The sequence below is a fragment of the Esox lucius genome, chromosome 20 (assembly GCF_011004845.1).
Source record: "Esox lucius isolate fEsoLuc1 chromosome 20, fEsoLuc1.pri, whole genome shotgun sequence".
NCBI lineage: Eukaryota > Metazoa > Chordata > Actinopteri > Esociformes > Esocidae > Esox > Esox lucius.
Window position 1 is genome coordinate 17,302,656 of NC_047588.1, and position 137,416 is coordinate 17,440,071.

The 137,416-nt window shown below is 41.6% G+C and overlaps 8 protein-coding genes and 1 long non-coding RNA gene across 15 annotated transcripts in view; 2 read left to right on the forward strand and 7 right to left on the reverse strand.

Moving 5' to 3' along the window:
- Positions 1 to 1,165: 1,165 nt before the first annotated feature.
- LOC105019163 (T-complex protein 1 subunit gamma) lies at positions 1,166 to 6,685 on the reverse strand. 2 transcript variants are annotated; one of them, XM_010885115.3, is made up of 14 exons: positions 6,570 to 6,685; positions 5,999 to 6,060; positions 5,851 to 5,901; positions 5,192 to 5,254; positions 5,005 to 5,101; positions 4,731 to 4,848; positions 4,425 to 4,611; positions 2,968 to 3,117; positions 2,712 to 2,844; positions 2,528 to 2,609; positions 2,266 to 2,446; positions 1,909 to 2,154; positions 1,683 to 1,814; positions 1,166 to 1,480 (listed from the first exon to the last, which is right to left on the reverse strand). In XM_010885115.3, exons 1-14 carry the CDS (start codon positions 6,595 to 6,597, stop codon positions 1,388 to 1,390), a joined length of 1,623 nt encoding a protein of 540 aa, XP_010883417.1. In that variant the 5' UTR covers positions 6,598 to 6,685; the 3' UTR covers positions 1,166 to 1,387. The 2 variants fall into 2 exon arrangements, with proteins under 2 accessions (XP_010883417.1, XP_010883418.1); XM_010885116.5 differs by lacking the exon at positions 6,570 to 6,685 and adding an exon at positions 6,242 to 6,519.
- Positions 6,686 to 14,560: 7,875 nt separating this feature from the next.
- Positions 14,561 to 20,651, reverse strand: LOC105019162 (protein disulfide-isomerase A3). 3 transcript variants are annotated; one of them, XM_020040763.3, is made up of 12 exons: positions 20,180 to 20,651; positions 19,514 to 19,592; positions 18,897 to 19,014; positions 18,706 to 18,813; positions 17,479 to 17,596; positions 17,126 to 17,362; positions 16,867 to 17,049; positions 16,283 to 16,391; positions 16,084 to 16,212; positions 15,823 to 15,902; positions 15,680 to 15,737; positions 14,561 to 15,570 (listed from the first exon to the last, which is right to left on the reverse strand). In XM_020040763.3, the coding sequence occupies exons 1-12, from the start codon at positions 20,359 to 20,361 to the stop codon at positions 15,481 to 15,483; spliced, it is 1,491 nt and encodes a 496-aa protein (XP_019896322.2). In that variant the 5' UTR covers positions 20,362 to 20,651; the 3' UTR covers positions 14,561 to 15,480. The 3 variants fall into 3 exon arrangements, with proteins under 3 accessions (XP_019896322.2, XP_010883416.2, XP_019896324.2); XM_010885114.4 differs by having other exon boundaries at positions 17,479 to 17,608; positions 20,180 to 20,649; XM_020040765.2 differs by lacking the exon at positions 20,180 to 20,651 and having other exon boundaries at positions 17,479 to 17,608; positions 18,897 to 19,010.
- A 594-nt stretch (positions 20,652 to 21,245) lies between these two features.
- On the reverse strand, positions 21,246 to 40,245 carry gon4l (gon-4-like (C. elegans)). The gene is given in 32 exon segments (XM_034289002.1): positions 21,246 to 21,710; positions 21,817 to 21,919; positions 22,006 to 22,336; positions 22,958 to 23,171; positions 23,257 to 23,367; positions 23,454 to 23,747; positions 24,552 to 24,695; positions 24,820 to 25,017; positions 26,023 to 26,186; positions 26,399 to 26,675; positions 27,264 to 29,573; positions 29,695 to 29,739; positions 29,741 to 29,810; positions 29,953 to 30,105; positions 30,981 to 31,131; positions 32,087 to 32,270; positions 32,415 to 32,501; positions 33,001 to 33,220; positions 34,263 to 34,384; positions 34,467 to 34,507; positions 35,214 to 35,315; positions 35,619 to 35,826; positions 35,953 to 36,129; positions 36,220 to 36,336; positions 36,423 to 36,521; positions 37,096 to 37,146; positions 37,237 to 37,287; positions 37,413 to 37,487; positions 37,579 to 37,805; positions 37,951 to 38,052; positions 39,294 to 39,547; positions 40,095 to 40,245. Coding segments are annotated over 32 exon segments (6,822 nt in total). The 5' UTR covers positions 40,115 to 40,245; the 3' UTR covers positions 21,246 to 21,590.
- Positions 40,246 to 42,307: 2,062 nt separating this feature from the next.
- npr1b (natriuretic peptide receptor 1b) lies at positions 42,308 to 79,467 on the reverse strand. The gene is made up of 23 exons (XM_010885113.4): positions 79,234 to 79,467; positions 78,836 to 78,997; positions 76,933 to 77,747; positions 66,316 to 66,503; positions 62,800 to 62,913; positions 61,408 to 61,543; positions 51,293 to 51,387; positions 50,341 to 50,476; positions 50,119 to 50,203; positions 48,942 to 49,062; positions 48,753 to 48,827; positions 48,601 to 48,678; positions 47,445 to 47,549; positions 47,261 to 47,332; positions 46,946 to 47,108; positions 46,524 to 46,679; positions 45,643 to 45,811; positions 44,596 to 44,742; positions 44,401 to 44,524; positions 44,239 to 44,307; positions 43,979 to 44,153; positions 43,780 to 43,878; positions 42,308 to 43,679 (listed from the first exon to the last, which is right to left on the reverse strand). Exons 3-23 carry the CDS (start codon positions 77,699 to 77,701, stop codon positions 43,522 to 43,524), a joined length of 3,234 nt encoding a protein of 1,077 aa, XP_010883415.2. The 5' UTR covers positions 77,702 to 77,747; positions 78,836 to 78,997; positions 79,234 to 79,467; the 3' UTR covers positions 42,308 to 43,521.
- Positions 79,468 to 82,805: 3,338 nt separating this feature from the next.
- On the reverse strand, positions 82,806 to 92,888 carry LOC105019160 (interleukin enhancer-binding factor 2 homolog). The gene is made up of 13 exons (XM_010885110.5): positions 92,492 to 92,888; positions 92,112 to 92,174; positions 91,911 to 91,953; positions 90,595 to 90,699; positions 85,674 to 85,751; positions 85,437 to 85,539; positions 85,261 to 85,326; positions 85,015 to 85,131; positions 84,713 to 84,791; positions 84,428 to 84,515; positions 84,018 to 84,194; positions 83,717 to 83,807; positions 82,806 to 83,604 (listed from the first exon to the last, which is right to left on the reverse strand). The coding sequence occupies exons 1-13, from the start codon at positions 92,494 to 92,496 to the stop codon at positions 83,447 to 83,449; spliced, it is 1,173 nt and encodes a 390-aa protein (XP_010883412.1). The 5' UTR covers positions 92,497 to 92,888; the 3' UTR covers positions 82,806 to 83,446.
- Positions 92,889 to 97,636: 4,748 nt separating this feature from the next.
- Positions 97,637 to 105,749, reverse strand: creb3l4 (cAMP responsive element binding protein 3-like 4). 4 transcript variants are annotated; one of them, XM_020040712.3, is made up of 10 exons: positions 105,530 to 105,616; positions 103,833 to 103,991; positions 103,399 to 103,669; positions 103,014 to 103,156; positions 102,519 to 102,608; positions 102,186 to 102,292; positions 101,862 to 101,930; positions 101,693 to 101,777; positions 101,516 to 101,612; positions 97,637 to 98,829 (listed from the first exon to the last, which is right to left on the reverse strand). In XM_020040712.3, exons 1-10 carry the CDS (start codon positions 105,566 to 105,568, stop codon positions 98,507 to 98,509), a joined length of 1,383 nt encoding a protein of 460 aa, XP_019896271.2. In that variant the 5' UTR covers positions 105,569 to 105,616; the 3' UTR covers positions 97,637 to 98,506. The 4 variants fall into 4 exon arrangements, with proteins under 4 accessions (XP_019896271.2, XP_010883410.3, XP_019896272.2 ...); XM_010885108.4 differs by lacking the exon at positions 105,530 to 105,616 and adding an exon at positions 105,245 to 105,326; XM_020040713.3 differs by lacking the exon at positions 105,530 to 105,616 and adding an exon at positions 105,657 to 105,749 and having other exon boundaries at positions 97,638 to 98,829.
- A 6,611-nt stretch (positions 105,750 to 112,360) lies between these two features.
- LOC117593503 lies at positions 112,361 to 124,520 on the reverse strand. The gene is made up of 4 exons (XR_004574914.1): positions 124,472 to 124,520; positions 124,206 to 124,298; positions 120,853 to 120,895; positions 112,361 to 112,617 (listed from the first exon to the last, which is right to left on the reverse strand). It is a non-coding gene; the product is annotated as an uncharacterized LOC117593503 (long non-coding RNA).
- Positions 115,349 to 118,535, forward strand: LOC105019157 (zinc transporter ZIP1). Its single transcript, XM_010885105.4, has 5 exons — positions 115,349 to 115,633; positions 115,768 to 115,961; positions 116,320 to 116,471; positions 116,818 to 116,948; positions 117,179 to 118,535. The coding sequence occupies exons 3-5, from the start codon at positions 116,339 to 116,341 to the stop codon at positions 117,863 to 117,865; spliced, it is 951 nt and encodes a 316-aa protein (XP_010883407.1). The 5' UTR covers positions 115,349 to 115,633; positions 115,768 to 115,961; positions 116,320 to 116,338; the 3' UTR covers positions 117,866 to 118,535.
- LOC105019155 (CREB-regulated transcription coactivator 2) overlaps positions 124,060 to 137,416 on the forward strand; it is a 25,224-nt gene continuing 11,867 nt past the window's right edge. The window contains exons 1-11 of the mRNA XM_010885101.4: positions 124,060 to 124,269; positions 130,760 to 130,861; positions 131,035 to 131,148; positions 131,337 to 131,398; positions 132,365 to 132,433; positions 132,837 to 132,940; positions 133,152 to 133,199; positions 133,327 to 133,453; positions 135,267 to 135,505; positions 136,174 to 136,655; positions 136,763 to 137,225. Of these exons, the coding sequence (XP_010883403.1) occupies positions 124,096 to 124,269; positions 130,760 to 130,861; positions 131,035 to 131,148; positions 131,337 to 131,398; positions 132,365 to 132,433; positions 132,837 to 132,940; positions 133,152 to 133,199; positions 133,327 to 133,453; positions 135,267 to 135,505; positions 136,174 to 136,655; positions 136,763 to 137,225 (1,984 nt within the window). The 5' untranslated portion in view covers positions 124,060 to 124,095. The remainder of the gene's footprint in view (positions 124,270 to 130,759; positions 130,862 to 131,034; positions 131,149 to 131,336; positions 131,399 to 132,364; positions 132,434 to 132,836; positions 132,941 to 133,151; positions 133,200 to 133,326; positions 133,454 to 135,266; positions 135,506 to 136,173; positions 136,656 to 136,762; positions 137,226 to 137,416) is intronic.

The window sequence follows — 137,416 nt, forward strand, 5'->3', positions numbered from 1 at the left end:
TTTCCACCTACCCATCGCTTCTTTTTGGTCTCACCGCTGATAGCAGCAATGGATATGGATGTGATCAGACTCCCTGCTCCTGCTATGGATGTCATGAGTCTCACCCCACCCTGTCTAGTGGTTCCAGGACCTCCGGCTCCCAACCTCCAGCCTGGCTGCCAGCACAGAGAGCCCCCCACTGCGGCACCCGCTGAGGCCAGCATGGGTGAGTTAACACCCCTGTCCGCACCCCCTTCCTAGTCCTTTAAGGTCAGACACAGGGCTTACTAAGTTGCTCTAACAGGGAAAACATAGGATTCCCACATACTTCAGAAGAGCTTGGAAAAATCCATAACTGGTGTAAGTAGCTTCCTTACATTCTTTGTGTTGATAACTTAAGTGCAGATTTCTTCTCCAGAACTGGACAGCGGTGTCGACCCAGAGACTGGAGAGAGAGCCCAGGAATGACAGAAACACCTCACTGTTTTTACTGGCCAGATCCTGGAAGCGGTATAAACCATGCAGTGTTGTAGACTGTCTGCAACAGGTGAAGTGGTTCAGAACCTTCAGGCGGTATAGAATCTAGCTGGACTAACGTTGTGAAATACTGTCCTGGAAAAAGGTACAACAACCTGTAACTGTACCAATGAAGGCACATAATAGGATGTTTTTTTATTAGGGTGTAACAACCATATGCTTCAGTAGGCCACCTACAGAGCATGGACCGGGCAACCCTTGAAATATTTTAAATGGCTTATTTTCATTGCTTTATGTGCACAGAAGATAAACATGCGTGGCACACATTCACCTATTGCTTTGACTAATCTAAGGTCAGTACTATGACAAATCCCAGGGAAAGCATCTACACACTTGCAAATTAATACCTGTAATCTATATTTTTAAAAGTTCAACCCTGTGAATCAAAAATATATTTGCACATTTTCTTGTATATTTGAATATGCTGTGGTAAATTGCCAACCTGGGGATTTCATACCTTGTTTTAAAATTTTCTAATAAATCTGTCCCACCAAGTTCTGTTACTCATTTGGGGGAAAACCTGCTGATAACATTATTATAGTACAACCCATTCTTACTTCAACTGGGTACAACAGTGCTATAAAACAATACATATCATAGTTCACTCAATACACTGTAAACAATAAGACGTATGCAATAATAAACGATATCAGAGCATTTACATGGAACTTTATAGCAAATCAAAATATGTAACAATAACTGTACATTGCAACAGAGTGACTTGATTATGGACACATGCTTGGTTGAGAAAACCGACAAACGAATTTCAGTTGTTCTTGCTAAAAAGCATCCAAAATTCGAACAGTAGGCTGTGCTATGTACCTACTGCTAGCCTTTATTTACCCACTGCTCTACCATGCCTGTCCCTTCTCTACTCAGCCCCCTGTCCTCCTCCAGCGTGCTCATCTCCTTTCTTCTTGTGTCCAGACACAATGTCGTCAATGCGGAGCAGCAAGATGGCCGTCTAAAAGACAAGGAAACCCAAAGTTACATTATTATCTGGGTGAACCCAGGAACTCATCCCTGGTATAGATGAAGTGGTCCGTTTGACTGGTCTGAATGGGTTTACTGATGACCTTAAAGCAACTCCATCCCTTGCGAGACATTCAGTCAAGCTGTTCATACATTGAGGAGTGAATATCCCATTCAACACCAGCCCCTCTTACCTCCACAGCCGTCTTGTATGTCTGTGCCTTGACGGCCAGAGGCTCACAGATGCCCAGCTCATTCATTTCTGCCAGGGTGCCCGTTTCTCCATTCACCCCCCAGGATTCACAGCCCTCCAGGGTGTGCTTGGCCTACAGAGGGGACTCATTTTAAATTCTGCCCCACCCAACCAAACAACAGAGGAAAGGCGCGCACGCCACAGTGCGAGGACGTCTTCACACGTACCCTGAGGGAGGTGAGCACGCGGATGGTGGAGGCTCCGCAGTTCTGGATGAGGGTGCGGGGGATGACCTCCAGGGCCTGGGCCACAGCGCGGTACGGCCACTGCTCCACCCCGGTCAGGGTCTTGGAACGCTCAATCAGCCTCTTGGACACAGCCATCTCCACCGCGCCGCCCCCGGGGAGCAGAAAGGGATCTAGCAGCACGTTACGGCACACCTGCATGGCATCCTGTAGGTTCCGCTCCACCTCCTGAAGGGAAACACATCAACACCTCGTTCAGATCACCTTGTCACAGTGGTAAAGTGTGTTGGAGACATCCTGGAGAGTTCTCCGTGCGTGAGGGGTGAGCTGGTTACGTACAGCCAGGATCTCCTTGCTGGCTCCTCTCAGTAGGATGGTGCAGGCTTTAGGGTCTTTGCACTCTGTGACGAAGGTGAAGTACTCATCTCCAATCTTCTTGATCTCAAAGAGGCCGGCTCCGGTTCCCACGTCCTCTTCGCGCAGCTCTTCTGTGCGGCTTGCGATGCGAGCGCCACACGCTCTGCGAATAAAGCCCATTAGTGATAGCAAAATGGCTTTCAAATCACCACATTCAGTATACCTCATGTTGAATGGACCTTACCTTGAAATCCGGTTGTTGTCAGTCTTTCTGACGCGGCGGATGGCTGTAATATTGGCTTTCATCAGATAGTGCTGAGCCAGGTCTAGGGAGGTGAAAGTGAGTTTGCCTAGTCAGTTCTGTAGGGGCTTCAGGAGATTGAGAGACGTTTCTAGAATTCTCCAAACAGTGAGTGCGTTTGTGGTACCTGAGATGCCCTTCTCAGTGAAGATGAGATCTGGCTTGAGGCGGATGATATCTTCACAGATTGTCTGGATGTACTCTTCCTCCATCTGAAGGATCCTGGAAAAGTCCTCCTCACGCGTGATCTCTATGTCAGTCTGCATAAGAAAACAGCATGTACTGGCTAGTACGTTATCACTGTGGGCATACTGCATGTGTTAGCAACGTGTGTAACTGGATCAGTGAATGACAGGTTAAGTGTGTGCCTGTCTGTCCTGTACCTGGCTCTCGCCCTTCTTGTACTCGAGGGAGCAATCCAGCAGGATGATGCGGGGGTTCTTGATCATTCTGCGCATGCGAGGGTGAGTGACATCTTTGTTGATCATCACACCTTTCAGGACACAGGAGTCCTCAATGATGCCACCGGGCACCTATAGCCATAGACAAACAATGAGGACTCGAACCTCACCGGCCATGCTGAGTCACGGCACAACAACACCGTGGCAAACTTACCAATGTGAACGTTGTGAAGACGTACACCAGTGTTCAGAAGTCACTTAGAAATGCCCTTGTTTTCCATGAAAACGTACATGGAGTTTAAATAGGAAATATAGCTACATTAATAGGAAGGAGTCAAGTGTTTTTTATTGAAATAATAATTGCTCCCACAGGGTATGGCGTTGCAAAACGGAGTGATAGCCTTCCTTCTTCAAGATCCCATTTACACCCAGACCATCACATTGCCTCCACCATGCTTGACAGATGGCATCAGGCACTCCTCCAACATCTTTTCATTTGGTTTGCATCTCACAAATGTTTTTCTTGGTGATCCGAACCCCTCAGACCTGTTGTCCAAATCACTTTTTCCCAAACTTTCTCTGCCTGTGTTGTTTTGCCCATCTTAATCTTTTATTTTTATTGGCCAGTCTGAGATATGGCTATTTCTTTGCAACTCTACCTTGAAGGCCAGCATTTCGGAGTCACCTCTTCACTGTTGACAATGAGACTGGTGTTTTGCTGGTACTATTTAATGAACCTGCCAGTTGGGGACATGGGGTGTTTATCCCTCAAACAAGACAGTAATGCAGTGTTTCCCAATCCTTGTCCAAGGGACTGAAACTAGTTCACGTTTTTGTTTTTGCCCTAGCACTCACACACCAGATTCAAATTAAAGACTGATGATACACACTTGATTGACATAATCAAGCTAAGTGGTTTGACAACATTTAAAACAGGTGTGATTGCTAGGGCAAAACCATGCACCACAGAGTCCCAAGGACCAGGATTGGGAAACACTGCTCTAATGTATTTGTCCTCTTGCTCAGTTGTGCAATGGGTCCCACTCCTCTTTCTATTCTGGTTAGAGTCAGTTTGCACTGTTCTATGAAGGGGGGTATGAGATCTTCCGTTTTTTGCCAATTTCTCGCATGGAATCTATTTCTCAGAACAAGAATAGACTGACAAGTTTCAGAAAAGTTTCTTATACATTTTTTTTAAATAAAAATGTTAATAAAAAAATAAAAATAACAATAAAATTCAATTGGAACACACTAGCGATTGGTGCTTATAATGTGCCTCTGTAGATATTCTATTAAAAACATACAATAGTCATTTCCAACATTAACAATGTCTACACTGTATTTCGGATCAGTTTGATGTCATTTTAAATGGCCAAAAAAAAACATTTCTAAGTGACCCCATATTTTTTTAACAGTAGTATATAACATTTTAAGCTCACCTTCTCCACTTTGGCATACAGCTTGATGTTGATCTCTTTGCGTCCATGCTCCTCCAACTCCACAGTCCGCACAGCGTCCAATGCAATGTTACAGGCCATGGTAGACCAATGACTCAATGCCTTGGTGCATATGGCCGAGTTGATGATCTTCAGCATCTGGGCCTTGTCGTTCACATCCACTGGGGTGCTAAGAGGCCACAGGGTTAGTGGAGCAGAGTGAACCAGCGAAGTACGGACAGCCTCTGAAGGGCATACACGCGTTTACTGTTCAGGTCAGTGAATGTACAGGTTATATTCCATGTCTACCTGATGTCTTTCAGCATGTCTAGCATGTCATCGAGGGCATGTCTGTAGGCACTGATGATGACTGTGGGGTGCATCTGCTGCTCCAGGAACTGCTCTGCTACGGACAGCATCTCCCCAGCTGGACGGACCAAAAAAAGTCAAGCCATTAGACAAGAGCCTTTTAAAATTATTTATTTCAAATATGCACACAGTTGTAAAATGGCTTGGAGGAAGACGATTCGAAAATCTCGTCAACGCGGCAGTGAAAGGAAGTGAAATACCTGCAGCCACTTACCAAGGATGATGACTGACGTGGTCCCGTCTCCCACCTCCTCGTCCTGTGTGCGACTTATCTCAATCATGGACTTGGCGGCTGGGTGCTGCACCTGGATCTGTGTTTGTTTACAGGCAAAAGGTTTTTAGATCACAACTTTCAAAGCAGTGCAAGTGTGCTCATGGGAATTTGAGTACGGAAAGCGCACCTCTCTGAGAATGGCGTTGCCGTCGTTGGTCATGACAATCCCACCCATGGGGTCAAGCAGCATCTGTTAATGGAGGTCAAAGTATAGCGTGTGCACATACAGATTAGACCGATGAAAAAGCAGGTGCAGCAAAATGCTTGCGTGTCTAGTCACTCAACCATTTAAGTGTAATAAAATCAAAACAAGCAGCAAATCCATGTGGTTTTTAAAATTACGTAAAGCAGTCTACACAATTAAGTACAATACCATGCAAATAGAGTTAATGAACAGTATAAACAGTGATGGGTGAGTTGGCAGAAATATTTTTTTTCCAAGCAAGTATGATTAAGAACACATTTCAGCAAAAACCTTGGAGCAGTAGGAGTTGCCTAGCTCATGGACAGAAGGACGTACTTTCAAAACTGTGACAAGTAGGCAGTGTACAGGCTAGAATGATACTGAAAGTGGTCCCTGGCCGTAAGCCACACATGTGCATGGAAACATCACTGGACCAAGGCAATCCTCCAGCCAGCAAGACTGTAAATTGCTCTGGATAAGAGAGTTTGCCAAATATCTTTTTAAAATTAGATATAATAGGAAGTGGCAATATACAGTATTAATAAAGACCATTTAAGTCGGTTGTATTTTGGTGTCATATTGAAGCATGTCTTGAAGCAAACCTTCATCATCGCTCTTGGTCCCAGGCATGTCCGGATGACATCTGCTATTGCCTGTAAAATGTGACTCGGTTAGGTTGCAGTCTGTAGGCATTATTCAGGTTGAATTTCTGCAATTAAATGTAGTGGAAGTAGTGTCTGTCATTTTTACCTTTGCTGCACCTATGTTCCCTTTCTGGACCTTGCGTCCAGACTCTCTTTTCATATTCTGGCCTAAAAGGTAAAGATTGAAGAAATGTTCCTTAGACCTATGCTCAAAATGACTGAACAAAATTGTATGAGAACTGATACTGATAACACGCCAAAAACTGAAACACGACTCGGGAAATAGTTTGTTAGCCATTTAGCATACCTAGCGAGTTAACTAGCAAAGCAGCCAGTACCCAAGACTTACCTGAGTCATTTGAGCTTTCTAATCCCTGAACAAATTAATTTGCGTTAACATCACTTTTGCAAATGGTTAACAAACATCGTAACATCCTTGTTTATTCTCGAAATTGGATAAAGGTTTAAAACTGCGCTAGTTAGCACTGTTTGCCTACGCAGCATGACTGTCATTCTTCGAGATCTCACACTAGCTAACATTACTGAGCAAGGCCAGAACATTGAGCATCACGTCGCTTGAATGAAACAGTTAACAAATATAGCAAACTTTAATGTACACTTAATGCAATTCTGTATTTACTATATGTATGAATATTGAAACTTTGTTCATTACTTACTCAACACAACAATCGGTCTTCCCATCATTTTGGCAGCGTATATAAACCAACGGGCTACCAAGTTATACCTACTCTGCACTACGCAGTAAAACAAGCAAACCGTACGTATTTTCCCGCTGGGCGGGTGGTACACTATTTGACCAGTAGAGTACCGTGTGATTTTGATGAACAGCCAAACAATCCAATCTCCGTTAGGACGAAACAGGAAGTAGACACCCGGCGCTGTCTTCAAGTTATGAATTTTACCTCGTGATTTTTACTGTCGTATTTGATGTTATGTCGCAGTAGACACATTTACACTGAACAAAATTATGAATGCAACACTTTTGTTTTTGCCCCCATTTATCATGAGCTGAACTCAAAGATGTAAGACTTTCTCTATAACAAAAGGCCTATTTCTCTCAAATATTCTTCACAAAATCGTGTTAGTGAGCACTTATTTGCCGAGATAATCCATCCACCTCACAGGTGTGGCACAGAGATGCTAATCAAGATGCTGGTTAGACAGCAAGATTATTGCACAGGTGTGCCTTAGGCTGGCCACAATAAAATTTGCAGTTTCACTATATGGGGGGGGGGGGGGGGGGGGGGTTCGAAAACCAGTCAGTATCAGGCGTGACCACCATTTGCCTCACGCAGTGCAACACATCTCCTTCGCATAGAGGTGATCAGGTTGTTGATTGTGGCCTGTGGAATGTTGGTCCGCTCCTCTTCAATGGCTGTGCGAAGTTGCTGGATATTGGCAGGACCTGGAACACGCTGTCATATACTCCGATCCAGAGCATCCCAAACATGCTCAATGGGTGACATGTCCAGTGAGTATCCTGGCCATGCAAGAACTGGGATGTTTTCAGCTTCCAGGAATTGTGTACAGATCCTTGCAACATGGGGCTGTGCATTATCATGCTGCAACATGAGGTGATGGTCATGGATGAATGGCAGAACAATGGGCCTCAGGATCTCGTCACGGTATCTCTGTGCATTGAAAGTGCAATCAATAAAATGCACCTGTGTTCATTGTCCATAACACACACCTGCCCATACCATAACCCCACCGCCACCATATGCCACTCGATCGTTGACATCAGCAAACCGCTCACCCACACGACGCAATACATGCTGCCATCTGCCCTGTACAGTGAAAACCTGCCTCAAATTACAAGCCTGCTTTAATTCTGCTGATTGGAGTGTCTTTGAGGCTGCAGCCACAGACCTACACGAACTCACTGACACTGTGACATCTTACATCAGTTTTTGTGAAGATATGTGTGTGCCGACAAAAACCTTCTGCACATACTGCAACCAAAAACCCTGGTTTACGGCAAAACTCAGGCAGCTTCGTCAGTCTAAGGAGAAGGCCTACAGAAGTGGAGGCAGAACCCTGTACAATCAATGTTGTGTCACCATCCTGCCTGAAAGTTTGTGCCGAACAACTGGCCCCCATCTTTACACAGATCTTTGACAGATCTCTGGATCCCGGTCCCCCCCCAAAAAAACATCACTGGATTGAATGACTACAGACCTGTTGCCCTCACATCTGTGGTCATTAAAATGCTTTGAAAGATTAGTGTTGGCCCACCTGAAGGATATCACAGGCCCCTTGCTAGACCCCCTGCAGTTTGCCTACCGGACTTACAGGTCTGTGGATGATGCTGTCAACATGGGACTGCACTACATCCTGCAACACTTTGACCCTCCAGGGACATATGCGAGGATCCTGTTTGTGGACTTCAGCTGGGCTTTCAACACCATCATCCCAGACATCCTCCATACCAAACTCATCCAGCTCACTGTGCCAGCCTCTACCTGGCAGTGGATCACAAACTTCCTGACCAACAGGTGTCAGCAGAGGCTGGGGAACATCACATCCAGCACCGAACAATCAGTACCGGCACCCCCCAGGGGTGTGTGCTCTCCCCACTGCTCTTCTCCCTCTACACCAACAACTGCACCCCAAGAGACCCATCTGTCAAACTACTGAAGTTCGCCAACGACACTACGGTCATCGGCCTCATCCGAGACGGTGACGAGTCTGTCTACAGGTTGAACAGCTAGTCCTCTGGTGTGGTCAGAACAACCTGGAGCTTGACCCGCTCAAAATTGTGGAGATGACTTTAGACTTCAGGAGGAGCCCCCCGACTCTTCCCCCAATCACCATTCTCAACAGCCCTGTGTCTGTAGTGGAATCCTTCAGGTTTCTGGGATCCACTATCTCCCAGGATCCAAAGTGGGAGCCCAAGACAGATGCCATAATTAAAAAGGCCCAGCTGAGGATGTAATTCCTGCGCGAGCTTAAGAAGCTTAACCTGTCTATGGAGCTACTGATCCAGGTTTACACAGCCATCATCCAGTCTGTTCTCAGCACATCCAACACTGTTTGGTTTGGATCTGCCACAAAACTGGAAAGGAACGGACTACAATGGACAGTCAGAACTGCAGAAAAGATCATTGGTGTCAAACTGCCCTCCATCCAAGACTTATACAAAACCAGAGTCAGTAAAAGGGCAGGAAACATCACTGCAGTTCCATCACACCCTGGATACAACCTGTTCCAGCCCATTCCTCTGGTAGGCGCTACAGACCACTGTACACCAAAACCAACAGACACAGGAACTGTTTCTAGCCACAGGCCATCACTCGGATGAACAGTCAACTTCAGACACTTAGTGCCAGGCACAATCCCTGAATAACAACCCAGTAACTCTGACCCTAACATCCACCTATCTACTACTTATTATTTTGTCATCCTGTAATTCAGTGCTGTTCATACTGTATATATACTGTATATATCATATCCACCTACCTCATGTACACAGAAATTACATTCCAGCATTGTTTGCACTCTGCTCCATTACACTATATATATATATATATATATATATATATATATATATATATATATATATATATATATATATATACATACACTCAATTAAAGGATTATTAGGACCCCCTTTCGCCTTCAGAACTGCCTTAATTCTACGTGGCATTGATTCAACAAGGTGCTGAAAGCATTCTTTAGAAATGTTGGCCCATATTGTTAGGATAGCATCTTGCAGTTGATGGAGATTTGTGGGATGCACATCCAGGGCACGAAGCTCCCGTTCCACCACATCCCAAAGATGCTCTATTGGGTTGAGATCTGGTGACTGTGGGGGCCATTTCAGTACAGTGAACTCATTGTCATGTTCAAGAAACCAATTTGAAATGATTCGAGCTTTGTGACATGGTGCATTATCCTGCTGGAAGTAGCCATCAGAGGATGGGTACATGGTGGTCATAAAGGGATGGACATGGTCAGAAACAATGCTCAGGTAGGCCGTGGCATTTAAACAATGCCCAATTGGCACTAAGGAGTCTAAAGTGTGCCAAGAAAACATCCCCCACACCATTACACCACCACCACCAGCCTGCACAGTGGTAACAAGGAATGATGGATCCATATTCTCATTCTGTTTACGCCAAATTCTGACTCTACCATCTGAATGTCTCAACAGAAATCGAGACTCATCAGACCAGGCAACATTCTTCCAGTCTTCAACTGTCCAATTTTGGTGAGCTCATGCAAATTGTAGCCTCTTTTTCCTATTTGTAGTGGAGATGAGTGGTACCCGGTGGGGTCTTCTGCTGTTGTAGCCCATCCGCCTCAAGGTTGTGCGTGTTGTGGCTTCACAAATGCTTTGCTGAATACCTCGGTTGTAACGAGTGGTTATTTCAGTCAAAGTTACTCTTCTATCAGCATGAATCAGTCGGCCCATTCTCCTCTGACCTCTAGCATCAACAAGGCATTTTCGCCCACAGGACTGCCACATACTGGATGTTTTTCCCTTTTCACACCATTCTTTGTAAACCCTAGAAATGGTTGTGTGTGAAAATCCCAGTAACTGAGCAGATTGTGAAATACTCAGACCGGCCCGTCTGGCACCAACAACCATGCCACGCTCAAAATTGCTTAAATCACCTTTCTTTCCCATTCTGACATTCAGTTTGGAGTTCAGGAGATTGTCTTGACCAGGACCACGCCCCTAAATGCATTGAAGCAACTGCCATGTGATTACTTGATTAAATTATTGCATTAATGAGAAATTGAACAGGTGTTCCTAATAATCCTTTAGGTGAGTGTGTATATATATATATATATATATATATATATATATATATCACATCCACCGTCATTATGTAAATAATTATACCTGTACAAAAATATTGATTTCCAGCACCCTTTATACCCTGCTCATTGCACTATTGTCTCATCAGTCTTAATATGTTATTGTTTTGGTTTATTATGTGTATTTATGTGTACTGTATATTGCAGTCGGTTACTCTCATTGAATGTCTTTTGTTAATTTTATTTTTATGAGTAAGCATATCATGAGCCTGTATAATCCAGAGTCAAATTCCTCATATGTGTACACATACCTGGTGAATAAAGCTGATTCTGATTAAATTATTTAATTTTTTATACCACAGTATTAACGTGGCTACGAATCGTCCACTGTGTCGTTCGCTATTTCCATGATTATGTACAGATCGTCAATGTTTGTTATTATCCAAACAGGACCATATTCACGCCAGCAACTGTTGTTGGTCATTTGCCCTTTACGCTCACTAGAAATCCTCACTCCTCCGTTTTGGGACACTAGAACAAATTGCAGAGGCCTACATAAATGACGATATAAAGGACATGTTTTTTCCTATATATTTCTCAGATCCTTAATGTTCCTCGTGTTACAGTTCTTTGCAGCAGACGTTCATCCTTTAGGGAATCTACTTCCAAATGGATCCCTAAGCACTTGTGGAGATGTGTATAATATAGCAAATCTTCCTTTCTGAGTGCAAGAGGACGCTATTAACCCCATTGCTTACATCTGCCAAATCCTGTCATATCTCTTCTCCACAAATGCATAGGGCAGGGATATTTAACACTGGCCTTCCAAGCCAGTTACACTATTTTTTCATTGCAACCCCTCATCAGGTACACCAGGTGGGTGCAGAAACCCATCAGGCTCTGGCCTTTGGAGGGTCAGATTTGAACACCCATGGCCAGTGGTGGTTAATTTGTGCCAGATCCAGACGCTTCTCGATCCGGGACTTGGGACACTTATCCAGTACCTATTGGGACATGCACATAATTTGACAGATAAGGTTTTCTGTCTGAATAAGTTTATCAACTGTAGTGGAATATCGATGGTGAGCTAACATTAGAAATAATGCTTAAAAGACTATAAGATTCATTTTCATTTTGTATACTAGTGGGTCAGTCGGCACCTAAACAGCCCAGAGAGGAGAGCTCCATGGCTGTTATGTGGAGTGTTTTGATCATTGAACAGAAAGGTAAGAATACGAATTTTCCACAAACTGTGCGGTAGTGATGAATATGACCCGATTATCTTGATGTTATGGTGTAGTTAGCTAGCCTGCCTATGGATTGGGTGCAACGCTTGAATTATAAGAGTTTGCTTGTTGGTGTAAGTACCATACGTTAATAATATGGCCACAGACCAGTTTTGGCAGTAATGACAGTTATGGGTGTGTTAGAGTAATTGTGTTAATTTATATTTTCTACTTATTTATCAACATGTGCGTCAAGATTTTTCTCAGTTATTTCAGCACCGTGCTCCTGTTACAGCTCGTTTGATAAGGCACCTCGTTCCTTCCAAAGATTTACAGATCCGCATTCACTTTGTCAGTGCACAATAAGGGTTGAGTTTGAATGCCAACTGGTGTTGCTGTAATTCAGCTAGCTTCCAGAAAGTGCGAGAAAATCAGGATATCACCTTATACGTTTGCATAGTGAGGTTTTCATAATAGGGCCTGCTCGGTTGCAAACACTGAACATAATGTGTTTATATACTTATGATCCCACCTCCTTTTAAATATATATGTACATCTAGTTAAAAATGTGTGTACATCTAGTTAAAAATGTGTACATCTAGTAAAAAATATATATGTACATCTAGTTGAAAAGGCAAGGTGGTCCACGGTTGGAGACCCCTGCTGTACAACCAGACATCTAACTGGTCCAGGGCGGGCTAATAGAAAACAGTTGATGTGTTGCCGGAGCACCCGCTCCACTGGTCCAGGCCAGGATAATCCGCCCCATCCCTCTTCATTTAAAGTTAAACAAATAAACAGCTATATTTGATGTAATGTGACTGATAAACCTCATCAGTGTTTGAAAATACCAAAATGTGGATTATTTGCTATGTAACAAAACTGATAAGAGGCTACAATGACACAGGAATCCAATAAAATTTGTTTTTTAAAAGTATTTTTTACCAAATCCAACAGTAAAAGCAGACAGGATGTTTTAAATCATGTAAACATTTAATGATTTCAGTGATTACTTTAGCACATTTTAATCTTTCTCACAAAGCACATTTATGGAAGATGCAAATGGTAAAAAGGTTACCCCAAAGCCCAGGTGTTTGACAGAAAAGTCTAAGCATAGTGCTTCAGTGGTATAAACCCTATTTTGTCATCAAAACTTTTATACATAAAGGGAAACTGAGAATATGAGTTTGAATTGTGAAGTTTCAACATATAAATATATACAGTATCTCACAAAAGTGAGTACACCCCTCACATTTGTGTAAATATTTGATTATATATGCTCATGTGACAACACTGAAATGACACTTCGCTACAATTTAAAGTAGTGAGTGTACAGCTTGTATAACAGTGTACATTTGCTGTCCCCTCAAAATAACACAACACAGCCATTAATGTCTAAACTGCTGGCAACAAAAGCGGGTATACCCCTTAGTGAAAATGTCCAAATTGGGCCCAAAGTGTCAATGTTTTGTGTGGCCACCATTATTTTCCATCCCTGCCTTAACCGTCTAGGGCATGGAGTTCACAGGTTGCCACTGGAGTCCTTTTCCACTCCTCCATCACAGAGCTGGTGGGTGTTTGAGACCTTGCGCTCCACCTTCTGTTTGAGGATGCCCCACAGATGCTCAATAGGGTTTAGGTCTGGAGACATGCTTGGCCAGTCCATCACCTTTACCCTCAGCTTCTTTAGCAAGGCAGTGTTAGTTTTGGAGGTGTGTTTGGGGTCGTTATCATATTGGAATACTGCCCTGCGGCCCAGTCTCCGAAAGGAGGGGATCATGCTCTGCTTCAGTATGTCACAGTACATGTTGGCATTCGTGGTTCTCTCAATGAACTGTAGCTCCCCAGTGCCGGCAGCACTCAGGCAGCCCCAGACCATGACACTCCCACCACCTTGCTTGACTGTAGGCAAGACACATCTTTGTACTCCTGACCTGGTTGCCGCCACACACACTTGACACTATCTGAAACAAATACGTTTATCTTGGTCTCATCAGACCACAGGACATGGTTCCAGTAATCCATGTCCTTAGTCTGCTTGTCTTCAGTAAACTGTTTGTGGGCTTTCTAGTGCATCATCTTTAGAAGAGGCTTTCTTCTGGGACGACAGCCATTCAGACCAATTTGATGCAGTGTATGGTCTGAGCACTGACAGGCTGACCCCCCACACCTTCAAACTCTGCAGCAATGCTGGCAGCACTCATACGTCTATTTCCCAAAGACAACCTCTGGATATGACGCTGAGCACCGGTACTCAACTTCTTGGGTCGACCATGGTGAGGCCTGTTCTGAGTGGAACCTGTCCTGTTAAACTGCTGTATGGTCTTGGCCACCGTGCTGTAGCTCAGTATCAGGGTCTTGGCAATCTTCTTATAGCCTTGGCCATCTTCATGTAGAGCAACAATTATTTTTTTCAGATTCTCAGAGTTCTTTGCCATGGGGTGCCATGTTGAACTTCCAGTAACCAGTATGAGGGAGTGTGAGAGCGATAACACCAAATTTAACACACCTGCTCCCCATTCACACCTGAGACACCAGGGAGGGAAAATGGCTAATTGGGCCCAGTGTACTAACTTTTTTTTGCCAGCGGTTTAGACATTAATGGCTATGTGTTGAGTTATTTTGAGGGGACAGCAAATGTATACTGTTATTCAAGCTGTACACTCACTACTTTACATTGTAGCAAAGTGTCATTTCTTCAGTGTTGTCACATGAAAAGATGGCTCATTATTGTGTCTCTTCCTGGAGGACAATGCCCAAATTCACAGGGCACAAGGGGTCACTGAAGGGTTTGATGAGTATGAAAATGATGTGATGTAAATCATATGCCATTGGCCGCATATGATTGGTAGTCATCAGATCTCAACCCAACTGGACACCTATGGGAGATTTTGGACCGAGCCTTTGCACCTTAAGCAACTGAGATTTTTTTTTGCACATTTGTCCTTTTCTACATCTGAATATAATTACACAACTTTACTAAGGAAAGCCCATTGTTCAGTAGCAATTGCAGTTAGAGTAAACTCCTAGTTCCCAGTGCAAATTTTCACTTGATTTCACTTCCTACACGTGGGAAACTGAGAATAAGTTAGAGTTGTGAAGTTTCACCAGTGGCCTTTCACCTTTTCAAATAAATATGATTAAAAAAATCCCAGTTCAAATCTGAGGATTAAAACATTTTGTCACTCTGTTTTCACTTTTTCCTTCAATGGGTTTTGGAAAGGAGATGAGAATGGACACAAGGAGTATGCAACTGAGAATCTCTGTCAAAGACATTACATTAGTACATCCTTCCTGGAAATATTACCACAATCCACAAGTTATCGGTTTTCTTTCAAAGCCAAACTGTGCATGTGCTGCTTGTTACTGCGCATGAAGATGCGCCATTCTTTCACATTGAGAACTTTCATATTTAAATCTCCAAATTGCTTATTGTTTAGTAAGGCACAGAAAATTGAGAGATCTTCTGATCTGAAACGGGGTTGCAAAGGGTGGCTTCTTTTCTAAAGGGTTTTATCTTCTGCTTCTTTGCCACGGACACCTGCTTTCACCACTTTTTACTTGTTCTTCATCGCTCTCACAAGTCTTCTCTAGTAGTGCCCAGGACAAGGGGATGTGTTGCCTCCTTCTTAAGATAGCTGATGAAGTCGTTCACTTCGCGGTCACCCTATTGACAGACATGGGTGGTTAAAGTAGTCTGGTAACATCAGAACACTGTTTACAGAGAATCAATGGCTAGGTCTTCCATGTTGTCTGGAGCGGGGTTGAGGCCTCACCGTGTATTTCTGAGGTTGGTCCTTCTGTCCCGCAGGAACAAAGAAAATTGTGGGGAAACTGGGAAGGAAACCAGATGTGATTACCACGGTGTTGTAACTGATGAAACGGACAAAGTCCCACACGGGAACAAGAAGAGGCTCACCCTTGGACATCGTACATAGATGGAACATCGTTTGCAGTGGCGTCCATCTTTGCTATAATAATGTTATCGTCAGCGGACAGCTGTAATAAAAAACAATGAATGAGTTTAAAACAATATAAAAACAAATGAGTATTTGGATGGTTAGTAATTTATAATATAATTTTCCCTTTCTGTGGTTAACGCCATAGACTGTTGCCCCACCCAGGACCCCCCGGTTTGTAACTCTCAACAGCAGGTTAGCGATTCAGACATTAATCGTACCTTCTCCCCTAGCTCTGTGTATTTGGGCTCAAGGCTTTTGCAGTGACCACACCAGGGTGCATAAAACTCCAGCAGCACGTCCTTGGAAGGGTTATTCACCATTTCCTCAAAGTTGTCCGCCACCACCACCTGCAGAGGCAAGGGGCTTTTGTTTAAACCGTCTTCTTGAGCAGGCACTAGTTGGTTTTATTCTGCACACCTTTACTGGGCCGTTGTTGTTTTGCGGGACAGCCTCCGATTTGATGTGCCTCTTCAGTTTATCAGCAAAGTAATCTTCCAGAAATCTTTCCAGGGATTTCCCATCCGGTCTGCAATGGACAGACATTCAATGCAAACTGTAGTAACGTGTGTAATGCTGGTGTCAGAATAGCAAGAATTGAATAATGGCAAAAACTATTGAATTTATTTTGATTTCATGTTGTAACACAATAAAATGTGGAAAAGTGGGTTGATTACTTTTGAGAGCCACTGGATGTAGGTGACAACAGCAACTGATACATATGATTATTTCTCATGGATGTGTTGGAAGATAAAAAGGCTAGCTAATTGGCTTTGTTTTTAGCCAAAGGTGACTAATAAGGTAGCAGCGTTGTAAAAAAAACTATGTATCACAGAGAGGGAATGGCAGGGGTATCAGGTGGCCGAAAAGATGATGATTCTTTTTTTTTAATTAAAATCCAATTCCAATTATGTGTATTCAGCTAGACCTATGCATGTTAATGGTGGACAAGCCTGTAGACCGCACGAGGAAAGATCTGTAGAGGTTGTGTTATTGTAACTCACGTGAACTCCTCCTGCATGATGTACTTGTTGCCCTCCTTTGTTCTGATGGTGATGAGAGGGAGTTCTTGCATGTCCGACGGCCCCAGGTTAAACGCCTCCTTAAGTTCATCCTGGAACTCAGCCCTGTTGGCCACGGCGTAGTTCAGCTCCTGAGACTGGAACTTGGTGGCCACTTTCATCACCCTAGGAAGAGAAGGGCAATGAAAGAGAAGCAAAAAAAAATGGAAGGTATCAGGAAAGAGAAAAGAGCAGCCCTAACCTGTTTCTCCAGTAGTTAGTGCCCTTGATGTTGTGAAGGTAGTCCACGTCGTAGTATGCCACCAGTAAGTCTCGTCCACTCATGTCGTCTCTGTTTTCTGCTGTCAAATGGGGGCACAGCCCAAACACATGATCTCCGATGAACTGACGGAGAGAAGCGGTCGAGAATGCCGTAGTCTTAATCACACTGTCCTCAAACTTGCTGTTGAGTCGGGGGGGACGGATGAGCAGTACAGCCCTGGTGAAGAGACCCAAGAGAGGAGTGGGTGTCACATCTGCAATTAGAATCTAGTGACCAAGGATGGATGGTTCAGCACCCAGGTGATTATATGCATAGGCAGTGACCACACATACTCTGATTCCACGCCATGTTTGAGGCCAAGGCTCAGGTCAGTTGTGTGGGCAAAGCGGTGGTTGTCTCTCATGGCACTAGATGCCTTCAAGAACTCAGCCAGCTGAGTGCTCTCCTCGCCTGAGAAAAACCCTAACAGCAGGAAGGATTAAAATTTGTCACCAAAAAAAAAGAATTGTCTGTATATTTATATAGAGTATCAGTAAAGTGTGGACACACCTACTATATATTATAATTCTAAATAAATCACTGACACCAGCAAAGCAACCCCATAACATCCCACCTCATCCTCCATGCTTCACAGTAGGAACCACACATCGAAGATCATCCATTCAAGTCTCTTCTTGTTGGTAACCTTCTGTCGTAGTTTCACTGCAGCAATTCGACCACAAAGGCCTGATTCACACAGTCTCCTCAGAACAGTTGATGTTGAAATGTATCTGTTACTTGAACTCTTTGAAGTATTTATTTGGGTTGTAATCTGAGGTGCAGTTTATTGCCGATTTTTCAGGCTGGTAACGCTAATTACCTTATACTTTCTAGCAAAGGTAACTCTAGGTCTTCCTTTCCTGTGGTGGTCCTCATGAGTTATCATAGTGCTTGATGGTTTTTGCGACTTCACTTGAAGAAACATACATTAATGCCAAAGGTTCTTTAAACTTTCTGGCTTGACTGGCCTTCTTGTGGTCATTTCTCTTAACTTATTTGTGCTATTCTTCCCATAATATGGACTACTACAGTACAGACAATGATGGTCTTCTGTATACCATCCCTACCTTGTCACACCACAACTGATTGGCTCAACCGCATTAAGAAGGAAAGAAATTCCGCAAATTTACTTTAACAAGGCACAACTGTCGAAATGCATTCCAGTTGACTACCTCAGGAAGCTGGCTGAGAGAACGCCAAGAGTGTGCAAATCTGTCATCAAGGCAAAGGGTGGCTACTTTGAAGAATCTACAATATGATATTTATTTTGATCTGTTTAACACTTCTGTTAGCTACATGATTCCATGTGTCATTTCATAGGTTTGATGTCGTCACTATAACTCTACAATGTAAAATAGTGAAAATAAAAAATACTTTTTTAATAGGCGTGTCCATACTTTTGACTATTACTATATATATTTAATATACACACACAAAATACAAAAGGTGGCAAAGATAATGCTTTATATTAGCAGACTAAAGGAGCAGATTAACTGCTTTCTTTGAGGACGTGTACTCACCAACTACACTGGCTTCAAAGTTGTTGATGAATGCATCCAGATCTCCTTCACTGTGCAGAGCAACTGAGCTGGGACCCACCTGTTTCGTCATGTAACTCACAATGCCATCTATTGTAAGAGCATACATTACATTAGGCATTAACTATATAATAAACACACAAATACATAAAACTAGTGACTTAAGTAGTTACCTGCAGTCCTGGGTCCATCATAAGCAGCTGAGTCCTCTCCATTGCGGAAGATTTTGAGAGTCGGGTACCCATTGACCCCAAAGCGTCCACAGGTTTCAGAGTTCACCGTGCAGTCTACCTTGGGATATTTCAGAAAGCTTTAGAAAATGTAACACAATACCTTACTAACACTGCATTCACAAAGTGGAAGAACAACTAATCCTGTTTCACCAATAATAGAAAGCAACAAAGCTATTAAGGACAGGCAAATCTCTCTAAAATCTGTATAGCAAGCTGAAGACAGGTTCAACATGCAGCCCATTGTTTTCCTTAGCAATGACCACAAAGGGTAAAGAAACTTACGAATGTTGGAAACCCATAGGCTTACACGTGTTATGCTTGAAACTAACATGTTATTGTTTTTTTAAAACATTAATTATACTCTAGCTTGCTATATAATAATTTGCTAAAGTATTACGTTTAAAACAGTATTCCTCCATACCCAATATTTGGAACAAAAGGTGTCTCAAAGAGAAAGTGTAAAGTTACAAACATTGAAAAATTAAACTGTAAAGAATATGAATGCATGAAAGTACAATGCACCTCTGTAGTATGTGAGGGCAAACTAGAACACTCACTTTGGCCAAATATACTTTCCCCTTTAGTTTTGTTGCTGCGGTTTCATATTCTGGAGCCAGTCTCTGGCAGTGGCCACACCTGAGAGATGAAAACAGGAGCCGTACAAAGCAAAGGAGGATACAGTCTCAGATGGGGAAAACAGCTGAAGACAACCAATATAGTATTAAGTCAAATTTTATCAATGGTGCAAATATTCTGTCTGGAAATTTATGAAATCTGATTACACTGCTCTAGCTGTACATTTGCATAAATGCATACATGAGAAATTAATAGAGGCAGTAGAGATGGTGGGTGAGACTTTACAAAGGCCAGTATTTATTTTGTCAGTGTGGCAATCCTGGTTCAAGATATATCTATAATTAGCTAGTATAGCTTGTGATTTAGGTTTACTCTCATTAGTAAACAGGTCTAGTCTACAGTAATCGTCCAATATGGGGGAAAATAAATACACGTAACAATGTTTGATATTCTGACAGTGGGAACAAAAAAACGTTACCTAATGTTAGCCACAGCCACACAGTTTAACCGGATACCCACCAACAGCTGCACAGTTCTAAATACAAATAACGAACTAGCTATCCACACAATAAAAACAGTATTGAATAAACGATGTAAAAAATTGTTTAAGTATTTAATGACTGCATACTAATGCATTAACAGCTCACCAAGGGGCGAAGAATTCCACAAGTAGGGTATCGTGCTCTGCTACCGTGTATTCGAAATCCGAATCCCCCAGCTCAAGTACATCGGTGGCAGCTATTAAGACGTTCTGCTGGGCCATGGCGAAAAGCAATAAAAGGCGACGCAGACCCATGGTACTCATCTGGTTAGAACGAATTGCTCTCATTGCCGAAATACTGTACGTATCGAGCTAATGTCCTCAGTTTTTAAAAACTACTAGAGCTAGGTCGCTCGCTGGGTATGGCTCTTTTGGTGAATTTTGGGAACCGAATCACATTGGTGAAAGGAGCAGTTCATTTGGCTCCGTATTACCTTAATTTTAAGCTCAAACTTTATTTGCAGACAAGGTTACAACGATTTTATATCCGCACTTCATAATCAATAAAAAAAAGTTATTTGCAAGCATTTTAAACTAAGAGCCTTTCGGGAAACAAATGAGCCGGCAATTTCAGGTGAACGGAGTCAGAAGAGCCGGCTCACTAAAACGACTCGGAATGTCCATCATTCCTCACTGCTCTGAATGACAGTTCACTGCGGTAAGATTGGAGAGCGCATACTTCATGTTCCATGCGCGTTTTCCCAGCAGGGTGACGTCAGATAAAAATAATTAACAGGCGCTCTAATAATTAAGATAGGGTATATGTAACATGTTTAAACGCATTATTTTAGCCTACTTGCATTTACAGTGGAAATACCCACTTCTTTCACGGTTTTGGGGTTGTTTTTAAGAATTGTAAACTTAGTCGTCCGGGAGCCAAATAAACCGACTCACTCAAAAGGTTTGGAACCCCCATTTCTAGGAATGAGTCCTTGTACTAGAGCCGTTACGAGACCTTATTTATACAGTCTATGTACGAGACGAATAAATTCAGACACCGCTTTTTCGTCTTTCTGCGATAATGGAGTAATCAAAAAATAAAATCATACATTATAATTATTTTAATTTGTATAAAATATATTACTTTCAAACAGGTATTAACATGGATATTTCATATCCTGTGGCACACAAGCACAACTCTTGCAAATGGAAAGAAATATACAAAACTCCTGTACATTCTTGGACGAAACCCCATTTGTGTATTTATTACAGTATTTATAAAAGTCCTGCCCAACTGTGAAGTCACTCAGTAGCGGATCAGTTTCCTGTGTATTTCTTTCAATAAATTAGTGCTGTACACAGTGCTCACTGTTAAATTGGTTCTGATAAAATTGAACAGCTGCCATCTAGGGATGCTGGTGTTGCTTCGCTCAGATATGAGTTTGTTAACAGCATTCATACTGTATGTCCTTCATGTTGCCTCCAGGTTTTGCCGTCACATGTATCCTCTCTACTATTGACTTGTCCTCAAAGTGTCTACACTTTGTTCTGTCCTGTTTGAGATGGTTCTGTACAGTTCACTCTTGCTCCTTGTCTGTGACTGTTTGCTGTTCAGTGACCACAGCTTCATCCTCGGAGTTGACCTGGCGAGCAGCAGTATGGAACAGCAGCATCAGGTCCCGAAACCGCCGAGACACCTGTACATGAGAAATAAAGGAGTCAGTGAACTGAGGTACATTTTAAAAGCTGAGCGTTGACCAACAAGTGTATAACCTTTCACAGGTAACAATACGTAATCTCCACCTCATTTGGTGTCTTATTGCCCAGTCGGACGGAGATTGCCTGGAAGGTGCTATGATTGGCTCCTTGCTGCTGACAGGTTGTTAAAATGACACGGTCAGCTTCCCTGAAACAGAAACACAAAGAGGATAATCACTGTTTAACAAAATCATTTTACAAAAAAAAAGAAACACTTTGTCTTGTCTCTCTCACCTTGTCCATAGTATGACCTTCTCCCCACTGGCAGTGAGGGAGATGTTTTTGGCACAGACGGGTGGGTCAGAAGGAGGGCTGGGACGAGGTTGCATGGGGGCCACGGGGCTTTGCACCACCCCAGAGAGCGATGCTGGTGGGACATCAGACACCCCAGATCCTTCTTCATCACCCTTACTCTTCTTTGGCAGGGGGCTGTGTTCTCTCTCCCCATCCTTCCACTCATCCTCTTCCTCATCCTCCTCCATTTCATCCTCCTCCTCTTCCTCCCTAACCTCAGGGATGTGGACCGAGCCTTCCTCAGGACCCTCCCACGAAGGGACTGTTTGCTCTTTTTGGAAAGTAGAATGGTTGTGTTTAACAATCTACAGGCAAAACTCAATGTTTATTCTGCCATTATCTAAAGAATGACATTTACATTTTAGTTATAGAGCTAATGCTCTTACCCAAAGCGACTTCCATACATTATTGATTTCATATATTTAGTACATACGTTAATAATTGTACTTCAGAATTATATTTGTTTTTACTGGGGAGGAGAGGGGATGAATAGGCCAATTGAAAACTGAGGAGGATTAAGTAACATGATGATATAAGGAAAATCTTCATGCAGAACTGATGTGCTCCCATGGTGAACGGGACATTGAATCTTGTGTCTATTGATGCGGATGTTCCCCATAAAGACATAAGGGGTCAGATTAGAAAAAGTAGTCAGGACACCAGGGTTAACATCCCTACCTACAATAAGAGCCATGAAATCCTTATCATCCTAGAGACACAAAATGAAGGGCAGTGTCTCCTTTACTACCCTGGGGCACTGTCTTTCAAAATTTAGATCACAATGAGTGCCCCCACCTACCCCACACCACATCTAGCAGCATCTGTTCTTCCGTCCTGAGATCAACAAGGAGCTGCCCAGGTTCAGTGGGGAACCTGCAGTAGAACAACTTACCAGGATGTGGACTGTTGGCCCCACTGTCAACTTCATCTTTTACTTCAGGATCCACCTCTTTCTCCTTCTCTACCACTTTCTGCTCCTCCCTTTCTTCCTCTTTCTCTCCCCTCTCCTCCCTGCCTGTCTCAGTGAGAAGGTCGACTGGGGGGCTAGTTGCCGTGGGATATAAGGGGTCAAGAGTCTTCATCACCCGGGAGACACCGTCAGAGGCCTGGGAGAAGGGATTCAGAAAGCTAGTGTTAAATGTTACCCACATAGCCACAGTGCAGAACCGCAAAACCAGACGGTAAAGCTACCTTGTTGCCATGGCAACGAGAGCATCCTTTTCTCTTGTGTCTTCGAAGCTTTGCATCATGGTTGGCTTCATGACAAAGGAAGGAACAGTCCTTTTCTGGCCAATCACACTCCTGGAAAGGAAGACAAGCAGCCAATCATTATTATAATTAAACATGCTATTGGAATTCGACAAACTCTAGTTCACATTTTCTCAAACCTTGTAGCCATGAGAACCTATCTTGCTCCTGCGGCGGCGACCGGTCATGGTTGGAATCTCTTCTTCCTCTAAATCAGGCAGAGTCACTTCTTCAAAACCATCACTTGCCCCTGCCCCTGATCCCAATCCAACCCCCTCGCCTGCGTCTACTCCAGCCCCTGCCTCCTCAGGCCAACAAGCCTCCTCAAACTGCCCCGGACGGGCCAGAGGAGGACGAAGCTCTTCAAAAAATACCCAGAATTCCCCTTGCAGGTGTGTGTGGCCTTTCAGGAGGGAGGACATCTGTGATTTAAGCTGAAGAAAACAGAGGGCATGTTAGATTACATTGGAGAGACTAAATGCATGTTGATAATAATTTTTTTCTGGATTACAGTAGCCTTCTTAAGTCCTGGATGAGACAGTCATAAAGCTGACTATACACTATCTGTTGTGCTATTTATTCAGTGTTTATCCCAGAGCTCAAGATAAATACTGATACATGACTAAGTCAAACACTTATCAAGTATGGAGACAAAAAGCATTGATATTGGGGAGGTAAATGCTTCCTTAATCCCATGGTTTGAGGGCCTCATTTGGATTTAAAAAAGTACTCGTGGTCCACACAACTATTTTTTGCAAGCCACAAATGCCAGTACTAAATTTATAGGTCCAAAGGCATTTCTACTTGCAGAGCCTCTTTGTAAAGTATTCAGAGGTCTTAAATATTCCACATTTTGTTGTGTTATTGATACATTCCCCAGTTTCTGTGCTGATGATGCTCTACATTCCCCACATTTCCTCCTGTTAAGATAGGGCTATCAAACGCATGCAATGGATTTAGAACACCTAAAGTCAATCATTTCTTTTGTTTCCATTAACACGTTTTTAATTTCTGAATCTCAGAGCCATCCAGGGTCAGTGCATGACTTGAATGGGAGCTGATTGATTATCACGTAATATTTTATTAGCTATTATGACCCCTTAAAACATCAGGTATGAATATGATTCACTGTTTAGAACTCGTTAAAATTCTAAATCTAAGTGTTTTTTTTTATATCCAAGCGATCCCTAGAGGAACATGCCCATAACTTGAAAAGCTTGTGTACCACTCTGACATACCTCCTCAATGCTGGTAGGACTCAGTCCAGGTCCTCCCTGAAGAGCACGTACGATCTTCTGGTAGTGAGACGGATTTTCCCCAAAACTGATCTCCAGCTGCCTTAGGAAACGTCGACTGCGCTCAAACGCCTGCTGCTCCTCAAACTGGACAAGAAAGAGAATACCCTTTTAAACCTGAAATGTTTCAACAGTTCATCGCAGGCTTTCTCTGTAGTTAGGACATTGAACATTCACTGAAATTGACAAGCAGCTCTAACGGCATTCTTACCAGGCCGCACTCCAGGGCCTGCTCAGGGAGGAGAAAGGCAGCAAAGTCTCTCAGGAGGTCTGGCCACTCCCCAAGGACGAGGCGGAGCTGGGAGAAGAGCTCCACTGCATTGCGCCCCTCACCTCCCATCTCAAATTCATACAACAGTAACAGGAACTCCTCCACTTTGCCAGGTATGTCCTGAAGGGCCTCACGAACCTGAAGAAAGACGATGGGGGTTTAAGTGCCTCATTTTGTAAGTTAAGTGTTATTGATGCTATGCAACCTGCTTTGTAGGGTGGGGAGAAACAACTGATACAGTGACACATCGCAATATTCTTTTAGACAAAATGTAAATGGATTCAGATTGTTTTGTTTGTATATGTTTAATGCTCTGTAAAGATTGCCAGTAGATGGTACGGGCAAAAATGTCTAGAACATATCCTTCTTTCTATTTGTTAACACAAAGTAAATATTTATTTTAAATCTCCTCAAAAGTACACACTGTGCTGTCAGAACAATATACCTCCAAAGAGGTTTGTGTGTTTTCATTATCTCCTTTCTTTCAGAGTGATACTCCTGGAGAGATGGGAAACCTCACTAGAATTGTATTATTGGACATTGGTGTAGTTTATTACTACGCCGTCACGAGCTGCACAGAGTGTTGCCGGTAACATTTGCTTAGCAATCTGTGATGTTAAATAAACATCAGTCCCAACCAACTTCATCAACCAATTTCATGTAGGTTGCTAATTTATAACTACAAAATGCTAAATAAAATCAGAACATATTTTTGTCATATATTTGCATTATTTAATGATGTATATCATAGGAATGTGTTCCTATATCCGGTTGCGTACATTTTTCATATTTCAATTTCAGAAATAAAAGTTTTAAGCAAATTATTTTATTACTGAATATTACACTATATAATATTACAGTATTCTAATGTTTTTTGCAGAATATTGTTTTTGGAAGTCCGGAACAGTCTAGAACGGTCTAATAAAAAGCTGTAAATCGCAATATTGAATCACAACACAGAATCCGAGGAACTGAGAGAATCACAATACACATCGTATCGGCCAGTATGCACCGTTATAATCTGGTATCGCGAGGTCCCTAGCAATTTCCAGACGATTGTTTTGATGTTATTTACGGGACAGTATGCTACCCTAGGTTAACAGAAACACTTACTAAGAAACCCAAGCAACTTTTCCTCCTTACCCTGTTGAGGTAGGCCTGTGCAAAAGCCATGTCCTTGCTCTCTCTGAGGGGGTCATTGTCCAGTATGTGGTCATCATAAAGCAGCAGCAGCTTGGACGTGTCCTTGCTGTCTCGTTCCTGACGCCGACTACGTCTCAGACTGCGAGGGGGCGGCCTGCCTCTCCCTGGGGGCACATAACCAAAGACAGAGGACACCAAAAAGAGGATCACCAAATGTCCTTATACGGTAGTTTTTCAAAATCACTGAGCTTCAACATATTATTGCTTTGACTACAGCGTTTTGGCTATGTATATGCATCTGCTGGTGTAAAATGGGCTTTCTAAAATACATTTGATTGATTGAACACTTATCTACAACCCTTGACATGAGACTGACCTCTGCCCCGTCCAGATCCTTTCCCACTGGCTCTGGGATTACCCTCCCCAGAGGGCATGTCATCGTCTCCAGGCACCTTACTGACCCCGCCCTCACCAGACTCCAGCTCCTCCCCCTTTGTTGGCCCCTCCTCCTCCTCAGAGTTCTCCTCCTGGGAGTTCTGGGAGACAGGGGAATTTGGTGATGTAGGTGAGGGGGGGGAGTTAGGAGAGTTGTCCTCCTCAGAGTCACAGAGCCTCCTTTCTGAGGCCAGCCAAGTCAGCTTTTTCATGGTTTCCTGTGGGATGGAAGTTGGACAACTGTTAGCAGGCGATATTAAGCAATAAGACATGAGGAGTATGATATATGGGCAATATACCACGGCCAATACTCAAAACACATCGCACCGTGCCTGGATACCATACTTAGACATAATACAAACCCCCAAGAAGCCTTAATGCTAATTATAAACTGGTGACCAACCAATTAAAAAGTAAAATGTTATGGGATGTCATACCCATGGTATAAGATCTCTTCTAAACTGGTGGTTTTAATTCGGAATGCTAATTCTGAATGCTCAGGGATTTGTGGCATATTGCCAATATACTACGGCTAAGACCTATGTCCACCCACTCCATCAGGCATCGTGCCAAAGAACAGCCATTGTGCCAAAGAACAGCCATTGTATAATGGCCATATACCACAGCCCCCTCATGTGAAATTGATTACATATACCATAACTTTCAGCCTATCAACATTCAGGATTTGAACCACCCAGTTGTTCAAAACACAAGGAACATAAGCTAGCAGTATTCTGACCAGGTGCTGCCAAACAGAAGCTTTACTTTCCTAATTTTAATCACAACATGAAATATTAAGCGCATACCTGCAGCTCAGGCACAGAGAGAACGGACTCCTCAGAGGCTGAGGACAAAACCTCCTCTTCATCCTCATCCTGAGTAAGGTCATCAAAGTCCTCCTCTTCCTCCTCCTCCCCTTGCTCACCGTCCTGGTCTTTCTCTCCATCACCGTCCTTCTCTGCTCCACTCTGTCCTCCATCCCCCTCCCCTCTACCCTTCCCATCTCCCCCCTGCTCTCCATTTCTCTCCCCAGCTCCATTCCTCTCTTCCCCTCCACCATTTTGTCCATTTCTTTGGTCACCCTGTTTTCCCTCATTCTTTGCTCCTCCTCCAGTTTGCTCCTGTGCCACAGTCCTCCCACTCAGCGCGACCACGCCATACACACAGCAATCTCCCTCCCCCTCTTCGCCTTTTTCCTCCTCTTCAGCTCCTCTCACATCCTTTTCTCCACCCTTTTCCTCAGGTAGGGTGCCAGGTCTGTGCACTGTATTAGTTGACAAGCACCAACTATCTAACCCCACCTCGTCCCTTTCTCGATTTTCCCTTCTCAGCTCCTCCATCCCCTCCTCCCCTTCAACCATCATTCTCTCCAGAACTTCAGCTGGGCTTTCTAGACTGGAGCAGGGGCTCCCAGAGGACGACTCAGACAGTGTGAGGAGAGGACCCTCCACATCCCCCCATCCCTCCTTCTCGCCCTCATCCACCCCGCCCTCATCCACCCCGCCCTCTTCCCGCAGGCCCTCTTCCCGCAGGCCCTCTTCCCGCAAGCCCTCTTCCCGCAAGCCCTCTTCCCGCAGGCCCTCTTCCCGCAGGCCCTCTTCCCGCAGGCCCTCTTCCCGCAGGCCCTCTTCCCGCAGGCCCTCTTCCCGCAGGCCCTCCACCAGCCGATGCAACTGCTCCTCTAAGCTGGACCCAGGAGCTTCTCCGCAGGTCAGAGCAGAGTCGCTGTGCAACCGGACACTGAGTGCCTGCTGGTAGTCCACGGACCCGTCAGGTAAAGTGCTGGGTGGCGGGAGGCAGGAAGGTACGCCGCTGGTTAACCCAGTCATACTGTGTTGGGGGGAAGGTGACAGGTAGCTTTCAGACTGGTGAAACCCATTCTCAGAAGCGTTGGACAACACAGATCTGTTTTGGACCAGACAGTGTTTGGGCACCCAGACCATTTGTGTAGAGCCCTGGGCCGCAGCCTGTAACAGTACATACTGGTCATTCTGGGCTTCTGAAAGACCCTGGATGTCTGAAGGAGACATAGTGGCATGGGAGATACCAGACTGGACCGGGAAAGCATTCCCTTCTGCAGCATCTGGAGCACATCCAGACAGGTTTTGAGAGTAGGTTAGGTTTGGGTCAAACCCAACTTTATCTTTGACCTCTGCCTGGATTGCTGGCCTCGTGTTCCAGTTGTCATTGTCCAGGGACAGGCTCATATGGCTGTTTTTTAACTGTGAGGTCATAAGGGGAGGGGAAGGCGTGTGAGAGAAAAACACAGGGCTGGACTTGAGCTGCAGGGCGCTACTCTGAGGTGTTGGGGAGTAGTTCAGCGCTGCCTCCAGGCTTGGTGGGGCCGGTAGGAGAGGCCTGGCCAGAATACGGTTCAGAGCTGCTCTGGTTTTAGCCCGAGTTTCCCGGTGGGTCGGGGCGGAGCGTGGGGGCCGCTTGGCCAACCTTAAGGCAGCATTGGTCCGACGTGCAGAGTTAGTGAGTGATGAAAGAGGACCAGTCTTCTCTGCTGGGAGGGCAGGGTGAGGGGGTGGTGACGGCTTGGGGGAATCGGATTGTTTGGGCAGCAGTTTGCGGGGAGGTGCACGAGAAGGTGTTTTCTCTGTTTGTTTGGGCATCGTTTGCATCACACACGCTGTGACCACGCCCTGACCAAAGAGGGGGGCTCTCGTGGGGGTGGACGGTGAGAGCTGAACCAATGGCACTGCTCCGTGGGCAGGAGTGACAGGAGCCTGGGTCATTGGCAGGGCCCCGTGGATTGGAGTACTTGGGGCTGTGGCCAATAGAATGACCCCTTGCGAGGGGACAGGCTGTGGAACTTGGGCCAGAAAGCTAAGTGTATCTGAGGGAGATTTGGTAATGGGCACAAGTGGGTTGGAACGGGAGAAAGCATAGATGGGACAAGGTTTGGGGGCGATGGGTGGACGGTCTCGTTTGTAGTTCATGCAGGGGTGTAGTCGCAGGTTGATGTTTCTAGGGAGAGATGGGGGATATCGTGTACCACTGGGGAAAGTGTAGGGAGGTGCTGGAAGAGGAAGAGGGTTTGTATATGATACTTTCCCCTGTGGTTTTTTATTATACTCCATCATTACCCTGTGGATGATTGGTAGACTCTTCTGTAGAGCAAACAACAGAAAGGGGAATTAGAACCAACTGGTAGCGATAGGGGAGATATATGGAGATCGTGTTCAACAAAGAAAATACAGGATATCAGGGTGGTAATGGTGAGTTTCGTACCCGTAACCAGTTGGGCATGACAGACATCTCTCTTTCCACCGGGGGGGCGCTCCTCCCCAGGCATCACCCTGCAACAGGTCTCCTCCATGGCAGGAACTATTTTGTACTGGCAGTACCTCTGAGAGAGAAGCAAATGTGACACATTTACTTCCCCAAGGCGCAATGGTCCACCCAACATGGCAGTAGAACGATACCTCAAGACATTATAGAAAACATGTAACGACATTATGATGGGCTTTAACACATCCTGAGACCCACACCTTGATGATGTTGTCAGATGTCTTGGAGCCACACAGCTCCTTGACACGGGAGCGCAGCTGGTCCTGCTTCTTGGTGCGGACGAGGTAGCGACACATTAGGCGGTAGGGGAACTCAGTCTGGCTGAAGTGCTTCAGCCCCAGTATGATCAGTCTGGAGAAGAGGTTGACATTGTGAAACAATATCTTGTCTTTCAAAGGTATGAGCAAGAGACAATGCAGAGTAGTCAAAGAAAGTTATTCAGTTGGAGTCACAACCTGCTTCCCCAAAAATCCAATAATATATGTTTTGGGGTTTTGAAATGTATGAATGGATTTTCGTAGATGTTCGGAACACACACTGCACTATTGTGAGGAGAACCCACTAAACAGAGAAAGATACTGGATTTGGACTTTTAAACCAGGAAGCTTTGATGGCAGTAGAAGCAAATGACTGGACTCTCAGTGGAGAGTGGAGATGGGAGGGGTTTAAATTGACCAGTGTAAAGATCTGACAAGCTACCTCATGATGCCACATACCATACATATATTGGGCTGCATAAAGACAACACCTACACTAAACAATTCATTAGAAAGTTCTACTAAACCAGGTCACTTTTTGGAATATTCAAAAATGGTCAGACAAAAACAAAAACAACAAAACTAGAAACCTTCTGCCAGAAATATTCTGATGGATACCTTAACTGTTACCAAATGATCAGATTACAATGCCCTTTACCTTAAAGGGGCACTGTGTAGAATTCTGCCTATAACCTTTACAAGGCAGACGTTTAAATAACTTCAAACATAACATTTAAAAAACTTGCAGATATTATGTTTTGTAACGTTAAATGGCTGCTTGGTTGTAGCAATTTCCTTTTTTCACTGGTTTAAAGAAGCCCTTCTTTTTACAGCATGGGTCAACACGTCTTCCAGTGATTTCCTCCACTTTCTTAGAACACTGCGGTTGAGGTTGTGAATATCAGCTGCCCTTGAGTTTATGTCCCAAACAGTGATGTACCACGTGCAAGTGAGTGTGTGCTCCTTCACCTGTCCTCTCCACGTGTGTAGTTGTTCTTGGTGCGTGCGGGGTGCAGAGCTGGGTCCAGGCTGCAGAAGGGCAGCAGCTCCGGGTAGAGAAATACTGAGCGTGTGGCGAACAGCCAGGCTGTCTCAGCAGGAAGCAGAGGGTATGTACGCACTGCAGGAACAACAAATGACACTCACAAACTATTGCAATTCACCAGCAGACCCTCAGGGTGGTGATACATAAATGAGCAGCTCAACCATTCTAGATCAACCATGTCCCACTTCTAAACACCACTCAGGCTATGAAACCAAACTAAAACCAACTCTTTAAAAAGCACTGGCACAGATGTTTTAGATGTCTATATTGCACTGAGCCCTCTTCATCCTTTGTTGCCATGGCTTCAGTGTGTGCATGTTGAGCTCCCCTGCAACACGAGTTCAGCGTTTTTTCAATGCAAGGTCTAGACAATTCGACATGTACCCATTTTTCCACTGGTTCACCCACAGCCTCCACTATTTTTCCATCTTAAATTCTTACTTTTGCTGCTTCCCACATAAACTTAACTAAAAGATAAGGCTGGGCAATATGGCCCAAAACCTACATCATGATATATTCAAGATTTTTCATCCATACGATATTAATGACAAAATATTTATTTATATATCTATGTCATCGTTATAATCTTAAAATCGACTTTAAAAACACAACCTTTTGTTTTTTATATACTGTTTAAGCTTAAAGTTAAATGGAAGAGGTCAAGAAAGAAAACAGGTTGTGTTTTTAATATAATGATTCTTTAAAACAAACAAAAAATCTAAATAGTGCAAATAAAATAACACTGGTGAGCAGCATTATAACTACATCCCAAATTAAATATCCTTTACTACTCTGAAATTATTAGCAAAATAAGTAATATGGCATTACGATTACATTGTTTTCATTACTGAATTATGTCAAAAACTCAATAACGATATTTATGGAGTTATCGCCCAGCCCTACTAAAAGATAATGACATTTGTTGCCAAACATTTTCCATTCTGGATGTTATGGATTAGTAGTTAAAGCCCTACATGTTCACATGACATTTCGCCCACACACGTACTCCCCCAACAACCCAGTTCATTACCATTTGAGGGACGTGTTTGAGGCCTGGCTGGGGGTTGTGGAGGCGTGGAAGACACAGACATCTCCTGCTCCTGGATCAGAGAAAGGGCCCCTTGGAGATTACAGGCCCTAAAGATGCTACTGAAGCCCAGTTCCCAGGCTGACCTGGTCACCTCTTGACGCCCGGCAAACGACTGAAGCTCCTCCTGGGTAGACGACACAGAAGGATGGGGAGACGAAGAATGAGACTAGTAGAACTGAAGAGGGAGATAGAGGGAGGAGAGAAACAGGGAGGGAGAAGAGGAGTGAGGGCGGGCATAAGATTCTGAGGGGGGGGATCGGTCAGTCACCAGGTATTGTTTGGTGGTGTGGGCCTCGTGACGCAGGGCCTCCACAGGGCGGCTCAGCAGGTGCACCTGGGTCAGCAGCTGGACGTGCTGGAACAAGACAAGCCCGACAGGGTGGTCAGAGTCTCGCAAAGTCACGTGCCAACAGCCTAACAACTACAAAGGAACTGTCACGCAGGAGTCAGGAAGCAGACAGAAGAAACAAAACTAGTGATGGCTATACGAGGCTTCATTGCTCTTCTTCTAGCAGCAGGATATTATGGAAAAATTATGCAATTCAGATTTTATTTTCAGAATAAAAGCCATCATTGAAATATCTAAGGCAATATAGTTAATCTAGTCTGTACATTTGATGTTTAAATGTCCGTTACAATATTGTTCTTGTTTTTTCATTTTTACAGACTAGATTGTTAACTATATTGCCTTATACATTACAATGATGGCTTTTATTGTGATAAAGACTATTGGAGTCCTGCCAGCATAATATCCTGCTGCTACAATAACGCTAATGAAGCCCTGTTTGGCCATCACTACAGAAAGCAGCCTCTCCAGCTCCTGAACACAAAGCTTGACGAGCGGCCCGGCCAACCTGTTGGATTTGCTGCTGCAGCTGGAGTTTCTGGGTGTGGTTGAGGGTGAGGGCAGGGCAGGGCAGGGGGGGCAGCAGCATCACAGCGGGGGACGCCGAGGTCATGGGGGTGGAGCGGCCGGTGGGCTCTTGGAGGGCCCTCCGCTGCTGCTGGGCCTCCAGCTGCTCCCTCACTGTACGCCGTCTCTCTGTTAGCATGTTAGCCAGAGGCTCCTCAAACCTGCAGGTCAGGGGGCAATGGTTAGGAGAGACAATGACATAGTAGTCATACTGGACATGGTCATTATGGGGGTCTAGCAGACATCATTCTCAAAGTCTCATGTAACGTATGGGGCCCATCTGGGAGACTGAAGACACACTTGGACTGGAATTATCTGAATGAATGGATGGATGGATGTGGATCACAACGTTCTGCTTTGAAGGCCTCCGTTCTCCTCCACAGCCTTTCCTAACAATGCAGACTCGCTTGATTTAGCACTGGAAACACAGTCCAGAGACAAACCTGGGCCTCTTCCCACGTGCCTGGTTAACACAACCACGACAGCCAGGACAGATATCAGGTGCGTGTGGGGGGTTACTGAATTAAGTAAAGTGCCCTCTGTCCATTCAAAGAGGTGGCCTGAAAACAGCATGTGGCAAACACACAGCTCTCACAGTTAAAACATCACCAGAGAGCCCAGGTGCCAACAAGTTGGGAAATACCTGATGCACTGAGAGTATGTGAGAGACAAAGACGTTGTGCGTGTGTTTTTGTTGTGTAATAACATGAACTGTAGCTCTACAGGGACTTCTGTCAACCTCCTGAAACCTCAGAGGAACAGAAAACACCAGAGCATTTCTCTACCTCCCTACCCAAGCAGACACAGCACCCCTCTGCTGCTCTGTCCCGAAGGGAGGCGTTTTTAAATAATCCCCAGAATGCCATAGATGGATGGGCCTGAACACATGGGGGGCTGCCATCACATACTCCCCTGCTGACAGGCTGCTGCCCATAACACATACAACAGATGGCCATTTTGGCTCTACCACCAATACAATGTCAACAAAAAAAGGACAGTGTGTGTGTGAAAAAATCTTTTTTTCCATTAAATAATGGCACGGACAGCATCTGGCCCTTAAAGCACTCCAGTTGCTTCCTCCTGCGGTGTGCGGTGAATGAACAGCTCCACGTGTTCCTCGATAAGGGACCGGCTGGGGTACTCATTAAGAGTTCATTCTATCCAGTGAGGAGAGTGGAGAGGGTTATGCTAGAGAGAGAGTACCGAATGGCCTGCGGAACGTTGAATTGGGGAGCACTTGGGGGTGAAGCTTCTTCCTCCCGCTCCTCATCTTCTTCGTGACCGTCATCCTCCTGCCCATTCACTACCAGCTCATCATCCTGGAACTGAAGTTACAAGAGAATGGAATTTAACAAAAAATAAATAACTACTAGTTATTGCTACTGGTTTTCCCCAAACACTCCTCACCGTCTCAAAAAGCTCCTCCAACAGCTCGTTCACTTCCTTTTCTGAAAATAGGAAAGAATTTGTTAGTGGATATTTTCACCTAAAGGGAAAAATTTGTCATGATTAAAGTTTGTATAAACCATATAAGAGACTCACTGGTGATGAGTCATGGTTAGAGTTGATGTACAAACCACATAAGAGACTCACTGGTGATGAGTCATGGTTAGAGTTGATGTACAAACCACATAAGAGACTCACTGGTGATGAGTCATGGTTAGAGTTGATGTACAAACCACATAAGAGACTCACTGGTGATGAGTCATGGTTAGAGTTGATGTACAAACCACATAAGACACTCACTGGTGATGAGTCATGGTTAGAGTTGATGTACAAACCACATAAGAGACTCACTGGTGATGAGTCATGGTTAGAGTTGATGTACAAACCACATAAGAGACTCACTGGTGATGAGTCATGGTTAGAGTTGATGTACAAACCACATAAGAGACTCACTGGTGATGAGTCATGGTTAGAGTTGATGTACAAACCACATAAGAGACTCACTGGTGATGAGTCATGGTTAGAGTTGATGTACAAACCACATAAGAGACTCACTGGTGATGAGTCATGGTTAGAGTTGATGTACAAACCACATAAGACACTCACTGGTGATGAGTCATGGTTAGAGTTGATGTACAAACCACATAAGACACTCACTGGTGATGAGTCATGGTTAGAGTTGATGTACAAACCACATAAGACACTCACTGGTTATGCGTACGGCCCGGTCGTTCCTGTAATCTTCTCGGTCAGGCTCATCCAGATCCTCCAGGAAATTATACTCCGGATCGTCATCATCATCAGCCTCTTCTGAGGGGGGAAGAGAGAGACAGGAAATGGATTAGAAACGCTGGTTAAAAACAAAGACAGGGAACAAGACAAGAAATAAGAGCAGTGAAGACACTTCTGACACCACTATAAAGAGGACAGAATGAGACAGGGTCAGTTACAGTGTACAGTGAGGTGACTGGTGGGGAAATGTATGGTCCCAGTAGGACACCAGACAAAACCACCAAAACACGACAGCAGTCAAACTTTACTTCAATATCACACAGTCAATCCTTTAAGCCTCCCTCTCCCCCCACCCCATCATCCCTCGCTTTGACCTCTGACCTTCGTTCTCCATATCAGACGTCATCAGGCCCTGTAGCCACTCGCTCCAGTCGCGGTCCTCCAGGGCCAAGCTGTCATCATACATGTCAGGCGTGATGTCTGGAGCGCACAGCTCCGCCTCCAGCTTTCCCAGGGGCACGTTCCTCAGGGGCCGTTTGGAGCGGGTCCGACACGCCACCAGGCTGGACCCGGCACCCCCAGTCAGAGTCTGGAAACAGAGACATGGCCTCACACTGGTGACGGACCGAAAGGCAATCCTGGTACGGCCGACTCTCTTTATAAGAGCCAGGTGATTACGTTGCGCAGATGGATAATTCCTGTATAGACTCACTACCTGGTAGGGTTCACTGCAGATGGAGCTGAGTTCCAGCTCTTCGTCCACCGCGTGAAGCTTCTCCATGAACGTGCAGTCCTGGGCCCTGAGGGGCCGTGAGGAGCCGGTGGAGGACGGGGGCGGAGGGGGCCCCATAGGAACTGCCTCCACCCTAAGATGTCTGGACTGCCTTGGCTTCTAAACATGAAACACCAACCCCACTGTTAACCCTTGTTCACCCGGGGACTACCTTGTCCTGAAAAGCCTAAAGCAGTGGTTAGGGTTAACCTGTCTGGGACTGTCCAATCTGTCCTCCTCACACTCAGAGTGTCCTGGGGTCCTGGGCCGCGGCCCTCGGGAACATCGTGGTGACGAGGCTGTGCTGTCCACATCGCTCAAAAACATCTGGGAGGACAAAGTTACCAGGTTGACATAACACGCCTGAGTGAAATGTAGTTGAACATCGAAGCAGAGACGTAGCTCTTCCTCACCTCTTCTGCAGTCTCATCCTCCTCATCGTCATCTGGGCAGTACTCTTCATCAGAGGAATCCTCGTCCTCCTCCAGAGGGATGTCTACAAATTGGGGGGGCTGGGGAGTTGCAGTAGTAATTAGTATGTTATTATGTACCAAGAGACTACACAAAATAAAAGGTTTTCATTCACAGAAAATATTTAACATGCAGATGCTGATTGTTGTTCAACTGTCTGAACCACATCCTGGTTACATGCAGACATCACTAATCAGGATGAGAGACTGAACCCTTCAGTTTCATTGGGTTTGTTACAAGACCATTATCTTTCCAACTTTCCCTATCTGTTTTAAACGTGATTATTGACAAAGTTCTTATTTCTTGATTTATACTATCAAGTGATTTGAAAACAGTTAGTGTTACAACATTTTTGTTTTACTAATAGTATGTCTCCTTTTTACACAACTATAGTTTAATCAATATTAACTTAGCTTTCCCTTTTCCATAAAATCACTAATGCTTTTAACTACTACTTCTAGCTTTGGTATCATCTCATTATTCAAACGGTAATTATATGGAATTTCAACATGTACTGGAATAAATGACTAAACTATAAGCCCAAATGTCCACTGGTCAGTAAGGTCCATCTACTTGGCATTGGGACTGCAGCCTAAGGCTGAGTGACAGGCCTACCTTCACTTCAAGGGCCCTTTGGATGGTAGACTTATTCCAGGTAGAGCTGCCCTGCAAGAGAAGAGCAAATCCCTTCAGACTATGGAAATGCACCTATTTAACAGAAATACGATGCGTTTTCTGGAGGTCCTGGAGACTCACCACCCCCTTCTCCACCACTTCCTTCAGTCTGGAGCGGGTCATCTTTGGCTCCTGGGGAAAAAAGCCTTAATTAAGACACTGGATTCAGGCAGACAGACATTTGTAGGAAAAAAGTACATTTTGGCGAAGAAATAAGTAATTTCTGTCAATACAACTAGCAACAAGTTGACGCTCACAAACAGGGGCAGGTCACGGGTTTCCTGGATGGCTGCTTTCATCATGGCCACTACGTGCTCGTTGGTAATCACCTCCTGAAAGAAACGTTGGCAGGTATCAGTGCAACAACTGACAAGACTAACATTGTCCGTCTGGACCCCCCCACTCCCGGCCAGGTACACTCACGTGGAGGATGGTCCGGACGTTGACCGAGGTCAGGTTGTGTTGCTGTGACTTCCTCTCCAGGTCCACATCCAGCTGACCAAACTCATCCTCCTCGCTGTCGCTGGACGAATCTTCAGACCATTTTCCTTCCTGGAAAGTTTCCACTTCCAGTCCGACGTCTGAAGGTCTCTTCATTGTTGAGTTGCTCTTCCTCTTTGTCAGCCGTGGGATTTCGCAATCCTCCCCATCTTTAGGAAGAAGTGCCATCATACATGAAGTAAAATTCTGTTCTCATACACAAGACATCGGATTAAGTTTTTCTATGTAAGGATGGCAACTCCATTTGGCTCTTATCTATTTAACAGGTCCAAGAGGCCGAACTGTTCAGCTCACCGAAGGTGATGACCAGGCCTAGTTCTGTGTCCTCTTCTGCTTCTGAGGGGCTGTGTGGGGGACTGGGAGATTGCCGACACTCCTCCACATTCGTCAGCTGGTCTGCAGAAGACAAAACAACCAAAGCCTTTACAAATTGATTAACCACTAATAGTAACTGGTTCTTTATCTACTTTATGAATAGGAAGACATTTGTTTCCAGTGGTTTTTCCATTTCTGGTCAAAACAATTTCTTTCATGGCACCTCGTTGGAAACATTCATTTACAATAAAATCTCAGTACTTAATTGCAATACAGAATCATTATAACTTTAATACATGTCACAAAGGGCACTTGAAGTCTTGTGATATTATTGTAGTGAGGTTCCCAGTCATTCCCAGTTCAGTTAGTTCCCTTTAGAATCCCAGATTGGAATCCTATCTTATCCGTGACTGGTGGACTCCTTGAACAGCCACATTACAAGCCAGAATGTTGAACTTCATGTGAACGTACTCAACCTATTGTACACTGATTTTGTCCTTCCTTAGGAGATAATCTGAGATAAAATATGCACAGGGAGGTGTGGTTAAGTAAAATCGAACCTCAGACCAAATGTTGGAAGTGGCAGTAAAAACAGGACCACTTCTAACTAACTGCATGAGAATGTACTTTGTAGGTCAGGTTCTGTTATTGTTTGGTTGTATTTAGGCAAGTGGAGATTAAATGTGTACAGTAGGAATGTGAAAAGGAAAATGTTCCTTAACATTTTATCATGTGCTCTTATGGGTTTCTATTCTGTCAGAATTATGGGGTGCAGCAGTATTTGTTGTCCAAACAATGTCACCAACAAGCACGTTGCTAAATTTCTACTTGAGCCTTGTGTGGCATGTTATTCAACAATATCAAAGCAAAGGAAAATTTAATATACATTTTAAATTTAAAAAAGCACACCCAACAATAATCTGACAAGTCGGAAGGTTAGAAAATTAAGTTTTGGGTTCTGAATTAGTCAAGCGTCGGCTAGTTTCAGTTTGATGCATTCAAAATAGCTATTGTACAGTAATCAGAAGAGATAACAAATGACAAGCAATACATTTGTTAAGCCGGCCAGCATGAGTGGGTTGCTCCCCTAAAAGCAGCCTAACACTCCCCTGTGAACATTGTCTCAGATTACCTCCTGCAAAAGGAGGATCGGAAAACAATAGGTAAGATGAAGCTTATTCAACAATGATTTATCTTGGGACTTTTCACATAATGTGAGGCTACATGTTGGAGATGAGGGACGTATTCCACTCTAAGATTCTAAACTGGACTACATCCTCTCTGGCTCTTAATCCCCGTTTCCTCTTCCCACCCATCCATACCTGAAGCAACAGGTTTCTGCTTGAACCTGGTATTGTCTCTCCTTGGTAACGCCTCATCTGGGATTTTCATTCGAAAGTCCTTTCTCTTATTCGGTGTGGATATGGAGGGCCGTCTGTTATCAGAGAGACTGCCGAGTCGACCACCACTGGAGAGTTTGGTGGTACCGTTTGTCTTAAAGGACTTGGAATGCACAAGCTGTGGTTCCGGTGAACTCGATTTGCGTTTCTGGGCCATATTCATCATGCTTGGAAGCCTGGAAACACATCACAATATCTAAAAATATAGCTGGGGTTTCCGACCTCTAAAACAAGATTGAGATTTCTGTAGTTGTTATTATATAGTGTTAAGCTACATGAATATAATGACTACTATACAGCCGACTTAGGCTTGCAAGCTAGCTATCATGGTCAACATCACCTCAGACAGTTAGCTATGTTGTCTCCAATTAAAGGTGTTAGTTATTAGCTCGTCAAGTTAGCATGGTAGTGGTACAACTTCCACAGTTCAGTTGGGGATACAATACTAGCAGTACATGAAAATATTTTTAACGAGCAAAATCTTTTTTATATACGTAACGCTACTAGCTAACTAGATTGACCCTTTAGCATTCAGCTAGAAGTTTAAGGTAAGTACTGTGTACAGTGCTCTGTTTCCATGTAGGATTGTTATTAGCTTAATACTAGCTAGTAGTTAGGTCATTGGTTAACAACTTATCAAATAACGCTAAAGACGTTTGTCTCAGAACTTTGCTACACTGACTTTATACTACCGTTTAAAGTTTAATGGTATTACTTACCCACCAAACAGAATTTGGTGCCATATGAAGCTACACTAGCTAGCTAGCTAGCAAGCAAGCAACAAAAATATAAAAAATTTACACAGCGCCCTTTCCCGTGTGTGACAGTCAAATGTGTCCCCGAATAACTTCCCCTTAGCTTCCCCTTCATCAATGTAACTATCCTACGACTTGAGATGGTCAGCTACTCATGTTTGTTCAGTACAGTGATGTGCTATTGTAAACTACACACAATATTTAAATTTCATTGACAGTTGTGGCCTTTATAAAATGAACTCAAGCTTAAAATATACTTCTTAAAAACACCATACCGCCTGTTTTGATTAGTGAATTGTTCTAGTACATATTAAAAAGTTAACATTGTCTGCTGCAATCAAGTACTTGATTTTCCCGAGATCAAACACATTTATAGGCTTCAGGACACATTATGACTATATTAATTTATACAGTATGCTTGTCCTAATATCGTTCTTTGACCTATGATCTAGGTCAAGGGTTACATTTTAACCTTTGAAGAAAGGTATTATTCAAAGATAATTCACTGTGGCAGTGGGACACTAGCACATTTTTTTTTGTCACTGAGACATTGGGGTTGCCCTAGATTCAACAAGGTGTTTTTCCAGGTAGTTATGCTTTATTGATAGAGACGGTGTGAACAGATATAGGAGACTGTCTTTGCTAAAAGAGATGTGGGCCAGTACAAACCCATACAACAGCAGTACATGTGTACCTGAGGCGGGGCCAAAACTGCTGGACCAGCCTGAGCCAGGAAGTTTTAATGTAGTGAACAGAATTTTTTTATGTTTGTGATAGTGAAAATAAGGATCACATATAGTTTAAATTACAAATTTGTTAGATAAACATACACTACCGGTTTTCGAACACCCACATTTTTCCGGTTTAAATTGAAATTCAAGCAGTTTAACACCAGTGAGTAACCTGAAATGTTACAACAGTAAGTGGAAAACTGCCAGAGGTCAATTCCTATTTAGGTTATCAAAAAAAAGTTAATTAAGCGTTGAAAGTTGATGCTAACAATTCCTACCGGTGTTCCATCTTTTTGTTACAAACCCGTTGTCTGTATACAAGCAGTGTTTGAACAGACTGTGTTATAACACCATGTTAAGCATTATTTGGACACTATTGTATTGCAGGAAGTATTATGCAGGAAGTAGTATATTGCTATCATAATGGTGAGGTAAATGCAATTAACAAAGAAAAACAGACAGACTCATAACCATTAAAAGTGTAGGTCTTTCCTTTAGAGAAAAAGCAAAGAAAGCCAAGGTGTCTGTGAGTATAGTTTCCTACACCATCAAAGGGCACTTGGAAACTGGAGGAAACTGTCAGGAAAAGATCTGACAGAACGAAAGACACAACAGAATCAGACACGTTTTTGAGACAAAACACAGGACAAAACCTACACAAATGAACAGGTCAAGTGGCAGTAAGAAAGCCCTTGCTAAGATATAAGAAAAATAAGAAAAAGTGGCTCGCCTGGGCCATGAAGCACCACCCAGTGGACTACTGAAGACAGGAAAAAGGCATTTTTGGTTCTTCACGCAGGGCTTTTACATGTCGTAAGCGAAAGAATAGTTCCTCAGTATGTGACACCAACTGTAAATCATGGAGGAAGCATGATTGTCTGGTGCTCTTTTGCTGGATCCAGAGTCAGCTACCTGCACAGAATGAGTGGCATCCTGAACCAAAACAGCTACCACAGCATTTTGCAGCGCCCTTTGGTGTATGCCTAGTTGGTCATTATGACCCCAAACATACCTCCAGGCTAAGTCAGAACTACCTTGGAAGAAAATAATAAGACTTATAGGCTTCAAATCATGGAATGGCCAGGACAGTCTCCAGACTTAAACCCCACCGAGCTGGTTTGGGAAATGCTAGGCAGAAGAAAGAAAGCAAAGCAACCTACAATTGCAACACATGTGTGGGAACCTCTGCAACAGTGTTGGGAAAAATGTACTGAACAATATTTTATTTTCACAGTAGAAAGAATGCCACAAGTGGCTGTTATATCTGCCAAAGGTGGCTACTTTGGGAAACATGTAATTACCCTTAGTTAAATAGATTACCCTTAGTTTTTATCTTACATTTTTTATTTGTTCTATGCTTTAATGTCAAAATTAAGTAATTAAACTGTAAAATGTCTATAAAAACTGGAAAGATGTACTGGTAGTGTACCCTTTAAAAACTGATAAAGTTGGCACGTTGTTTAAACCTTCTAATAATGCCTTTCTCACACACATGCTTGGGATTAACTGACATTAAACACGTACACATAAACAATGTAAAACAACCAGTTGTAAATGTTTGTGTATTTACTGATTATATCAGAAAAACCCAATGAACAGAAAACATATGCCTTCACATGAAGTGGATATATAATGTCTTATATACATTTTTGACCTATTCAAGACTTCTGAACAGATGGTGAACACCACTGCCTTGATCTTGCAAAAAAAACAACATACCATTGACTCTCAAGTCTCAAAGTCACAGGTTATTATGAACACCAAACCCTGTAAGAGTTCCCTGCTAGTGACCTTTTATGAAATGATCGCTCAGTTTGTGTTGCGGTGTCTTGTCCATCATTTTCCTAAGATAATGATCATAGTTCCAGCATTTCAGACATGTCTAGTGAGTCCCTACTGATCCCTGTTCAGGACATGCTGCTCAGTCATCCCAATTTCAATGTGTATGATATAAGCAGTATGTGTGTTTGAAACCCACAATGAATTACACTGAACTCAGATTAGACAGACTCATTCATACTTTTACTGTGAATAATCAAACAGTATATGCTGTCAAAGAAATTGGATGCTTTTCTTTATTTCACCAGAGTATTTTTATGTTTTTTAAGTGCATTTCTGTGACTTGCCCTTCAGGCAATAAAAAAATAATCTATTAAGAGATAAACAACATCTGTATTGTACAAAATAATATGACTGATATGACTGTAAAGAAATCATATCCCAAGATATTCAGTACTATACAAACACCCAAAAATAGACTACCATCTGGTTGGGTCTGGGAATGAATGATCACACACAGTGCCATGGAAATGAATGAAATATCACATGTTCATTAAAATACAACAATACCATTAGTGTTTCATTCAGAACCTCAAACATAGAAAAGAAAACTAAAAACACGAACAAACATAACATGAAATAAACACTAACTATATCTCCTTAGAATCTAGACAACTGAAGGAGGGATGAAGTGACCAAGGTTCTCCACATCCTCATTTTCCTTCATCCTTGACCTCATCTTTCTCCCTCTGCAAATCATTCCTGCACCAGGCCACTTCAATCAATGGCTCCACTTAATTTTCTCGTGTTTGCCTCCAACCCTCTTCAATCATGAAATTCATCCCTTTTCTGGCCTCCTGCGCTTCTTTCCTTGGTGTTGTCCCTTTAGCTTGTTAACTCTTGGATTTTGCTCTCCCCCAGTAGCCAATAGGTAGTCATCTTCCCCTTGCCCTTCATCTCCACGTCTCCTCTCAGCTCCAGCTGGAAGCAGTTGAACTCCTGGAGGACGTCACGCGTGGCAGCAGACACATGAATCTTCAGAGCTGTGAGGAACAAAATGATCCCAGATCAATGAACTTAGTACCAAATTGCAATGAATAGTGGCAGACCTGTGGACCCTGTTGTTTTACTATCCTGGCTTACCTTCACCATTGGACTCCAGCCTTGAGGAGGTGTTGACTGTGTCTCCAAACAGACAATACCGTGGCATCTTCAGCCCCACCACTCCTGCACACACCGGACCTGGATATGAAGTGGATTGAAATAGTCAACCATGGAACTTATATATCATCAGTATCTTTTAGTTATAGAGAGACTAGTATGTTGCATGCTCTCAACTCACCACTGTGGATGCCAATGCGCAGTTTGAGCTGCTGGTCTGGCTGGTGGCGGATCTTGAAGGTGCGCACGGCATCGAGCAGAGCCAGAGCCATGCGGGCGATTTCTCTGCCGTGCAGCTTCCCATTCCTTACAGGCAGGCCGGACACCACCATGTATGCATCACCGATGGTCTCCACCTGGGGGCGCCACCGAGACAACAGAGGCAGATCAGGTCAGTGTTGGTCCGGAAGGAGCATCTCAATAGCTACTTGTAACTCATACCTTGTAAACGTCAAAGTTGTCTATGATGGCATCGAAGCAGGTGTAGAGGTCATTGAGAAGGGTCACCACCTAAAGGGGAGACACAACGAGGACTACTTCAGAACTCTGGTAGGGTCCGTGTTTGTAACCTGTGGGAGTAGTGTCGGTGTGCCTGCCTCTCACCTGCATGGGCGTGCTCTCGGATGATATGGCAGTGAAGCCCACTATGTCACTGAAGTAGATGGTGACGGAGTCAAAGGCCTCTGCCTGCACCGTCTCCCCTCTCTTCAGCTGCTCGGCCACTGAACTGCAGGTACGGGACGTAACATTATGCACTGTGTGTGTGTCTGTGTGTGTGTGTGTGGAGCACAGACTCACTGTGGTAGTATCTGGTAGAGCAGGGCCTCAGCCTTGCGTCTCTCCTCATGGTAGGCCTGCGTTCTCTCCTCCACCAGCTCCTCCAGGTTGTTTGCATACTGCTCCATACGGGACAGCAGGTTATCCAGGATGTTAGTGCTGCACTCCCTACACACACAACAAACACACACATACACACACACACAGTCAAAATCTGCTTTTCTGGAGTAGAGATCAACAGGCACTAATGACATCATGTGACACTCTCACTGCCCCCACCCCTCCCACCACTCCCACCCCTCCCACCCCTCCCACCTGTCCCACCCCTCCCACCTGTCCCACCCCTCCCACCTGTCCCACCACTCCCACCCCTCCCACCCCTCCCACCCCTCCCACCTGTCCCACCCCTCCCACCTGTCCCACCCCTCCCACCTGTCCCACCCCTCCCACCTGTCCTACCCGTCCCACCCCTCCCATCTGTCCCACCTGTCCTACCCGTCCCACCCCTCCCACCTGTCCTACCCGTCCCACCCCTCCCACCTGTCCTACCCGTCCCACCCCTCCCATCTGTCCCACCCCTCCCACCTGTCCTACCCGTCCCACCCCTCCCACCTGTCCTACCCGTCCCACCCCTCCCATCTGTCCCACCTGTCCTACCCGTCCCACCCCTCCCACCTGTCCTACCCGTCCCACCCCTCCCATCTGTCCTACCCATCCCACCCATCCCACCCATCCCACCTGTCCCACCCCTCCCACCACTCCCACCCCTCCCACCTGTCCCACCCCTCCCACCACTCCCACCCCTCCCACCTGTCCCACCCCTCCCACCTGTCCCACCTGTCCCACCCCTCCCACCTGTCCCACCCCTCCCACCTGTCCTACCCGTCCCACCCATCCCACCTGTCCCACCCCTCCCACCTGTCCTACCCGTCCCACCCCTCCCACCTGTCCTACCCGTCCCACCCCTCCCACCTGTCCTACCCGTCCCACCCGTCCCATCTGTCCCACCCCTCCCACCTGTCCTACCCGTCCCACCCGTCCCATCTGTCCCACCCCTCCTACACCCACCTGTTCTGTTTGTGCAGCAGAAGTTTGATGTGGTTGAACTCGGGCCTTTCGCTGGGCTCCTCTGCCCAGCAGCGCTGCATGAGTTGGCCCAGCTCCTTGCTGTGCATCTGAGGGTTGACTGAAGGCCGCAGGTACGGCCACTCCCCTAGAATGACCCGGTCCACTATCTCTGGGGAGAGCAGACAGGGACATCAATGAGACAGGATTATTGACATGTACTTTATTTGCTCCAAGCACATGTCACAGTCAAGTGGTACATGCTTGCAGAAAAAAGCCCTGTAGCAGAAAGCTCATACACTGTTGTCCCAGACCTTAGCAGTGAGTGTTGCAATTTTATATTGATTTGAATTCATCTATTAATATTATACCTTGCCTCACTGGCTTGCTGACTGGCTTGCTGACTGGCTAGGAAATCAATCTTCTGATGACCTCCGTGGTGTTCTCTTACTACCTGTTTTTGAACTTGCATGTTCACTGTGCTCCTAATCACTTAAATACAAACAAGCTAAGTTCTGTCGGGAACACGCAACTTTTCATGGCGTGGTCGGCAAAAGGATCTATACTTCAGTCACAGGTTATTGGATTATCATTAGAACAGCAAATGTTAAGGAGTGAGATAAGGTTGTGAGAGCATTTACCTAAAAGGGACTTTTATACTAAATAAGCTTGTATGAGGACAAATCCTATTTGCCCCTATTTTATCATAAGACTGTTTGCTACCTATGTATGGGGAGGTACTGTGACGCTTCTGTGACACTTATTATACCTAATAATTAATAACCAGGAATGAAAGTGTTATGTGACATGAGACAATCCTTTCCATAGTCAGAGTCCCCTATATTAGCCTTCATACCTGGTATATACAGTTAACTGTGTGTTACCTTTGGGACTGAGAGGTTCCCCCTCCAGATAGAAGGCTCCATGGCGCAGCGCCACCTCCTGGAGAACAACACCAAAGCTGTAGACATCAGCCTTCTGGGTGCCACCAGGTGGGGGACAGTCCACTCTCAGCAGTTCAGGGGCCATCCACAGCTTCCCTACATACAAAGATGGACAAATCAACTAAGAGTAGAATGAAGATGCCTTTAGACACTGGTCTAATCTGGAGCTTTTTTCCGGTTCCAATCTTTTCATACCTACATACAGTATGAACACAGAACCTAATCGAGCATCTGACCTGTAACACAGTTCTTCAGTTCTAGGTTAGCAGGATTAACACTGACTGAAGGTCAGTTCAGTATGTCATTCTGTTGTGGTTAAACATCTCAGCAGGATCAAATCCCGGCAGAGACAGGTGACTCACGGGCATAGTAAGAATGGGCATCGTCATCTGTGTCGCTCCCGGCACGGAAACTGGACAGGCCGTAGTCTGTGATCTTCAACACAAAGCGGTTATCAACCACGCAGTTGGATGACTTCAGGTTGCCATGGGAGATGATGACACTGTTGTGGAGGAACGCCATGCCCTGGTGGGACAGTGACAGAACAAAGAGGATCCATCATTCACAGGATTTAATGGAATCATACATCGACTGCAGATAAGTTATAATTTGATTTCTGAAGGTGATTAAAGGTGACATGGAAAGATAAGCAAGAAAGTATGTAATACAGCAGGTACCTTGACAATGTCGTTGATTAAAGAGTATTTGAATATCCAATCCAGCGTGATGCTTTCGTTTTCCATGATGTCCTGATCAAACACACACAAACACATGCTCATTTTACAGAAGGAACATGTTCTCTGAGGACTTCATGGGTTAGCGGCCATGTTGTGGAGGGGGTGGGGGTGTGTGGGGGGGTACCTGCAGGCTGCCCCGGGGGCAGTACTCTGTGATGATGCAGATGTTGGGAGGGTCGATACAGGCTCCGATGAAGCGGGTCAGGTGCTCGTTCTGAACATCACGCATCTGAAAAGAAAGGAAAAAGACACCAGGCCACTGACACAATAGGAAAAAGAGCTATTCTCCATCAGACCCAAATACTTTCATAATATCTACATTTCTTTAACATACTGTACATTTTGTTTTCGAAAACGCAGACCTTTCGCTTCCTTAAAGGTCAATTGAAATTGATTTGTGTTTTTTACCAATTTCCATAACATTGTTTGAAATGTAGAAGAAAAATATGATTCCTTTTTAAATGTCAATGAAAAATAAAACACGTCTCTGAATCAATACATGTTGAAAAGACCTCTCTCAAAGCTTTGTACTGATATCTTTTCCAATATTCTTTCCAAAATTCTTCGGCCCTGACAAGGTTTTTACAAACATGACTAGGCAGCAATTTTCAGTCTTGCCCTGAATTTTAAGAGATGGATGGAAGAGACTGGGTGGTTTAATACATCATCCACAGAATACATATTAACTTGACCATGCTTGAAGAAATACTAACTGTCTGATATGTTGGGGCTAACATCTACCAATCACTCCCCTTCTTTACGAGACTTTCAAAAAAGTTAAGTTAAAACTGTGCCTGAAGTCAAACTTGACTGAGGGACCTTAAAAACTACATGTAAATATCTGTTATTTCACTCAGGATCCATGTAACTTAATGTGATTATTAAGTGATTTTTGGCTACTTTAACTAATTTAGGCTGGCCTAAACAAAATAGGGATGAACTATATTTGAATTACACATTTGTATTAATTTGTAAAATTCAAAAATCTACAATGTTTCTTTCACTTTCACATTAGAGTATTTCCTGTAGATAAAAAACTACAAAGCACAATTAAATCCAATTTAATCCCAAATTGAAATTCAACAAAATACAAAAAGGTCCAAACTTGTTAATACTTATTCAATCCACAGTATTACACCGCTAAAGTACAGACAATACTCAAATACACTCCCATGCATTTTACCCACTATTTGCTACACCTTCAGATACTGCTTTTATCAGTAGTTAATTCAGGCCATGTTATTGAAAAATACTCTAAAGTACAGATAATAAGTACTTACATGTTTCAGTTCAAACAGCACATTTCGGGTTAGCTCAATGCGTTTCCTGTTGATGTTCTTGATGGCTACTAGGTTCCCCTGAAAAACATTCATCATGTAATCCAACTGCCATTAAAACGGTCCCTTCTTTTATCGGCACACACCCTTCTTACCTTGTAGTAGCCCGTTTTAGCGAACACCTGAAAGTTTCCATCTCCAGTTAGTAAAGAACCGTAGTTGGAGCCCCTCTGTTAATGAAGCCATAGGTAGGATGGGGTCACTATTTTGCCTTCATTACTGTGTTAAGCAATGTGTGTGTGCGCAGGTTTGCAACAGTGCGTGTGTGTGGAGTGTGGAATCACCAGGGACAAGGTGAACTTGCTGCCTGCGCTCCGCACTAATTTTTCCAGGTTGCTCATCTGAATATCCTCCCAGGAGATCCTCCACAGCTGAGCCACCAACTCCTCCTCAAGCTTCAACTTCCTGTGTGTGTGTTTGTGAGATACAAGTAAACACATTTCCCCTTTAGATATACGCAATTTAAAAATATATATATGAATACATTAGAAACTCACTGTTGATTCCACAAATGAAATGCCTTCTAACACTAAAAGCAGTGTCAACATAGCTGCCACCTTGAAGATGACAACATGTTGACATTACTGAAGTATTGAGAAACTTGGGTCTGAAGGGTTTTGGAACAGCGTCAAGGTGTGCATGACATGACATGGTTAAAGCCAGCAGCACTTCCTAGTGACTGGGAATACTCAACTGAAAAACATTGAAAACAAAACTATGGTGTCAAAGTCAGGGCACACTGCTGGGATTTTGCAGAAATTGCGATCACTTAGTGCTTGTCGTACCTTCGATCGATAACTCCCCTCGTGCTGTGTTTTGTAGACCACCCACCACTAGCATCTAGCATCTAGCAATGTGTCTTCTTGAATTGTTAGTCGCTAGACACCAGTTATGAACCAATCAGAAAACGGGAGAAGAAACCGCTAGTAAAAGTCAACAAGTGCAAGAGAGGGTCTTGGAGTCTTGGGAGACTTTGTGGGTTTGGATTTTCCTCATTTGTTATTTTGATAAATCAAGATCGGGTGAGGGTGGAGCTTAAAGTTGGACAGCGATTTTAGGCCTGAGTGAAGATGATAAACAACTTACAGTAGTTCCCACAGCCACAAAATCTAAATTGGTTATATCATAAAAATTCTATAAAAACAATATTCGCTTTTTGTACTGATGAACAAGGGTTAAAGTAGCAGAAGCGTCGGGGCCGGCGTTCTTTGTACAACGGTACACACAGCTGTCAACAGCATTCCAGCCCAGGAGTACAGTAAAACATTTAGAAAAAAGTCCCTTTCTTTCAGGAATAACCAACTAGCTAAAACATTATTTTGTATGGGGCGCACATCACAACTTAGGGGCACCACCTTCCATGGTTTTACCACACAACAGTGGTATTTGGAGTCTTTTAATGTAAGCCCTCTGGATGCTTCACAGAACTATATCAATCCCATCTACACCCACTTTACTCACCTGTATATGAAGACAGATATGGTGAGGATGATGATAATGATGAAGAACACCACAATTGTGACCATCTGGAGAATGGTGATGGTTCCTGGAAACAGACACAGGGGGGAAGATGAATAAGGACCGTTTGTTTTCCGTACATTCAGCCTCAGTGTGCCTAACAGTGTCAGTCATCATGCGGAGATGACTGACACCTGGGCTACGTCTAGAGACAGATGGACTGACGTGCGAGGCAGGCTGGGTTGTCCTTCTTGAAGCCGCAGACGGGGACGTCCAGAGGAGCAGAGCCCCCTGGCCAGTGAATCCTTTTTCCTGATACAGCCATCAGCTTCTTCTGAGAGCCGTTGAACACCTGGACGATCTGCCAAGGAACACAGTCACATCACTTATTATTACATGTTAAAAGATGTATAACTATAAACCCTTAACACACACACACACAGAGGGAAATGTATCCACTGTCTCCGTTTCCAAATGGGTGCACACACGCGTACACACACACCACAAACACACACAACAAACACACACACAACAAACACACAGTCAAACTATGCTTTTTTGGAGTAGAGGCACTAATGACATCATGTGACATCACGTTTTTTGGACCAGTCAGTCATTAACCTCAGAGTGGCTTGCCACCATTTTACTAGTCACAGGGCTTTCAGTAGAACATCTGATTACATCACAGAAACACACTGGCACTGGGTGGTTGAATGTTGTATTTTTGTATTATAATATGTACTCTAGGATGGGTGCATTCATACTTCTGTTATATTACTGTTGTTTGTTATAATGTGTGTACTTGGCTTCAAAGAAATGCACACAACTGATTTCTCTATCATTCCCATTCTGGTTTTAATTAAAACAAATGGAAACAAGCTATATAATTGTCACTTCATTAACCTGGACGGAGGTATTTGAAAACACTCTAGTGCCAATAAAAATGATGTTACTGCCTCTGGAGTTGTTCTCCATTCTCCAAAAACACAGAGACTCTACACAGCCTGGCAACTTTGTTAAATTAGCGACCATCACTGGCTGCATGCGACCCAGGTGGCTTCAGTCTATGAGTGCAGAGGTTGAGAGAAAGAGAGAACCAGACTGAAGGAGTGTGTGGGCACATGTGTTTAAGTATGTGTGTGTGTTTGTGTGCCAGCCCGCATGTGTGTTCCAGTACCTGGAAATTACTGGTGTCTGTTTCAGTCATGTCCCAGAGGGCAAAGTCGGTCTCTCTGTCCCCATTCTCATCTATCTGCACCAAACCTGTCACACCTGCAGGGAAAGAACCAGAATGAATGGGTAACAAATAGTAAGTAAAAACGGCAAGGGAAGGAGAGAAGTACAAAATGAATTAAATCTTAGATGACTGTCCAAGGCCTAAAATAATAATCTAAGCACTTGGCAGGTAAACAGTAATTACAGGAAACTATTAACGCTGAGAGGCGGAAGCAGATTTCCATTTGAAAAGAGTGGAGTGGTGTTGTCCTTATTAGCTGACACCAGAAAACAAATTAAAATGCAAAATGACAGTACTATGCTTGAGCAATTCTGCAAATAAATCTACAAGATTGCCATCTAGTTTGGGCATGACTAATTTATGGCGGCTGGAGGTGCAGATAATAGTTAGAGAGCAATTCCATATTACTGGCATGTAAATGTCAAATCCAGATGGGGTTATTGTAGTAATAAATAAACATGCAGGTGTCATCTCCATGAAACAAAAGATAGGGACTGACAAAAGATTGGCTAGATGGAGATTCAGAAGATAGGGGCTGACAGATGATTGGCTAGATGGAGGTTACATAAATGGGCAGGGGTTTGATAATGATTAACTTGGTCTGGTCTGGGAAAATTACATTTAGCCAGCGGTTAAACAGGGGGCTGCATGGTGTCTGGTTCCTAAAGCACAAGTAGGAGGAGTGGCGTTATGATTTAGTACCTATTTAATAGAACAGCATACACTTAACATTGACCAATGACCTGATGCATGTGCTAGTTGGGTTACATCATCACAACTTCCTGGAATTGTGAGTAGCAGTTCTTTGGGGAATGGTCCCCCCCAGCCGATCTGTGTGGAAAGGCCCATCGAGTAATTTTTCACAACAAGCCATTATTCACCTCTGTCCCAACCTGTAATTAGTATTATAAGCACCGTCCAAACTCAGGACTTGAAACTGTGTGTCCCGAGCAATAAAAGCTGCATTGCAAGTGGAAACAGACTAAAAAAACACTTAAAATTTATTTCAGTAATCTGTCCAATCTGTCACTGGCATTGATTTTTTTTATTGCATACTGATGAAACAGCTGGTGGAATTTGGTGACTTCAAACTGGCACTATGCAAACTATTTTCTGTAGCCACCACCCAACGTGTTATTCAGCAATTATGTCAGCGATAGCTAGGATATGCTAAGTGGTCATTCCAGTTTGTTAACAGTTGTTTCAGAAAATGCAGATTGATACCATTGTGAACAGAACAGACCAGTAAACTTAGAAAGTATAAGTTTAGTTGAAAATTTGACATTCATAGGTTCTTTGAGTTAAACAACACCACTAATCTTAGTTGGAAGTGTTTTGGAGAAGGTTTTTGTTGCTTGGAATGCAAAGTTTCAATTTCACGAATTTGTAAAATGCTAATAATGTTAATTCGAGGTTGGGACAGAGTTGAATAATGTTTTGTTGTGAAAATTGTTGTGAAAAATGTTGTGAAGAACAACTCAAGGTAAGTGTTATTTCACTCAAATATGAATCGAATGATCACTTTAAACCTTTAAATAAACAGGAATATCTCGTGGACACTTTGTAAACACTGTAATTCATCCATAATATTATCTGGCCTGCCTCCTCACATCAGAGTTTTAAACTCATTGAGGGCACTAATGTCCTGTTTACCTCAGGTTGTAAACAGTGGGTTTGATTCCCATGAAGGACCAGTGTGCACTCACTACTGTAAGGCACTCTGGATTAATTAATAAAACGCAATAGATTGTAGACTATTCAATGCCTCGGTTGTACAATAGAAATAGGCTACATTAACCAACTGTGTAAAGCCCAATTGTAAATCGAGCCACCATCCCAAAAATCAAGTATTGTGGGGAAAATAGAAATCAGGATTTCACTTTGAGCTTCCTCACAGGATTATGGATGATAAATTGAAGGACAATTTATCATCCAGCCGTTTAGCTACGTATTTGAATAATTACTTATTATTAGAAATGTCCTTGTTTTCTAAATAAATTAAACTGATCAGAAATACAGTGTGGACACTGTTAATCTTGGAAACGGCAAATGTTTAATGGAATATCTACACAGGCGTACAGAGGCCCATTATCATCAACCATCAGTCCTGTGTTCCAATGGCATGTTGTGTTTTCTAATCCAAGTTGATCATTTCAAAAGGCAATGTGATCATTAGAAAACTATTTTGCAATTATGTTAACTCAGCAGAGAACTGTTGTGCTGATTAAAGGAGCAATAAAACTGGCCTTCTTTAGGCTATATAAGTACCTGTAGTGTCAGCAATTGTGGGTTTGATTATAGGCTCACAATGGCCAGAAACAATGGGCTTTCTTCTGAAACTAATCACTATATTATTTCTGAGAATTAAAGGCGAATTAAAGGAGAATTAAAGGTGAATTAAAAGAGAATTAAATTCCATTAGAGAAATTGCCAAAAAACTGAAGGTATCGTAACAAAGCTGTGTACTACTCCCTTCACAGAACTATGCAAATTGGCTCTAATCAGAATTGAAATAGCAGTTGGAGGCCCTGGTGCAAAACTGAGCAAGTGAACAAATACATTAAATTGTCTAGTTTAAGAAACAGATGCCTCACAGGTCCTCAACGGCAGCTTCATTACAAAGTACCCGCAAAACAGTCTCAACAATGAAGAGGCAACTCTGGGATGCTGTCCTTCGAGGCAGAGTTGCAAAGAAAAAGCCATATCTCAGAGTGGCCAATAAAAAGAAAGTATTAAGTACAAACCCGATTCCAAAAAAAGTTGGGACACTGTACACATTGTGAGTAAAAAAAGATTGGAATAATTTGCAAATCTCATAAACTTATATTTAATTCACAATGGAATATAGGTAACATATCACGTCATGCCAAATATTGGCTCATTTTGGATTTCATGAGAGCTACACATTCCAAAAAAGTTGGGACAGGTAGCAATAAGAAGCTAAATGTACAGATAAGGAACAGCTGGAGGACCAATTTGCAACTTATCATGTCAATTGGCAACATGATTGGGTATAAAAAGAGCCTCTCAGAGTGGCAGTGTCTCTCAGAAGACAAGATGGGCAGAGGATCACCAATTCCCCCAATGCTGCGGCGAAAAATAGTGGAGCAATATCAGAAAGGAGTTTCTCAGAGAAAAATTGCAAAGAGTTTGAAGTTATCATCATCTACAGTGCATAATATCAACCAAAGATTCAGAGAATCTGGAGCAATCTCTGTGCGTAAGGGTCAAGGCCGGAAAACCATACTGGATGCCCGTGATCTTCGGGCCCTCAGACGGCACTGCATCACATACAGGAATGATACTGTCAAGGAAATCACAACATGGGCTCAGGAATACTTCCAGAAAACATTGTCGGTGAACACAATCCACTGTGCCATTCGCCGTTGCCGGCTAAATCTCTATAGGTCAAAAAATAAGCTGTATCTAAACAGGATCCAGAAGCGCAGGCATTTTCTCTGGGCCAAGGATCATTTAAAATGGACTGTGGCAAATGGAAAAGTGTTCTGTTGTCAGACAAATCAAAATTTGAAGTTCAATTTGGAAAACTGGGACGCCATGTCACCCGGACTAAAGAGGACAAGGACAACCCAAGTTGTTATCAGCGCTCAGTTCAGAAGCCTGCATCTCTGATGGTATGGGGTTGCATGAGTGCGTGTGGCATGGGCAGCCTACACATCTGGAAAGGCACCATCAATGCTGACAGTTATAACCAAGTTCTAGAACAACCTATGCTCCCATCCAGACGTTGTCTCTTTCAGGGAAGACCTTGCATTTTCCAACATGACAATGCCAGACCACATACTGCATCAATTACAATGTCATGGCTGCATAGAAGAAGGATCCGGGTACTGAAATGACCAGCCTGCAGTCCAGATCTTTCACTCATAGAAAACCATTGGCGCATCATAAAGAGGAAGGTGCAACAAAGAAGACCTAAGACAGTTGAGCAACTAGAAGCCTGTATTAGACAAGAATGGGACAACATTCCTATTCATAAACTTGAGCAACTTGTCTCCTCAGTCCCCAGACGTTTGCAGTCTGTTATAAAAAGAAGAGGGGATGCCACACTGTGGTAAACATGGCCTTGTCCCAACTTTTTTGAGATGTGTTGATGCCATGAAATTTAAAATTATTTTCCCCTTAAAGCGATTCATTTTCTCAGTTTCAACATTTGATATGTCATCTATGTTGTATTCTGAATAAAATATTGAAATTTGAAACTTCCACATCATTGCATTCTGTTTTTATGTCCCAACTTTTCTGGAATCAGGTTTGTATTATAAGTGGGTAAAAAGTGCTATGGACAACGAATCAAAGTTTGAGGGGTTCGGATCACAAAGAAGAGCTTTCGTGAGACACAAACCAAATGAACAGATGCTGGAGGAGTGCTTGACGCCATCTGTCAAGCATGATGGAGGCAATGTGATGGTTTTGGGGTGCTTTGTGGTGCTTTAGTGGTAGTAAAGTTGAAGATTTGTACAGGGTAAAAGAGATCTTGAAGAAGGAAGACTATCACTCCATTTTGCAACGCTATGCCATACCCTGTGGACAGCGCTTGATTGTAGACAATTTTCCCCTACAACAGGACAATGACCCAAAACACAGCTCCAAACTATGCAAGAACTATTTAGGGAAGAATCAGTCAGCTGGTATTCTTTCTATAATGGAGTGGCCAGCACACTCACCAGATCTCAACCCTGCTGAGCTGTTGTGGGAGCAGCTTGATCATCGGGTACATAAGAAGTGCCCATCAAGCCAATTCAACTTGGGGGAGGTGCTTCAGGAAGAATGGGTTGAAATTTTATGTCATGACATTTCCAAATGACCCCAAACATTTGAACCGAAGTGTATGTCAGATTAAATCAAAATCACAGTTTTAAAGTACTGTTTGTGTCAGGGTCCCTAATCTTTTGAAAAGACAAAGAATAGATTAGTGGTTCACTGATTAGAACCTTTATGGGCTTTGCAACAGCAACAAAGGGTGCTGGGTAATTAACCTTGGGTATTGGAAGCTCTCTGAGACCAATGAGTACAAGCATACCGAATACACAAAACAATATCAGGACACCATGAAACAGCATCTTACAAACATCCTAGAAATCTTCTTGTGGATGTTCCTGGAGACAAACTGGGACCTAAACAAAACCGGGGACCGTAACACAATATCCCAAAAAAGCCCTTAATGCCAACCCTAACTTGGAACCAGACACCAATTCCAGACTGTAGACTTAGGAGAACATTCATATAATGTAAATAATGTAGTCTGTATGGACCAACACTGTTTTTGAAAAATCAAGAAGGCTGATCTCTCTATCTTCTACTGTCCTTCTAGAGGGCCTGAGCCTCTTTCACTCACACAGGAGCATTAGTTAATGGGATGAAAGCCTTAGAGAAAAGCAGCTGTAACTCGATCCTTCCAGCTTCCTCCTCCCTCTGTTCATGCAGTCAGTATTTGCTGCGTCTCATCATTTCTCTTCTTGAAGACATCATCAACAACGGTAAAGCATCCTGTCTGACTCATAAAGTATGGATCACTGTTAATTTGAACAAACCTAAAACGGAAATTAGAATCAAATGGAGATTCCCTACAGAGCCTCCTGAATATGTTTGATTTGCACAGCAGTGTGTCCCTGATGAAAGAACTTGACACATGATTCACCAGTAAAGTATGAATGGCTAACCTAGGTCATCAGGCTCAAGCCACCAGGCTGCCTATTCCTAAATCTGGTGCCCGTTTCCTCCTTCCAAAATTGCATAACGCACATACCTTTTGTCATTTTTGTTAATATATTCACAGTGTAATCAATAAGTATTTGGACAGTTTTGGCTATGTACAATGACCGCAAGGTTAATTAAACTGCGACTGTAAGCGTTCATATTAGGGTATTTACATTCAAATAATGTATTAATTTGGAGTTATGCCTATGCAAATACTGTCCATAAAAAATGAGTTACCCTGTCCAGGAACCTGAAAATGTAGCCAGGTGTCCCTAATCACTGAGAACCCTGGTTCACCCGAGGGAGCTTTGAATACCAAAATGATCCATAGGCAAGATCCTTAGCATTGGCTTTAGTTGCTGACATGCCTTTCGGATAACTTAAAAAAAGGCTGCAAATAACTCCTGGCATGAGGTCAGACTTTAGGATTAGTGTGAAAGGATTAAGAGCCTATTATCTTAGTCATTCAATGAACTTATATTAAATAGTTAATAGAGGCTATTTCAAACTTTCATCATTCAGATAGCCTCAAGGTCATTGCTGAAAATAGGAATGAGTCATACTTACCTGGAAACATTTATTAAAAGTAAAAATAGGATATTGTTTTGACTACTGTAAATTTTCTATGGAAATTGTATCAATTTACTTCACTAAAAATAAAATGAAAATATGTAATTTATTGTTATTTTAACATGTTGGTAAGATTTTATTAAAGCAATAAGGCACACAGAAATACAGTCAAATAAATGGTCTTTTAGGGCTTGTTTTGGATAGGAATGTGAGAATTATTTTTGGGAAGTCCGTTCATTAAATGTTTGAATGAATTTACTGCATTTCAAAAACAAAACTTTTAAACAGTAAGAGAACTAGAACAGTAAATTATTTCGACTTAAAGTGGACAACCAGAAAAATTGTTGTAATACCTTATTCAGACATACAGTTCTGCTACAATAACGTGTCAATACCAGAAACTGATACCCTTTCAGACAACTGCAAAAATGTGCCACATCAGATGCATCTCTACCTTTAAGAAAAGAGAATTATACTCCGACATTGGATATTTAGTATTCTTTCCTTGGCACTATAGACATTGCAGATTATGTGCTGTGTTGTTTTCTATTCCATCTGATGCATTACCCTCCTTCCACACAAAAAACCTGGCTCGTTGACTGGCCCTGCTGTTGCAAAGACGTGGCAAAGCACAAGCTGTGACATATGGAGGACGGAGACGGGGAAAAGACAGGGAGGTGGAGGCAGATGGAGTCAGACAGATAGAGGAATGAGCGTCAAAGAAGATTGAGGGAAATGGCTCCTGTTGAACTGGCCACAGGGGCTCTGGTTTCAACTGATTAGATTTATCTCCTATTTTTTTCTTTTTTTTCTTTTCAGGGGGGACATTTTGTAGAATCAAAGACAAAAATAAATGAGATCTTTCCATGGCAAAGAACATATAGTTTAAAGAAACAAAGGCAGTGTAGAAGAGGACAGAAGAGAAGAGGGTGGAATAAGACTGCGGGAGGATGAGACAGGATGACAGAGATCGACATGAAGCAGCAGTGAAGTGAGAAGAAACCAGAGAAAGAACAAGAAGACATTGAAATTGCAATGTAAGTAGAGGTTACTGGAGAGCTAGAGGAGGTGGGAGAGGGTACATGAAACACTGGTCAGAACAAGACCGTGATTAAATAGAAGATAAAATACAGACAGGCTGGTGAAGCGAGGAGGAGGAAAGAGGAAGGCAGGGCGTGTGGGAGAAGTATTAGAGGTGAGCCAAGTAGGAGAAAGGGAAGAGAGGGGCCAGGCAGGTAGTTATAGAAGATGGACAGAGGGATGAATGTGTGTGTGCTGGGTTTTAAGGAAGTGGTAGACATTCAAGGATCCATCCATTAATCCATGGTTGCCACTCTTCACCTCCATCTGATTCCTACTATCAATGAAACGTCCAGCAAAAACCCCACGGAAATAAATAAGGATAGTAATTAGGCACTCTCCTTATTAAAAACACACTGCTTGTTGAGGTCTGTGATAAATAAAATGGGAAATAAATGCATTCATTTAGAAAAGCACACCATTCTGTTTGTTCTGAAAACATCACTTGGCCTGGAGCACTGCTGCAAGACAAACTCAATAAATGCTTTGATACAGGCTTTGATAATCTGTATTACCAGGGCATATACATTCTATTTGTATAGTGGACACATGCCTGCAAGACAGATAATGCATTAATAAATCTAGATAGCTGGCTGAAATTCTTAGGGAGAAATATGAATGTGGAATTTGTTAAGCAAATGTCCATGTCCAAATATTAATGACATCAAAAAGGGACGCATCTCTTATTTCATCCATATGGGCACCGGAACGTTCCAAGGCACATATTGTGACTTATGAGATCTTTTAAAAGGTCAAATCTCAGCATTTAAATAAACACTGCCTTTTTTCTGTTGTTGCAGTTGTTACCCACACGTCTACCTCTGGGACTTGGTGCTGCTATCTCTGCATCCCGGTTGCTCATGCTACCCTACTACATTACTCCTTTATTTGCCTCATTTATTTGTAGAATGCCATTTAGACATTTCCATTTGTACCCAAGCAAATATAATCCCACTTGTAACATTCACTATACCTAAAAGGTGTAAACTTTCTGCCCTCCTCTATTTGCCTTAATTGCACATTTAATATTGCCTTTCACGCTGAATTTGCCTTTATTGCACATCAACACATTCCACTTATAATATACAGATACTTAACATTTGTAAATACTTGTAAACTTGCTGCCCTCTATTTGCCCTTCTGGTTAGAAGTTAACTGCATTTCGTTGTACTGTATTTACACTGTTCAATGACAACAAAGTTGAATCTAATCCAATCTAAACAAAAGCTGCATATTCAATTAAGGGAGTGTTCATTTTTGATAGGCATTGTCAATTTCTTTTGACAAACTGTCCTGAGATTACTGTCTCTCACACATGTAACATTGTGCTTGTTCTCCTATCATGCCCAAGAACTAATCCACAGAGACAGGGCATATAAGACTTTGAATGTGTTGGTATTACAGAAAAACCAGAGCCACCTCCTAAAAGGCAGAACCCAATATTAATATGTTGTTATTCCAGAGCCACCTCCTAAAAGGCAGAACCCAATATTAATGTTTCATTATTCCAGAGTCAACTCCTATAAGGTAGAACCCAATATTAATGTTTCATTATTCCAGAGTCAACTCCTATAAGGTAGAACCCAATATTAATATGTTGTTATTCCAGAGCCACCTCCTTAAAGGCAGAACCCAATATTAATGTGTTGTTATTACAGAGCCACCTCCTAAAAGGCAGAACCCAATATTAATGTGTTGTTATTACAGAGCCACCTCCTTAAAGGTAGAACCCAATATTAATATGTTGTTATTACAGAGCCACCTCCTAAAAGGCAGAACCCAATATTAATGTGTTGTTATTACAGAGCCACCTCCTTAAAGGTAGAACCCAATATTAATATGTTGTTATTCCAGAGCCACCTCCTAAAAGGCAGAACCCAATATTAATGTGTTGTTATTACAGAGCCACCTCCTTAAAGGTAGAACCCAATATTAATGTATTGTTATTACAGAGCCACCTCCTTAAAGGTAGAACCCAATATTAATGTATTGTTATTACAGAGCCACCTCCTTAAAGGTAGAACCCAATATTAATGTGTTGTTATTCCAGAGCCACCTCCAAAAAGGTAGAACCAAATATTAATGTGTTGTTATTACAGAGCCACCTCCAAAAAGGTAGAACCCAATATTAATGTTTAGATATTCCAGAGTCACCTCCTAAAAGGTAGAACCCAATATTAATGTGTCGTTATTCCAGAGCCACCTCCTAAAAGGTAGAACCCAATATTAATGTGTCGTTATTCCAGAGCCACCTCCTAAAAGGTAGAACCCAATATTAACTTGTTGTTATTACAGAGCCACCTCCTTAAAGGTAGAACCCAATATTAATGTATTGTTATTACAGAGCCACCTCCTTAAAGGTAGAACCCAATATTAATGTATTGTTATTACAGAGCCACCTCCTTAAAGGTAGAACCCAATATTAATGTATTGTTATTACAGAGCCACCTCCTTAAAGGTAGAACCCAATAAGAATGTCTTGTTTTTACTGAACCACCTTTGCAAGGATAGAAACCAACAAATTATTATTAGCCAGATGTCAGAGTTGACACAGTGATCTGGAATATTTGTTTTCACATAAAAATTACAACTTTTTTAGAAGGCCTCACTGACAAAACAGAATGCAGTGTAAGACTGCAGACCTTTCCTGAACCCCTGGAACTAGAGGAGATGTGAGGACTGACCATTGTAGGTGCGGTTCCACATCCTTCTGGTTACGTTCTTCCCCACAGGTCTGTCCTCTGATGTTGTCATCGTCTCGTTCAGGGCATGAGAGTAAAGCATCAACCCATCGTAGAATCCTCCAGAAATGATGTTCATCTGCATGGAAGTATAAAGAAATGGTAAGCTACAGGCAGGGCAGTCACCATGAATCCTGGGCCCCCAGAAAATATACATGCCTTAGCCCCCTCCCTTACAGATGACATTGACATTATTACAATCAGAGGGCCCTATATCCACCTTTCCCTATGTTAGCAACAGGAGCTCTAATTAAATATTTCAAGCATTATCTCCTTCAATTACATATTGTTTTTATCATCTAATCTAATGCAGGTAGATATACAATACTTACCGGTACTAGCACCTTCTTGACAGTGCAGTCCATTTCCTCCAACCACAATTAGTCCCTATCATCTCAAAACCACTTTCTAGACCGTTGTTATATTGTTATTTCAAAATTCAAAGAAGAAATGTCCTCTTCCATCTTGTCCTCTCACCATCATGTGTAGGCTACTAAACCTTAACAACGGCCCCAAAACCAAAGGAACATTCACTTCAAACAATAAATGGAATATGAGGACAATAATCCACTCCATTGACTAGGTTTGTGTGTCATTCTCTCCCTTTCTCTTCTTCATCTAAATATTAGTCCAGTTATTAAGCTGTAGTTGTGTGACTGCAGCTGTACAATATCATCACTCGCCATAAGCTCCACTTACCAAAACTGGATTTCTCCTCCAAATAAAATTAAATCATTTCCCCAGGCAGTGTACTCCAGCTAATTACCTACAGTCCTATTTAGCACCACAACTACCACCACAACTACACTCTCTACACAAACAGGGACTTAGGTACAAACACCACTGAACTATCTGTAGTTCTTTGTACATGTTGCTTTGCCTATACAGACAAAATAATGAGTCTGAGTCAAATGTTTCATAATAAGCTGTTCTCTACAGTAAAGAGGCCTGTAAATGTTTCATAATAAGCTATTCTCTACATTAAAGAGGCCTGTAGATGTTTCATAATAAGCTGTTCTCTACAGTAAAGAAGCCTGTAGATGTTTCATAATATGCTGTTCTCTACAGTAAAGTGGTCTGTAGATGTTTTATAACATCTAGATTATAGATTGTTATACAGAGCTTAATTGTAATTAAATATTGTTATACAGAGTATTATCTAGAATTGGTCTGCATTACCTAAGCAAACGTTTTCTTCTCAATCCTTAAAGTCTACGCCAAATCAAGATCAGTTCTGTCTGCTTTTACAAAAGCTCAAGCTGATCTCAAGCTTGTCTTGCACACTTACACACACTCACACACATATACACACATACTCAAACAGTAGCCTCCTACCAGTGAGTCATCCACTGTAAAGTTGAACATTCTCTTGGCATCTGTCTTTAGGTTTCTCACAAAGTCTTTATATTCAGGGTTTTGTGGTTCACTGTAGGTGAGGATCTTCACACTCTAAGACAGACAAAAAGAAAAATACATTGTGATTCATTAGATACAGATGTTTAATTGAATCATACAATGGGGGTAGAAAAACCAACATCAGTTATTAGAGCTTAGCTGTTCAGTTATCTTTGGTCATTATGAGCAGTCTTCCACCACATATCCTCCAAAACCACCAATGACTTCCATCAGATCCTCTCATCATGTCCCTCTGCGTCTCCCAGCCCAGTCTGTGTGGATACAGACATTAACTCACAGGTCAGAGAAGGCTGACCAGCAAAACCACAGTAGTAAGTGTTCATAATAGCAGTAAGTTATGGTATTAGGATCCATAACCTAAGCAAGTTAACAAGACCCACCACTGATGTACGAGAACATCCCTTCTCTCTTGATGTAGGAGAACATCCCTTTTCCCTTGTTGCAGGAGAACATCCCTTCTCCCTTGATGCAGAAAAACATCCCTTCGCCCTTGATGCAGAAGAACATCCCTTCTCCCTTGATGCAGGAATAAATCCTGTCTCCCTTGATGCAGGAAAACATCCCTTCTCCCTTGATGTAGGTGAACATTCCTTCTCCTAATTTTAATGGTAGGTTTATTTGAACAGTGAGACAGAATAACAACAAAAAAACCTGAAAAATGCATGTTAAAAATGTTGTAAATTGATTAGCATTTTAATGAGTGAAATAAGTATTTGACCCCTCTGCAAAACATGACTTAGTAATTGGTGGCAAAACCCTTGTTGGCAATCACAGAGGTCTGACGTTTCTTGTAGTTGGCCACCAGGTTTGCACACATCTCAGGAGGGATTTTGTCCCACTCCTCTTTGCAGATCTTCTCCAAGTCATTAAGGTTTCAAGGCTGACGTTTGGCAACTGGAACCTTCAGCTCCCTCCACAGATTTTCTATGGGATTAAGGTCTGGAGACTGGCTAGGCAACTCCAGGACCTTAATGTGCTTCTTCTTGAGCCACTCCTTTGTTGCATTGGCCGTGTGTTTTGGGTCATTGTCATGCTGGAATACCCATCCACAACCCATTTTCAATGCCCTGGCTGAGGGAAGGAGGTTCTCACCCAAGATTTGACGGTACATGACCCCGTCCTTCGTCCCTTTGATGCGGTGAAGTTGTCCTGTCCCCTTAGCAGAAAAACACCCCCAAAGCATAATGTTTCCACCTCCATGTTTGATGGTGGGGATGGTGTTCTTGGTGTCATAGACAGCATTCCTCCTCATCCAAACCCTGGCGAGTTGAGTTGATGCCAAAGAGCTCGATTTTGGTCTGATCTGACCACAACACTTTCACCCAGTTCTCCTCTGAATCATTCAGATGTTCATTGGCAAACTTCAAACGGCCTGTACATGTGTTTTCATGAGCGGGGGGACCTTGCGGGCGCTGCATGATTTCAGTCCTTCACGGCGTAGTGTGTTACAAATTGTTTTCTTGGTGACTATGATCCCAGCTGCCTTGAGATCATTGCCAAGATCCTCCCGTGTAGTTCTGGGCTGATTCCTTATCGTTCTCATGATCATTGCAACTCCACGAGGTGAGATCTTGCATGGAGCCCCAGACTGAGGGAGATTGACAGTTATTTTGTGTTTCTTCCATTTGCAAATAACCACACCAACTGTTGTCACCTTCTCACCAAGCTGCTTGGCGATGGTCTTGTAGCCCATTCCAGCCTTGTGTAGGTCTACCATCTTGTCCCTGACATCCTTGGACAGCTCTTTGGTCTTGGCCATGGTGGCCATTCTCACTAAAATGCAAATCAATTTATAACAATTTTGACATCCGTTTTTCTGGATTTTTTTGTTGTTATTCTGTCTCTCACTGTTCAAATAAACCTACCATTATAATTATAGACTGATCATTTCTTTGTTAGTGGGCAAACGTACAACATCAGCAGGGGATCAGATACTTGTTTCCCTCACTGTATAACACGATGAAAGAGTGGAAACTGAAAGTTGAATATTTTGTTTTGACCCCATATATTTCCACCCAGCTAGACCTCAAAGCATGTACAGTTTTCATAGGGCTAGTGTTGTAGTTCCAGATGGTGAAAGTGACATTTAGCTGTGCTGCGGCCCCCCCTGCAGCAGCGTCAGCACCCCATCGAGTCACGGGTGGCTGTGACATGTCTCGCTGTGCAGCTGGATGAATGAATCTGACGGGTGTCGCCACAGCCGAAGGGCACCCATAGTCGGTCAGTTTAGTCCCAGCACCCCCTAATCAAAAGACCTTCCCGCAGACACGTAATGCACACAGCATTTCATGGCAAAGTACAACATATAATTGGCAATGTGGACTATACCAGGCCCCCTCTTTCTCTCTGCCTTGCTACCTGTTTGTGTCCTGAGATTTATGGGGGGAACAAACGAAAGCATCAAAGTCCTCCTGGCTGTGTTGCAGGTTAAGATGTTGCTTGATGATTTCTGCTGCCACTGTCCGCACTCCACCTGATTGTCCCTGTCTTTGTCCACTTGGTCATGTAGCAGACTCTGGACATACCCCACATGCATTTATTATTTATTACAATATTATACTCTTATGATCTTCACCCGGCACAGCCAGAAGAGGATTGGCCAGCTCTAACCCCTCAGTTTCCTAGCCACAGTGAATCAACTCAGTTGTTACTTGCTCTTTGGGGTTTCAGACTGGGTATCTGGAAAAGCACTTTGTGACAACTGCTGATGCAAAAAGGGCTTTATAAAATAAATTTGATTGATTGATATGGCTGGCAATACTTATGCCTCTAGAATTAGAGTAAAGTAATTACAGTGCTAAAGTTGCAATGCATAACCATCTGAAAGTGACGCATTGTTAGATCCAAACTGCTATTGGCAGGAACTGTAGCCCAAATAACAACAGACAGCTTCTCCCCAAATTCTCTCACTTCATTTCACCCTAGTGGGTCTTCCTTATAGTTTAAATGAGAAACAAATTGCAGTACAATTGTTAGATTTTTGTTCAGTTGTTCAGTTGGTCACATCCCTTGTTAATGTTCCAGATATTCCAATACAAGGAACAGTAATCCCTTTACTGATTGTGATTATTGTAGCTTGTTACTCTCCTATAGACAAGATGGATTAACAACAAATACATCCATTTGTTTTTGTTTTGATCTTTCAGACTGATCAGCAAGTTCCTGGAACGTCACAAAGCATACAGTTATGACGCCTCTCCCCCACTCACTGGAGACTGAATATGTAACTTAATAGTGAATGAAAAGAAAAGTACTTCCCAGCGAGAGAAAGAAAATAAAATAAGATTAGATTTGTTATCTCAACTGCTAGGCAGCACACTTGACACCAATGACAACCAATAATAATGCTTTTGGGCCTGTGTGAATCAGGTGAAAATACAGCAAAGGGTTATTTCCAAGATAATGAGATGAGGAATGAGATGATGATACACTTACCTGGAAGGCCTCCTTGGCGATAGGGTCATTTTGGTCCCCTCTGGCCCATGGTTGAGCATTCTGGGAGTCCAGGCTTTGTCCAAACAAGTCAATGTAGAAGAAGACAAACTCCTCTTGAGGAAGTCCTGCCTGCTTGAAGTTAACCATGAGCTGCCTGAATATATGCTGAGAGCAACACACAAACACAACTACGGAGTGGGAACAAGAAAGAGGAAGAGAGAGAGATTTGACACACCTTATTTAGAAGGGCCACAGCATTTCATGTGCAACTACACCTGTAATTTGTTAACAATAGTAATTTACAGATATGAAGTGAGACGTTCATAAAGAACAGCTCTCCTTTCAAACACGTTAGGATGGCGAAGGGCCAAGGGCAATAAGTTAGTTCCCTATCCAGCTAGGCTAGATCCAGCAGCACCACACAGACAAGTTGGCTAGCCACGCGCGTCGACCAGCCTAGGGCAGTGATATGGTTCATCGGTATGAGCAACAACCTCCACTCCATACACACTTCCTCAATAGCAAAGTCAAGGCTTTCTCCAAGCTCAGGGGTCGGTTTCTCTCTTCCTTTGTTAGTGTTATGAGTTTCTGCTCTTAGAGATTCTGGAATTCTAAAAGGCTGGTGGCGGACAGGTGTGTGTATGTACACTCCTGTGGTGTATGGAAGCCGCAGGGCTCCCAGATAGAGAGGTCAGAGCAGATCTGAGTGTTTGATGTGTGCATTATATATGACTGCATTTTTGCAGGGTCAGGAAATGGTCTTCTGAAAGACTGTTACATAAAGCAAAAGAGGGGAATAACTGATCCTCCTTCTGGCAATAGCAGCCATTCCCCCTCTACACTGTATACACAGTTCAATCAATCAATCAAATGTATTTATAAAGCCCATTTTACATCAGCAGTTGTCACAAAGTGCTTTTACAAAACACAAAAGCCGGAAACCCCAAGGAGCAAACAACAACGGTGTTGAATTTCAGGGGCCAGGAATATCAGGTATCGTCAGCTATCGTCTTGATCTGCAACACAACCAGGACGACTTTGGCAGAGACAGCAACGAGTCTCTCAAGCCTGGTACTCCGGAGGTGTGGATCTCATGTCCTCCTAGGTTAAAATGGCAGGAGACCTCTGAGAGTGCATTCCTTAGAACTACAAGGATTTACAGTGAGGAAGGAGAACTGACCCTACTCCCACGGCATCAACCAAAGGGACACCCACCAACCGCAACCACCCTGAAATGAGGGCCGAGTATTGCCAGCAGAGTTCAACCCAATTGCAGGTTCACACATTATTCATGAATATTTAGAAGCGGATATTTGGTATTTCAACATCTAGTCTATGTATACAGGTAAATACAGTATTGTAACATGAGGTGGGGATAGAGTAGGTACCAATATGTAGATCTGGGTGTTTGATGTTGCTTGTTCCCAGGGGTATCAAGCTGATGTAAAAGGGCTTTATAAATACATTTGATTGATTGACTGAGTGCTCTCTTTTCAACATCTTGTACTAAGTGTTCTCTTTCCAACTGGTGCTTATAGGGAGGGCTTCATTTCAGCAAACCTTACATAGCAGTATTTTGGGGGAAAAAGCTTTCTGCTTTCTAATTACTTACCATATATGTAAAGTATTTTTTCTTCAAATAAAATGCAATTAAGTAGGTGAAAAAGTGTGTGTACCCCAACAGTAGAACGGTTTGGGTGTACCCCAGCAGTAAAACGGTCTGGGTGTACCCCAGCAGTAAAACGGTCTGGGTGTACTCCAGCAGTAGAATGGTCTGGGTGTACTCCAGCAGTAGAATGGTCTGGGTGCACCCAACAGTAGAACGGTCTGGGTGAACCCAACAGTAGAACGGTCTGGGTGTACCCAACAGTAGAACGGTCTGGGTGTATACCAGACAATTTTTTAATGAATCAATGGAAAATGAATGTCATTAGAATAACTGTTAATCAGCTGATCCACCCCTAGCTGATCCAAACCATTGATCTGTAAGTTTGAACTCCTCTGGACGGTCACAAATTCTGGCAATTAGAACCTTGACTTTATCTGTGTTTTTTCTAATAATGTTTTTAACTTTGGCAAGAAATAAAAATATAGGACACATTTACAACATTATCTGGGTATGGGTTAGATGGTGAAAGAACATGCCTTTTTAAAAGGATTGTATCCTTATCCAGGCAATGATGAACCATGGCAATTGGACCTAGTCCTTCATGGAGGAAGAAATCATTATATTGAACTAACCAATCAAGAAACATCACAGAATCACTGCACTTATTGATTTGAGGTGCTAAACACCACAGCACACTTTCTGATGACTTTGTGAATTAATCAAGCATGTCTGAGCCAGATTATGTGAGCACATTGGAGTTTGAGTAGAACCAGGAGTGGAGAAATTTGGTAGATTACATAATCACAAAAGTAAATGGAGTGTTTGTTAAGCTATGTTTCCAACAAATGTGTAAATTAAAAAAATTAAAACTGCCACCAACCTATCATACACTGTCACCAACCTGTGGTACACTGTCACCAACCTGTGGTATACTGTCACCAACCTATGGTACACTGTCACCAACCTATGGTACTCTGTCACCAACCTATGGTACACTGTCACCAACCTATGATACACTGTCACCAACCTATGATACACTGTCGCCAACCTATGATACACTGTCACCAACCTATGGTACACTGTCACCAACCTATGATACACATCAATGAATGGGACAGCTAGGGTCCTGAAGAGACAGTGAATGTCTACATTCCATGTAGGATAGGCAAACAAAGAGGGAAAAAGTGAAGTGCTTGCTAGGCATCTGGGAAAGTAATTTGGTACTAAAATATTGCACATTTCAACAATGAGTAAAGGTCTTACAGGAATTGGCCTTGTAAGGTAAGAAGAGACTGCAAAACAGCTGTTCATCAGATGCATATAGCTTTTTGGGTGTTCCACTCTGTCTTCTGTCTTGCCCAGTTAATTTAATCTATCCATCTCAATTACCAATTATCCATAACAATTAACTTTTGCACAACTTACTAAATATGTTTTACTTTTTTGCACTCATTTATTTGTATTTGTTCTCATGTTAAATAGGGATTTGATAAAAAAATATACACTTTCCTCCTAGATAAAGCGATAAACAATTTTCTCAGGTAGCCCTGACAGTTCCCCACCATGTCCAGGGCTGAATGTGACAGTGTTACTGGCTAGAGGAGCTGGAGGATACAGAAACACCACATGGAAAAGGACTGTTACTTTGAAGTAATTAAATCACAATTACAAACACAGCTATATAAATCATATTAGGTTGTTTGCCAATTATCAGTACATACGTGTCTGCAATAAAAGAGCCATACAAAAATGGCATACAAAAAACACAGTTGAGGATTTGTATGACAGCACTCCAAGAAGGACTGTAGCTGTTCTGAAATCAAAGGATACTCCTCATCATGTCCTCGATATTATTATTCTGTTAGGTGTTTCTGTTATTTTTGTGTTGTTATTTTGTCACTACAGTGGCTTCAGGAGGACTGACACAAGTCATTTTACTACTTTCTTTTTCAAGTCCAGGGATTTGGGGAGTATGTAAGCGTAGCACATTACCTTCTCCCTGCCTAAGATCTGCTAAATCCCAATTAGTATGCAGGAGCCTTTAGGACCACGGACAACCTTTCTTTGATGGTCTTTTGAAGTGATTATTTTTACAGTATGGCTGTATGTATGTTCTTCATTAGACAGATGAATTGGAATGAAACTGTTCCACCAGTGGAGCCTTGCCCTGCATCAGCCTGTCCAAAAATAGATCTCGACCACGTGGAGGTTGGGGTGAGGAGAGCACAGAGAAGAGCAAGATGGAGGTGGCACAGAGAAGAGCAAGATGGAGGTGGCACAGAGAAGAGCAAGATGGAGGTGGCACAGAGAAGAGCAAGATGGAGGTGGCACAGAGAACAGCAGCTGGAGATCAGTGCACAAAGGGGGGTTGTGATTTTGGGATTATTCTGATGATTCATGAGTACTTAGTAATTTACAGCACATACAGAAATTATTTTTCACATTCTGTTGTATCAGTGCAATAGAGTTTCTTGCGGTTCAATAAGGATTATTTCCCCCCACTTATCTACACACCATACTCAACACTATCCACTTGCTACAATGTTCAATACTTGTATTAGCCTAGAAAATATCCAATATCAAGCTGGTTGTCACTGGGCCTGAGAAAAACAGAACGATGACTCATTCAAACATCTTCTGTGGTCATATTAGAAAAACAGGTATGCTAAAGTGTGTCAAATTAAAGGAATTTAAATAATTATTTATTATGTGTGTGAGGGAGGCCCAGACTTTCCACATGCTTGATGAATGTACCCTGAACACTGCTTAATCGTCCAAAACTTCAATTATTGTGGTCACTGAAGCTAAAAACAACACCAGGTGACTATTTATTCATTGGTCCCTGAGGATGGCAGTAGATGTGGTCAAGTGGGCGGACATACTGTCTGCCCCATTTGTCTGGTTGAGATCTGAGGAAAAGACGGCAGCATAGATGCAGGTGTGTGTAACAGCAGATTCGGGAGGGGTCTCGGGGGCGTTACATTATCTCTTTCCACCACACACACAGACCTTTCTACATGCAAACCATTTACAATGGTTCCACATTGTTTTATACCTGAAGTGAGATTTGTGTTTGTGCTCTTAGGATTTTCTGTCACAGAGCTATCAAAACAACTTCCACAAGTAATAAGCACTGTATGGAACTAGAAGCATGTCTAATGATCCTCAAACCACACGCTGTTTCGATACCAACTGACAAACACCACAACATAATACACATTGGCTGCTAATTGTGTGCATTGACAGAACAGAGTTACAATAACAAACATAAACAGAAAGTATTTTTGTACTTGCACTTCCTACTTTCCACTATAAATCTTCCATTGGAATTCTACTAAAAGCAGCAGTAAAATGTTGCAATCATAGATTTGGTGATAAATACAGTGGGAGTTAGGATACTTTTATATTCCCAACTGGGCCATTTGGGGGTTTAACCCATAGGAGCCTTTTTAATCAGGAAGATAGGGCCTACCAACATGACTTTACATTGGCCCCAATTTAACATTGCATCCAGCATGATGGTTTTGTCGCAGCAAGTGTATGAGCAACGAAAAGCACATGTCTACAACAATCATCAGGTTAAACATTTGCCCACTGTTAATGCTAAACAGACACTTCAACCACAATACATAAACATGACTCTGCACACACAGGTTAACTGCACTCCATCACTATACTTCCAACTAATGTGGCCTTCCTAAAATATATTTTTGTGTCAGACAACTTAATCAAAGGTCCTAAAAAATCTAACCCTGCCGCATGTGAATTTAGATATATTTTTAACAATATTACTATTTTGAATCTGTTTCAAGAAATTTTATTCAAACTATTCCCAAATTTGACCAAGTCCATAATTTGCTTACCTCTGGTTAAATATGATAAATTGAAGAATAACAGAAGGCATAATTCCAAGGAAAGTAGCCTAATGACAACATTTATCAGGAAATACCTACAGATCTAAAATGTTGAATGCAGCACCCTTATAAGGTAGCAGGGATCTTGACTACTGTTAATGTCTTCTCTTTAAACCCATGTGGGAACGGTAAAAGGAAGCTCATAGACTTATCTTTTTGTTGACTCACTTCACTTTCCAAAGATATTGATAGAGAAGTAAATCACATTAGCTCTGTATTTGCTATAACCATTTCCTCACAGGCAGCAAAGGGCAAACTGAGCAAAAACATATCACATACGACTAATAAAACAGAAAGAATCAGAGGCGGTCCATAGAAATGCAGTATCACTTAATGACTGTCTGTCCTCGGGGCTGATCATCATCATTATAATATGCAGCAGTAAGATATCTGGTCTGCTTAGCCTCGATCGGTTCAAATTTCTGCTAAGGCTGCAGGCACAATCATGCCCTTGTGGCAGGGTTCAAAAGCTAATGGCCACGCTTAACAGGTCAATGAGTAGAGAATAATAACGATATTGTCTTTTTGTATGACCAATGGAAGCTAACAACATCATGGTTCCCTTGTCAAAAAGTAATTGACAGAATTAGTTTTTTATAGTTCAGGTGCATGTTTATGTTCCGATACATTTTCCAACACATATTGAAGAACACTCGAGCTTGCAGAGATAGATTTGGCAATAAGTATATTCTTTACAAAACGGTACAAGCTGAATTCTATGGACGGACGAGATGTCGCGTGTCACATCTGCACCTGCTTCTGAAGCAACATCCCCCCCTCCGGTGCGTGACGTCAGTGGCTTACTCAGTTTCAACATTTGATATTTGATACTATTTTCAATTACATTTAGGGAAAAAAGATTTGCACATCATTGCATTATGTTTATATTTGCATTTCGTGCAGCGTTTGGAAACAGGGTTGCAGATGGAAAATAATCGACATGGCAATGCCTGAAACTGAATCACTAATCACATTAGTGTAGACTCAATGCACTATTTTCACTGGAGGCACTGGTGCCATTGATTCTTTCAGTTGGTGGAACGATTTGGTGTCATACTTTTTTTTGGGGGGGGGGGAACCAAATCATCTCATATAATCATTAGAGTAAAATAAATATTTGGCATGTTAGTTTATTTCTATATAAAGATTAATTTAGTATTTACATTGTATGTTCAGATTTCTGTCCCTAACATCTATGATTAGGCTACTGCACTAACTCTGGGACACAGCATTGGGTCTCTAGGTGTTTTGTTAATGCCTTTATGCCTACACCTTAGACCACTTTTGTACCAAGTTAGTATGACAAGAACACATTATCTACAGCAATGACCTTGTAGAAAACATGAGAACATACTTTCTAGAATTTTCTCAGGTTGATTTAGCTATTAATATCTTAGTAAATACCTTGTGCTTTGGCATGCTACATTTTAATGTGGCCAATAAAGATGATGAGAACTATTTTTACTGACTTTGATCTTATTGTTGTTCAGTGAAAAGCACAAATATTCAGACAAATTTCATTCATTTGCATCAGTAAAATCCAGATCACCCCATTAACCACTGCCGTAATCAGTAAAAATAAAACTCATGTCAATACTTACAAGTCTCTCATTCACAACAGGTGGATATTACTGAATGTTTTAAACTTGTAAAATGTGGTTTTTAGTGAGGTACAGAAATAACTTCTAGTCATTCAAAAATAGTATTTCTTATGCATTAAGATTTAAGTAGTTTGGTTTTTCAGTTGCGAGGGAGGTGCGCAGTCTCTACAGCCAAGTGTAGAGACTTTCTAAAAATAAAACCAGTTTTCTACCGGCACATCACACACAAAGCCGTTTCACAGATTTGAAAGGCCACTGACTAAAAAGGCCCTTACCTAATAATCCCTGGGTCTCACATTTGTTCGGGTGAGATGTCTGTGTCAGTGGGTACGGGAAAACGGCAACTTGATCCGTAGTGTACTTTCTGTATTGTCCGCTATGATGCCAATAAACTGAGCACTTTCTGTGACTTTTAATGGGATATTGCAGGCGTGTTGAATTTCACGTGAATGTTAAGGATTGTCAAAACAATTTCCTGGAATGTTATGCATATGAAAAGGTTCTGTATAAAGGATCAAGGCAAAGAGAGGCAACTTTCAAGAAACTAAGTTATATATACAGTGGATATAAAAAGTCTACACACCCCTGTTAAAGGGCCAGGTTCTTGTGATGTAAAAGAATGAGACAAAGATAAATCATGTCAGAGATTTTTCCACCTTTAATGTGACCTATAACGTAACAATTCAATTGAAAAACAAACTGAAAAACTCACAATAACATGGTTGCATAAGTGTGCACACCATTAAAGTAATGCTTTGTTGAAGCACCTTTTGATTTTATTACAGCACTCAGTCTACTAGCATGGCACATCTTCACGTGGCAATATTTGCCCACTCTTCTTTGCAAAAGCGCTCCAAATCTGTCAGATTGCGAGGACATCTCCTGTGCACAGCCCTCTTCAGATCACCCCACAGATGTTCACTTGGATTCAGGTCTGGGCTCTGGCTGGGCCATTCCAAAATGTTAATCTACTTCTGGTGAAGCCATGCTTTTGTGGATTTGGATGTGTGCTTTGGGTCGTTGTCATGCTGAAAGGTGAACTTCCTCTTCATCTTTAGCTTTCTAACGGACGCCTGAATGTTTTGTGACAAAATTGCCTGGTATTTGGAACTTTTCATAATTCCTTCCACCCTGACTAAGGACCCGGTTCCAGCTGAAGAAAAACAGCCCCTAAGCATGATGCTGCCACCACCATGCTTCACTGCATGGTGTTATTTGGCTTCACTGCATGGTGTTATTTGGGTGATGTGCAGTGTTGTTTTTGCGCCAAACATACCTTTTGGAATTATGGCCAAAAAGTTCAACCTTGGTTTCATCAGACCATAACACATTTTCCCATGTGCTTTTGGGGGACTTGTTTGTTTTTGCAAACTTTGGCCAGGCTTGGATGTTTTTCTTTGTAAGAAAAGGCTTCCGTCTTGCCACACTACCCCATAGCCCATTCATATGAAGAATACAGGAGATTGTTGTCACATGTAGCACACAGCCAGTACTTGCCAGAAATTCCTGCCGTTCCTTTAATGTTGCTGTAGGCCTCTTGGAAGCTTCCCTGACCAGTTTTCTTCTCGTCTTTTCATCAATTTTGGAGGGACGTCCAGTTCTTGGTAATGTCTCTGTTGTGCCATATTTTCTCCACTTGATGATGACTGTCTTCACTGTGTTCCATGGAATATCTAATGCTTTGAAAATTATTTGGTACCCTTCTCCTGACTGATATCTTTCAACAATGAGATCCCTCTGATGCTTTGGAAGCTCACTGGGGACCATGGCTTTTTCTCTGAGATGAGAACTAACAAAATGTCAGGAAAATCCTACTATAACAGCTGAACTTTATTTGCAATTAATCAGAGTCACTTTAAATGATGGCAGGTGTGTAATGACTTCTATTCAACATGAGTTTGAATGTGATTGGCTAATTCTGAACACAGCCACGTTATAAGAGGGTGTGCGCACTCATGCAATCAGGTTATTGTGAGGTTTTTCTTTTTCCCCTCTTGAAGATTTCAGTTTGTTTTTCAATTGAATTGTTCACATTAAAAGGTCACATTAAAAGTGGAAAATGTTATGACATGATTTATCATTGCCTCATTCTTTTACATCACAAAAACCTGCCATTTTAACAGGGGTGTGTAGACTGTATATCCACTGTATATATGTATTCTGATTTGTTTAACACTTTAGTTACCACATGATTGTTATTTCATAGTTTTGATAGTCTTCACTATTAATATTAAAAATAAAGAAACACCCTTGAATGAGTAGGTGTGTCCAAATTTTGACTGGTACTGTACATATATACTGTATTAACGTTATGACAACAATCAAACATAGTGGTGATGTTCATGTGATTCGTTCGTGTGTTATGAGACTTATGATGTCATCAGAATAAATTATATTCTGTATCCGATCATTTGTCCATGTGCATACAATAAGTGCACCTGGGTCATGCAGCGAGGCAATAATTCATAACAAACATGCAATTCTACAACAGAATGGCAGAGAACAAATTTCAAAACACCCTTTAGCATGACACTTTAATCAAACCTCACAACTTAAAAAACAAGATGCTGTCTAAAAATGTACCTGCTAAATCCACCCAAACCTATATTTCTCCCTGTACATTGTGTAATTATAATGTTTGTCTATTCCTTTGAATATAGTGTTTATTTACAGCTCCGGAAAAAATTAAGAGACCACTGCACCTTTTTCTTTCCTTTCCAAAAAAGTTGAAAAGGAAAGTTTTGAGTGAGGAACAGAAGCGTTCAATTTGGAGTGGTCACTTTTTTGTGAAGGAAATAAAAAGGTGCAGGTGTCTCTTAATTTTTTCCAGAGCTGTATATTCATTTTAACAGTATTTATGTGGTTCTATGTGTTGTCTTATCATCTTGCAATTAAATCCAGGACCTTGCGTCAGTTCATCATTGAAAATCAGAATTGGTTCTCAGTTGACTTAACTGATTAAACAATGGTTGAATACAATAAATGAATAAAATAAAAGCAAAAAATGTAAAGCTTTGGAATGGACTATCAATGTCCAGACGGAAACCCAACGGAAATGATGTGACAGGCCCTGAAACAAGCAGTGTTGATGTGAGAGACTGTTGTCCAACAACTATAGGAAGTGTCTGGTTGCTACCATTGCTGCTAAATATGGCACAACCTGTTTTTGAGAGTAAGGGGGCAATAACTTTTTTTTTTTTTTACATAAGGGCATGTGAAGGCAATCACCCTTTTTCACAGGGTTTTGGGGATAACATAAATTTACATTTGCTAGTTCATATGAAAATGTTTTTATTTGTTTAGTCAATCTCCATTTCATACAATATTATAATAACCATCTACATAATCATATTCTTTTTAGGCATATGATTCAAATAAGTTCCAGGGAAATGAAAGGAAAGCATACTGCAGCGCCCTACTTAATGACTTGGGTAATTTAATAATATTTAAAATATAAAGCTGTAACAAAGTGTAGTGAATATAGGGGACCCACCTCGGCCACTTTGGCTGATGGTGTGGAGCAGGTCAGAGTAGTTGACTGGCACGACATTCTCTTCAAACACCAGGTCCATTGTGGTGATGTTGTTGGATTTAAGCTCTGTGTAAAGCCCCTCAATAGCAAAGTAGCACGGCCGGTCATCGGTTTTGTTGTCACTGAACATGAGCAGCAGCTGCTCCTGCCAGCCAAAGTGCTTGCAGATGTGGAGGCCAAACGTTCCCAGCTTCTTGTGTGTGGGGCCCGTGTTGGTAATGGACGGGTACAAGTTGATGCCATTGAAGCCCACAGCCGGGGCACCAGCGGTTACCATGGGGATATCCCAGTGGGTTGTGAAAAGGCCCACTGGTGATGAGGTATACACACAGCCTGGCCCAATGAACGCCCAGGGGTTGTGCGCAAACTTGAGGTCTACTGCCATAAGCGGGGCGATGGACTCGGAGCAGATGCCCTGCTTGTTCTCACTGTTCTCAAATAGGTAAACCAGCTGATGATTGGGGAGGAGCGTCGGGTCAGCGTTGATAGTGTCGATGGCTCGGTTCACAGCTGGCCCCACACGGGGCCAGGCCCAGGGGTAAGCAGTGTTCTTCTGTGGTAGGATGATGGCCAGTGTGATGTTCTGGTGCTGCCGATGGTTTTGGTGCTCTCGTGAATGGCGGCGAGAATCATGGTGATGGGAGGACTTGGCAGACTGAACCCTCTGCAGGAAGGAGACCAGCAGCAAAAGAAGAAACAGCAGGAGTCTCTCTTCCTCTATCCTCATCATGATAGGCGGCTAAATTATGCCCTTGTGAATAATTGATCCTGTTGAGCTAAAGATGGAGCCAGGGGGAGAGAAACACACACAGTTCATTTGGAGTCTCTTCATGTCTGATCAGCTCTGGTACGAATTAGCTGTTTTGCTTTGTCATGGCTGAATTCCCTCTAACAATTTTTTTCATGTTACCTTTAAGTGACCTTTGCACTCCAATGTCATAGAACATCTGTGAGAAAGTGACTCCCTTATGCTAGTCAGGAGTTACTGAGTGTAACATGGGAAGTTTTGTCCTCACAAATCAGAAGATGAAAATATCTAACTACGGAATTACCTATTGATCAAAGATTGTCAACATGTGTGACTAAATACTTCACAGTAAAATCCATTGATAAGCTACAGTGTCTTTTCTAGACAGCTAAACTGTTTTTAACTGTTATCAAAAATGCAGTTTAATTGCAGTTAATGTAGCTAGTAAGGATGCTGGTGTTAGTCTGAGAAAAAATTACTGAGTTTCAATAAACCTAAATCTGTTTTTTGAAACGTCTGCCCTAATGTAGCGTATTTGAACGCGCGCGCGTTTATGCGTGCACGCAAACTTACGTCTGCTCAAGCTTTTAGTAACACCTAGCGCAGTAGTGATAGCATGGTTGAAAAACTATTCACATACATTTTCAAACCAAACCTACCCACTTGCATGCAGGAAATGTGTGTTAATAGTTGTAAAAGACATTAAAGCTGGAATCCACATTTAAAAACGTATGCTCCCGCCCCGGTTCTGTAAACAACTGAAGGATGGGACTGGAGAAATATAGACTAACCATTCTGACATTCATAGAAAGACCAACGGATACTAGGATAGATCATTCATATGAAAATTATAGTTTGAACCTTGATTTGAGACTGTGGAGTGTTAACAAGCTGGTTTTGATACAATATTGAACTAGGCAAATGTATAGGTCAGAAATGTATGTAGCAACTCCAGACTGCTCCATTAAGTCTAAAATATTTTCAACATATTACAACCAACCTATCAAACCGCTGGCGCACAGTAGCCTACGGATTTAGCCAACATACTTAAATATATGTAAGATTATTGCTGCAAGAACATATTTAACGTTGGTATAATTACAATAAAATAATTACCTTAAATTAAATTCTCTCCATGTCCAGCTCCGATAAACGCCGATGTCCTGGCATGTGTGAGGAAGCGTCATCTGGAGTGCTCCACCAACGTATGGGCAGCTATCGCGCACAAGAAACTCACAAAGCAGTGCGTGGTTCCTGACGACGGCTGTCGTCTGAAAACTTAAATATTTTGGGTTAAACCATTGGAGAATCTAGATTGAATGCAGTCTTTCGACTACCCACCTCTTATTGCCTCCTCCCCGCAAAATAATACTAAATGTGCAGTTTAATGTTGGCTTTCCTGATTCAGTCCTAGCGCAGTACCAAGTTTAATTTATTTCATATTTGTCAAAAGAAGATTTAGATTTTGCTCTGAATTTAAGGATATTACAAAAAAGTAAAAATTCAAGCAGTACCTTTAGTTCTATTGCAGGTCCTCAATTTAGGAATTCCAGGCTTGTGTGAGTCAGCTGTTGAACTCCAGGTTCAGGAAATCCCAGGCATCAGATGGAGGAAACAACAGTAGGGTGCAGTCATATATATCAATCCAGGGCAGGAAAGTCCTCTTCTCAACCAAAGAAACATGTACAATCACACAACACATACACCCCTTCCTTGGTCAGCGGGGGTGACTGGTACTGTATTTGTGGCCCCGTTTTGTGTGTATTTCTGGTCCCTTGCGATTATTCCTTGTACTCTTACTTTAGTGTTTAGTCTGAAGCAGCCTTAGGCAGTCAAAGTAGCGACTGACTGCCTGACTGAAACCGTGTGTGTGTGTTTGTGTGGGTGCTCACTATGGATGATGTCTAACCCAGGCACATGGGCAGCCTTTGGATGGGAGGGGAAGGTAGACAGGAGAGACTTAGTGGATCTATATGAATCTCTGGCTCCTCTCAAGCTATTAGCACTAGTGATTAATTATACCACAGAGGTTCTGTATCTAAAAGCATATCCAACTCTCTATACCAAGACACATTATAGCTGTTGACAAGTGAATGCACCTTTCACTCCTCTGTTCACGGGTTGAATATTGATATCAGGTTACACACACACACACACACAGCAAATCATTTCTGAGAAAAAAAATATTTGACACGTGAATGCCATGATCCCTGAAGGCCAGACAACATGGGAAGATTTAATAATAACACAGTCATTGTAATCATACATTCTATTCACAATCAATGGCCCTTTAAATATACATATGCATGCTGTGTAGCTGGAAAAAAATGCCATGAGCATTATGCGTGCTCTCCTCCTTCCTGTTCCCTGAGATGTAAAACCCTTTGACTTTTCCCCAGCCCCATTTCCTCCATCCCTAAAACATATATTTTATAGTTCTATTTTCTTTCGCTAAGGCTCATGTTCCCTCTCTTCTATGTCCTCTAACAAAACAGCAGTTCACAAATCAAAAATTCAAATCCCCATTCAAAATATTAAGACATTTGTAGGAGAAAAAAATATAAGGCTGAGATGCCTCTTGCAAATAACATTTGCCACTGAACTGACTTTATAAGCTGTAAGTTTTCCTTAAGATTACCAATGCAGTTCAATCGTAACTTCCCTCACCACTGCCCTGTCCACCTACAGACAGCAGACAGCAGAGACAGCACACAGGTAAAATACGACCTATGAATGCAACAGCAACCTAAACACGTCTTCCTTCTTTCTACATTTCCCATTGTTTTAACCCCGACACAATTAAAATTCTCCCATCACGACCTGAATTGACGTAACCATCTTTCACTTTTTGCAGTTTGCACCTTTTAATGCCATCCCTAAATGACTCTCCAAGACCGTAGTTGGCAAACACACCCTGCCTGTTTTGTTCCAGCAGTGTATTCAACAGTTACACACTTTCCAAGTGGCTTGACGATTGAGTATTTCATATTTAACCATGACCCTTATGTCCGAGCCAACAGGGAACTAGAAAGCCCCGTCTTGTTCCACTAAAGAAATGATTGAGAGTTCTGGCACTGTGACACCGAAGAGTTCTCTAATTCATCAACACTAGTTCATCTTCTATGGTTAATATGAACGAGTCCCTGTTTTTATCTGCTTCCCCTCTACACAAGGGACAGGGTAGCAATGGGAAGGGAGGCATATTAGTGGGTTAACAAAGTGTGGGAGTCAGTCATGTCCACTTCCTCTCTCGTGCCCTCCAGCCCTCTATTCCCTTCTTATCAGGGAATGCAGTATACAAGAACAGATTTCTCCACGACTCCTTTGGGTTCAATACTTTGAATTACTGACGTGAGGCTCTGGCTCTTTTTTCTGTATTGTTGTGTTACCGGTATTGGGCAATTTCTAAATAACAGTAACATCCAGTAGACATTATTGTTTTTGCCAAATATACTGGCTCCAAAGGACCTTTCTCATGCAAGTGTAATTTGAAAAGAATGTTAAAATAAACCTTGAAACTTGAATTGAAAAGAACGTTGCAGTGCGAGTTTGAGTGTAAACTACTGCTCTTTACGAGATAAAAAGGGTCTATATTTTTTACCTCTTTTCTCAAATAAAGCATAAAATGCTCGAAGATAATATATATGTATATATTATCTTTATTTATTTTTTTAAATCTAGATAATTTGGTCACAACACTATATAAAATGTTCAACATTGCAGGACATATTTTAGTTGTAAGTGTAAAATGAACCCAACCTTTAATAGAGAGTTTTCAGAGAATGCGCTGAACAGTGCACTTCAGAATACAACACGACAAATGAAAGTGACAACTGTCTGCCATCGTCTTGGAAAGAGGTTAAGTGATTAAGTATTAGTGTTTCACATGGAAAAAGATGTAAAAATGTAAACAAGTTTTCCCAAAAAGGTAAACTGGTATATCGGGACAACATAACATCCTTCGGCCAATGATGTTTATGTTACGTCTCACTGATTCCGTTCCCACGAGACAGTTAGGTAAGTAGTTTCTCAGTAAAAGACTCAGCAGATTGTGAGCATATAATACAAATGTTTTGCCTCCCCACCAGCTTAGGGAAAGAGGCTCAATAGAAAATACAAAGGGAATCAATGTCATGAATCCTTCTGTTGAATTAAATTTGACATTCATCTCCCCTTTCTGCATTCATCTTTTAAACAGCTATATGAGAATAACTGACACTACTTTGAAGCTTTGAAGAAAATGTATCTTCCTGTCACTCACGTATATATATATTTTTAATCAGAATAGCAAAGGCATAAACACGATATCAGGACAGTGTTCAGCCTTTAACAGAGGCTATTATTACTGTCAATGATTTTATTATTAAAGTGACCAGCATCATAGCCTCTGAAGATAGGCAGGGTTAGTCCTGGAAAGGAAACCAAATACTGCTTTAAGTTGTATTGGAGAGCCAGTACAGTATTTAGCACCTATATGTTAAAAATATACACATCTTTTTCCAGTCTTTCTAACTCGGGTTTGTTTAGGTACTTTTGGCAAACTGTGACCTGGCCTTCCTATCCGAGGCCTCGTAATGGTTTGTAGCGTAGCCTCTGTAGTAGCGTTGGTAAAGGTTTTGTGCACGGCGCCTCGACACCTATCTCCTGGCGCATTCCTGATCGGATGTACAGAGTTTGGATTTTGTCTTCATTATGAGGAGCATTCTTCAGTCATTCACTAGATGTTTCACTTGGCCTACCAGGTGGCTTGTAATTACTGAACTTTAACAGTTATTTAGACCAGAAGAATCCTGAGGTAAAAGCAAAGCCTAGACTCCCCACTAGACAAAGACAGCTCTCACTGCCATGAACAAATGTGACATAACATACCTGACCAAAAACACATCCAGCCAATAGTCCTAAAAGTTTTGGTGTGCTGAAAATTTATATAAAATAACCATGGGAAAATCTGTTTAAATCTTACACTATGAGGTCAGGAGGCTGCTTGTTTTCTGTTCTACCTCATCATTAATGTCACCCACCTGGCATCCCAGGTTTAGTCCCAGATTAGAGGGTTGAAATGAAAACAGCGAAACTGGCTTTGAGGTCCAGAGTTGAATACACATGATCAATACTCATTAATATCAAATAACCAACAAACAGTAAAAGAAACACCAGAAAGTTAATAATTAGGTTAAAGATAACACTCAGCAATGGCTCAATCTAGACGTTTGTTTGGCCAGAGAAAAAGTTTCTAATCATAAGCAAATTGTTGGTTTAATTTGCTGACAGGGCGTCCCTCCCTTCACACCTCCTCTAACTGATCAAGACATCTTTCAGTTCTGCTGTTGAGGGATTCAGCAACTGAGCTCATTAAAGCCCTGGTACTACTGACAACCACACCACTGTCTGGAACAGGACCGTAGCTGCTCAGACTACAAACTAATGCATCATTTTCAAAAACTATACAGCATTTGGGAGTGATCAAATGAATCAGAATATGCAATGCAACATTTTAGTCAAAATCTTAGATATACAACAGAGAGAACATTGTACAATTTCAGTAAACAACACCATATATAAAATGATTCGACATGAAACATTGGACGCCACACTTTGTCGCTAGCATCTGGTTTGGGTGAAAACAAAACAAGCCCTTATTAAACTGGAGTAGGTGGCACAACAAATCCCTTCAAAAGGAGAACAGTCAACACAGTTAAACGGCACTCAAAAATACTTTTACCACCATCATTCTTTATCATCTTTGCTCTCTTTAGCTTCAATGCTCTCCATTTCCGCATCACCATCTTCATCCATCTCCAACTCTAACTCAGGCATCTTCTCATACGCTTTCTCAGAAGGCTTTACGGTCACTCCATCCCATGTAGACAACTCCTCCATCAGATCTAACCAGGGAGGAAAGAACAGGGTGTAGGATGGGTGGGTGTAATTAATATCAAATTAATATCAAAGACCTGAACAACTATCATGTAGTTGTTCAGGCGAGAAGAGACTTACAGCTAGCGTCTCCATCCAGACCCAGAATCTTCATGTAGCCGCCATGTGACAGCACCCTCACCAGGGTCTGAGCAGTGAGGCACACCATGTCCTGGACACAATCAACCTGTCAGCGTTTTGGCAGCGTGGCTAACTACACTTTCAAACGAATGTACCGTTTGATACCTTAGTATACAAATTAGGCCAAGAGTACAAACTGGCAGATGTGTTAAAGTGCAGATTTAGATTCATTATTCAAACAGCACAGGATGTGAGACAGGGGAAAACAATGTGTTTGGAGCACAAACCAGATGGGAAATACCTGTTGCTCTAGGTTCATGACAGTAAACACACGGTAGTGTCCGTTCTCACAGGGGTCTGTGATCCCAGCTGAACCAGGCAAGAAAAGCCCTGATGACAGCATCTGGAGGCTCCGCCTGAAGGCAACATTGAGGGCTAGTGGCTGTCTGGTGGGATTGTTCATGACTGCACAGTGACCCTAAACACAGAGAGAAGTCTTCACCACGGAAAACAACAGGAGGCAGGAAGCTTCTCACTACAGGATGCATAATGAGTTGTGTTCCCACTAAAACGGCACAGCTGGTCAGTTTGAGCAGTTAACTTACTGCTTGATAGTGAGATAAATGACACCTAGAGACCTTCGGTCCATACGTAATTGCTGAGCGAAACTTCACTCCATGCTGTACGCAGACAGTCGTGCAAGAGACTCACCAGTAAGTCCAACATCCAGGGGGTGAGAGGTTCAAACCCTGAGAAACGGGTCCGCAAGTCCTTCAGCAAACGGACAAGGACTTTCACCCTAAAAGACCAGGACACGACAACACAGAAACAAACTGACATGTTTGGACACAAAAAACTGAGATTGAGGAAAATATTTCCTTTTGTCCCTTTTCTGTAAAAGATAAGTAACAAAAAGACTGACAAACACAATTGACAAAGCCAAGAGTGTGTGTGTGTGTGTGTGTACACACACACTTGTTGGCACTGGCAGCTTACGTGGAGTGGGAGGCACTCTCTTCAAACCAGCGAGCATGGCGAACTGCAGCCAGGGAATTCTGCAGGTGCTTGACATCTACTGTTGAGAAGGGAGGTAGAAAAAAAGTAATCAATATAGATTTGGCCAAACCAGCAGGCACTGACATTTTTATCCCCCAATGTTAGCTGTAGTAGCAATATGGTGGTGTCTGGCTTTTTGGATTAGACGGTAGCAACATGGTTAATAACAGCGAAAACGTTCCCATATCTCTGGCTTCCTCCATCCACCATAACAGTAACTGATGATGCCATACTGTACATACTGTGCACATCAGGCTCCAGCTTGCGCATGTTGGGAGGCACAGTGGCAATGAGGATCTTCACGGTCGCATCGGCAGAGCTGATCTCAAAGCCGGTCTCATTAGGAAGCATGGACAGCACTGGGGAAAACATTCCAATCCAACAGTTACACACCGACAACTAACAGCTTTCACATCGCGTGTAACTTCCTCTGGTAATAAATTACAAACGTATGAAAGGAGACTGACGATAACGTGATGGTACCTCACCTTCTGAAGGGTCCTGGGTGCGTAGGGTCTCCACCACCTTATTTCCCAGAGCGGTCACCGTCTCCACTGGGGAAAACAGTCATTCAACGGGTCAGAGTGAACAAAGTCCCTCCACCCCATTTTCCTACAGTAGTGATTTTCAATTGCTTTCAGAAGTGCATTTAGGTAAAACTCACAAGAGGGCAGTATCTTGAGAATGACAACAAGGTCTGCAACATTGTGTCCTGATATCATGGTCCCTTTCTTATAAGAGCCCACCTGCCTCATTTCCTCTATTTCCTAGACAGAAAACGGTGTGGAAACAACGTCAAATGACCCATTTAACTCAACTCACTTGGCCTTCTGTCCACTCTGCATTTAAGGAATCAGTTCAGAGTTGTGTGAAACATCAGAAATGACACCGTAGTACATACCACCTCCACTGCCCCAGCTGAAACTATTAGGTTGTCAATGACGTTGGTGATTTTGGTGACCAGTGACAAGATGGATGACTAGGAGAAACAGAGAACAGGTCAAACTACGGAGGTCAAAAACAACATACTTGTTCAACTGCAGTCATCCTAGACACTGGTTCGGAAAAAAGATGGTGGTGGTTGAAACCCCCTGGTCTTTGCAGCACACATATGGTAAAGTCATAAGATGAAACTCCAGAGGACTGCTGCCACAAACCCAACCTCGGCCAAACCCACAAACCAAACCTCGGCCAAACCCAACCTCGGCCAAACCCACAAACCAAACCTTGACCAAACCCAACCTCGGCCAAACTCAAAAACCAAACCTCGGCCAAACCCAACCTCGGCCAAACCCACAAACCAAACCTCGACCAAACCCAACCTCGGCCAAACCCACAAACCAAACCTCGACCAAACCCAACCTCGGCCAAACCCACAAACCAAACCTCGACCAAACCCAACCTCGGCCAAACCCACAAACCAAACCTCGACCAAACCCAACCTCGGCCAAACCCACAAACCAAACCTCGACCAAACCCAACCTCGGCCAAACCCACAAAACAAACCTCGGCCAAACCCAACCTCGGCCAAACCCACAAAACAAACCTCGGCCAAACCCAACCTCGGCCAAACCCACAAAACAAACCTCGGCCAAACCCAACCTCGGCCAAACCCAACCTCGGCCAAACCCAACCTCGGCCAAATCCACAAACCAAACCCAACCTCGGCAAACCCACAAACCAAACCTTGACCAAACCCAACCTCGGCCAAACCCACAAACCAAACCCAACCTCAGCAAACCCACAAACCAAACCCAACCTCGGCCAAACCCACAAACCCAACCTCGGCCAAACCCACAAACCAAACCTCGACCAAACCCAACCTCGGCCAAACCCACAAACCAAACCTCAACCAAACCCAACCTCAGTCAAATCCGTTGATCACTTGCAAACCCCATAAATGCAACACCACTGAGCTCCTGCCAGAATATATGGCAACACTTGGCAGACAGTGCCTGACTAGGTTTTAACACATCAGCTAACCACATCAAATTATATAGAAATCTGATGCTCGTCTGCACATACGCTTACATGGCACAGCTATCGGTTGTTGCAATGAAACACTTGCACATGTAGTTGGGCAGAAACCTGACCGTAACATTAATATATTAGGGCTGCAGTGATTATTTGACCAAGTCCACCAGTAAAATCTGCCAACTTATGTTTTGGCCACCGATTAGTCATTTAGGACTAATTCATCTTTGCCCAATTAGCCAACTTATGTTTGGCAACGGTGTGTGATCACAACCATCTCATCAGTATTACAGTACCTGAACAATTTCTGAGTCTGCAGGCAGCAGTGAGCCTACACGGTGACTCAATAGGCAGGAGAAAGAATCTAAAGTGGCAGATCATACCAAAGAGAAAAATAATGATAACCATCTGCTGCTGGCTTTCACTGTGGGCACAACCACTATGTTACAGTACTGAAAAAAAAGCATACCAGTATGGAACACCCTTTGGGTCTCTGTGTCTTAAAGAAATATTTCAAATAACAATGTTACTCACAAAATATGGTTATTGACCAATCAGGACTCAAATATTACTGCATGCCTCCCTTAATGTAAGGTGTACATCATTTTTAAATGCTGCCACTACACTATACACTATCACTGAGCAATGCCAACCTGATCTGTGAACTCCTGGCGAGGGAAGGACTGAACAAGATGACTGATCACAAAAAACACGGTATAAATAGCAATAGGTCAAAGATAGTGTTCAAACGCAACCATCAACAAGAACTATGTTAAAATAAGGCACAAATAAATTACTAGTATATTACAGGTAAGCTAATTAGTTGCTTGGGACAACAGAGATGCGTGGTTGCCTTGTTTAAGTTCATTACCATACATTTAGCCAAGTCACATACTAAATTATTGCTAAGAAAAAATGTTAAATGGTTTCAGGCAGGTTGTATGCAGGAATTAATGCATTGATGTGTAAATGCACTTATTTATACAGTAGCAGTGAACTGTACCATAGTGGGCATTACACCATAGGCCAGTGCTAATCTGAAAACAACTTTCCTCACATTGGTTTTTCCTTTACTGGGATTTTACTGTGTTACAGTTCATAAAGGGAAATCAGTCAAATGCCATATTCATTGGGCCCTAATCAATAGATTTCTCATTATTGGTAATATACCCATGTCTATGTAAAAACATCAGGATTCCTTTACATCCGCTCATGAAACATTGGACAAAGACTTCACATGTTTATAATTTGATTTAATGTAAAAAGCAACAACAGACTGTGAGATGTTTTTTTATGCATTTTATACATAGAAAAAAATATTATCAAAATAATCATCTTTTCAATCAATCCATGTGGGTTGAATATTATAAACTAGAAGTCAAACGATAGTGGATTTTTAAAGGCTGATACTGGCGGAAATGAACAATCTTTGACTTTATTAGAAACAGGATAACGGTTGAACTGAATATCTAAACCAAAGTAAACCAATAAATCTGAAACTGAACATCAAACTGACTGATTCTAGTATGCAAAATAACACTGAGTGGGAGCAATATCAGAGTTTAAATTAGTCTTTTCTTTCACTGCCAATATGGCCGTCAGAATTCCAGAAATCAGGCCATATAGAACAGCGACCGGACATACGTTTTAAATAACCATATAATAGCCTAGATTTAAACAACAAACGCTATGACCCAACAAATGTTTTTTCATTTAAATTAGTCAGCAAAAATGTTCTCTTCAAAAATAAAGAGCTAAATTAGCATATAGGCTAAAACTAGGGCTGTCGCAAATATTACATAAATTGCCTGATAGCAATAATTTCAGCCAGTTTGCAATTATTTTAGACAACTTTCTTTTTGCACAATATTTGGATCACAAAATAATTTTTCCAATCTGAATAAGGAATTTTGAAGCCCATGTTAGAAAAATCTCAAGAAATACCATGTGAATGATGTCAGTTTCCATAGGATGAATCTTATGCCACGCTTAGTCACATGACCAAACACTCAGTAATGTCTTACTGAAACAGCAGAGGCTCGCTGTTTTCTTGGCAACAGATAGTATAGGTCACACAATTTAATATGCTATCAATCTATTTATTAAGCATATTTTCCCAGCGAAATATACCAGCATTTGCCGGCTAACGTCAACTCTGAGCTATGTATACATGTTTAGCTATTTTTCCCCCATACAGTCAGTTTTTCCAGTTGAGAAGCCTGATATTATAAATGGAGGAAACAGCATGACTGCACTCTCCAGGAAGGAGGCTCCTCTTGTAGCCTACACGTTTGTAACAGAACATCCTGAAGGGTGATTTGGTGGATTACATATTTGGAAAGAATTATGTACTACAATGGGTGATGCTGTTCTGTGATTTATCACTGGCCAGGAAGGCTTATTTCTGTTGTGCGTCCCCTTACATTCTAATGCCATTCCTACGAACCATTAATATTCCTGCATATGCAATTTAATTTCATGAATGGATAGTTATATGGCTGGAGTATTTGGAAGAGAGAACACCACATTGGTACGTAAAGAAAAAGCTAAATGGTGGATTTTCCTCCCGTCGCCAGGTTTAGCCCACGTCTTCTAACCCCGTCGCCAGGTTTAGCCCACGTCTTCTAACCCCGTCGCCAGGTTTAGCCCACGTCTTCTAACCCCGTCGCCAGGTTCAGCCCAAGTCTTCTAACCCCGTCGCCAGGTTCAGCCCAAGTCTTCTAACCCCGTCGCCAGGTTCAGCCCAAGTCTTCTAACCCCGTCGCCAGGTTCAGCCCAAGTCTTCTAACCCCGTCGCCAGTTTTAGCCCAAGTCTTCTAACCCCGTCGCCAGGTTTAGCCCAAGTCTTCTAACCCCGTCGCCAGGTTTAGCCCAAGTCTTCTAACCCCGTCGCCAGGTTTAGCCCAAGTCTTCTAACCCCGTCGCCAGGTTTAGCCCAAGTCTTCTAACTCCGTCGCCAGGTTTAGCCCAAGTCTTCTAACCCCGTCGCCAGGTTTAGCCCACGTCTTCTAACCCCGTCGCCAGGTTTAGCCCACGTCTTCTAACCCCGTCGCCAGAGTAATGCTTTGAAGGTTTTTTCATGGAGAGGAGGCTTCATTTCTGAGAAAAATCTATCTGATTTAGTCTACATTGAAAAACGTAATTTCAAGTCTATCGTGCATATATGGCAGCCCCTCGCCAACGCTGGAGCCTCATAAAATCAAGGAAGAGGGGTCTTGAACAGTTGTTTAGATTACTATCAGGAGTTAATCACACACACATTTTCAGTAAAAGTGCACACCAAATGATTAGATATGGCCATTGGCCCATAGTTGAGCTAGGCTTGCACTCCAAATTCTAACAATCCATGCTTTTTACCTTGACTTCATGTATGGAGCCTCTGGCTCATCGCAAGGTGTTGTATTTCGCAAGTGACCGGTAGAGGCTGCGCAACCATCGACCACGATCATCAACCACTATCAGAGCCAAGTTCTGCCGATAGCAATAGTTTGTAAAACGTCCTATCGGCCAAAGGATTAATTGGTCGACCCTCAGTATAAACCTCATCTGAAACAGATCTATTTTACAGTCCATCCCAGACTCTGCAGTTGCAGACGGTTTTAGTCAAATTAAATGGGACGGCAGATTTGACCAATCAAATAACTATTTAATAAAAATGACTGCAGTAAAAGATGGCTGGCAGTTTCCACCCATCAAGAGGCCTTTAAAACTTATATGGTTCAATTCAGCCACACAACAAGAAGACGCAGAGAAACATTAGTGCTGGCTGACTTGTATTTAACTTTGTTTGGTGAATAAAAACAAAGTGAAACTGGTCTGTGCCTCTATACTTCCTCAACTACACAGACCTGTTCAGCAGAGGTGGGACTGAGGTCCTGGTTTCTCTTCAGTAGGGCATCACTGAAGGCCGTCTCATCTGGGGTAGGATTTAGTCGTGGGAAGGCCATTTCACACTGAGACAAACAGAAAACCAAGAAATTATTATTTGTTGTTGTATTTTGTATGTAGCCACATTTTCCTTTCAGTCTATCTAGCAGAGTATCCCGGCATTTAAACTTCAGTGGAACAGGTCGGTGAGAAAAGCGTGGAAGCTCAAGGCTTGAAATAAATTTTAACCACAAAAGAGGCATTTAATCAACAGTGTATCGGAGTCTGTGCGTGGGTACATGTTACTTTGTGCCCTATACTTGTCAAAGCACACTAATGGACAAACTAAGAAATACACATGATGAGCAAAAAAAAATCAAGTTAACAATAAAATAATATTATAATATATATAATATTGTAATAATAATAGTGAGTGAACATTTTTATGTGGAACAAATTTACATTACGATAAATATTTCAAGGCATATAATTAAAGACTCAAAACCCTAGGTAATTTTGTATAAACTTGCAGACCAAAACCTTCACAGGTTGCGTGCGCCACATATTCAATCAAGCCCCGCTGGAAGTTTGTAAGTGAGAGGTAATTTCCCTAAACGACCAGTGCTGTTTAGGAACGCCGATTACACATGAAGAAGAGTTGGGGCAGATCTCAAGGGCAGGTAAAGCCCTTTTTAAAACCAAAGAATGCGAGCGTCATGTCTGTGAACATTTGCTAAGGGCCAGTACACAACCAGTACTTTAATGTAATGTGTAGAAAGATCAGGAAACAGTTTCTATACTCAGCTGAGACAAGTTATTTTAATTGTACATTAAAATTGTATTTTAATTGTACATGTAACTAAAACCTGTTGATTTAGCTTGCATAGTAAACTTTTAACTTTGACCCTTTTAATCAGTTGTTGTGGGTTGTAGTTTACACTTGAAAAATGAGTTTAAGTTGATTACCACAGGTTTACTCCCCATAGCTTTTGGGAAATACAGTGTAAAAAGGTTCTAAATTCCATACAGAATATACGTGTGAATAGTGTCATGCTACTTTCGAGAACACACAGCAAAACTGATTATGCTGGAATGTTACTTTTTGTCTTTACTTAGCTTCTCATCTTCACTTATTGTATGTTTAATATTGTCCCACACCACACAAGGTTGGTGTCTGACGGTTTGTCGTTTTGCTAAAGTATTTATGTCGGTCTTGTATGCTTTGACGACCTCTTCAGGCATCAGAACGCATCATACAGATTTTTTTTTATAGGTTGGAGATGTACAGTATACTCACCACGTAGAGGTCAAATGGGATGTGAGGCACAAACGGCCGAAATCTACAAAGGGAAATCAGAGACATGAGCACGGGTGCTTTCCCTGATACATTTGCTCAAAGTCAGTTGCAATGCATTCCCTGAAGTGGCTTAAATGGAAATATCGATAATTGGTGAATATTGTACCTCTGCGTATGTTCTGATGTTCAGAACTTACTTACCCAGGCGCAGAACCTCCCCCGCGAGTCATAAAACGGCCACTACGGCCCCGACCCCTCTCGCCTCTGGCAAATTGAAAGGTGACAACACAATAATGTGTTTACTGCACGCTATGATATGCAGTTCAATATAATTTAAAGTGATTCATTAATAAACGTGCGTGCTGTAACTACATACGTTACTTAAGACAAGTACTAGATACTATATTAACATTACGGCGCTAGCGCCTTGGCTAGCTTAGCTAGCGCGGTGGCTAACTTATATGTTCAAGCTAGCCCATTCATGGATGAAGGCTAATAAAAATTACCTTAGTGTTTCAGGGTGTTGAATGCGTATCATAATGTATTACATTTGGTACATGTGTAAATAGTATGTAATTTACCTCATTGTGTGAGACGTTGTGGAAACTCCCTGTACTACGATTCGGAAAATATACTCTGCAGCTGGAAGTTTTCTTCAGGCCGGATGCGGTACAGTCATTAGCTGTCGTGCTACTTCAGAAATTCGACAAGTGGGATGTATTCATTCCACCAAACAAAAATAATTAGTTCAGTTGCAAAACGTTTCGTTAATATTGGGAGGGATTCCTTTGTCAAATAGAAACTGTATGACAATACGTTTTGTTTGTCAGGAGGATTGCCAGAAGTGTTTAAGGGAACAAAAAATTGAAAATGGCAGGGATGTATTAGACTAATTGCGCCAAAACAGTTCAGTTGAGAAAAGTTTCGTCAAACGGAGTGATGACGCACATAAGTCAGTGTGCAAATTTTGTTTTGCGTTCCAAACCAGGTACAACAACCATTTGAAGGCTCTATGTCGACCATAGATAATAGGACACTAGATAGGTAGATGTACATTAGAATGGAGAAATATGGCAGCCATCTTACCTGGGACCTGTTCTATATCAGCTACAGTAGAAACACATGGTAGAAGTGGCATTTAGCGTTTTTATAACAGCTATTATTCCTTAATATTCTATAACCATTCATCATACATTGTATTATGCAAATAAAGACTATGTATGCTGTTGAGATAAATAAAGTTTAAATAATGCTGATTTAATAACCATGTATTTCTATGTTTTTGTTTTATTAAATTGTATGCTGCAGCCGGGTTAGGAAAATATGATTGAATAAATTAACTATCAAGGTTTAAAACTCCATCATGCTGTTGTAATTCTCACACCTTGTCTCTGTGAAGAATAGGTCAAGACAGCCTTTTGTCTCACACTCACTCACACTCACTCTGACTCTTCACCTGTCTTTTCAAGAGAGATAAAACCCAACATTTAACATGCAAAAGAAACCGCCTCCCATACAGCAGGAAGAAACCTTCTGTCTGCAAACCCCTGTTGTCCTAGACTAGGTTAGGACAATATAATGTTAATTACTGTAACCTTGTAAAGATTTCACATCTGTATGCAAGAATCTGTTGATCTGTAACCGAAAATGGTTTTTACTCACGAGAATGAAAAGTAACCGCCCCTGGGGCTAGAGGAATAAAGCCGGTAGAGAGAAGTGGGCGAATAGATGTGGAGACTAAAATAACTATTTACAGGCCCGCTGCAGCGTAATTCATGTATTTTGACTTATCATTTTTTATTAATAAATCTTTGTTTTAAATCTTAATTTGGACCAAAGCCTCTCCTACTTCAGAGATTCTGATACACGTAAATTCTCTACAACGCCTTTGGCGACTTGATGATACCAAGTACTATTGATATCATCAGAATTATTTCTTGGTAAAAAAGCACCCGATCAAGTTTCTGGCGACATACACTTCACAGAAGAAGCAGAGAAGTAAGCTAACTGGTGATAGCTAGCTAGCTAACAGTATCTACCTGCAGTGCTTGTGTTTGGCCTTGAGTGTTTTCATTTTTTAAATCCTTTTATATATATTTTTTAATTGACTTCATTCAAAGTTATTTCATTATTTAATCAAAGACGGCAAATGGGGCTTTCAAAACCTGTTACGTTTTTGAAAGCCCCATAAGCGGATGCATACCAACAGTGACCACTGCTGTGTGCCATTGTGTGAAATGACTGGGAAATAAATCAGTCTGGTTGGGCTGTGATTCAAACCATTTAGGCATGAAGCGTTTCCAATAAGCTTTGAGAAAAGTTAGTTCAAATGCAATTGGATCAAACCAGCTCTGCACCTAGTACCAAAGTGCCATGATTCAAAACAACAAACTGTACAGTTCATTGAGCAACTGCAATAAAACTAGCATATCAGTAGGTGCAGTGGCGTAACTATCATGGGTGCTGGAGGTGCGGTTACACCCGGTCGTGCAGTGGATGGGGGGCCCGCGCAGGGCCTCCATCCTAAAAATTATCGATTTTGTTATCACAATCAGACAGAAGATGGTAGCGTAATCTATAGCAGGATCAGCTTCACATGCGTATACAGGTGCTGGTCATAAAATTAGAATAACATCAAAAAGTTGATTTATTTCAGTAATTCCATTCAAAAAGTGAAACATGTATATTATATTCATTCATTACACACAGACTGATATATTTCAAATGTTTATTTCTTTTAATTGTGATGATCATAACTGACAACTAATGAAAATCCCAAATTCAGTATCTCAGAAAATTTGAATATTATTTAAGACCAATACAAAAAAAGGATTTTTAGAAATGTTGGCCAACTGAAAAGTATGAACATGAAAAGAATATAGCATGTACAGCACTCAAGAATTAGTTGGGGCTCCTTTTGCCTGAATTACTGCAGCAATGCGGTGTGGCATGGAGTCGATCAGTTTGTGGCACTGCTCAGGTGTAATGAGAGCCCAGGTTGCTCCGATAGTGACCTTCAGCTCTTCTGCATTGTTGGGTCTGGCGTATCGCATCTTCCTCTTCACAATACCCCATAGATTTTCTATAGGGTTAAGGTCAGGCAAGTTTGCTGGCCAAGTAAGAACAGGGATACCATGGTCCTTAAACCAGGTACTGGTAGCTTTGGCACTGTGTGCAGGTGCCAAGTCCTTTTAATAAAGACTAATAGCATTAGGTTTACCATTCCAATACATTCCTGTAAAGTCCAGAACTTCCAATTGAAATGCTGCAGTAAGATAGCATAGTAGGAGAAAGCAGTGTATGGCAGAGACCCATCAAACCTCACCCAATTAGCTCAATTAGAGTTTTGTGGGCAAGAATCCCCCAAAAACTTTGTGATTAGTAGCTATAGGAGATGTTTCTCCAAGTTATCGCTACTGGAAGTCAAGCTGGCACAAGGTCTAAGTAACTGAGGAGGCTGTTAAAAATGGGGAGGCGGCTAATCTGTTTTTTGGCTATTTTTTGAAAGGGCTTTTAAAACTTAAACTGGGGTGCAGAACATACAACTGAGGCGCCGGGTCTGCTGGAAGTGCCACAAGCTGTTGAATGAAGTAGTTAATATATTTTTGCACACATTCAGTTTGGGGTTTTGTTAAATACAAAATGTATATATCATATGTTTATGATTGTTTCCTTTATTTGAAATGTTTTTATTATGAATCTGATTTAAGGATTTTATGAGTTTTGTCTGTGAAAGCGTAGGGACATTTTCTGGATAGGGATGTAAAGTTTACCAATGTCGACCTCCCACTGAGAAAGCATTAGAAATCACAGTCCCTGAAAAAGTTTAATCACATCAATCAGATAATCACATAAAATGGCTGAAATTGGAATCAGGTGCACCCAAACAGGTTTCTACAATGCAACATATGTTTACTTATCTGTCAAAGAGAGACTGCTGAAAGTGGATGGGCATGTTCTGGATAACCATAACCGTATCTAACAAATCATAACCGTCTAACATGGGACATGCTAAAACCGGTGCTGCAATGAGTCAGGAACCCACTGCATGGTGACTAAATGTTGTACTATTCCATTTTTGTAAAACAAAAACAAAAAAACTTACTGTTCCCTTATAACGAATAAAATTAAGCCTGTCAAATAGTACATAAGACACCAACATGGGGATATGATGTTCTATAATGTTGAGCGTGTGTAAGTATGTTTGGATTGTACAAGTTATATATCTCTAAAAAAAGTCAGAGCAAAAGGTCATTGTCTAAGCACAAGCAAGATATGACAGCTTCCATAACTACTGTAAATTGACAGGTGTCAGTTCACAGATCTAAGTTTGCTAGGTAGTTTCACAGATACTGGATGTTACTGTAAACAAATTATTCAGGTTTTACTCCCTTGCACAATGTTAAAAAATTTTTTTTATCCCTTGCTTTTTTCTCACACTCCTCCTACAACCAGGAAGTCACGTGGATTAACGTGAGTTAGGGCACACTTCAGTTGGCATTGCAGGTATGCTGGTCTGCCGTAGGGAGTTACTCCAGTGGGGTGGTGGGAGGCTTGGACCTTCAGATACCTTAGATCACTGTCCCAGATAAGCATTTCATTGAAATACAAAACCTCAGCGTTACCCTTGACCCTGACCTCTCCTTTGATGAGCATATAAAATGTCTCAAAAGTTGCTTATTTTCATCTTCGAAACATTGCAAAAATCTGAAACGTTCTACCAAAAACTGATGCAGAAAAACGAATCCATGCTTTTGTTACTTCTAGACTAGATTACTGCAATGCTCTTCTTTCCGGTTACCCTGACAAATCAATAAACTTCAATAAGTGCTGCACACGGCTGCTAGAATCCTAACTAGAACAAAAAAATTTGAACACATTACTCCAGTACTAGCTTCTTTACACTGGCTGCCTGTTAGGCTTAGGGCTGATTTTAAGGTTTTATTGTTAACCTATAAATCAATACATAGACTTGCTCCTACTTACCTTGCTGAAATGATCCAGCCTTACATACCTTCATGTAACCTTAGATAGCAAGATGCAGGCCTTTTAATTGTACCTAGAATTTCTAAACAAACAGCCGGAGGCAGGGCTTCTCTCATAGAGCTCCACTACTGTTGAATGATTTGCCAATTAAGGTTAGAAATGCAAACTCAGTGCAAACTTTTCAGTGTCTACTAAAGACTCATCTCTACAGCGTGGTCTATGATTAAGTGTAGTCTGGCCCAGGGGCCTGAAGGTGACCAGAAAGGCTTGTTACTGTCCACCCTTGCTGTCTTTCTTGCCAGGTGGGCTCGCCATTGGGATGCTCTCCATCCAATGCCATTTGGGGGCGGAGTCACTGGCTTGTTGTTGTCTTTCTGTTTCGAACTTGTGCAATTGGGCTGTACTCTGCTGGCAATACTCGGCCCTCATTCAGGGTGGTTGCGGTTGGTGGGGGTCCCTTTGGTAGATGCTTGGCAATGTTGGTGGACTGATTTCCTGCCTGGTGGGCCCTGTCCGGGGCCTCCCCCAGTCCAAAGTCCTCCTTGTTGTGTTGCAGATCAAGACAATTCCTGACGATTTCAGCTACGACTGTGCTGCCACCTCCCCCTCCCCCATGTTGTCCCTGTCCTTGTCCATCTGGTCATGCTTCCGAACTGGACTAAGTTTAAATAGACTCTGGACTCAGCTCACATGCATTTATTAATTATAAAAATTTTTGCTCTTAATATCTCACCTGGCACAGCCAGAAGAGGACTGGTCACCCCTCTGAGCCTGGGTCCTTTCTACATTTCTTCCTAATTTTCGGCCACCTTGGGGAGTTTTTTTTAGCTACTGAAATTCAACACTACTGTTGTTTGTTCCTTGGGGTTTAAGGCCAGGTGTTTTGTAAAAGCACTCTGTGACAACTGCTGATGTAAAAAGGGCTTTATAAATACACTTGATTGGTTGATTGATTGAAATGATATAGTTCAGTTCCAATGAGCGCTTATTTTAATCTGTGTGTGTATATTTGCATTTTACACCAAGACCTGCTTAAAGTATGCATAGCCAAAACAATATAATAATCTGTGGTGTTTTTTCAGCCACAATCTCAGAACAATCATCTTTTCCAAAGGATGTACTAACCCAGTGGTTCCCAACTCTGGTTGTTCAAACTCTACACATTTCCTTGTAGCCCCAACCAAGCTGACCCCATTAAACTAGTCAACTAATTATCAGTCCCTTAAAGAGCTGAAATTAGTGTTTTTGTCTGGGGCTACATAAAAATGTGTGCTTTCAAGGGTTCTTGAAGACCAGAGCTGGGAACCACTGTCCTAACCCCTCAGAGTTCAAAGTGGGAAATATAACAAACCCTTATTATATAAAACATTGCAGGTCAAAACTGTCTAAAACATTTATAACCCATTTTCTTGACAACTCCAATGAATCCTGGTTCCACACCTTGCTAATAGTAAAAGTAGTAAAAAGAGTAAGGCTATAATTTGGCACTGAATGCTGAAAACCAATGGTGGTAATTGGAACATGCACATTGTCCGTAATGAATCCAATGAGCTTTGAAGAGCTCCACAAAGTAAATGTAATGTAGTCACATTGGCTGATTAATTGGCTGTCTACATCTCATCAGCATGTGCTGGGGTGTGGTCAAGGCTTGTGCTCCCTTTTCCTGGTGCTGACACTATAGCCAGAGGTTCAGTCCGCTCGTCAATCAGAGCCGAGCTGTTCCTTGGTGGGCTCTCCTCTATTGCCACACCCTCAATTACAGTGATTTCTGGATGTTCTATTGGTGGCTTGAATACTGTGGAAGTGTCTGGGGGATCAGATTGGTTGAGGTCAAGGGAGGCTGGTAGGGACTCCGGCCGGACGATAAGCTTGTCCACATCCTCAACAATTTGCAGGGATGAAGCAGGATCTGTGAGGATGTTTCTAGAGATAACTGGGATAGAAAAAGAAAGGTTATAAAAAGCTGAGATGGGCAAAGATACATCAAAATGTATTTGAAAATAAGATACCAAATACCTTAATTTTAATCTGCAGTGGGTATAGAAAAGAATCACCCCCCTTTAAAATAATCACATTTTGTTGCTTTGCAGCCTGAAATGAAGACAGACACAGTTTTTGTTTCATTCAGCTGTATTTACTCAGTGCAACTTATAACATCCCAGTGAAAGATATAACACCAACATGTCATAAAAAAACAATCACTGAGTTGGAAAAAGGATCACCCCCTTGTGTCAGTATTTTGTTGAACCACCTTCTGCTTTAATTACAGCCTTTAGTCTGTTGGGATAATTCTCTACTAACTTTGCACATCTAGACGTTGCAATATCTGACCACTCTTCTTTGCAGAACTGCTCAAGTTCAGTTATATTTAATGCTGACCGTTTGTGGACTGCTGTCTTCCAAGTCATTCCACAGATTTTCAATGGGGTTTAAGTCCGAGCTCTGACTAGGCCATGCAAGGACATTCACCTTTTTCTCCTTCAACAACTGTGTGATCAGTTTTGCTGTGTGCTTTGGGTCATTGTCATATTGGAAGGTAAATCTTCTTCCCATTGACAACTTTCTGGCAGAGAACAGCAGATTTTCCTCAAGAATCTGACAGTATTTTGCCCCATCCATTTTTCCTATCCTGACAAGTGCTCCAGTCCCTGCTGCAGAGAAACAACCCCATAACATGATATTACCACCTCCATGCTTTACTGTAGGAATGGTGTTATTTGGATGGTGAGCTATATTGGATTTTCGCCAGACATATCGTTTGGCGTTGAGGCCAAATAATTCAATTTTAGTCTCATCTGACCATAACAACTTTTTCCACATGGCCTTAGAATCTTCAAGGTGCGTTTTGGCAAAGCTCAGTCATGACTGCATGTGGCCTTTCTTGAGGAGTGGCTTTTTTCTTGCAACCCTCCCATACAAGCCACATTTGTGGATAATTTGTGATATTGTTGTCACATGCACACAATGACCCCTCTTTGTCATGAATTCCTGCAACTGCTTCAGAGTTGCTGTAGGCCTCTTGGTAGCCTCTCTGACCTGTTTCCTCCTGGCTCTTTCATCCAGTTTGGAGTGACGTCCTGACCCAGGGAGGGTCTGTGTTTTACCAAATACCTTCCACTTCTTAATAAGACTTCACTGTGCTTCTAGGCACTGATAAAGCCTTTGGGAAAAAAACTTGCCTGTCCACAACTTTATCCTGGAGATCTTTTGACAATTTGCCACCCATAGTTGATTGTTTTCTTCAGTTGCACTACCAAGGACTGAAATGCTTCAGGAAAAGGATGTTTCATGCTGAGCTAATCAAAATGACCACAGCTGATCACAGTTGAAAGTCAATTGGCTTTGTATGCTATTGAGAAGGTGATTAACTACACTTGTTTGGGTTTACAAGTCATTTTTAGGAGGGGGGTGATTCTTTTTCCAACTCAGTGATTCTGTTTTTTAATTAGTATTTTTTTCTTCTGACAAGTTGGTATTATATCTTTCACTTGGATGTTATAAGTTGTAAATACAACTGAATAAAACAAAAAAATGTTTTGTCCGTTTTCATTTCAGGCTGCAAAGCAACAAAATGTGATTATTTTAAAGGGGGGTGATTCTTTTCTATACCCACTGTATCCCTATAATAAAATCTATCCCTATAAGATACCAAATACCTTAATTTTAATCTATACCTATTTGATCTGTCCCTTCACCAGTACACTGACTCAGTTGATTAACTGGACAATGTTTTATTGCAACAGCTTTTCTCTGCCTAATGAGTTATGCGATAAATCTGACATCTGCAACCAGATAACAGATCAAATATTCACATATCCCTGTGATTGCCCAGATTAGGTTTAGTTTTAAAGTAACCAACAGGTTAATGTTTAACTAACAGTTTGCTAATGACTCCTAACTTTATCCTAATTTAGTTACTTGGTGTTTGGTAATGAAGAGCCTACTTTGCATCAGCAACACTGACTCAATGACAAACAAGTCATTCATAAGAAGACAACTGATGGCAACTGGTTTCTAAGTAATTAATAATTTGATTGTTAATCATAAATATAACAAATTATGTCACAGGCAGGCATTCATGCAATGGTATGCAAAATCATGATCCTACTAAACACCTACTTCAATTAGGGTACAATCATTTAGCAATCAATTCTTTATTTATCAGTCATTGGACACCTATTTGGATGTTGAAAAAAAAACATTTTAGCACTTTGTCAACAATTATTAAATGACCAATAAGTTTTGATTTTAAATGTAGCCAAAAACTTAATCAGAAAGTGATGTATCAATTTTCTATTTTGATCTCAACAAGTCTGGGCAAATTACTGACTAGGAACCAAACAGAGGCACCATTTTTATGATGTCATCATGTAGACCTCTCACAAAGTATTTTACAGTATTTTTAAACAACCAAATACAAAACAAGAAAGTATTTTGATACAACATAGGAATCCATTTTCATCAACCCTTTCAAATAAAAATTACAAAATACTATTTTGTATTTGAAATATGTATTTGAAATACATATATCATAAATACTGCCCATCCCTGATAAAAACACATCATTTTCAGAATACTTGGGAGTGAAAACAGTATTAATTTCATAGTGGACAACTGACCCCCTTTCGGTGTATAATCCTCTTCTACAGACACTGTGCCCCAGTGGAAAGGGCTGTAACTGGGGAAGATAATGAGGCCCAGAGAAAAGATGATAATCTGATGGGAAACAACACAAACATACAATGAATTACCGTGTATTTTGTTAATCATACATAAGTAGCGAATGTTAATCTCACCATGACACAGGTGCTGGTCTGTGCTGCTTTAGAGACTGTCTGCTTAATCAGAGACTGCAGCCTCCTCAGCTGAGCCAACAGGGACCTGTTAAGAGATAACATCACCACGCAGAAACATCATCACTGAGCACCGTCAGCGTAGATAGGTGATGTTAGTCAATGGACTTACATGTTGTGTTTCTCCAGCTGTTCCACTGTCCTCTGCAGCTCCTTGTTTTGGGCTGAGCACGCTGCTGCCCTGAGACACACAGACATACGCAATACCCAGGGTCACGGACTAGAAAACCTCACTACTGTAAAGACAGGCTCCCCTCTATTGTGGAAAGCCAACCACAACGCAGTGGCAAAATCAAACACGTACTGGGAGAACTTTCTCTGGGCAACATGCCTTGCTCCTCATATCATAACTTTTACTTGAAAAGGTTATCTAGTGTCCACCAAGGACTGGGTGGACCCAATTTTGATGGAGCCTAATAAAAGCCTCAGGCCTCACCTGCTCTCCAGACCGTCCACATAGTCCTTCTTTCTGCGACGACTGTCCTGAGCTGACTGTTTGTTGCGTATTTTGCGTCTCACTTTTTTCAGTATCCTCTCCTCTGCCTAGAAGAGGAATACAGTTTAGCATAACTGGATGCAATTCAACGCAAATTCAGACAACTTAATTTAAATTTCATTTAAAATTGGCAGGAAAGTAAGTTGCAACTGTAAGTAAAAGATGTCAAGTAAAAGTAACACAATAAATATAATCAGGAATGAGTGAATTTGTATTTGGGATGCATAGAATACTGTAGTCAATAGTGCCATTTTAGCAGTAGGCATGTCTGACCTTGGTAAGGGGCAGGTTGTTGGGCAGTGAGATACCCTCTTGGTTCAGCAGTTTCTGCTCTTCCTCAGTCAGTGTGAGGTCGGGGTAAAGCTGGTCAGGAAAAGAGAAGACTGTGCTTGGAATCCTCAGAATAATCCCAGATAGAATTTAATAACCACTTTAGGTCTTTGACAAAAAATTCCCATCCCCCACCATCCTCTTATGTGGCTATCTTTCCAATTCATTAGTAATTGAGGTTAGTCGATTCTCCATGCATGTTTTTAGGCCTAAATTATTGTTTTAAAAGAGGGCAAGATTGACACTGTGTAATTATATCTAATTAGAGAGTAAAAACATACACAATTAATTTAGGGTTTTGGCCTGTCTTCTAATGCTGACAACGGGTTCTTCGTAACCGATGCCACTGAATATGGACTGATCTTAGCATTAGACGACTTTGTGTAAATAATAATAATCTTAATCTATTTAGGAGTGAACTGTCCATTTAGGTCTCACCAGCTGGCTGTCTGGACTGGTGGGGCCCGAAATGGAAGCTGAGGGTGTAGAAAGATGGCCTTGCTCAAATCTTCCGGCAGATACAAGGGGTAACTCGTTGACAATACAAGACTCTGAGATCAACATCTGAGAACTCCACTCATCTGTAGCGGAAGACATAACGTAAATTCATACCCAGCACATATGGACTAACAGACACGTACACACACACACACACACACAGACAGACAGACCAACAGACAGACACAGACACACACGTGTATATATACACACAGACACATGCGCACGCACAGACACATGCGCACGCACAGACACATGCGCACGCACAGACACATGCGCACGCACAGACACATGCGCACGCACAGACACATGCACACTCCCATACCCAGTTCTATGGAAATGACATTGACACTATGTTGCTCTGGCTCTGTCTTGATCTTGGCCAAGGTGCTGATGTCATAGTCACAGACCACTTGATAGACGGTATTAGGGGCGGCAGAGGGGTCCAGCATGGCTGCTAGGGGGCTTTTGGAGCAGGGGTCCTCAGAGGTACCGCTGTCACTCTCTGAGAAGGTCTCGACTGGGGCACTGCTAGGGAAGATGTCATTTGGGTTGATTGCATGAAGCACATCCTCTGGTATGCTGTCCTTCAGAGCCTATATCATGTGGAGAGAAACATGGTAAAAATGTGTAATTGATTATTACATGTTAATATATGTAGTGCATTCATAAAAAAGTTAAGTAAATACAACCCTAGCTCTCAAGATATGACGGCCTTTACGACTTTGCTCACTATATTGTACCATTGGTCATACGTACACTTTGGGTGTCTACTGTCCATTCATCCAGGGTTTTGTCAGAGCCAGCATACATTACATCAGAGGATGAAAATGGCCTTTGCAGTCCCCAATTCTCTTCTGTAATACTGTCCTTCTCCCTGAAATACAAGTCTCCATTCTCTGCATCTACATCCATGTCCTGGATGACACAGTAGAGCAGTTAAATGTCTGATACAAATCATATTCACGCTTGTGTACTTTTCTTTTTGAACTCTCACTGTAATAAGCCTTTGTATTTGAAGTGTTAGAAACTCAGAGGTTGTTAGGTGTGCAAATGAAAAGTATGAAGGTGTGGCAACTGCTCAGAGAGCTGTAACAGTTGAGTAGGCAATCACTATTATTCCTGTTTGATCAGTGGGAGTCCATTCACAAGAGGATATCTGCATCCTGGTGCACAGACACACACACACACACAGACACACAGACCCAGACACACAGACACACAGACACACCCAGGTTTTACTATCAATGTGAGGACCCCGCAATTTAATAATATTCAAGATAACAAAATAATTATGTAACCCCTGACATTTAAGCCTAACATATACCTAAGTCTAAATCCTAAACCTAACCCTTAATATCTAAACACAATTCTAAACCTAAAACCTAAACCTAACTCTCACAAAAAAAACGTAACCCCAGATGAAGCTTCTTGTTAGTGTCAAGTGTCAAATGGCCAAATGTCCTCATTTCACTCTTGGTGATCATTCGGGTAGTAAAACAAGAACACACACACACACACGCGCGCACACACACACACACAAACACACACGCAGTTGTATTATAACTGCTTTTTCCTTAAACCAATAGGTCTAGCACAGATAAAAGAATCGGGCAGTATAGTTTACGTTTTGATTTACTAGTTAGCAGAATTTGCATTACGTCCCCAGCAGTCTACATTGAAATTGTATATAGCATAGCTTCTACAGTAAGTATTTTACAGAGGCATTTCACCAAACATCTATTTTAAATTGAGAAACTTGAATACATTTCACGAATAAGAACCATTGTAAAAGAATGTCTTCATTCGTTAAAGATGGCGAGTTTGACACCTCGATCATTGTGTTATCCTGTCAACCTGGACAAACAAGTGTCACATTGTACTCGGAGACTAAAGCCATGCCACAAGGAACAACTTACTTATCTGCTGCAGTTTTCAGAAGCGATTATACATCCGCAAATACCTGCTCTTCATGTGCATTACAACAAGAAGCCTCGCGGAAGGAAAATAGGCGAAGAGACTTTAAAGACCAACCCGTGGAAGACGCATTTCTACAGAAAATCCAGCTGGCATTTCTAATGTCAATCATCCCGGAGGCCGAATACTAACCAGAGGAACTAGCGTCGCCTACGCACAACTAGGCTCTAATCACAAACTAATAAAATATGTACCTTATTCTCGCGTACTCGTAACAGGAATATACATTTTAAGTCAGTACATGTCGCGTACATTTACATCAAAGTGCAGGTCAGCGTAAAACAACGACCAAGTCCCTCCCACTGTTCGCATTTGATTGGGCAGGGTAACTAAATAACCAATAAAATCTGAAAAGCTTGTGAATGTGGGTGGAGGCACACAGATAGTATAAAGACCGTGATGGTCCATGGAAGTCTCGCTCACATAAAACAAAACAACAAAAAAAACAGGACGGGCCACTTCCGTCTTCTGCGGATTACCTGCGATAACCCAAGGAGAGTTGCCGAAGAACGAGACATTTCACTGGAATTTTTTTCTGGTCGTTTAGAAACACGTTTTTAAAATGATCGTTTGGGACAGCATAGATTCTAGAACGTGAAAACATACCAGATCTGGGATAAACCCTTCGCGGGCGGAATCAAGTGTTAAATGCTTTCAGAAAAAGGCTGTGCTTGACTTAAGTCAGGGGTGTCAAACCGGTTCCACGGAGGGCCGAGTGTCTGCAGGTCTTTGGGTTTTCCTTTAAATTGGTTCCCAGGTCAGACCTGAACAACCAGGTGGGGGTAGAAATTAACCAATTAGTGAACTAATTAATCAATCAGGTACAAGGTGAGAGCGAAAACCTGCAGACACTCGGCCCTCCGTGGAACCGGTTTGACACCTGTGACTTAAGTGATATATTAGTCGAAATCAGGAAACAAATAATTATTTCCACCCTTTTAGAGACATACACAAAACAATGTGAAAGCGTTAAAAATTTATTAATTTAGGTAAACATAGGCAAAGAGATTTAATATTTATCCTAATATTTATCGTAGAAGTTGATGAGTAACACCTTGGGACAAAACATCTACATTCACTGACATACACTGTTCAAAGTGGATTTAATTATCTTAATATATAGGCTGCTCAAAAAATTAAGGGAACACTTAAATCACACATCGGGTCTTGATGAATAAAATATATGTAAGATCAAAATCTTTATTGTGTAATTTGTGGAGAACAAAATGATGTAAAAATGGGGAATAGAAACCAAGATCAACTGATTGAGTGCTGGATTCAAATTCACACTAAAAATCAAAGTGAACAGTTGAAATCACAGGCTGTTCCAACTTGCGTAAATTTCATCACGGCAACTCATAATGTGACTCAGTAGTGTGTATGGCCCCCCGTGCCTGAATGCACTTCTGACCACGTCTGGGCATGCTCCTGATGGGATGGTGGGTGGTTTCCTGGGGGATCTCCTCCCAGACCTGGATCAGGGCATCAGTGAGCTTCTAAAAAGTCTGTGTTGCTACTTTGCGGCATCGGATGCACTGATACATGACGTCCCAGAGGTTCTCAGTTGGATTACATTTCTGGGGAACATTATGGCCAGTCAATGGCATCAATGCTTTTGTCATCCAGGAACTGCCTACACACTCTGGCCACATGAGGCTGGGCATTGTCCTGGACCAGGAGGAACCCAGGGCCCACTGCACCAGTGTAAGGTCTGACGATGGGTCTGAGGATTTCATCCTGGTATGACAGCAGTCAAGGTACCGTTGGCTAGCAGGTGGAGGTCTGTGTGTCCCTCCAAGGACATGCCTCCCTAAACCATCACTGACTCACCACCAAACTGGTCATGCTGGATGATGTTGCAGGCAGCATAACTTTACCATGGCGTCTCCAGACTCTTTCACTTCTGTCAAATGCTCAGTGTGAACCTGCTCTCATCTGTGAAGAGAATGGGGCGCCAATAGTGGATCTGCCAATTCTGTTCTCTAGCGATTGCCAATCAAGCTGCACGGTGCTGGGCTGTGAGCACAGGTCCCACTAGTGGATGTTGGGCCCTCATGCCACCCTCATGGAGTCTGTTTCTGATAGCTTGATCAGAAAAATGCACACCAGTAGCCCGCTGGAGGTCATTTTGTAGGGCTCTGGCAGTGCCTCTCCTGTTCCTCTTCGCACAAAGGAGCAGATACCGGTCCTGCTACCGAGTTGATGCCCTTCTATGGCCCTGTCCAGCTCTCCTCGTGTAACGGTCTTTCTCCTGGTATCTCCTCCATGCACTTTAGACTGTACTAGGAGACAGCAAAACCATTCCCTTTTTGGGGGTTGTCTTGCTGTTGCCTCTCCAGTGCACCTGTTGGCATCAATTATTTTCATTTGCACCAAAACAGGTGACAATGATTCCCAATCTCTTATGCTTCCTAACTGGACAGACTGATATCCCTGAAGTTTAAATGACATGGTGTTATACTGGGATGATTACATGTTCCCTTAATATTTGTGAGCAGTGTGTTTGACTGTGAGTCTAAGGGGAAGAGAAAATGCTAATATTATAATGAAGTTAGCATGACTAACAGCAATCACAACAACTCTGGCAAATCTTGCACTTGTACAATAACTAGCAAGCTGACTTGCTCGCACTACCTGATTACTGACTGTAGTAATGCCAGCTTGTAGAACTGAGTACTGTAACCTGTAACATATATATTGTTCATGTTTAGGTTCTAATGTTTATTAACTATGACTGCATTAATTTGCATAATTAAAATCATTAATTGGATACCTTGAAACATTCAAGCTCAAGAAAAAAACAACTTTGCTTCACTTGTTGAGTCTATTTCTGTGTATACATTATTAAAAAGGTTTATTGACTAAGACTATCATTATTTGCATAATTGAAATTAATTAAATCAGTAAGCCAACTTTGTTTCACATGTTTAGACTGCCTAAATCTGAAAACCCATAAACATTCATGAACTATAACAATATTAATGGGCAAAATTAGCAAGAAAACCACATTTACTTCTCTAAAAATATTTTTTTACTGCAGTTTTTACCTCCAGATTTTGTAATGTTGATCATGGCCTTGCCTAATTATAAAAATTCCACAACAAGTGTAGGGTAAATAAAGATTGAGAAATGTAATTCAAAGCACACCTTGGCAAGCAGTGCTCACTTAACCAATACATTTTCACTACTTCACAAGAGGAAGAGAACACAAATCCTAAGCCTGCAACATGTTTCTAGCTAATCTTAATTTTTTATATTTACATAAATACTATTGTTAAAGAGACAATGCTGTTTGCGATGTTATAGTAATTGGGTGTTGATCTTTCTATGTAACTCATTGGTATTTCATATCCATTGAGTTACATTGTGGAAAAAGAGGGTGTGGACATATTGTGTTGCTAGATGTGGCACACCATTCCCCATGATTAGACAGGTTTGTCTTACTCTACACATTCCCCTGAACATTTCCTATATTGCTTTCTCTGTGGAATATTCAATAGTTTATGAGCTATGAGGCAATATGTATTCCATATTCAGTCATTGGCATTGTCTGAATTTAGCCCTTGGAACGTGTTTTAATACCCACTTTTTAATCACAATTACCCTTAAATATGATCATATTTTAATTTTTGTCAATGTTTTGAGAGGTACATTTTCTTAAACAATTAATAAACTCAATTTATTAACAATTAATAAACCCAAGCGGAGGCACAGGAAGCATCTCACTGCATGCTCGCACTATAGACATTCTGCTATTTAGAAATGCCCAATGCCGCTAGTAGTCAGGATGTGCAATCGAAGAAGAGGAAATCAAAACAAAACAAAAACCCATGGTATGTGTACCATGATGGCTGTCTACAATCAGGCAAAGTTTGGAGCGTTTTGAACCAGAGGGGACCGAGCTTTGTACCCCTGAAAATGGCCTTGGAGAATAATAATAATAAAACGTACAAACATAAAAGGGTTCCAGCAACTTCGTTGCTTGGCCCCCTAAAAATTCAATTTCTTTAATGTTGCTCACAAGACGCTGATTGCCTTTAGTGTTACTTTGCACAAAAGGAGATTCTTGAAACGTTTTCTTTAAAAAGTTTTGTTTAATTAATAATAATCATAATTTTTCTACAGTGATCTATTCAACATTTCATGAATGTTCATTGAGAAATGTTATTTTATAGTAAAGAGATAAGGTTGTTTAACATTATCTGCCACCATAGACAATATATTACAGTGTGGTGAAGCCAATTCCACATGCATTGTTGTCTCATTCTGATACAGTACCATTTTTTTATTTTTTTTAGATAAAATTACTTAACAAATTCAAGAACTATGCTTAGTAAACAGCATTTTACAACACCCCTAAAAAGGGCATATACAGTGAGGGAAAAAAAGTATCAGCCCAGAACTACATGGGAGGATCTTGTCAATGATCTCAAGGCAGCTGGGACCACAGTCACCAAGAAAACTATTGGTAACACACTACGCTGTGAAGGACTGAAATCCTGCAGCGCCTGCAAGGTCCCCCTGCTCAAGAAAGCACATGTACAGGCCTGTCTGAAGTTTGACAATGAACATCTGAATGATTCAGGGGAGAACTGGGTGAAAGAGTTGTGGTCAGATGAGACCAAAATCGAGTTCTTTGGCATCAACTCAACTCGGAGGAGCTATGCATAGTGACATGACCAAATTACGCCGGTGTAATGATATTCTCAGATGGGTTAAATTATCATTTTTTGGGGGAAAATGCTATCAGTCAAGACACAATACCCTATAAATACATTCTTAAAAATTGGTGCCAATTTAATGAAATTTCTAGACTGAAACTTATCATGTACATAAGGATTCAGATGCTTTATGACAATTGAGCTCAGACGCAACCTATGTCATGTCATTTCATTATCCTCGATCACGTAGGTATTCAAAATCAGTGAATACAGGTGTCACATGGTATTTTATATCCTGGCTGCAACACACCTCTAGGGCCTTTTTAGGCTTGATTCCATTTATTTTCACAGATGTGCTTGACACGGGTACTCAATTGTGGCAACAAAGTAACCTACAGAACAGGACCCAGACATTCTGTAACATCTCTGCAACTCCCTCATATGGTTAAGCTCTAGAAAATGCTTCCATACCTTATTTTCAAAACAAATACTTACGGGCTGCTGTGAATGGGGGAAAAAAGTTTAAAAAAACACTGTGAGCCTTTTTTCAAAAAGTATAATTTACTAAAATTGCCTATTTATTTACTTGGCCATCGATATTACAGTAGCCAGAAAAATACAATTCATGCAGTTTTGGACATTATGAACACTTATTGGTTTGATCTTTGTGAAATTGCGTGTCCATTACAATTTTTGCACTCTTCTATTTCTAGTAGACACTGACCTTTTTCTTAGCAATCTTTGTAGGTCAGCATTTAAAAACACAACCTATTGTAGCAATCTTCTATGTACCTTGGCTGACATGAAATTGCATCATTCCCTTTTTCCTGTAGGTGGCATTTGAGTCTGTACTACTGGTGGATGGTGGGGAGACCATTGTTGTGCAAGGCCTTCAGGTGGCTCCTAGAGTGCGTGGACAGGGGATTGCTGGTGTCATCCAGAGATGTGACGGAGTATGTCCACAATCACTCCCCACAGGTCACTCTCCGGAGACTATGCCGAGGAGACAACCCATCACTTGAAGAACTGATCCGATGCCATATCTTAGCTAAAGAGGTACAGTACATAACGGCCATGCCAGGGTGCTTAAAACTAGGTGGCGATACACACAACTGGGCATGGTTAAAAGAAGTATTCATTTCACATATGTGGTGGGCTCTCAAAAGGATTCACCCGCATGGACTAATATCATGAATGAAAATGTATTTAAATACAAGTTTCTGTGACTCCATTATGTCAAAATGAAAAATAAAATCTACCAATTTTTGTCAATAAACTATAATGTAACATAATAATGAAGAAAGATATTATATTTATACAAACAAAGGTATTTCCCCCCCTTTGCTATGACATGCTTGAATGAACTTTGGTGGAACCAAATGTCTTTAGAAGTTATGTAATTTGTTGAATGGAGTCAAGTATGCAATCAAAATATTTCACTTCAATTCAGGTAAAATACACCTGTCTCTGGGAGGTCTCACAGTTGGTTAGAAGAATTCTTAACCAAAAACAATGTCATGAAGACGAAGGAACATTGAAAGCAAATCCTGAAGAATCTTCTTCAAAAGCACCAATCAGGAATAGGATATAAGAACATTTCCAAGGCATTGAATCTCCCTGAAGCACAGTAAAGCCCACCGTTAAGAAATGGAGAGAATATATAACTGTGAATATGTCTAGAAAAGGCCATCTTCCAAATTGGATTATCTGGGCGAGAAGGGCACTAGTCCGGGAGGAAACACAGAGGCCTATGGCAACTCTAAAGCAATTATAGTCTTCTATGGCTGAGCTAGGAGACAGTGTGCATACTGCAACAATACCCCAGGTTCTTCACAAAAGTAGCCTTCATGGGAGAGTGACACAAGAAAACAGCTTTGCCAAAAGGGATGAGGGAGATTCTGAGACCAAGTGGATGATTCTAAAGTTTAAGGAGACCATAATAAAGCATAAGCGCTATATTTGGCGTAAGCCAGAGTTTTTCACTAGACTTTTTTTAGGGCCAATATGGCTATTCAAATTTGAGAATTCCGTCCATATTGAACATGTTTTATATAGCCATATAATAGCCTACATTTAAACAGCAATAAAACACAAACTCTATGATCCAACAAATGCTTTTTATTTAAATTAGTCAGCAGAATGAACAGAGCATGTAGGCTACACCGAGGACGGTCTCAATAATTACATAATTGCCTGATCTAAATAAATTGAGTCAGATTGCAATTCATCTTTCTGCACCTAATTTTGATTTCCAAAATATTTTTTCCAATTTATGTCCGTTTCCATAGGAAGCCAGAGCGTTTGACAGCTCTGTGGAAAGTGATATGGGCAGATCATTTACTGCCACTTGTTTGATTCTATATTTCAGTTTTTGCAATGCACCATATGTAGCCTAATTTCGCAACATTATTTAATAAACAAATGCGTTTGAGTCACTTATTTGTCACATCAACGAAGATCGACCGAAGGAAAAGACACTGAAGCGTGCATAAATTATGCAGGATGTCTGCTTTGCCATCGACATTTTGGAGTTGTGTGCAGGAGTTGCTGCCGGAGTGTTCCGGCTTTTGATCTGGCTCCATGCTTAGTCACATGACCAAACATTCAGTAATGTCTGTAAGAACAAGCAAAAGCTCATTGTTTTCTTGGCAACAGATCATATGTGTCACCCAATATTAGGCTATTTAATAATATGCTATTAATCTATTTATTTATTCATTTGACATCTGGCCATTGATATTTTAATCTGCTGGAAAACTTCAACTGATACCGGCAAAAAAACGGCATCTGCCGATTAATTTAAACCCTTGCGCAAGCCTGACACCCCATGAAGGCCATCTCTTCCATACAGCATGGTGGTGGCAGCATCATGCTGTGGGGATGCTTCTCTTCTTGGGCCTGGGACACTTGTGAAGATAGAGGGCAAAATGGATGCAGCAAAGTATATAGAAATCATGGAAGAAAACCTGCATGAGACCTGAGATGATTAATCTTCCAGCAGAACAATGACCCCAAACATACAGCCAAAGACACTGGAGTGGTTTAAAAACAAAACAGTTTATATAAATATAAATATACTCAATGGCTGTAATTGCTGCCAATGGTGTCTCTACCTGATACTGACCAAAAGAGGTGAATACTTATATAATTATTTTCTGTTTTGTATTTGTTCTTCATCTAGAACAATCAGATTTTATATTCACTTTGACATTAAATACTTTTTTTGTGTTGACCAGAGGCAATAACTAATTAATTAAATCCATTGTGATTTCATATTGTAACACTAAATTGTCCAATTCTCTGTAGTTGTGAAATAAAACCAGCGTATCAACAAGTATCATGTAATATACAGTAAACTCTGAAAATATTTGGACAGTGAGATTTTTTTCCTTCTCTATTCCAGCACTTTTGATTAAAAATTATACAATGATTATGGTGTTAAAAGGCATATGTCTAGCTATATTCTAAATTCTAAATTAACAATTTAGAAATTACAACATTTTGTGCATGATCCCTTCAATTGTAGTGTCAAAGGTATTTGTACAGTTGGATTTACAGGTCTTTCTTACTAGGCAGATGTATATTTTTGCATCCTCAGTGCATGCCCAAGAACTCTCTCTATACATTGTCTGTTGCTTGTGTATGACACCATAAAGACCAGAATAATGTCAATGCAAGTAAAGTCTAGTAAATCAGAATAAATGTATCAGAAACAGCCAAAACATCTGGAGGGTCTCATAGAAGATTCACATCTAACCGTATATAAAGCATGCATTAAAATCTTCAAAATTCTGAATTCCAAACCTCTTAGGCCAAAAATATATCACAGCATCAGTATTATATATTGTATATTGTTTTATAGTATAAATAGTATAAAACAATATAATAGTATTTCTCTTTGATATTGTTTTATTATGCTTTATTTTATTGCGATTTACATGATGAAAATGTATCCTATTCTCTGTACAAAAGAATACACAGTATATATAGCCAAAAAAGTCACTCATGTAACTGTTCCTCTTTCTTTTATAAAAAGTAACATTTGTTTAATATCTGACCTGGTATAATTGATTGTGGCATTTGCAATTTCTGCTTTTCAGATTAACACATCGTCAGACCGTTCTGGTAGTAGTTGCAGATTTTTATACACAATGCAAGAGGAGTATGTGAGTTGATTTGAGCATTGGAGAAAGGAGCTACCTTGTAGGTAATGCAATGTCCGTTTAATTAATCAGGCCTAATGTGTAATTCAATGTTTCTTGTATCAAAAGTTCGGAAATGATTTGAGCATGAAAGACTTAAGGAGTTCCTAAACCAAAATAATTTAAACCATGTATTCAATAGTACAAATGCAATATACCAGATATTGAAACTGAGAAATGTTAATGTTCCTTGAAAAATATACCCACTTTCAATTTGATGCCAGCAACACGTTTCAGAAAAGCTGGGAAAGGGGCAACAAAAGATTGGAAATGTTGTGTAATGCTAAAACAAAAACCTGGTGGAACTTCTCAACTAATAATGGTTAATTGGCAACAGGTCAGTAAGATGATTGGGTTTAAATAGAGCATCCCAGAGAAGATGACTATTTCAGAAGTAAAGATGGGGAGGGGTTCGCTGCTCTGTGAAAGACTGTCAAGCTGTAGGCTACTGTAACAGTAGGCTATTTTCTAGGTAGGTACTGCTTTAAATCTGTTAAACAGAATTTTGACCAAACTCGTTTTAATTACTGGTGGGGTGGACAACTTGTTTTTGAAAACTAGTCACTGACTCACAGCACAAGAAAGATTAATTATGGTTGTTAGACTGGGAGTGTATTCCCACTTGAGAAGATGAATACTTCCGGATTCACTGAGCAGCATACGAAGCAGAGGACTCACATCTTTTGTTGTGGAGTTGTTGCACAAGCCATCACGAAAGACGGATGAAATTTAAGTCTAAGAAAACAGATTGCCATCGGATATAAACGAAGTGTCATATAAATAAAAAAAATGAAGAAACACATTGCCCGCAACCTTTTCTCAACTTTTGAGGAACGTGTTGGGTTATAGGCAAACATTGAAATATGTAAACATATAACATTCATGTTTTGAAACGTTGAAGTGCCAGAGAGAGGGTGGGGAATGTTTTTATTATGCGGATAACGACTCGGTAGGTTGTCTATTAAATCTCACAAAACTGGTCTGCACTTTCCTTTCTCTGTGTGTTGTGAAACTGCCACATTTTACTCATCCGTACAACAAAATAAGAGCTATACTGTAGCATTATTGGTAATACAACAATAGCAGCGTTTGGCAAAACGATTAGATTAGATTCAACTTTGTCATTTAAGTAGGCTACAATACAACGAATAGCATCTAATCGGGCAAGTTTGGCTATATTTAGGGAGAACATAAGGAATAACAAGTTGAAGCTGTGTGATGACAAAAAAAGTATACAAAAAATTCCATCCAGATTCAATAAGATCTTGCTGCCAATAAAGGGGATCGGGTAAATATGAAACTGTCCAGCTTCAATTATTTCTCTTTACTTGACTAAATAATATAGCAAGCATATTAGATAAACGGCTTAAAAATTATATGCTCAACCTATATTCTTAAGATATGTAGGTACAGTATATTAGTCGAAAGCTTGTCTCGAATGGATTTATAAGCCACGTCAATTTGTAAGCCGGACAAAATGCCGTGATTTTAGGCTGTCCTAATGCCAAGCGATACCAAAACCGACACTTTATTCGGGAAGTGATGACTCAGATAACACGAACAGCTGTTAGTCAGTAGATTAAAATGAGGCTTGTGCGTTTTCTTTTCGTACGAGTTCATCTTAAATCCTCTTACTCGGTTAGCGGATGTGGTCGAGGATGCAATTGTAAAAAGCCTGGATCACAAGGATCATCGATGGGCCTATGCGGAGTATTCTAGGGTAAAAGTAATTCAACCAACATATTAGGAAATGTAGCCAAACATTAAAACCAAGCATTTATGGAATGTATAATTTACTGACTAGTGCCAATTTTATAATAGGCTATTCATGTTCGTTCACAACTACAATTTCAGCGTTGTTTCGGTTGCTGCTGCCGAAAAGGGAACATGGATCACGCTCACGGATGTTTCTTGTGACGAAGGCTCCTCCCTCGGGCGAAATGCCGTGTTTTAAGGAGACATGCTATTTAATATGTCCCACTTTCTCCACGTGTGCCTGTATTGGCAGCGTACAATGGTTATCCTTTCGTGATCGAATTCGACAAACGGTAAATCATTATTTCTTATTTACGATATATTATGTAAGATTAAGTAGGCAGATATGATAATCAAGTTTAAAATTTAGGCTATAGGTGAAAACTATAATTGTTTAACTTTCTAGCCAGCATAGGGTAATTCCAGTCCAAGTTAAGCGAGCCACAGTCACCTACTGTAGCGGCAACTGATGTATGATCTGCGTTTATTCATATCCACTTCACTAGACACGTTGGCATATTTTCTTCACAAACTTCCTCCACAGTAACCTTATGGAGGGCGTTTGAAAGCTGAGTTCTGTCGGTTTACTTGAGAAGACAAAGTTAGTCTAGAGATGGTGCTCAGATAAAGCTCTTCCGTTGCCCTCTCCAGGCGGTCGTCAAAAGAGCAGATGAACACAGGCGAGGTCCCTGCCCATGAGATGAAGCTGGGAGCTTTGGTTGTTCTTCTGTTCTTCACACTATTATGTGGTTTTGCACCTTTGTGCTTCGTCAGAGGGGCAGGGAGGTGCAGTATATACCCAGGTAAGTGGGGGATTAGATAATTTTTTTTAGAAGTATGACTATAACATATAACTTGTTTTTCTTTCCAATCACAAACCTGTACTTACACGAATCAATATGAAACCCATGATAAAACAATAAGTGGGTTCGACTTCATCCTGCAACTTTGACATCCTGCAACTTTGCACAAAATTAGCACAATTAAATAGATGACCGACCTGCTGACTTTTGTGTATGTGCATGGATGTTGTCAGGATGTGGTCTGACACCTCTTAAACATTAACCTAAAGAGTGGTACAATCTTTCAGTTAAATTGAATGATAGGCCTGCCTATTAGTAATTGAGCTGGGTCTGTTGTATTTCACAGAAACACGTCACAGAATAGTGAGCTTGGTGAGCTGCTTTACTGGAGGAGTGTTCTTAGCTACTTGCCTTCTGGACCTGGTGCCTGACTACCTGAATGGAATCAATGATGCATTTCGAGGCCTGGGCATAATCGTAAGAATCCCCATTAGCTGTTTTCTTTTGTTTCTGCATTTGGTCATGTCATGACATCTGACTAATGTAGGAAAAAAAGTATTTATTCAATTTTATAAATATTTATGTTAAAATGTCATCCATTTCTGTTTAGCTAAAAATACATTAAACATAGCTCAGTTTGCTTCATCTGCTGAATTATAATAAATTGTGTGAGTGATCCTCTTACTTGTCCGCCATATCTCCCCCAGCTTCAGTTCCCTCTACCCGAGTTCATCATTGCCATGGGCTTCTTCTTGGTCTTGGTGCTGGAGCAGATAGTTTTGGCTCTCAAAAGCCAATCGACTAGCCATTCTGAAGTAAGACATCCACTGTTGGTGGACCCTAAAATCCAATCATTTGACAGAGATGGTTGGAGACTCTTACATGGTAGAGAGGACTTAGGGGGAGAGGACACCTGCTTTCATGTGGACTTTAACATCATCCCGGCCATCCGGGCATTCGTTCTTGTCTTTTCATTATCTCTGCATTCTGTTTTTGAGGGCCTGGCTGTGGGGTTACAGCAGCACAGTCATGAAGTGCTGCAGAAATGTGTGGGTTTGCTCCTCCACAAGAGTATAATCTCCTTCAGTCTTGCCCTGAAACTGACCCAAGGTAAGCTGCGGCGGGCCGCCGTTTTGAGTTGCCTTCTGCTCTATGCTATTATGTCCCCACTGGGCATTGTGCTGGGCATTGCCATCAACGACACCAAGTTACCTTCCCAGCACCATCTGGCCAAGTCCACCTTAGAAGGCCTGGCATCGGGCACCTTCATGTATATCACCTTTATGGAGATCCTACCACACGAGCTGAGCTCCCAACAAAACCACATGAACAAGGTGGCCATGTTGCTCTCTGGGTTTGCAGTGGTTACTGGGGTACTATTCATCAAAATGTGAACATCCGGTGGATCAAGCTGTTGGATATCTTTCTTTCAAACACTGACAACTGTTCTGGGACAAAACTAAACATTTTACTAAGTGCTGTGACTACACTAGAAATAATATTTATAATGACTAACTATAATGACTAATAAGAATTAGTAATATGACATGAGAACAAAAGCTACTAAACCCTTATCATTAATTAATGCAAACATGTTTTCTGTATTTTTTTTTTGTGTGTGTTATGTAAAACCTGATGTGGTCAAAGTGACCTGATATAAAACTGGAGAAAATCTGATCAAAGTATAACAGAGTTTGATATTCCAGTATACCTAATATTTTGCTTGCTGTGAAATTTGAGTCGTGAATTGCAAACAGCCTTAACCTGTGATGGCAATTCCATCGATCGACACTCTTAAAGGAGTAAGAACAGAGACAAAAACATAATGTAAACAAAGTATATACAGTTGGCTGATACTTACACAGCCTTAAAGACTTAAAAAGCAAATGGTGTGTTTGCTCCTTGTCAGAGCATGTCACTGTCATATGTTATGAGACTCAAGTAGTCCTCTAACATTCTTAAATGTTTCACTTTTAATTCACGGAAAGGTGCTTTTCTTTGTGACTTTTTACACCAGCGCTTGTTTCTGTACTTTCTTTACTGAATAAAAGTAATCTGAAATAATTTCAGCATGTTGCCTACTTATTCCATACTCCCAATTAAATGTCAGACAACCAGTCTGGCAATGTATTCTGCCACTGTATAATCTGTTTTATATGCAGCACTTCCTTTTTATTTTGAGAACATCAACCAATATTTTGTGAAACAATTGAATGTTTTCTAACTAATATCCATTGTCAAGACCTTGCTCTATCATTGACCTTGCCTTATTCCCCCCAGAAAGACAAGACAATACTAACACCACAGAGAGATAGAGGATGCTGCATGAACTATATATTTTCCTTAACAGTGTCTGAGGACACAGACTGTACCCTGTGAGACCCAATGAGTGCCCCTCCACATGTTGTGTTATGGACTTAATTCATAATTGATTCAGTTTATTTTTTGCCATAAGTCTATACACAATATCCCACAATGACAAACAGACAAACATGTTTATAGAAATATACAATATCTCAAGTACATAGGTTATTAGACTCTTTGCTATGCCTCACCAAATCGAGCGTGGGTGAATCCTGTGTCTTTGATCCTCCCTGATGTCCCTAGAGTCCATCTTTGTCTGTGTAAGGTCACACACTTTACAGTGCATGTCAGAGTAAAAACCAAGCTACATAACCCTAACCAACACACCTTCGAGGGGGTTGAGACCTACAGTATCAGTCAAACATTTTCAAAGCAGCCACACTTTGCCTTGATGACTGCTTTGAACACTTTCCATTCTCTCAACCAACTTTATGAAATAGTCACCTGGAATACTTTTCAACTAACAGGTGTGGTATACAGAAGACCTTTATATCTGTACTTTAATGTCCATATTAAGGCAAGAACAGTTCAAAATAGCGAAGAGAAATTACAGTCAATAATTTTTTCAAGACATGAAGATCAGTCAATCCAGAACAGTTTGAGGACTTGGCTATGATGAAACTGGCTCTTGAGGACCGCCACAGGAAAAGAAGACCCAGAGTTACCTCTGCTGCAGAGGATACGTTCATTATCTGCTTATTTTACATGACAACCACATTTCATTGCTTGTGGAGGCATGCTCTGATCAAGGTAATTTGACAAAAAGCCCAACTATTAAAGACATTTAAATGTAATTGGAAGTGTGCAGAAATGTTTTACTATCTTTTAAATAGATTTTCTTTTAGATTTATTCTATCAAAACTGCAACAGACTCCAAATGCAAATCAAAAGCCTACAATAAAGACTAGACATTGACCGCTCTCTAGTGCATTCAATAACAATGCAAACAAACACACCTGTCTACTTAGAAACAGCTGTGAGGCCCATTTTCCAAATACTTTTGGTACCATGAAACATAAGGACTATGTACAAATTGTGCTACAGTTTATAAATGCTTAATCAGATATGGATGAAGATATGGATCAAATTAAAGTTGTCTCCACTTAACCCCATAGTCATTGTATAATTTTAAATTCAAAGTGCTGAAATACAGGGCCGTATGAACAAAGGTGTCACTGGCTAAATACCTGGAGTTTACCGTAGCATGAATAAAGTATTTAAAGAAAACAATAGTTAATCCAATGCAACAAAGTAGTTCTGAACAAGAAAATAAAACTTTGGCTATGACAACAACAAAAATCACCCATTAAAAACATGGCTAAAATATTTTGTGTACTAAATGTTAATAGTTTCTGGGTCTCTCAGAATTTCCATCATGCAGCCTTAAAGAACAGTGTGTGAAGGAGGCCTCATCACAATCTTTCATTCTGACCTTTGGAATAACTAAAAGGCCAGGATCTGAGGTTCTGACTGGGCACATATCTTAAAAAACATTTCAGACATGCATTTGGGTGCAAGGCCATGTAGGGCTTTAAAAGTCAATAAAGACATTTCAAAATCAATTCTAAAGCTAACATGCAGCCAATGCAGGGACTTTGAAATAGTTTCTGTGTGCTCTGTTTTTAGTCTTTCATAGCACTCAAGCGGCTGCATTGTGAATGTACTAATTTGATCATGTTGTTTTTATCAGGATAATGGCATGCATTAGTCTCTCAGTATTGTCCTGGCAGAGACAGGAATGCATTTTTGCCAATGTTTCATAAGTGTTTCTAACATTAAGAATGCAGGCCTTAAAATTAAGGTTGGAGACAACCATAACACCTACAGCGGCACTCAGAGGTACTCACCTGCCTTGGACCCATGTTTTATTGTGTTACAACATGAAATTGATTTAATTTGATTTAACTTTTGCCATTGATCAACACAAGAATTTCATAATATAGTAAAAATTGCAAATAGCTCTGGATTAATAACAAAAGGAAATCATTTAATTACATAAGTATTTGCTATGCCATACCTGAATGAGCTCTGGAGATTGTCTTTGGCTGAAAAAAGTCCACCTGTGTGCAATCAAAGTGTATATATTATATTTATTAAGAAATTAAGAGAATATGGCTCAACTATGAATCTGTCAAGAATAGGCCGTCCTTTAAACCTGAGTATGCGGACGAGGTGGCCACTATTCAGGAATGCCACCAAGAGGGAGTCTGTGAGAGGGTAAGACCAAGTGGAGGAAGATTCTATGGTTTTATGAGACCAAAACAGAGCTTTTGGGCCTCAATGATAAGCGCTACCTTTGGCGCAAATCTAACACTGCCATCATCCTGAGAACAGCATGCCTACCATGAAGCATTTAAATGGCAGCATAATGCTATGGGGATGCTTCTTTGCATCAGGGCATTTGAAGATGAAACATAAATCCAAAAAGGTACAGAGAAATCCTGAAGGAAAATGTGCTAAGTCTGCAAGAGACCGTTTTAGCCTATTGGGTTAAATCGAAATACTGGGAATGCAAAGGTTTAGTATGTTTCTCTCTTTGGGCCTTTGCACCAATAATCTAAACCTCTGTTTTGTCTTTGTTTAGTTGCAATAAATGTTATGCCATCCATGTAGTTATGTTTCAATGGTGGTACATTAAATCAAGGGGTCGGTAGGGGAAATATAGTATAGCGAAACAGAGATATACAGTTGTGAATCATTAGTGTAGCTTTGAAAATTAACATACAGCTCCAGAAATAAGAGACAACTGCACCTTTTTCTTTCCTTTACAAATTTTTTTGAAAAGGAAGGTTTTGGGTGAGAAACAGAAGGGTTAAAATTAAGAGACCACTGCAAATTGAACGCTTCTGTTCTTCACTCAACCTTCCTTTTCAACATTTATGGAAAGGAAAGAAAAAGTGCAGTGGTCTCTTAATTTAAAAGATTTGTTTAAATTCTTTATACATACATTTTGGGTCCACCCCTTTAAATCTAATTTTCTTGATATGGCATGAGTGGAGAAGGCAGAAGGATAGTCTTATTTAATACAAGCTGATTGTCTTCCATCTACTTACAACTGCTCCGCAATTACTGTTGAACTTTTCATTAAATATCTTTACCAAGTGTTTCCCTCATTAAACTGTTATAAACATCTAAATGACTGACTAGCATTAGGCTACAGTTTCCTCATTGCTGCCAGGAGTTTCAATCTTGGTTTTGTGATATACCAACAGTGCACAGATAAGCAGCCTTTACTGCTAGTGTGCTTAAAAACAAACTGTAAAACACAAACATAACTTCACTAAACAACTGTGCCAACATTCATTTTAACAGGTTTGCTTTGCAATACATTGTAATAAAGCCCTTTAAAAGTTGCCATTTGTAAGATTTACAGCTTACAAAATAAGAACTATTTACTTTACAAATGGTATTGGGAAATATGTTGTTTGAAATGTACTCCAGAAATGGTTTGTTGCTGTTGGTATATTCAAGCTCAGTACATTCTCATCCAAATGATTTTCTCTCATATGGGTTAAGATTACCACCAATGTCACTAACTAATTTATTCAATCACCTATTCAATTTCAGGGACACATACCTCCATTTCACTTATAGCAAAAAAAAATGTTTTGTCAGTAATGGGCATTCATGTCAATTCTTACAATAATGGTACTAAGATCAATACCTTCAGATTGTTAGCAAAGCTTGTGAGACTTTTGCAAAATTACAATTATCCTACTAATGTTTCAGTCCTGAGTCTAAGGAGAGTATTTAAGAGTCTAATACAGGTTTGTAACTTTCTATTTTTTGACAAGACTTCTTCAGAAAACAGCTGCAGATAAGTCTGAACACACGTTTGTAGCACTGGCTTAAAAATCACACACACAAACAGCTAAGACCAGTCTGTTCCCCAGGCTATTTGCCCTTCAGAAGGTAAAGACACAATCATTTAAAGTTCAAAGCACTGAAGAATAACACAGGTTTTAATGACTCTCTTTTCCTGAACTTTTTACTCAGATAAAACACAGCAAACAGAACAATATATGAAATGCAATACATTAATGCATGAAATAGTGATCACAAGTGTCAGATAGAGTAAAAAGAGGTTTATATCACAAACACAGAGCTTTTGACAGCAGAAGTTGAAATGTGAAACCATCTGCATTGTTCTTTTATTATCCACCTGACTGAAGACTGTCATTCGTACTAACAACCATGATACATGGACAATTTGTCCACAGTGATGTTGTACTAGAAGAACCACAATTCAGTGTGTATTAGCCAACCTCATTAAAATATCACACTGAATTATTTTGTCCTGCAAACTATAACCAGCTAGTCAGCTCAATTCCATCCACCCACTTGGATACAGTATTAATAGATCCCCAAGGGAGAGATTGACTACTAGCTGACCGCATGTTCGGTTTCTGTTTGTAATCACAGTTTGTCAATGAACTGCTCTTTGTAAATGGTCCTTTATATGTTCAATTGGTAAACTGCATTTTTTCATATTTTCTTTTCTTGCTATAAACAACAACTACCTGCAGAAAAGTTAAAACAATTTGCTATAAATTGTATATCCTCACTGCAATAAATGTTAGCCAATCTTCAGGGCTTTTCTTTGTTGACATGCAATTTTCTTTAAGGTTCTGTTTTGACTGCAAATGAGATTCGGAATGCACACCACTTATTTGCCTCTACATTTGCGGTGTAAAAGCTGGGGTTCACAGACTGAGCATATGCAAACCTGGTGTAAAGACATACAACCCAGACTGGTCTCAGGCTGTATACGTAAAATATCTAATTTGTAACTTATCATACGTTTGTGTCAATTCCTAATATATGATTTAGTATAGTTTTAGTAGGATTTGTAACAAATGAAATGTTCTACCAAATTCGTAACTTACTATACCCGTAGTTGCGCATTGTAATGTACTGGTGTCACAAATGTACGTATAATATGTTACGTCTTCCAATGAGAACCCTTTGCACAACCTGATGATTACAGTTTTAGTAATCTGTAGTACCGTTTTTTTGTGTATGATACCACAACATTATACAAAACAAATCATACTTTAAAATGTTTTGCGAGAAACGTTCTGAACAACTTTAACGTTGTCTCCCCAAAAATTACAACGTAAAATTGTGCAACCACTTTGGAGCTTGAATGAAAACGTTCTGCGCTAACTGGGAAACGGCCTGGCGCGCTCACTTTCTCCTCCTCCCCTCTTGCCCTCCTACCAATTCAGATCATCCTACTGCGTGAAGTCGTTCGGCAAAGATGTCTGCTACGGGTGCAGGCGGTTGTGGACCCGGACCAGGACCCAGTTCGGGTGCTGGGTCCGGGGCATCGAACCCCCGAAAATTTAGCGAGAAAATTGCTCTACATACCCAACGTCAAGCTGAAGAAACAGCCGCTTTTCAGGAGGTTATGATGGACATCACCTCTACTAGGGTAAGTTGGAGGGGGAGACAGGGGTAGAGCTGGAGGAAAGACAGGGCCGGAGCTTGTCAAAAGAGTCGAGTAAAAATACGAAAATTATAAAAGACTATAGCTAGCTAGACAATAACTAGAACTATTCACTGTTTGCCTACAGTTGTCTCAAAGTAAAGTATGATGCTAGCTTGCATATTTTTTTACTGCATTAAGTACTTACCACATTTACGTTGTGAAGTAGCCTTGCTAACGTTATCCGTACAACGTTGACATGTTGTCACAACATTTCCGAACTGACGTAAGAGTAGCTAACTGGCTGGCTAGCTAGCTAGCGTTAGCTATCTTGCTATTGCTTTGCCTATCACTTGTATTAGGAATTTAAATGGTACTTTTTTCCACTACCTACTTACCGAGCTACATACTGTACTGTAGCATGTCAGAAGTAGAATGCGAACCAGTTGACCTAACTACTAGTGCCAATTTCAAATAAGTTTGCTATTTTTAACGAAATATTGTCGCTAATATTAGGTATGTAGCTAGCTACATAGCTACTGTGTAACTTTTTTTAAATAATATATTTTGCTTTTGTTCCACATTTACCAATCAAATCAGGTAGCCAATGCTAGCACGCACGAATGGTTGATGGTTCGTTAGCTAGCTACTTACCGACAATGCGAGTTTGGTTAGCTTTTTTGCCAGAGACTGCGTCTAGCGAGTAACTGTTGCTGTTGTCAACCAGTATGGCAGTGTAGATGGTAAACGTTGAGTTGACTGTAACCTCCTCCATTATTTTCCCACTTGTTGAGTTGAAAATAATCACGAAATGTGTTGTTATTTAGAACTGCTGACTGGGTAATTCTAAGGAAGTTTCAGACTTCGTGATCACAGTGAATTGAAAATTGAAATGTAATTAAACGTACTACATTTGATAGTTAAAATACATTTGCCGTTAATGTGAAGCACACTTAGAAGTTGGAATATATACAGTATAGGGCAAGGCAGATTCTGTAAAGGGACTCTAATAAATTACGTTGTTGCCAGCCCATTCAAGAGTAGAATTATTACACTGAGGGATTTGGCTAGGGTGAAAGCTGGGAGAGGTAGGAACGTCCTTCTCAAATCAAACAATATACTGTGCCAATTGGTCATGTTGTTTACAAGATATTGGCCAGATACATAGAGCTTATGTTCCATAAAATATTTGATTGGGCAAGTTGTCTTACGCCCAAGAGGAAACCTAGTTCTGATGTATGCAATCCACTTTCACCTGATGCAAAACACACATTTTACAGTGTACGCAGGCTAGATGATAGAACTCTCACTAGGTTATCCCTAACCACTCAACCCAAACTCCTTTATTCTTGGTGACTCCCCTTTGCCATCTTAACCACAGTGCCTTCTGGGAATTCCTTTAAGCCTTGTCTTTTACAACCTCACCATGTAATGCACTTTTTACTGCTTGAGTGTGGGGGCGGTCTGATCAGTCAAATTGCAAGGTAGTGATACTATTACCAGTAAATGGAGTAAAGGATAGCACATTTTATATTATAAATCAAGGGGCATGTACTACAAATTGTGGGGAAAACCTCAGTTAGATGATAAATTACATAACAATCTGATTACTGATAAAATTACAAAGGCTTCTAGAATGAGCTTGCAATACATTTATGTAATGGTATAAATGTCTTTTGAAACAGTAAATAGTTTATATTGAAATGCAGTATATTTTTGTGTTGAATTTGCAAGGCTATAGCTTAGCCTCAAAATATTATAGCTGAAGCAAAAGTATCACCTCATGCTGTCTTTCCAAAGCTTTTTAATGATGATACACCTGGGTCCCCCATGTGGAGGGTAGGTGAGTTACAAGAGCAGTATGCTTCTTTCAAATAACTCCAATGAAAAATTATATTTGGAGTAATAAGGTCATTTTGAGGCAGAAAGGTGGCCTAGATATTTTACTGTTGTTTTCCCGTTTTATACAGCTGTAAAACTATCAATACACTGATAACAAACCCAGTCACAACATTGGTCAGTAGAAAATACTGTGAAACACCATCAGTCTTATGTCTAGCACTATTTAATGTGTGTTTTTAGCGGGAGACATCACTCAACTGAGCATTGCTAGACAATGCTTCATGTTAACAGGATACTTAACATAACTTTCAAATATGAGGTGAACAATAGCTAGACTAGGAGGACTTTGGCTGCTGATAAATCTATGTATGGCATCATTTAGTTGGTATTAGGTTGGCCGACCTCACATTTTTTAAAAAGCAAAGAAAATAGGATTCAACAAGGTCTTCAAGTGGTTTTGGATGTCAGTAGTTAAAATGGATCAGTCATAGTCAAATTGCCTTCAGCACCATTCGCTGTCCACCATATCCGATTATTTTGCCACATCCGCTGCCTCACATTTCAGCACTAAACATCTGTCTGCCTGCTTATTAGTTTTTCATGTCTTGAAGTTAAAATATAACTTTTTCCATATTTAGATAGATAGCTTCGTCCTTCAATGTTTTACAGTTTAGTTTTGAATGTAAATGAATTATTCTTAACATGAGAGGGGGTGAAAACACGTGGAAGTCCTGTTGACGCTTCATTTCAAACTTTAGTGTGACAAAGGTTATTCAAAGAGGATGTCTTCTGGGAATGTGATATTATTGGCATCTCTCCTTGGTTGAAGAATTACTGAGTAATATACTACAAAAGAGCACAGGAGTTCACCTCCCACCCCCTTTATGTCATGACATTCCTAAACCACCTAATTAGTTGGGCCTTTTGTAAATTAGGTGTTGATGGGTAAATATGTAGGACTTTTCAGGGCTTCACATTAACCCTTGTCCACACGTCCAGGACAAGTACAAAAGTAATTGGACAAGGAGAATGTAGACTGCGCTACATTCTCCTTGTCCTACCTCCTGCGATGCATACCTATTTACCACCAATTATGGAGATCACAAATTCAACTGTAAGTTAGCAGCTATTAAGTTTACATTTTGTCACAAGATCTTTGTGTCTGGTGTCTGCCTGCAATTTGCATTCTTAAACTTTCCGAAAGTTTAATATTATTCCTTCACCAAAAACGATGCTGGTTGCGATTTACAGCCACACACGCTATCTGACATATGTTTATTGTGGCTTAAGTAATTCTGTCGTTTGTTTAATAGCTTGGTTTTATTTTAACAGCACGCAGTGACAGCCAGACTGCTGTAGACTACCGGAAAGAGAAGAGGTGAAGTTGACTTTTAGAAGCCTTCCGTGGGAGAATACCCAGGTAGCAGTCAGTTCTGGGTCATATCAGTACAAAGGGGCTGTATGTATATCAGTATGTGGCCCACATCCTTTGTGTTTTGCTGGCCCAATACACGCCTAGATCCCTGGCCCAAATCTGGTGCACATACGGCTCTTATCTTGGGTATCTGGCAGAGTTCTGGCCCACATGCACCAACACCGGCTGGTGATGTACTGATATGGCCCAGAACTTACTGCTACCTTGGCATTTCCTTAAATTAGACTTCATTTCGTGTTTCTCAGTTTCAAATGGGTGTTTATACATGGGATTCAAGCTATATATATGGGATTCAAGCTAGCAAGAGTGACCGATATTCTCCAACGGATGCAAGCGCATTGACTCCGTTACCATGGCAACCTTCTTTTCCGTTATTGTGGCAGCTAACATTTTTTGTTACAAGTTAAGAGTCTCAGCCACAAAAATAAATTTTGCAATATTACCACGTTTCTAGTTACTGGTAATACACAGGCCCGGGACTAGAACATATGTTTATCCTACTTAACAATGTAGAACAGTAACTTCAACGCTAGGGCCGGAAAGCAAATAATCTTAGGCTTAGTGATCACATCACTTAATAAAGCACACCTTCATTGCCTTTGCAGATGAAGACAGGGAAGCTACATTCCTAAAAAGTAATTAGTTAAGTACAGTATTGGGAAGCATCTTACCCATACAATTTGTGTTACCGGGTCTGGTAATACATGGATTATTACACAGCATATTCATGGGTTATGTTTATTTTGTCAGATTTATTTTGGCTGGTAAGAAATTGGTTAGATTTCTTTTTATCTACCTGCCACAGTGGCTGATTGACCAAAACATTGGTTTGAGGCACCATGGTGTTTTCTTACTGTTATATTACATACATGTATACAAAGCCATATGTCCTTGGTGCCCATGCAAATTAAAGCACCTGGTTTAGGTCAAGTGGTTTTGTTATCACAGAAATCCCTTGTCATTATGAGCAGAAAATACTATGTATAATAGTTCCAAAATGTTTTAATTTACCTGGGATTGATTTGAGACAAAGATGAACTGCTTGTTATTTCCGATGCGCAAGTTAATCAAAATACTTAAGTTCTATTTTGGACAAGTATTTTCTGCAATTGGACAAGTAAAAGATTTGACACAGTTGTCTGGAGGACAAGATGCCATAAATCACTATAGGACAAGTGGCCAGAAACGTTAATGTCAAGACTTGATTTTGAACTGTAATAGCACAAAAGGTCCATAGTAAACAGTTTCAGCAGTAAAAGTGAATGATAGTGTTTCACAACATTTGTTCATCAGAAATGTTTTGGGGTTCTTATGAAAGTGCATCCTAAAATGCCCAATATATATTTTTCTCATAGCTGTGGTTGGAAAAGCTGTACCCTCCATTTACTTTGTCCGTGTCACTAAGAAATGTGATTATCTCAGGTCGATTGATGAACAATGACAGACCATGTTTTTACAAATGTGTACCTTATAGGTTTTGCTAATTCTAATGTAACATAACAGCCTTAACACTGGGCTGGACTGAGGTGAACAAAGTCTCTGTCTTTTTCGGTTGGCGAAAGGTCTACACAGATCACTCAATATCTTATCAAGTGAGAACCCAAGCACTTAATAGTAGAGGTAGTCATTATGCCATGTACATCGCTATGAAAAGTCTTTAAAATATAAAAAAAATTGTTTTGTGTGCTATTTCAACCAGCAAAATTGTTTCCCATGAAAATGAGCAACAGTTACAGAAAATGCATGAGCATGATTAAGCATAGAAAATTAGCTCACTTTCAGGGTGTTTCTGTCACAATAAACAATTTTACTAATGATAATATGCCAATTGTCTTCCTAGTACCATTAGTGTTCTGTTAGCCCTGCTGCTAACATTTGTATTTGCTCATATCCAAAGCTCTACCTGTGATTTGGCAGGAATAAACCCATATTGATCTGCATTTCATTGTGGCAGTAAATGGGAAAACACTGGAGCCTTTAATCCTGCAGGGTAGTATGAAACTAATCAGAAGCGGCGATGTTGCTCTGGTTTTTGTTATTGCTTCCAGCTACTTGAGAGGTCATGCTTTCTACATTTGCTCATGTTCCTTCTCACGCCGCTGACGAGACCCAGCGTGCTGACTGTCATTGTTAACAAGGCAAATTCCGGCAGTAGGATTGCTAATTTTTTAGGGCTGTATTTTAGTTCATATAAATGTAGCTATGCTATGTTGAATGCCTCTTGATGAAATCTTATCGAGCTAATGAAAAAAACAAAACAATTCTATCTAATTGAGAGCTTAGCACACACTAATCTATATTAAAATAATTTTTGGCTTTTTAATTGTGGTGGTATTGATAAACTAACATTGTATCTTTTTTATTGTGCTCTCATTGAGCATTATATATTCTTCCTGGATTAGTGTTAAAAGTGACTGTTGACAATACATTTTTGCTCTGTACTGAACCATGACCCTCAAACCGCAATATGTACTTTATCGTTGGCTAGGTGTATAGTTGCCAAACCTCCTTCTCTGGTGTTATCTCTACGTGTAATCTTTAATTTCTCTTTAAATTCTCATGTTTTATCACCCAGCCCTGCTTATAGCCCCAGCCTTGAAAACCAGACTGCTGTGTCATTTTAATGGGACATTTTTTGATGTGTTCCTGAAACGTGACACGGTATCTTATGCTGGTATTGTGGTGATTCATGTTAATCAGTTTCAGAAGGGACGGGAACTGTGAGGACAGATCTAATCTCATGTCTTGTAGACAGCATCTTCAATTCCTCTGCTGTCATAATGATATGTTACAATGCCAATGTCAAATTTGGGGCAAAGCATTATTTCTTCGCAAGCTAGACTTCCATCTAAAACGGTTGTTTAATGACAAATGTGCACCTGTTGTCCTTTTATCATCTGTAGTTATTCTACAATGTGCATACTCTTGGCACCTGTTGTCCTTTTATCTGTATTTATTCTACAGTGATGAATCAAAGATGTTAGTGTGCATAGCACACTGAACCTTCAAGCAATCACTCAAACTGTTAGGCTGTTATCAGTTACGTCAAAATTATAGGAAGAATTGATGTTTTTTAAATATTTTCCCTACTTCACTGATATGACTCCTGACTGTGTTGGCTATAGAGCAATCTAGAAGAGTTGAAAAGGTTTCTTAATGACGGACACAAGTCTTGTAGTTACTCAGGTTTTAAGTCTCCCTCTCTTCTGTGCTGTCCAGATCCAGGCTCAGAAAGTGCGTCTGGCCAGAACCCAGGGTCCATACTACGGGGGCTCCCTTCCCAATGTCAACCAGATCGGCAGGAACCCAGCTGACTTTCAGGTGCGGGTGTGGGTTGACACCGATTTCTCAGCCCTAAAGTCTATGAATATAAGTATGTAGGACACAAATTTAAACCGTGACGTGTTCCTCCCCATTTCCTTGCAACCCTCTGCTCTCCCATTCTTCCTGTTGCCCGGTTCTACTTGTTCCCTCCCTCCTGCACCCGCTATCAGGGTTCATTCCACTCTAACCTGGACTCGAGCCGCTCCACACGACACCATGGTCTAGTAGAGCGGGTTCAGAGGGACAGGCGCTTCGTCTCCCCAGTGCGCCCCTACAGGAGACAAGTATCCTTCACAGTTCCTTGACACCAAATCACAATGTTTGTGGTTAGAGTTTTGCTGTAGCCAAAGTACTACATTTGGTATCATTTCATAAAACTCTATTGGTTGTTCTGACCAAATCCTTAAGCTGTAATTTATTAATTGTGTGTAAGATGAGGTGATTTTGTTGTTGTCTTAACTCTGATGCTCAGATGGACAGTTCTCCATACAACTCAGCCTATCTGTCCCCGCCCCCAGACCCCAGCTGGAGAAGGTAATTATCAGGATCTCAGTTGTAGAGACATGGGTGTCCTCAGGGAAGCCTGTTTAATTTTGATACATCTTGCTAGATTGTTTTTCTGTGCAGCGTTATACTTGGTCTTAAAATAACAATGCATACTAACACCACTGGGATTGAATAACAAGACGCTTCATTTCAGCTTTCCTTAATAGCCCTTACTTCTGAATTTTTTTAATTTCTCCACTTTTTTCTTTTTTCTTCTGGCATACGATTATTCTTACAAAAATGTACTTCAACTTCTGAGAAGAAAGCTCTTTTGCCTTTTTGTCAGCCTTTTTTCTCTGCTACATGGAGAAGGACAGAATGGCTCTTTTCTAAGATGATTTGACTAAAACACATCCGAACCAGTTTACTTCTTATCTGAAAAATAAAGCCATGCTTAGATGACTTAGGAAGTAGCATTGACGCATGATTGGAAAGGATTCTCAAAACCAGCATTTCTCAGCCCCATTTGCTTGGACGCTTTTTGACATGGCCTCCATCAATCAGGTAAATGGAGCTGCTCTTGATTGTATTTGTGGTGGGGTCAGCACAAGTCCATCTGATTCCCTGGATCAGCACTGGGGGCTCGGAAACACTGATAAACTGCCTAGTAAATTCTACTGACAAGAACTAAATGATCGGCTGCAGAGAGTTAAGAAACCTCTTGCATAATATCCACATGGAAATGAACACAAACATGCATGAATGCATGTTGACTCTTGCAAATGCATCCATTGGTGCATAAGAAAAGGCAATAGCACACACGCCCACATAGACGCTCAGTTAACTATACATTATGCGAAGGAAACACTACCTATGGGTGCTGTTGTACAGAATTCTCTCCCTCTTATATCTGCATCTCCTCTGCTCGCCAGTCGTCCCAAGCCTATGCTTTTTCCCCTCTCTTTACATCCTTCTGTGGAGAATAACGGCCATTTTTGTTGTTGCTCACAAAAGGAACTGGTCGGGCAACTTCCCAGGAGACAAAAGCCAGTTGTTTCGCCCCCCCTCCACAGCACTCAACAGGTGAATCCCCTCCCTCAGTCTGTCCTCTTTCTGCCCCCTCCAGGGCATCGACCCGTGTGGGAGACAGTGCCAGTCCCTTAGGCCAGTGCGAGATGTGGTCATTTAAAGCCTCTGCAAGATATTGTATATTGAATGAGTGGATCCTTTTTATATTGTATTACTTCATCTCTAAGTTATATTACAAGTTCTAATATATCATGGATGAAGTTAGCTGGTGACTAGGTAGACGTCGGGTGTGACTGTCATGATGCGGTTACTGAAGGGCTTTGTAGAGAGTCATGGATTGACTTGGATCCAGGGTTCCAGTTCTGGGAGTGTGTTAGTGTGTGCTGATGTGACAGTGGAAACGGGCCCAATGAATTCTTCTCTCTCTCTCCCCCACTAAAATGTTTTGTCTGTCCAGGACCAACTCAGACTCTGCCCTCCACACCAGTGTGATGAACCCCCCTGCGGGAGATGCCTTTAGCGCTGGACACATGCTCACACACCATCAGGGCCGACGGACTGGTGAGGATGCAATAAACACTAAGTCAACAGCATTTGTTTTCAGTAAACAAATGCGAGTGGGAGTTGATTATTGACCAGTTGGATAAGTGTCTGCTGAGTGACTGTATTGTTCTTATTGTTATTGTTGTTGATGTGTGATTGCAGCTGAAGGCTGGAGTCCTCTCAGTTTGCCCCAGCGATTCTGACTGCTTATCTCTCTGTTCTGCTCTAGGTCAGGGTGAAGGAGAGGGGAGAAGTGAGTCTAAAAGTCACACTCGCTGTACGCTGTTCTAATACAGTTCTGTTTCTTTTTTAATGTTACAAATATTCTTGATAACGGGAGACATCCTTCTGATCATAAGACAGTGATTTTCTTTTGTCATTTGTGTTTTGTTTTTACCTCACAGTGTTTCCCTACCCAGTTCCCATCGAGGAGAACGTTCTGGATGAGGGCAAATTGCTCAAGCTCTGGGACTCCAAGAAGTTACCAATGCCGTCGTCTCGACCCAAGTCCTGTGAAGTCCCGGGTATCAAGTAAGTCGGTTGTTCCATGGCACCACAGTGTGACAATTACACTCACTCATGCAACTAAAAGTGTATGTATGCAAAATGTAAAAATAGAGAGTGCCGATTTGCCACCACAGCTAGGATGCTGTGTCATACGGCTAGTACAATGAAACAAAGCGCCCATCTGTTGTCATTGCTCACTTCACCGTCCCCGCTGCTGTAATGGCATGTAATGTAGCTTGCAAAGCCTGGAAGTATATGCAGTTTTTACTCGTTCTATTGCAAAATCTCAAACAAATGTCTCATAAAAATGATCAGACAGGATCTAATCAGCAAGGCTTTGAAATGAACCCAACCCATGTTTTTCTGCGGTTGTCTTAAAAGTTAACATATCGCGATTTCCGGGAAATTCATCTTCAGCATGTTGCTTGCCCTGTCTGGTGTCCACATTTGATCATGAGCTGATATGCAAACCCAGTATCTCCCATGTGCTTTCTGTAGACATGACCTCAGGGCAGCGATTTTACCTGCTACACCAACAAATGTGAACATAGTTCTAACATAGTTGTTATTTGTTTATAAGAGCAGCTGCAAACGGCTACATTTATCAGAGGCCACTCATTCCTCTTTTAGTTTTATGTTCCATAATGTGCCATTAAAGGGCAATTACAAGTGAAAAAATATTTTCCACACCTACTTATTTTTTATATCTGGTTTGACTGAATTATTGAAATTGACTGTAATTTAATTTTTTCTCAGTCAGTATTTGTAATATTAGTAGATAAGAATCTAAACCAAAAAAACCTAACCCAGGAAAAATGCATTTGATAACTGAATTAAATAGAAAATCTAACATTATATAGGGGCCCTCATTTTTCAGGTGTATTGACAGAAAATGTACTGCAGTATTATTTCTTTTAAATAGCTCCCATGCAAAAAATGATTGGGGACCCCTGCATACACCCGGCAGTGTTTTCAGTTCTCTGTTATTGTAAATAGTTGTTGTGGTTAATTGTTGGCACATGGGACAATTAAAACTCTGTCATTTTAATGGTGCTTCTAAACATATTTGTGCATGCCTAGATCTTTCAACTTTGGAGCGTATGTGCTCCTTGTAAAAACATCCAATTAATGTCTTTACCCCGACAACAGAGATTAAGTAAAGGTGTACTCTATTGAATGTGGTCTACCAGTTTGCACAAACTATATTGCGTGGAATGATCTGTTAGAGTGTAGACTCACAGTTACACAAATCGATTGATGTTCTTGCTGCCTGCATAAATCTAATAAAATAGGAAGCTACAATATATCGAGGGAAGTCTTAGCCTTCTACCATGACTAGAATGTGCCCTCTGGAATGATGAGAATCCATTGCAGATTTCTGTTCAACATTTTCTGTTTGTGTAAAAGCCTCTGCTCAATCTCCGTTTGTTCTCTATTTCAAAATCATTTTGAAATGGGATTTTCCTCCTGTGGGTCATACCTAAATCAGCGCAGCCTGGGATGCAGATGGTTGTTTGGCAGGACTTAAAACACCCATGGTCACCTTGTGGCACATTTTCTGTCCTTGCAGGGGTTTGGTGTGGCATGTGGAGTGTGTGTAGTGACCTTTTTTCCTGTAATTCACCAGCCCTCTCCAATCCTGTCTTTCTTTATCCTCTCTTGGACTCTCCTTTCTGTTCTTTTGTTCTCTCTCTCCCCGCCTGTGTCTGGACTCTGGTAATGTGTGAACCAGTCGATCTCTATGCCTCCGAGTTCACCCTGTGTGTCTGGTAAAAACCCACCCTGTTGTCTTGACAAACTTAACTCGAACTACGCTTCTTTTCCACGTCTCCTCCAGTATCTTCCCATCGCCGGACCAGCAGTCCAGCGCCCCTCACGCCCCCTCGGCCCTGAACACCGGGGGCTCCCTGCCTGACCTGTCCAGCCTGCACTTCCCCTCGCCCCTGCCTACCCCACTGGACCCAGACGAGCCAGGCTTCCCCTCGTCTCTGAGCGGGGGCAGCAGCACGGGCAATCTGGCCTCCACCCTCACCCAGCTAGGCATCAACGCCAGCAACGCCTTCCGTCACTCGCCGGGTACAGAGAGGGGCAGTGGGTAGATGGGGTGTCTAGTATTCTGGTCGTGTGTATTGGTTTAGGTTTGTGTGGCGATCATCGGCACCTCCTATTAAATTGTTATTCCTTGTGTTAGTTTGTGCGCTTGTGTGTATTGTAAACAATACAACCCTTTCTGTTTCAGTAAAACTATTTACACTGTGAATCATACTGAGGAATCAAATAGGGGTTAGTGAAAGAGGGAGACATTTATGCGGGTTAGTGAAAGTAAACGGTGAAGTGAAGGGCTGTGCAGCTGTTCTTGTTTGTGTGGATGAAGTTTGTCGGATGCCATCCAGGACTGGAAGCTTTTCTCCACCTCAGTCTTAGATGCATGGCAATAATCTGGATTTCTGTTTTTGTCACCCAGTCTTTTTGTGCTCTGGCACTGGACATGCCAGTTTAAACTGAATTATACCGAAGTCCTACTGGGAATTTGCTGGTTGTTTCTTTTAGAACTTTTAAATTGGTACAAATTAGGGATAGGAGGCAAATGTAGGAAAGAAAACAAGCAGCCTAAAGCTGATGGCATACTTTACATTACATTACTCCTCTCTTGGAAAGTCATTACCACAACCTTTCACACCAGGAATGTGTATTTTATTCATGTATTCATTAACATGTTTGTGCTTTTTTATGTGTATGAACAGGTCTTCTGGCATCTCTTCAGGGCACTCTCAGTAACCCCTCCCTGCAGTCCTCGCTAAGCAACCCCAACATTCAGTCTTCTCTAAGCAGCCACTCCTTCCCCAACTCCCTAAGCTCCACCTCCTTGCACTCATCACTTAGCAACCCTTCCCTGCAGTCCTCCCTCAGCTCCTCCCCCTCCCTCCAGTCTTCTCTGAGCAACCAATCCCTTCACTCCTCCCTCAGCAACTCCTCCCTGAGTGGCCAGTCCCTCCAGTCGGCTGCCAGTAACCCTAGTTACAGTAGTGGTGTTGGGGCTTCTGGCTCGTGCTCCTCCTCCTATTCACCTCTGCTAACTAACCAGGGGCAGTCGCCACTCAGCACGTCACCACGGAGACGAGCTCAGCTCTCCCCTTTGATCCTGCCCTTGGGAGGGGATTCTCGCCGGCACCACACGAAACAGTTCTCCCCAACCATCTCTCCCACCTTGTCCTCCATAACACAGGTATCTAGGTTCTCATTGAACTGTGATGAAATCAGCCAAAAGACTGATGAATGATGATGAATCTAGGAAGGGTTCTATACCCAGTCACTGTGTTTTTCTCCACCTAGGGCGTCCCTCTGGATACCAGCAAACTGTCCATGGACCAAAGGCTCCCTCCCTACCCCTTCAGCCAGCCCCAGCATCCACCAGGTCCCCCAGCATCCCGTCAGCCCCAGCAGGCTTCTCAGGCAGGACAACCGCTCTCCCAGCCATCTGTGGTGCTGCACCAATCAAGCCAGCAACAACAACAGCATCACCAGCAGCTACATCCACAACACCAGCGACATGCCAATGCCCAATCTCAGCTACCATCTCAGCAGGTCCTTCAGCAGCTGCACCTGCAAAACCTTCGCAATGCCCAGAACCAGCAAATGCAGCAGCATAGTGTGTCCGTTAAAACAGAACAACATGGTGAGCAGGGGCAGAACTCGCAGTGCCTACAGACGCAAAGCACATTGTTGACCAAGCAACAACAACAACATCTGCATCAACAACAACAACAACAACAACATCTGCAACAACAACATCCGCATCAACAACAACAACATCCGCATCAACAACAGCAACATCCGCATCAACAACAGCAACATCCGCATCAACAACAGCAACATCCGCATCAACAACAGCAACATCCGCATCAACAACAGCAACATCCGCAGCAACAGCAACATCCGCAGCAACAGCAACATCCGCAGCAACAGCAACATCCGCAGCAACAGCAA

Coding starts and splice junctions, on each gene's coding strand:
- LOC105019160 (XM_010885110.5), bottom strand. Junction 85,327..85,436: donor TCTCAAGATACTGCCCTCTT/GTGAGTTTTACC, acceptor TGTTTTCCCCAG/TGGAGACGGTGACCGCTCTG. Junction 83,605..83,716: donor TCTGGATGGAGACGCTAGCT/GTAAGTCTCTTC, acceptor CTCCCTGGTTAG/ATCTGATGGAGGAGTTGTCT.
- LOC105019157 (XM_010885105.4), top strand. CDS start 116,339: ATGAACACAGGCGAGGTCCCTGCCCATGAGATGAAGCTGGGAGCTTTG. Junction 116,472..116,817: donor GAGGTGCAGTATATACCCAG/GTAAGTGGGGGA, acceptor TGTATTTCACAG/AAACACGTCACAGAATAGTG. Junction 116,949..117,178: donor TTCGAGGCCTGGGCATAATC/GTAAGAATCCCC, acceptor TATCTCCCCCAG/CTTCAGTTCCCTCTACCCGA.
- LOC105019163 (XM_010885115.3), bottom strand. CDS start 6,597: ATGATGGGAAGACCGATTGTTGTGTTGA. Junction 2,610..2,711: donor CACTGAGAAGGGCATCTCAG/GTACCACAAACG, acceptor TCACCTCCCTAG/ACCTGGCTCAGCACTATCTG. Junction 2,155..2,265: donor CCAGCAAGGAGATCCTGGCT/GTACGTAACCAG, acceptor GTTTCCCTTCAG/GAGGTGGAGCGGAACCTACA.
- LOC105019162 (XM_010885114.4), bottom strand. CDS start 20,361: ATGAGAGCAATTCGTTCTAACCAGATGAGTACCATGGGTCTGCGTCGC. Junction 17,050..17,125: donor ACTAACTACTGGAGAAACAG/GTTAGGGCTGCT, acceptor TTCTCTTCCTAG/GGTGATGAAAGTGGCCACCA. Junction 15,571..15,679: donor ACCAACCTCAGAAATACACG/GTGAGGCCTCAA, acceptor GTCTGTCAATAG/GGTGACCGCGAAGTGAACGA.
- npr1b (XM_010885113.4), bottom strand. CDS start 77,701: ATGATGAGGATAGAGGAAGAGAGACTCCTGCTGTTTCTTCTTTTGCTG. Junction 46,680..46,945: donor TGCCCATTCTTACTATGCCC/GTGAGTCACCTG, acceptor CTTTGTATGTAG/GGAAGCTGTGGATGGCCCCT. Junction 44,308..44,400: donor CCGAGAGCACGCCCATGCAG/GTGAGAGGCAGG, acceptor TCTCCCCTTTAG/GTGGTGACCCTTCTCAATGA.
- creb3l4 (XM_010885108.4), bottom strand. CDS start 105,304: ATGTACGCGACATGTACTGACTTAAAATGTATATTCCTGTTACGAGTA. Junction 103,992..105,244: donor TACGAGTACGCGAGAATAAG/GTACATATTTTA, acceptor TGTGTCATCCAG/GACATGGATGTAGATGCAGA. Junction 101,931..102,185: donor GTGGACGGTCTGGAGAGCAG/GTGAGGCCTGAG, acceptor TGTGTGTCTCAG/GGCAGCAGCGTGCTCAGCCC.